Source organism: Prosopis cineraria, unplaced genomic scaffold, assembly GCF_029017545.1.
Source record: "Prosopis cineraria cultivar Desert tree isolate PC_DT_omini unplaced genomic scaffold, ASM2901754v1 PC6, whole genome shotgun sequence".
Taxonomy (NCBI): Eukaryota; Viridiplantae; Streptophyta; class Magnoliopsida; order Fabales; family Fabaceae; genus Prosopis; species Prosopis cineraria.
The window spans coordinates 6,033,107-6,144,957 of record NW_026555337.1 but is presented as its reverse complement, the minus strand read 5'-3'; the positions used below and the strand labels follow the sequence as shown (position 1 = coordinate 6,144,957).

The 111,851-nt window shown below is 31.4% G+C and overlaps 9 protein-coding genes, 1 non-coding gene and 2 pseudogenes across 10 annotated transcripts; 4 read left to right on the top strand and 8 right to left on the bottom strand.

The window, feature by feature from the left end:
* Positions 1–1,878: 1,878 nt before the first annotated feature.
* Positions 1,879–2,864, bottom strand: LOC129312837 (transcription factor bHLH162-like). The gene is made up of 3 exons (XM_054955585.1): positions 2,695–2,864; positions 2,251–2,601; positions 1,879–2,134 (listed from the first exon to the last, which is right to left on the bottom strand). Exons 1-3 carry the CDS (start codon positions 2,833–2,835, stop codon positions 1,994–1,996), a joined length of 633 nt encoding a protein of 210 aa, XP_054811560.1. The 5' UTR covers positions 2,836–2,864; the 3' UTR covers positions 1,879–1,993.
* Positions 2,865–21,254: 18,390 nt separating this feature from the next.
* LOC129314468 (uncharacterized) lies at positions 21,255–22,579 on the bottom strand. The gene is made up of 3 exons (XM_054957909.1): positions 22,298–22,579; positions 21,927–22,164; positions 21,255–21,814 (listed from the first exon to the last, which is right to left on the bottom strand). Exons 1-3 carry the CDS (start codon positions 22,535–22,537, stop codon positions 21,381–21,383), a joined length of 912 nt encoding a protein of 303 aa, XP_054813884.1. The 5' UTR covers positions 22,538–22,579; the 3' UTR covers positions 21,255–21,380.
* Positions 22,580–42,593: 20,014 nt separating this feature from the next.
* On the top strand, positions 42,594–47,689 carry LOC129313248 (probable L-type lectin-domain containing receptor kinase VII.2; annotated as a pseudogene).
* A 3,920-nt stretch (positions 47,690–51,609) lies between these two features.
* LOC129312978 (probable L-type lectin-domain containing receptor kinase VII.2) lies at positions 51,610–54,130 on the top strand. Its single transcript, XM_054955785.1, has one exon. The coding sequence runs from the start codon at positions 51,837–51,839 to the stop codon at positions 53,943–53,945; it is 2,109 nt and encodes a 702-aa protein (XP_054811760.1). The 5' UTR covers positions 51,610–51,836; the 3' UTR covers positions 53,946–54,130.
* Positions 54,131–55,300: 1,170 nt separating this feature from the next.
* On the bottom strand, positions 55,301–62,276 carry LOC129312979 (probable serine/threonine-protein kinase At1g54610). Its single transcript, XM_054955786.1, has 9 exons — positions 61,996–62,276; positions 61,173–61,913; positions 60,283–60,567; positions 59,885–60,202; positions 58,613–58,840; positions 58,003–58,103; positions 57,513–57,615; positions 55,881–56,348; positions 55,301–55,700 (listed from the first exon to the last, which is right to left on the bottom strand). Exons 2-9 carry the CDS (start codon positions 61,584–61,586, stop codon positions 55,533–55,535), a joined length of 2,085 nt encoding a protein of 694 aa, XP_054811761.1. The 5' UTR covers positions 61,587–61,913; positions 61,996–62,276; the 3' UTR covers positions 55,301–55,532.
* Positions 62,277–69,909: 7,633 nt separating this feature from the next.
* On the top strand, positions 69,910–71,649 carry LOC129312875 (uncharacterized). The gene is made up of 2 exons (XM_054955654.1): positions 69,910–70,927; positions 71,124–71,649. Exon 1 carries the CDS (start codon positions 70,270–70,272, stop codon positions 70,789–70,791), a length of 522 nt encoding a protein of 173 aa, XP_054811629.1. The 5' UTR covers positions 69,910–70,269; the 3' UTR covers positions 70,792–70,927; positions 71,124–71,649.
* A 4,230-nt stretch (positions 71,650–75,879) lies between these two features.
* LOC129313579 (mannan endo-1,4-beta-mannosidase 2-like) lies at positions 75,880–80,901 on the top strand. The gene is made up of 7 exons (XM_054956819.1): positions 75,880–76,129; positions 76,232–76,409; positions 76,534–76,965; positions 77,622–77,819; positions 78,370–78,492; positions 79,302–79,513; positions 80,140–80,901. The coding sequence occupies exons 2-7, from the start codon at positions 76,374–76,376 to the stop codon at positions 80,540–80,542; spliced, it is 1,404 nt and encodes a 467-aa protein (XP_054812794.1). The 5' UTR covers positions 75,880–76,129; positions 76,232–76,373; the 3' UTR covers positions 80,543–80,901.
* A 591-nt stretch (positions 80,902–81,492) lies between these two features.
* On the bottom strand, positions 81,493–82,074 carry LOC129313247 (uncharacterized). The gene has a single exon (XM_054956212.1). It carries the CDS (start codon positions 82,072–82,074, stop codon positions 81,493–81,495), a length of 582 nt encoding a protein of 193 aa, XP_054812187.1.
* Positions 82,075–83,285: 1,211 nt separating this feature from the next.
* On the bottom strand, positions 83,286–91,011 carry LOC129313246 (callose synthase 12-like; annotated as a pseudogene).
* On the bottom strand, positions 87,760–87,840 carry LOC129314757 (small nucleolar RNA J33). The gene has a single exon (XR_008594262.1). It is a non-coding gene; the product is annotated as a small nucleolar RNA J33 (small nucleolar RNA).
* A 5,864-nt stretch (positions 91,012–96,875) lies between the features above and the next one.
* Positions 96,876–101,453, bottom strand: LOC129313446 (uncharacterized). The gene is made up of 3 exons (XM_054956554.1): positions 101,160–101,453; positions 98,879–99,169; positions 96,876–98,350 (listed from the first exon to the last, which is right to left on the bottom strand). The coding sequence occupies exons 1-3, from the start codon at positions 101,310–101,312 to the stop codon at positions 97,187–97,189; spliced, it is 1,608 nt and encodes a 535-aa protein (XP_054812529.1). The 5' UTR covers positions 101,313–101,453; the 3' UTR covers positions 96,876–97,186.
* Positions 101,454–105,280: 3,827 nt separating this feature from the next.
* On the bottom strand, positions 105,281–107,166 carry LOC129314247 (CASP-like protein 1C1). Its single transcript, XM_054957621.1, has 3 exons — positions 106,857–107,166; positions 106,659–106,761; positions 105,281–105,754 (listed from the first exon to the last, which is right to left on the bottom strand). The coding sequence occupies exons 1-3, from the start codon at positions 107,009–107,011 to the stop codon at positions 105,503–105,505; spliced, it is 510 nt and encodes a 169-aa protein (XP_054813596.1). The 5' UTR covers positions 107,012–107,166; the 3' UTR covers positions 105,281–105,502.
* Positions 107,167–111,851: the final 4,685 nt, after the last annotated feature.

Here is a 111,851-nt window from a genome sequence, read left to right as displayed (position 1 = left end):
GTTAAATGCATTTTATTCTATCACAATTTTATAAACATTTCTAATATATTACATTTGCATAACTAAAATTATAAATTATTAAAAATTAATATTCTTTTTAATAATCATACATTCAAAAGCACATTTAATTATCACAATTTAAATAAATTTTAATGTATCAAATTAACTTTTAAAAATATATATTCAAACACAAATTTTATTACAACAACTGATTTTTGTTAAACTAACTTTTATCAAATGAACTTTCACCAAATAAACTTTTAACAAACTGAAAACCAAACACACATTAAGAATGGGTTTCAGTGCGGAATGAAATCTAAACCATTTAAATATAATTTTAAAGGCTTAAATTTTAAATTTTAAAATAAAAAATTATAACAAAATAATGGTTAAAAGGTTATGTTTATTTAGATCTTGTAATCTATGAAAATTTTAAATTATTTAAAATTAGAATATGAAAATAAAATTATATTAAATATGGATCATTCAATTTTTATCTTAATGGTCTAAATCTGATGAATTGAAACTCAATCGGCTTTTAAGATAGTAGGGCAATTACAATCTTCCCATAAAACCCATCTCATATATATCCTGTTTTTTTAATAGAAAGATCAAATATAGTTTCTCGAGCCATGGCTAGATGAGTGATGAGTGAAACAAAATGTAGCACTAACAAATGAAACAAAAACAAAACAAGAAATTAAGAAATTTGCATTGTAGTTACGAACATTCCAGATCAAAATCTTTGCTAAAGATCTTACAAAAACTTTTGATTATAGCAAATTATATGAAGAGGGCACGATTAGGAAGAAATTGATAGATTGCCATTGATAATCCATGAAAGTATCAAATAAAGATAAGTCAAACTGAAAAAGTCTCGAACCTATTAACGTTGACCACTGTCAAAAAAAAAAAAAATTGCACCTCTTGTAAGTTTTGCCAAATGGAAACTTGGCAAAAATTGAGTCTCTCCCATCTCATGTGTACCGTCTTTTATGTCTCGAACAACCTTTGGATTCTCTGGGCAAAAAAAAAAAAAAAAGAAAAAAAAAACACAACCTTTGGATTGTTTCCTAAAACAACGTTTCATTCAAAACACAGCACTGATTCATTGAACCAGCAACATTATTTAAAGCAGCAAGTCCACCCTTAATTATGAGAGATGTGTATGTATCCCAAACTAGCCGCCATTTTTTCAATCCAGATTCATTAATTCTTAATGGAGGAAAATGATGATGCCTCACACTCTAAGCAGAATCAATGAAATTAATTATACCAGATTATACTCAGACACATAATCGTGTAAACTAAATAGGCTTGGAAAGATCATACCGCATTGAGGATTCTCCTGCTTTATCAGATTTTCCATTTCCTCTTGAGTCAACATCGATGCACCTAAGCTTCCCATTCCTCTAGCTCATTCTAGATCCTTCCAGGTTGTTGAAAGAGGAACCGGATGTTGTGTTGGTGAAGGGATCGATCGGAGATCGGTTTAGCTTTATTCTTCTCTCAATTGGCCAACATTAATTGCACATCACGTTTAGCCATAGCCATTGATGTTGTCTTCTTGTTCACAGAGGAGATCCATTGCATTGTAATTGTTTATCCCTTGAAGCCTCCATCAATATTCATTATTAGCCTTATCATAACCATTGACTTTGTGGAGCTAGCTAGCTAGCATGTGTGTTCTAATTTTAATATCATCTTTCTTCTTGCTAGTTACCTGAGTTCTAGGTCACAAATACTCAATCTGAAGGTAATTTATATTTAAGCATCTCGCTTATTTTTATTTATATACATAAGATTTTTGAAGAGTTACAAATTAAAGTACAACTGTATAAGAGAAAATCATCAGAAGCTAAATTTCAGGATACCATTTTGGCGGCATGAAGCTGATCGACGCTTACACTGATATTAATATCCCTTTGACATAGAGACACTGATATTAATTTAACTTCTTCCGAAGAATTAACAAGGGATTTCTTCTGGTTAATTAAAAGCCCCATGGTTCAGAAGCAATGTCAAAATCCCACAACTCTGGGTTTATTTCCACATCACTTGATGATCCATAAACAAATCTTTTTAGCCTCTCGCTTACCTTGGTTGCTCCGAATTGAAACGACGATTGCCCAATCTGCAAAGCCAATATCAGTTCAGTTACACTGATAACTGAGGGGGGGAAAACATGATTTTCTCGAGAGACAAACAGAATGTGAAGGAAAATCTGATAATGGTTACATTCTAAAATACCTCTGCATGCACTACATGATGCATTGAGTCGCCAGCGAGCGAGGAATTAGCACTCACGACCTGTACGTTCTCTTCATGAAGTATGCGAATGATCTCATAAAAAACGAACTGATTATCCAACCCAGTGATCAGAACAATCTCCAGAAACGAACCCACTTTACGAATCTCTATTTCTGGTGACCTTGCCACAGTCTTGTTCTTCTCAATAGCACCACTCGTCGAGCTGCTCGCATGTGACCTTTTGCTTCCTGTTAAGCTTGCTTTCTTCTCTCGAGCCATCTCCACCTTCTCCTTCAGACTCTGTATGTAATTTATTGCCTGGTCTATTTGATCAGGCAGTGGCAGTATTTCCTGCACCACACCAAATTATCCAGTGAGAGATCAACGTCAATTCTTTACATATATTTGTACACAAATATATATATGTGGGGGGCGGGGGAGAACCTGGGGATTGTGATTAGGGAGGAGAGAGTTGAGCTTAGAGTAGAGGGTCTTCATCTGGTTTCTTCTGTTTTTCTCTACGACTTTTCTTTCGACTTTGGTGGAAGGAGGAGGAGGCTGATTATTTTTTCCCTGAGCTTCCATTATTATAATTCTTGGTTTTGCGAAGAAGATGCTTGCTGTGTTTACGAAGATGGCCAGTGGTGGTTGAATTCATTTGTGTTAGATATATAATGTTTGCGTGATTATACCCATACGCATTGTGAATGTGATGTGCCAAAAGGAAATGTGATGTGAGGCAGTGTGAAATGGGAAGGTGACGAAGTGAGCGTGAAGCTGTAGGAGAGAAGTGAGAAATGAAAGAAGCACTGAAACGTCACTTCAGATACGTCACCTATCTTTCACATTCACTCATCTGGCCGTCGAATTAGAAATAGTCCTAGAACACGTGCTAGCTTTTTTTTTTTTTCCGGTTTTGTTAAGAGCGAATGTCTCTCGTCTTTGTCGTCGTTAGCTGTGACCGCGCGTGGGGACGCACTTTCTCAGATGAGATCATGCAGTAAACAATTAGTTGACATATAATTTATTTAAATATTATATTAATGATAATACATTATTGTTCTTTTTCCGCTTGCTGGTTCTTCCACTACCGGGATGCATTGAGCAACTTCAAGCGCAATGATATATAATTATTTATTGTCTATTTTGAAATTATTACTTTAACGTTGAACAGTACTGTTGGTGACAAAAAATATTGTAGAACGGTGCTTCAGTAATGTTCCGCTAGTTAAAACTTGGCTCACAAGGAAAGAAAAAAGAAAATATGAAGAGAGAAAATAGAGAGAAGAAAAAAAATACAGGAATGCAATCTTTTTTTATGTTTGACTTAGTGAGAAAAAATAAAAAAAATTATTAATTTTATATGAACAATAATAATGTTACCATTTGCAGAAAAATATTTATATATAATAAAATTTACTATTTTAACGTATTATTTATATAATTTTTATTATATATTACTAGATAAATAAAATATAATTTTAATTTATTTTATTTGATATTAGCAAAAAAATTATTTTGTCTAATTTTAATTTTTTAAATTATTAAATATACAATAATTTATAAAGTTGAAGGAAAATTAGGATGGAAATGGAAAGAGGAAACGCAAGAAACAAAAAAAGTTATGGGTAAATTTGAAAGTTGGGTTTTCTTTTCAAAATTTTTTTTATATTTGGAGACAAAAGTTAAAAATAAAAACATATGGGTCTTGCTTGTTTTTTTTTTTAAAATTTTTTCTCTCATTATTCTCTTCTTAACCAAGTAAGAGAAAATAACATTTGTTTTCCACTTTTCTCTCCCATTTTTCTTTTCTGTATACTTTTATCGCCTATTAAGCAATAATTTTAGGTAATAAAAAAGAAAAGAAAGAAAAGTAATTCAAATTTCAAAGTTGATGTACTACACTCACATTAATGAAATAAAAAGTTATATAATTTTTTACGGGGATTAAAAAAAATCATATCCATTCACTATTTTACCGTCTGATTTTTTTACTTTAAATATGTTTTTAATTATCCATACAATATTAAAATGTTCAGTCCACTTAAAAATTAAATTAAATAAATTTTAAAATATAACTTTATTTATTATGATTGACTCTGGGTTTGAATAAGGTTAAACCCTTAACCCCTAAACCTTGATTTTGACCACTTTAATAATTAGTTTAAATTTTAACAGCTTGATAAATAAATTATTTTATATTTATTTTAAAATAAAATACTATATTAAATAAAAATAAATATAAAAAGATAATATTAATTTGAAGATAATTAACTATTTTGTTGAAGGATAAAATTTAGTTAAAAATGAGTTATATTTTTTAACAGAGGGAGTATATGCTTGGATTATAATTAATATAAATTATAATTAATTAATTATACTATGAGCCAGTATGCATTTACAGAAATTTTGAAATCATCCACGCATTATTAGGATTTGGACTTTGTGAGTATTTTAGGTCCTCTTGCCCAGTAAATATTCAAAATGCGATCGTGAGATTCTATGAATCAACACTTAAAAATTAATATTTGACAAAAAATAAGAGACGATTTTAGGAAATATATTTCAACTAAGTTAGTAGATTAAAGTATAATGCACAGAAGAAGGTAGAGTTATTAGTTGGTGTCCTTTATGCTAACATATCCGGTGTTCTCGATTGAGTGTGAATGATCTCTATAGTCTATACTCTATAGTGCAACGAGAAACACTCACGGTGTGTGAGGATTACACGGACAATTGCCAAATGGATTTTAATCCTCTGAATTTTGCTATATAAAGTTTCGTGAAGTTGGGAGCATCACAACCATTACTTATATCAAGTCACAAAATTATGTCATGTAATAATTAAAATGTAGTGTTTTATTTGGGTGGGAGTGATTTTAATATAGAAAAATTGGTGAAAAAAATGCTTTTGGTCTTCCCTCCATAAATCAGATGTGCGTGGCGCTCTTATTCTCCCATCATCAAGAGGCAAATAAAATAAATTTAATTGTCAGGAAGTTAATGGGTTCCCTCAACAAATTTTCTTCTTCCAAAATTCTGAAAAATTCACCATATAAGCATATTACAATGAAAATGATAAAGGCACATAATCGAAGTTGCTGTGTCATCACCGTTAACAATGAGCAATATTTCAGAGTTGTAGTAGTTGAAGTAATATTGTTGTGCTATCATCGTCATGTCTTTCATGAGGACGCCAGCCAAAAGAAACCCTGCCCTTTGAAACACAGAAGTTTCGCTTATTACATGGCATAATTTTGGGGCTATTTGTAAGCAACGATTGTGATGTTCCCAACTTTACCAAACTTCAGATAGCAAAATTCAAATGATTCAAATCCCTTACGAAATCCAGTACAATTTGAAAACACTTCATCCATTTTAATACTTCATAATCCATCATAAATACTTTCTCTGTCTCAAATGATAGGACATTTTTAAATGAGTTTTTTCGCTCCAAAATATAAGATACTTTGAATGAATTAAAGTTTCATTAAATACATCAACTTTAATATTATTCTTTCTCTTTTTATAATTAATTTTTGTTCCTTATCTTTTTCAATACATTAAATGATGGGCATTTTTAAAAGTTTATATTTTTATTTTGAAAAGATAAAATTGTTAAATGTGTTTAATGAGATTTATTAGTATGTAAAATTTTATCTAAAAGTGTCTTATAATTTAAAACAGAAGGAGTAGTATATACTATCTACTTTTCTTTTTTTATTATTATTCATAAATCTCCTTCTCTTAATCGTTGCAAATTAGATAAAAGGATCCTACGTTTAAAACTACGAGGAGTAATAATACAACCTATCCAGCATTAAAAAAAAAACATGATAATTATATATATATATATATATATTAATTATCATCCTCATCTGCACTCCCTATCAACCCTTTTCCACATATAAGATTCAGCATAAGAATAAAATCAAATTCAAAATGTTGTAGCTAATTATTAAAAAGAAAGAAAGAAATGAAGAGAACGATTATTCATAATTTCATATTATAAGAGGAGGAAAGGCACTTTTCCATTCATACTGAATGGAGGCGCGGCTTCTGACAGGGACAAAATGCAATGAACGCGCGGCAGTTATAGAAGACTGAAGTTATTTCCTTTTATATTTTTGTTTAATTACAGATTAAATTATACTTTTAATTCTATAAGTTTATATGAGTTTTCAATTTAATCTTTTAATTTATAAAGTTTTGTTTATTTTGAATAATTATTTTTTATATTAATCATTATTTTTTAAAAAATTAAACTTAATATGTTAATATTTAAGAATATTTTGTTAATATTTAAAAATTTACTGTAAAAATTTATTGAGATAAAATCTAATTGTGTTAAGGTTAAAAGACTAAAAGATATTTTATAAAATTAAAAAATTAAATGTGTACTTTACCTTTGAATTATATTCCTTAAGTAAGTACTATCTTTCTTTTTTAGTAAATTAAAGAAGAGAGATTTATTCTTTTCATTATAGATGACAATTATCTGCATACGTGAAAACGGACCTGACTCATCTCTTCTCCGTTTCAGTAAACGAACTGTTTAAGTTAAATTTTAAAAACCTGGATTTATTTATTTGAACGAATTGCATTCAACCCCCTCTCAAAAAAGTTAATTATAGATAAGGATTAATAATAAGTCTTATTCAAAAAAAAAAGTCATGTTTTCATTTTAATAACAACAAGTTTCACATTTATCCTTATATATGATTAATTCTCTTGGGAGGGGCTAGATATGATTTTTCCTATTTATTTTTGATACTGTAGTATTTTAATAATTTTTTTGAAGATATTGAATTAAATTAAATGTTTTATTTGAAAAAAAAAAATAAAACCAAAGAGGAAATAGAAGTAGGGAAAAACAGAAGTGGGGAAAGAAAATTAATTTGACATAAAAACATGTCGTCAATTGTTGTGCTTTAAAGATTATCTCATTTAAAATCACTTTAAACTAATTTGAGATATAAATATTGTTTCACGGTTCCAATTGTTCTTACGCAAAAAAAAAAAAAATTGAAGGAGGGGGGAGAATCATAATTCCAATAAATACAATGATTTATAAAAATTCGCTTTTTCTAATTTTAATTAACCCTTCATTCAGGGTTATTTTATAAAAATAATTATAGTTAAATAGGGAGGTATTATTAATTATATTATCTTAACCATGACACTGTTTCTTATAAACTTTTTAAGAGACAATAAAATAAAAGAAAATCTTAGCCCGGCACCGGTGAAGGCACAAAGAAACTCGTGTTAGAGGTTAGAATAAGGTAATAAAAATCAGATCAGTTATTAAACTAGTGAAACTAACGGGTTATGGGTTAGTAGTCTAACCTAGGTTGAATTGGAGGTTAACTTGGAAGACAAATCGATTATGATTAAAATAATATAATTTAAATAAAAAGATGTTAATCATAAAAATATTTAACCAAATTTAAGATTAATCTCTAATACAAGATACAAATACAATAATAATTATAGAATTACAACCACCTAAAAGTCTAACAATAATAAAATATAATTTTCTAAATATTTATTCTTACAATTACAATTTACAACTCTTCAATTATTAAAAAGTTTAAAATTAATCATCACTAACACTAAAATCATCAACGATGACAGTCGTAATTCATAAATGCTAAGCAATAATTAGACAAATGAACAATAGCAAATAATGAAATATTAAAAAAATTAAGGCACAGTTAACTTAAAAGAATATTGAATCTTTTACGTTCGAACTTACAATTAAAGCTCTGTATTTAAAATTCAAACTATAGACAGTGAAATATAATTTAATTGCCTTACCTTCCATTGTCTCGCTTTTTTAATTTTCAAAATGAATTTTTTATTTTTTATTTAGTTTTTGTAATTTAAAAAAATAAAAACAAAAAAAATTAAAAAGTGACCCGATTGACACAGCAACTTGGTTACTAGGTTATCTTGAGTTGACTCTAGGTCAATTGAGTCATACTAGATCAGTAGTTGGCAGATTTAAGTGAAAATTTAGACCAAAAAAGAGATCGGGTCGTTAATTTACAAGCTAAATTGATCGATTTGATCCAGATTTTTATATAATGGATTAGAGAGATGTTTCTTAGAATTTCCGAAGTCTAAATTATGTGGCTAGACGGCTAACTACCTGTTCGTTCGCCACCCATGGTCCTTTTTTTTTCTCAACTTTTTTTTAAATTTTTATTGCCTAAATTCAACTTCAAAAAAATACTAATCACCCCTAAAAATCATATTAAAGGCAGCATCGAATGCTGTCAATAAAATCAAGAGTTTGATTATGAGGAACCAAATTATTATTTTCGATTATGTTTCCATATAAGCAAATAAATATGAAGACTAACTTGTTTGTCCAGCGTCAGACAACAATCTAATTACCAATATTTAGTATAGCTATTTTTAAAGCGAAAAGGTTTTATATGCTTTGAAACGAATTTACTATTAATAATATTGTAACAACTAACGAGGGCTACCAAGCTAGTCATTCTTCTTTTTTCGGTTTTCCTTTCACGCTACTAACGATATTTTTGTCTATTCCTCTTCTATGTTTTCATTTCTGTGTCGCATTATCGCACCAAACAAATTATTAAAAAGGTATTTCGTCTCCACTTTCTAGTTTCTACTTCACCATACATAAATTCCTTTCCCTTTATTTATTGTTCATTTCCAACTACTTTTTCATTCCATTTATGAGACTCTTTTGGCAAAATTACAAACTGATTGTAAAAAATAAATCGCTAAATTTAATTGATATTATTGACTTGTCCCACCAAACAAATCATTGAAAAGGTACTCTCTTCGTTCAAAAATATAAAATATTTTTAATCAAATTTTATTTTTAATGAAATAATTACTTACTTTTAAATTAACCATATCTTTTTATATTTACCTCTATTAAACATTCTGCAATAAATATAAAGTCATTCATTAATAGGGGCACTTTAAAAAAAATAATGATTACATCTCAAAGGATTAAAAATATCTTACATTTTTATCATCTAACTCCTCAAAAAATACTTTACATTTTTTAATAGGGGGAGTATTTCTTCTCCACTTTTCATTTCATTTATTATGGTGATGATATGGTTGGATCTGATATTAATGAATTACTAATTACATTTTTTTGCTGGGTTGAATGAACATATCAAGAATAAATGGTGCATAAGAAGATCAGAGAGTACGAGTCCAAAAAATTGTTGAAGGAGCACTATAAGAGACTCTCTAGTAAAGAGAGATGCCTATCAAATCTGCAAAAGTGAGTGTTCTTGCGATGGGTGGTAGTTTAGTTCATTGCTTTGGGTAGCACAGTGTTGTGAATCTGGCACTCCTACTCCATTGGGTTAACATCATGTTCAAATTACATATGTGATTGTTTGTTTCTATTTGATGATGGTCACAAAAAATTATTTAGGTTCTATACAAATTTGAGGTACCATGCTAGTTTGCCTTAGATCAAGATAGCAATTGTAGTTCTCATATATCAAGCTTCGCTGCTAGCAGATTGATTAAAATTATGTCAACCTTCATATACTTTTATTTTTTAAAATATAAAAACTAATATTTTAATGGTTAAAATTATAGGGATTGAGTTGCAATAGTCAAAGTTGATATGTTGAATTATAATTGAGTCAAAATTATAAGCATCAAATTATAACAAATTAAAATTCAGGGACTAAGTTACAATTAGATTAAAATTACCATGATTAAATAATTAATTTTTCAAAAAATATATATTAAAATTTCAGTTATAAATATTGATTTGTACAGTCCATACAAAAGTTCAAATTATGTATAAAAAATGGGTAATGAAACTTTTAACTCTTTAGGCTTATTTCAATTATCGATTTGTTCTCTTATTTTTTACAACATTGTTAAAACCTGCTAACATGAATGACAAAATATTAATATCAGAATTTTATAAATCAAAGAAAATAAGTGTAATTATTTAGGCATGGAAAAAAAGACTAAGAAATTTTTTAAAAACAAAAACAAATGAACAAAGCCCATAATAAGGAACTAAATTGATAAAAATTAAACTAATTTAAGAGCTAATGTATTTTTATTTAACTACATGCACATGTCAAAACACCAACAAATAACTTTACACATTAGATTAGTTTGAGATAAAATTTGTATTTTAAAACCTAAAGATGTGATGGTAATAATTTAAAAAAAATATGAGAGAATAAATTGATAAAAATTAAATTCAAGGTCCTCTATATTGTGTGTAGTTGGTACATCCCTAAAGATAATTGAGAGAAATTTGAGAGAATAAAAATGTTATTATTGTCATTTTTAAAAAGGCAGAGAGGAAAGCATGGTAATTTGCACAGAAGAGTCTGAAATTAGAAACGACGTGAACTATTGTTTATAAGTGACCACGTTGGAAGGAAAAAAAATTCAAAGAAGGGACATTTAGTAGATATTGTAGTTGAAAATGAGAATAGGAATTGAATTTGTGGAGCAAGGGAGCAGCCTGATAAGAACAAAAGGGAGCGTGTATCACACAGAAAAACAGGACCTGAGGAAGAGGAAGAGGGAGGAAGAAAGTCAAGTCCGTGGACGTAGTCGCCAAGGTACGTTGAATGTGTTCATTCAAGCGGTCCTGTACGCATTGCGGCTTCACTCACGAGTAAGACGAAGCTTCCTCCCTTGTTCCCTCCAAACTGTTGCATTCTCAATTATGCCAGCCTTCCTCACACTTCCTCCTCTTTTCTCCGAAACTAACTCCTAAAGTCCTTTGTCCCAGAGACACAAAAGAAAACCTTAAAAGTCCAAAGACGGTGATCCTTTTCGTCGCCCATTAATTTCTCCAGTTGTCTTTCCCTACATCCAAGCTTGTCCCTTTTCTGCCTCTCCCTTCATCACCAAATTCTTCTACCAAAAGTCAACCCCAAATTCCTCTGCAAAAATTCTAATTACCAAAAAATTTCATAAAATACTAAAAAATTCTTAAAATCTCTCAGGCTTTAACTGTTAAAAAACAAAATTAAAATGCATTTGCCAAAAAAGCTTTATTTAAAAAAAATAAACAAAATCTATTTTCATGGTTGGCAGCACTGACTAGCCGGCAACCGATGGTAGTGCCAATGCCAACAATCATAAAAATAGATTGTATTCGTTCATAATTTAATAAATTTTAATCATAGTAGTGAAAAGAGTAGAAAATTTAGATTGTAGGACAAAATTTATACATACTATTGATATTATTTTTAAAAGTATGATAACAAATCATTGACATATTAAATTAGTATCATGATAAAATTTATTTAAATTAGATTTCAACCTGTGCATTGCACGGAAGTTTAACGTTTGATTCGATTTGAAAACAATGAAAAAAAAAAGTAAGAAGGAGATTTTAATAACATTGGAAAATACAAATAAATAACAATATATTGAATCATAATTTTTAAAGTTATTTTTTAATTAAATAATGATCAAAGTTATTTTTTTAACATTAAGAGTCAGACAATGCCGTTTTTAAAGGTTGAAGAAAATATTATACAAAAGATGAGTTTACCTAAAATTTTTTCTTATAATTTATATTTTCTTATAATTTGCTGTCCATAACAAAAATTTAGTAGAATATTTTACTTTACAATTTATTATGTAAGTACATATTAAATTTTAAAATTTAAATTTAAGTAGAATATTTTATTTTAAAATTTATAACCAATGGAATGGGCGGGAATAAAATATACTCCCTTTATTAAAAAATAAAGATATTTTTAATCAAATCTCACCCCATTAAATTAGTTATCTATTTTTTAAAAAATTCTATATTTTTATATTTATCCTTATTAAATACTCTATAATAAATATAAAGTTTTTAATCAACAGGGATATGTTTGAAAAGAAGGCAATGATTGCACCTCAAAAAATTAAAAATACCTTATATTTTTTAACATTCAACTCATCAAAAAAATATCTTATATTTTTTAATAGAAAGAATAAGTCATTTTTAATCGAATCTCATCTTTCAATAAAGCAGTTATCTATTTTAAATTAACATCATCTTTTTATATGTACTATTTAATTGGATGTTTAACTCTAAAATAATTACATCTTTAAATATTAAAAATATATTATAATTTTTAACATCCAAAATCTAAGAAATAACCCTTAAAAAATAATTTATATTTTTTAACGAATGGAGTAAGTTTACTAAAATAATATTCCTAACACATATGTATAAAAAAAAAAAACTTAATGAAATAAGAGTTAAATGAGTCAATATAATTTGTGTTTTTGTTCATTTAAATTTTATTACATATCTAACACCTATTATTTTTACTAAGAATCTTATATTTATAGATAATTTTTATTATGAATCCTAATAAATTATAGGTCTCACAATCATTTTTTTACCATTGGTAATTTCTTTGCATATTAAACACCTATTATTTTTATTAAAAATCTTATAGTTATCATCAATTTTTACTATAGATTCTATATGATCTTTTAAAATAAAAAAATCTTCATATTTTTATACATTGTCTAAATTTTTAACTTGTATAAATGTTAGTCCCACACTCAAATTTTTTAATAGTAGATCACATGTTCACTTTTTTACCGAGTCTTGCAGCTATACTATTTATTTTTTTAACAAGATCATCCATAAACTAATTTTAAATTTTTTTAAAATAATTACTAATTTAATTTTATTAATTAAATTATAGGTCTCATGCCCACTTTTTTATTATTAGAAATTTCTTTATATATCTAATACCTATTATTTTTATCATAATCTTTTAAAATATAAAAATGTTATTATATCTTACACTTTGTCTAAATTTTTAACATTTATAAATATATGCCCCCACTCACATTTTTTAATAGTAAGTCTACACACTATTTTTTAAACCACACTACTTCAATTATTAAGAAAATCAAGTTTATTAAAATCTCATGTTCTCTCCATTCCCATTATATCTTTAATTTATATCAATTTTAAAATATATAAACATATAAAAAAATTTATAGCCGAGCTTAACTCTTGCACCTCTCGCTTTCAAATTTATTCAGGCTAATTTAATTACTTCAAAATTTTAAAAATTATTTTATTTTATTTTTTTCTTTATTAAGTCCACAAACTATGTTTTTGAATATCTATATTTTTTAATGGTAGATCACACGTTCACTTTTTCATCAAGTCCTGCAACTATATGATTTATTTTTTAACAAAATCATCCATTAACTAATTTTAATTTTTCTAAATAATTACTAATTTAATTTTATTAATTAAATTATAGGTCCCACGTCCACTTTTTTATCATTGTAAATTTTTTTACATTTCTAACACCTATTATTTTTATCATGATCTTTTAAAATATAAAAATTTTATTATATCTTACTTCTTGTCTAAATTTTTAAAATTTATAAATATATGCCCCCACTCACATTTTTTTAATGGTAGGTCTATACACTATTTTTTTAACCCACACTACTCTAATTTTTTAAAAAATTAAATTTATTAAAATCTCACGTTCTTTCCATTCCCATTAGATTTTTAATTCATATCAATTTTAAAACATATAAATATATAAAAAATTTTATAGTCAAGCTCAGCTCTTACATCTCTAGTTTTTATATTTACTTAAGCTGGTTTAATTATTCTAAATTTTTAAAAATTATTTTATTTTTTTTATTGAGTTCATAAACTATATTTTCAAAAAAAAATTTGGTCAATTTATATATTTAACTTTCTAAAAAAGTTACAAAATTAGTTTTGTAATAATGTAAATAATTTTTAAATAATATTTATATTTAAATAGGATAATTTTAGTTCAACATATATGATATATTTTAACCACATCATATTTAAACAAAAAGTAACAATTTTTTTTTTAAAAGGCAAAGTCACAATGTCACTATAGATGGATACTGATCTGACAACTATCAAATTATTCTTTTCACCAATAAGGACTACCCCTTTAAAAAGGTTAAAAAAAGAAAGAGATGTAAAGTTGGATGGGTACGGTATATCTACAGTATCCCATTCGACAACTTTTACAAGATATTATAGATTTAATTTAAAAAACAACACAAAAAAAGCTATAAAATTATAATAATATAAAAAACTATCTCAATCAAAGTAATGTTTATATATAATAAATATGTTCCAATTTCCCACATTAGCCCTCAACTTTTTTTTTTCCCCTAGAAACGTAAATCCTCAAGTTTGAAGATTTTCTGAATAAATCCTTGAGCCACCTTCTAAATTTTGATCTGAGAATGGTTTTGCCGTTTTAGCCTTTCTGGGTTGTTTTCTATACTTAGAATCAAAACATAAAGTAATTTTTATATGGAAAATAACTTAAAAACATGTAAAAAAAAAAAGACTTGGGTACTCAAACTTATATAGTTAATATTCTGTCGTCAAGTTAAATTAGAATATGTGAATTTTAAATTTAAAAGTAATTTTAAAATAATAAAGGTTAGTTAATTTTTTTTTTAATGAATAGGGCCGTAGTGTTGATTTTTCATTACATTGTTAGAAAGTGTTGGAAGGGGATGTTTGTCATCCCTAACTCTATCTTACTGATTGGATTAGGCTTCTTGTTTTTTTTTTTTTTGGGGGGCAGATTGGATTAGATTCAGCGCTTAGGAATCCAATCTAGTAAGATATTAGTATTTGTTCAAATTGTTTTGAAGTGGACATCGACGCCCAATACTTTGCGAGTCAATGTAGCTTTCATTGTAATGAATTGTGCCCCTGAAATGATTTCTCTGGTATTTCATTTTTCTTCGTTCCTCTGAACCTGCTCCTGCGATGGCAAGCATTCTAATAATCATTAATCACAATTCATGATGCATTTCTTTTTTAACTAATGCAGTTATAATAAAAAAAACTATAGTGGTTTAACTAGTTTTCCCAAATGATCATTTAGGCGTGAGAATTTGGACACGATATTAAACAAGTCGTCGTAATGACGTATTCAGATCAAGCTCATGCGTTCGCCTTTTTGTCTTTTTGAAAAGAATGTAATTATTCTTTTTATGGGGTTATTACTTTTTTAATACAATGCTAAGGTTTCAGGCTGATTATAGGAATTAGACTTGTTTTATTATCATTGCACAAATCAGCATATAAATAATATTGCACATGACACGTTTGCGAGTTTTAGCAATCACTCCATTGCATGTATTGCCTTTAATTTGTGTTTTTTTTAATTACTATGCCTAGATTTAACAAAAATATCCTCAGCATTTATCTTCCACATTTTCAATATCCATGCATTTTTAATATTTTTAATTTTCCAGTAGTTATCTTAGATATTTTCATACTGATCTTTCATGTTTTCAATACTCAAAAAACATTAAAAGATTTGTATATTGAAAACATTTAAGATGATTACTGAAAAAACTTAACAATTAAATACTGAATTGTTCAAGATAATTATTGAAAACGTGAATGAAAAAGTACTGAAAACTTGAAAGATTAATACTAAAAAAATTAAACTTTGATTAATATTTAATATTGTTAAAAGGTATTTAAAAATATAAAATATTTTTAACCTTTTAAAATATAATCATTATCTTTTTTAAAAAAAACTTCTATTAATAATAATTTTATATTTATTGTAAGTTATTTAATAAGAGTAAATATAAAAAAATTAAATTAAATTAAAATTAAATAATTATTTTATTAAAAATAAAATTTGATAAAAAATATTTTATATTTTTTATTGAATGAAATATAAATGATTGAAATGATGCTTGCTTGGACAGCACCGGCACGTCACGTCAGGGTGGTGATGAATTGGGATGAAGCCCACGCAATAATTAAAAAAAAAAAGGATTAAAAATGAAAATGCGGGAATCCATCAGCAGCCCACCACACGAGTACGATGTATCATGACGTCGTACACATCCTCCTGATGACGTCCTCCCTTCAAGTTCAAGCGATAGTCAAAAGGATAAAGTTTAAAAGGATGCAATTGTGGCAAGGTTCAGAGTTTCCGCGGTAGTTAAAACAAAAAAAAAAAGTTATCCAAAATACTAAAAAGATTTTCCCACAAACAACGGCTCGTACGTTGGATGCACTCATTTTTACAGTGTGTGTGTGTGTGCGCGCGCGCTTGCTTGTAGGGTTAGTTGAGTTAGTATACAATGAACGAGTCCAGGCTCTTTAGGCCAATCAGAGGAGATTATTTAGTTAATTAATGGTCGTCGATTGCATGAGATGCGTGCGTAGAGTAAAATCAACCACTCAAGTAGCAATCAACGATAAGGGAGTGCACCAACCAAGGACACAATTTCTCCACGTGGCGCATAGAGTAAAGGTCAGCGGGGCAATGACTATGTAAAGACATGTTCAGATTAAAAGTTGTAAACAACTAAAGTTAGAATGAATTGATGTTTACAAGTTGAAGTTAGAATAAAAATCAATTCTATATATAATTGAAGCCAGAAACTCATATTTTCAGTGTCTTTGTAAATAAATTAACTATTTTTTATCCAAACATCATGTTCAAGCTCTCAAAATTCAGATTGATATTTGGAGCACTCAAGCTTTAGTTTAGATCTCATCCTGAATCTCCCCTCCCAATTGTTCGGCATCCTTAGAAATGCTTTTGTGCATTAGCAGGGACAGATCTATAGTTTAATGGTTGGAAGGCCAAAATCCATCACTAACTGTTGAGAGTGTGTACTACATAAATGTGTGTGTGTGTGTGTGTGTGTGAGTGCAGTTAACATTTGTTTTTTATCACAAAAATTTGAGACATTGGATTTATGTCTATTAGTGGACTTGTTGGAGCTACAGTTATAAATGGGCTAATCCACTTTGTTTGGCAAGAGAGCTACAGTCTTTGTCTTCCGCTGTTCTAATTTTTGTTACTGTTTTTTTTTTTTTTTTTGGGGGTAAGTCACAGGTTTCTTCTTGTCGATACTAAATATGCACGTCTCTTCTATTATTCGGTACTGTTTTGATAGTGTGGTTTTATATCAACCTGAACAAGGTTAGCTCAGCAGCATGGATGCATCGACAGGCTTATGCAATCGGAGGTAGGCCCAAACTTTCGGCCCAATTCCATGCCCATTGTCGCGACCAGATTAAGATGGCTTGGCTTATTGGACCCCTCTGCATAGCAATTAAGTTATATGACAAAAATGAGGGAACATTTACATGGGAGAGAAGGTGGAGAAAAAATTGGGCTAATTTATTCAACCGATCAAGTGTAACTGCAATAAGAAGCCGTATCCCTTTGGCCATTTAAATAGTTCTTAAAAGTAAAAATATTAAAAATAATAATTTGAATCCTAACTACATTCTTAAAAAATAAATGAAAATAACAGATAATTGAGATGTAGCTTAGCATCTATACATTCCAATTTATTGAAAATAAATAAAATCTAAAAAAAATTTAAAAAATGGTGATAAAATTTTAATTAAATATTAATCCTAAATTCTGAAATACTCTAAGGCGGAGTTTGAACATTTAATTGATCGATTTATATTTGACTTTTGGATTTAGAATCTCATATTTAAAATTTTTTGATTGAATAATATAAAAAATGTCAATTACAAGAGAATGAGATGTTTAGAATAGCTAGCATTTCAAATAAAAGGAATTTGGAATTACAGAAAAATGATTATAAAATATGGATCAAATTCAAATTTATATGTTTTCATGGATTCAAATAGTAAATTGGATCAAATCCAATTTCTCCTATATGTAAACGTAAAATAAAATATATTTAAAATATGCTTACTCAGATGTAGTAACTTTTTTACCGACAAATGAAATAACAAAAGACAGATGATCCTAAAATAATCATAAATATCCAAAAATAACCCTGATTATATATATTCAATCCATAATATAATAGAAAGATCCTAGTCATTCAATTTCATGTTATGGTACGGTGGGTATAGCTTTTCTTCCTTGACGCAAATATTCTCTTATATCAATGTCTCCGCAACACTTAATGGTTATCTCTACAGTCACTAGATGTTAAAAGTATTGAGGTAAACCGTTCTTTCGTAACAGAAGTTGAGTTGGGTGGTTTGGTTGGTCTTTGGGAGAGCATGGAATTCTTAGAATTAATTGTTGGCTGTTGAAAATCTTGAATGATGCTAATTCACTTGGGAAAGAAAAAGCATTGGTGGCTTGCTTACTTTGACAGATCTGGAAGGCACGTTGTACTTATGTTTTTGAGAAAAGATGCCATGACTTTATGAGTATAATTCAGACTACTTCTGACTCTCTAGATTCATTCAAGCATGCAAATGGATAATAGGACCGGTTTGGATCCTAAAAGCTTTGACAATAGAGCCCTGGAAGCTTCGAATGAGTGGCATTGTGTGTGGGAGGGATTGGTTTTAAATACTGATGGTACTTTTAATAAGGACAGAAACAAGGCTAGTATTCGATTTATTGTTAGAAATTCTTGTGAGGAATGTTTATCAAGGTTGTTAAACTCATAAATTTAAATAAATTTGTGATAGAAATATAAACTTATATCGTAAATTCAAATTGTAAACTCGTAAAAATTTATCTTTATTAACAAATAGCTATTAAAATATAACTGTAATTTAATTTAAATATATTAAAAATATAAATAATTGAAATGAAATTCATCTACATTGATAAATTATCATATAAAAGACATAAAAATTTTAAAACAGGGGAACTTATTTTTGATATTTCTGTTTTTCATTAATATTAGTTTTTACATTTCAACTTTTTTTTCCTTTGAACCAGGTCCTATAATTTTTATGAATTGAATTCTCCATAGTATATTTTTAATTCACTCAACTCAAAAAAAAAAAATTGATGAGCTTAACAAGTTTAATTAAACTTGCATCTAGTTCGAGTTTATGAATTAATTAACACGATTTTATAAGTTAGAAACGTAAAAATAATAAACTCAAAGGTAAATTCATAAATTTAATCGAGTTTGTATCTAATTCGAGTTTATGAGTGAGTTGACACAGTTTTATAAATTGAAAGTATAAAAAAATATTAAACTTATAAAATCAACTCGAAAACTTAACAACTATGCATTTATATATCATAGGGACTCGGTCATTTTCTAGCTTGTCTTTCAAGTATAAGGTTTTAGCTTCACTTTCTAGTTTGAAATGGGGTTGTGAGGCTGGACTTGATGAGGCTATGGTGTTTTCTGACTATCTTTCAGCAATTCAGACGATTAAAGGTGAAGCTGCTTGTCTTGAATAGGAGTGTTTTACATTCAATAACATTTATATAAGAAAAGTGCTTTATCACTTTCAAAAAATGAGACATTATTCAGGAATCAATTATTATTATTTAAATTAACTTTTACAAAAGCACATTCGAATAAGGTTGAAAGTGAATTTGGCCAACTAAAAAAATTTAAAACTTTTAGAATTAAAAGTTGAATGTTATATATTTAATGGAGAGAATAAATATGTACTTAATTTTTATATGATCAAGTTACCCTTATTTTCCAGCATCTTCCCTCTCTCTCTCCTCTCACGTTCTTTATTATTTCCCTCTATCCTTACTTTATCATACCTGACAACGAAGTACTGTTCATATATGAGTTCAAGATTTTGGCCAATAGGAATGGATGCTTTCCACCAGACAAAACAAAAACAAAAACAAAAAGAACAGGCACAGATGATAGAAAAAAAATTTTAAAAATTAAAATATAATTAAATTCTATACATTTTTAAATGTGTGTGTGTGTATGGTAGATTATACATTATAAAGTGGACAATTATTCTGGCTAATTTTTAATATTAAACTATATCAAACTATTTATATAATTTTTATTCAATATTTCAAACTTTATAGTTTTTATTTTTATTATTTAAAAATTTATTTTATTTAAATTTTTATTACATATATTTTTTGAACATTTTAATATAAAATATTTATATGACAAAAATTACAAATTATAAAAACTAATGCACATTTAAAAATTCTTTGTAACATATATATGTGTGTAATTCAAACAATTTTTAGTTTATTAAATTAATTTTTAAAAAATATATTTAAATACAAATTTTATTATCACAATCAATCGACTTTAATAAATTTTTAACAAACTTATTCTGACTTCCAGAAAATCAAACGAGCCCTCATAGGCAACTTTAATCAACTTTTACCTAAACCTCGGTTCACAAGTTCTAATGTGCGGAAATTTTGGTTTTATAAACTCTTATTCATCAACCGAAAATATTTCTAGTGATCAGCCAAATCAATGCCTGTGAACCACTATTGTCAAACTCACGAGTCAACTCAATTGACTCGGTGAGTTCACGCTATCGCCCCAGCAAATCTGATCGACTTGCTTGTAGACTCGGTTTTCATCAAAACTTTGCTTGCCAGTTTGAATTAAAACAAATATAAGCAAATTTTTAACATAATATAAAGCTATTGAAATAGAGTTATTTTTATTAAAATTAAACTGTAAATGAAAATTTAAAAGAATAGTATGAAATATAGTTTGGCAACAATAATTGCAATATACTCCATCCGATTTCATTTATAAGAAATATTTTAAAATGTTTATGTGATCGTAACGTTGTGACTTTTTAAATAATATTTAAAAAATATTTTTAAAATTATTTAGAACTCTGCACACTTTTATTTTTTATATTATTTTTGTATTAATATTAATGATATTAATAGAAATAACTTATAAGGAGGATCAGGAGAGTATAATATAATGATTTAAATTGTGCTTAAATAAATTTTTGTTATATATATATATTACTTTAATTATATGATTATATATTTTAATAGTTATTTACGCTATAAGTAAGCTTACTATTTTATAATATGAGTTCACATTATGAGTTTACATACAGACTTTTAAATTTATTTAAATTTATAAGTTTGACAATTTTGCTGTGATCGTCTCAGACCAGACATAATCGGGTTCGAACTTCGAACCTTTTCATCTTCTCGCCCGTTTCGTTTTGTCTTTTTCATGTAAAGCAGGGCCTCCTGCAGCAAAGAGGGTGACGTGGCCACTTCTAATTACTATTATTTTCCGCTTAATTAGTTGATTTTTTTCCTTAATCGCATATTCCAATCTGTACACTGGATCTTATATTATTATGAACGAGGACAAGAAATTTAAGATGCGTCGGCAAAATTCTCGGAGTCTCCTCACAAAACCTCAACTACACTTCGGTGCAGGCCCGGAATGTTCTCCAGTAAATCACAGGTGAGCATTGAAGTCTTGGGTTTCGGTGGCCGGACAACATGGTCACCGGCCACCGACAGGGCCACCGCCGATGACCTGTCGAAGGTTCCGACCAGCCACTTTGCTTCCATGTACTTGTGCTTTCTCCATGGAGCCAAGTGCATTCTCTTCTCCTTCATGCATTTTTTAGCGGCCGAGCACAAAATCTTAATCAACACTCTTAATCTCTCCACCTTTCCCACAAATACTTCTGGTAATCGGCTTATTAATCTGTTGTAATCTTCGCTCGCACGTGCCATCTCAAATTCAGCTCGAAAATTTAACTCTATCACCACTCTTATTACTTCTCCACTTTTACTTCTCGATTTTTCTGTCACTTCCAGATAGGTGTGCTCCCCTGGAGTAATTATCCCAAAAGCATTTCAATATTTCATTATTAATTTTTCTTTGCAAACTTCTTCGTGTATTTTTTTTTTTTTTTTTAGTTTGGATCATGGATAATACTGTACCTGATGGGATCTCTGAAGAGCTCTTCCATTTAGATTGACAAACGGCGCAATTAAAACCCTGGTTCTGAAGGCGACTGCATATTTCTCTCCGGAGGCAACTTCGGCAGCCGTACGCCATCGCCGGCCGCCGGCAAGCGCATTGCATTTGCATACCTGATGATTCGTTTAATTCTTCCAGAGCCTCCTTCGTTACTTGCCGGATTTTAGACTCTGTCGAGGTTGTTCTGCATAAAGTAGCCTGAGATGAGGATAAAAAGGAAGGGAATTAACTTTCTCGGCTACGAGATAAGAGATTCGTGAACATGAATTGTGTGGAAAAGTTCATCAAATTTGATCGCTTGTGTGTGAAATATTGGAATTTAAAGCAGTACCTTGAGGAGCTGGTCTTGTTCATCCCAGAAAGGTTTGCTCTGTTGTAGGGTGCTAAAATTCTCGTCCTCTTCTTCTTCGCCCAGGGAGACGCCGGAGTTTGATGAATTCTCCGATGAGGACTTGAGGTCCTCCCAAAACGCAAAAACTGTATCCGAAAAACTCATAGCTAAGTCGTCGTTGTTGTACATCTCATCGGAAATCCGTCGAGTGGCCGGAAACCTCTCCGATTTTCTGTACATCGCGGCTGTCTCGTCTGAACTTTGGAATCTGTTGTGCCGCTCATGTGGATATGTCTGCGGTTTATATACAAAAGAACCAATGGCCTACTGGCCCCACGTGGGACCCGCATTCCGACCTGCTAGCCCCGGACGCTGCGAACATTGTAAGTTCTTGGGTTGGTTACTTGATTTATTTAATCACGAATTGAGATGGTGTCCGTACTTGATAATTATCCTCTATTTTAAATTTTATATAGAATAAAATAAAATAAAATAAAATAAAATAATGACAAAAATATCTCATCAAAATAAATAAATAATAGATAAATGCTGTGAAATGCGAAAATTATTTTAAACATCTGTAAAGACTTCTTTGACATCAAGCTTTTGTAAAATTACATTTCTAACCCTAAACAAAATAATAAAGACACAATTATTAATATACAAAATAAAGTTGTTAATTTAGAAAACAGTTCTTAGTTTAGTTATGCAAAATAGAGAATATATTTTTTATACTAACAACTTTAGCTTATTGATTAATAACATTAATTTAAACATTAACAACATATTTAGTCATAACTTCAATTAATTTAGTAATACAGTAACAACTAAGTTTTTTATATTAACAACTTTATCTTTATTATTAATAACTCTAATTGAGGTTTTAACAACTATACTTTCTGTTATTTTATAGAGGATCAGAGATGTAATTGCTACAAAAAATTACAATATGTCATTAAAGATATAAGAGCAATTATATCATTTCATAATACTATCTTGCCATTTATCTATTTCGAGCGGGTTTATCTTCCATTTTTCAATAAACTATCATCGACAGTATAAAAATAAAACAACATTAAATTTGAATCACAATACATAACACTGGTCATAATTCATTCTAATAGCTCTGCCAGAAAAGTAGAAAAGTATACACATACCCAACTTGTATTTTTTTTTTTTTACCAAGCAATGGCAATTGTTTTCCCATTGATTTACTTCTTAAGAAATTAAACTCTCTTGCTTTCCATAAATACAAAGCGACTCTGTATTATTATAAGCATGTGGAAAAATTAAAATGGGGGGTCCTGTGCTCTAGTCGCGAATAATTCTCTGAATTTTCAATACTGGCGGAGGATTTGGAGTTTTCAATTTCTAGAAAACTAAAAATGAAAAAAAAATTATGTTATTCTTAGCAGGAGAGAAAAGTGAGAAAAAAAATAGCATGTGGAACTCACATTTTTTACTCCAATTTTTCTCCTCAAATATGGAAAGATTTTGGAGAAATAAATTTATTTCTAAATTTATTCATTAATTTTTTTATTGCCACCTCCTGCTTTCCTCTATTTTTATTATAATATTTATATTGTAGTTACATTTTGATTATGTATTTTTGTTAAACAAGAAGTATATTTAATTTTTAGACTAATTAAATAAATGTTAATTCTAAATTTTTAAGTTAATTTTTAATTAAATAACTTATATTTATTAAATTATTATATATTTAAAAATTTAATAAATAAAATGTTATATTGAATACAATAATTTTTGTCAGTATTAAATAAATTTATTTTTAATTATACCTTTATTAAATCAATAATATATGATAAAATTTATTTTATTAATGTGTTAAAATATTAAATTTTATTATATAAATATTTTTATAAATAATATAGTTATTATTGTCCATATAAAATTAATAAAATTTTTTATTTTTTACTCAGCCAAACACAATGAAAAAAATTATATTCCTTAAGGTATTTTTAATCGAATATCACCTTTTAATAAAGTAATTATATACTTTCAAACTAATTCTATTTACCTCTATCAAATATCATATAATAAATATAAAATTATTTATTAATAAGGGTACTTTTAAAAAAGTAATAATTATGCTTTAAAAAATTAAAAATATTTTATATTGTTAAATATTTAACTTTTTAGAAAATGTCTTATATTTTTTAATTGAGAGAGTATATTTTTAATTTATTTCCTTTTTTTTCATTTTTTATTATTATTTTTTTTTTTTTTTTTCCTGCAAGCTAAGCACAACATTGATTATGTTAGGGGAAGGTTGATGAAAAATCGATTTTTTCACATGTGAGATGTACGCTCTTTAATCTAATGTAATCATTAGAGAGAGAGAGAGAGAGAGTAATTACAGGGAAGAACGTCTAGGAAGAAGCACTAGAGGATCTTAGCCGAGGTTTCGCCCTTTGTCATGATTGGCTCACGTGTCATGAGATCAGTGGCGGTTGGTAATCAGGTGGACTTACCTGTCTCGTTTGGTGGAATCAATAGCCAAGTGCCCTGTCAGCTCGACCAATAGTTGCGGGGTTTGGAAAAAGTAACTAGAATATATTTTGAAATTTTATTAAAAAATATATAATATTTTTAACATATTCTCACTTTCAATAAAATAATTATATATTTTTAAATTAATTATATATTCTTATATTTATTATTATCAAATAATTTTAATAAATATAAATTTATTATTTAATTGAGACACTAAAAAAACAATAATTATTTTATATTTTAATTTTAAATGTTAAAAATATTTTACATTTTTTAATATGAAAAGTGACTTTAAATTATATACACTTTATTTAAATTTTATTATATATATTTATATTTTTTTAAATATTTTAGGTTTTTATATTTTTATTTTTTAATATTCTATTTAAACTGTATTTTTAACTGATTGATACTCGTATCTAGAACTAGGAATGTAAACCAGCTCGATGATATGAGTTGACTCGTACAGATTGGAAAAATTATGCCTGGGTTTAATGTATTTTCAAGCAAGCTAAGAAAAACGATCTCAAACCAGTTTAACTATCGTGGGTTGGTTAGCAAAATGTCTAATAAATATTACTACTTTTTTCTTAAATTATAAAATATTTTAAAAAAATTTAACATCTCAAAATATAAAATATTTTAATAAAATTAATGTTTTATTGATTATATTTTTTAAATATTAATGTTCTTTAACGAATGAAGTATTAAAATTTAATAAATGAAAGGCATCTCTAAAATTTTGTATTTTTACTTTAAAAAGATAAAATTATAAAATATATTTAATATATTTTATCAGTGCATGTAACTTTATTTAAAAAGCATTTTATAATTTAAAACAAATGGTTGATGATTTATGAGACTTCAATCATTGAAAAATATAAACTTCTTGTCACATATTTTAACTTGACACTTACTTAAGCTAGTATTAGCAGCACTGCATTATTACTCAAACAAGTGGCGGGGCGGTGAGTTTACAGGCTCACACATATTTTTTTTTAAAAAATGATATATTTTTGACTTTAAAATACTTTTTGAGGAACACTCAACACACTAATATATTGGTCGAAGTAATTTTGTGCTTAAAGTAATTAAAGCAGAACATTTTTGTGCTTAAAGTTAAATTAATAACGTTAAACATTAGAAAATAATAACTATGACTCTAATGTTGATTGCTATAGAATTTAACTATAATGATAAAAATACTCAGTTTAAATTATTTTAAAGATAAAATTACTCTAACCAATAGTTTAAAATGTTGAATGCTCATAGGACAATATTTTATAAGCAAAAATTTATTCATGAAGCATTGATATTTCAAATTGTTTTACGTATCCATATTGATATCATGTTTGATACCGATACTCATTAATACTTTTTCAATACATATCTGCATAGTATTAAAATATTATTTTTTAAAATTTTAATTTTTTTAATTTGAAATATTTTTAGATTGTGAGTTGGTACTTTAAAGCTTATACTCTAAGATCATTTTTAATAAATTAAAATTTGTTAGATATTGTTATATCAATCTTTTTTATTTCCAATATATTTTTGTGATTTACTTTTAAAATCAAAGATTAGATTTTCCTTTAAAATAAGTTTTAGATATAATGAAAAGATAAAAATTACACTTTTTAAATCGTAAAAACAATGCAATATAATCTTCTGACATTTAAGTCTAAGTGGTTCTAAGTGGGGAATTATTAACATAGATTAGACGGCAAGCAATTGAATATAGATGAAATAAAAGTATAAATAATAATTATATTTTGTTTGATAATATTTTTCAGGACTATGTATATTTGCTGTTTTGAATTTTTTTTAAAATTAAATTATATTTCAATGTTTTTTAATCATTTTCATAAACATATACGTGTGTATGTATCGAAAACATATTACATCTTATATTTTTAAAAATAAAAGTATTAAAGTATTGGATACATATTATATCTGATATACATATTAATATTTATATATCACAGACCTTTACCTTCAAAAAAAATTAACATGGTTAAAAAAAGTAAGGCTTTTTTAAAAATTAAGGGAAACAGACGATGGCTGTGGCCCATGGAGCATCAAATATTCATTAAATAAGAGCACTTGACATATAAATAAATTATATTTCACGTTATTCGATTAATTGCTAGAACTAAATGGTGGGAAGTGGGGGGAGGGGAGAGAAGGAGCCCTTATCCAAAGAAACACGCGGGGCCCACGACCTGGGCTAACCTGTCTTTGTCCTGTCTCGGGAGCACATTCCATCGTTGTGCTCACTCCCCACAGAACATGGGAATGATTAAAATCCTAAGAATATTTTATTTGACCAAATTATCCTTTGTCCTTGCTGTTTCTTTTCTGAGACGGTCACGGACACCACGACTTGATTCAATGAATATGGATATTTTTGTCATTTGAACAAGTGCCCATGGTTTCAAGGCCTGGTGACAGTGGATGTTCGGTGGTTTGATGGTTTAGAACAACGGTGGGTGTGACATGGGAATATACACATTTTAAAACCCCGAAGTTCTACTAGTCCCTTCAAATCTCCTTCAATATTCATTTAGTCACTTTGTCTTATTTAAAAGTAATTTTCAATATATTTTATTAAAATTCAAAAAATCAAAAATTTATTAATTCTATCTAAAAATTTAAAAAATTAAATATACATTTTAATAATATATTTTGTCTTGTAAATATTTAATGAAGGTTAAAGGAAAAAAAATTATAATAAAAATTTAATTATGCGATCTATAAATATGAGCAAAAAATCAAATTGGGCATTTTATCTTATCCTTGTATTAAAACACTTTTACCTATCTAATTGAAAACAAGGAAAAACATTTAAATTATTAACTTTGTTGAAAAACAAAAAAAAGTCTGTTTAAACAAAAAAACAAATTAAATTGCTATTATATTTTTTCCCATAATTAATAAGTTTGGACAGGGGTAATATAAAAATAAATGTAATCAATGCCTATCAAATGCCTCATATATTGGAGAACAAAAAAATTTTCTATAATGCATCCTATAATAAGGACAGAAAGAAATATTAGTTTATATTTCTTTCGTTAAAAATTATAACATATTTTTAATCGAATCTCATCCCTCAATAAAGTGATTACCTATTTTCAAACTAATCATGTAATTTTTATATTTATTCATATTAAACACCCTGTAATAAATATAAAATTATTCATTGATAGGGGTACTTTTAAAAAAAATATAATGATTACACCTCGAAAGATTAAAAATACTTTACATTTTTTAATATCCAACTTTTTAAAAAAAATACCTTATATTTTTGAACGAAGGGAGTATCATTTAGTGTACTGCTCAATCCACTTTATAATGTATGTATAAAAACGAAAAGCGATTCTTATTATAAGATATCAAATTAAAAGATGCAATAATTTTTGAATTTTACCCTTTAACTTGAGAAGATGTTCATACAAATAACAATGTGATTCATCATTATTCTCCTGTTAATAAAGGTATAATTAAAAAGTTTAGATATTTTTTTATAGATAAAACAATGTAATTGTTGGGAAGTGTATAAATAATTAGCAAAAGTAAACAGAATAAAATAATTAAAAATTATAAAAAAAGTTAAAAAATGATAAAAAAATGACATAGGAAATTTAACATGAGAAAACCTTCAATATGAGAGACAGCTCGCGAGCAATGAATGAGGAATTTCACTGTAGAGAGTAAAAATTACAATGATTATTTCTATCATGAGAGATTAAGAGATATGATAAATATAGAACTTCTTACCAGTAAAAAGTATTATATTAGATAATAATAAATATCTCCTAAAATATTAAATAAGTGTATGATAAATTTACACCAAAATAATACACAAAAATAATCATAAAGAACTATAAATATTTGAGTTATAATCTTAACAAACTTTTTCTCAACTCAAATTCAGTAATGCTAATAATTGTCAAGTAGTCCCAAAAGGCAGTCAAGTGCTATGGATATTGATTAAACCCAAGCAATGCTATAATTTAATATTGGGAAGAGACTTTGTAAATATATTTGCTAGATTTTGAGATTATGAATTTTCTTCACAATAATTTCACTAATTGCAGCAATATCCTTGATAAAGTCATGTTTGATATCTATATGCTCAGTCTTCAAGTGATGCCTTTCGTTTTTAGTCAAATGAATAGCACTGTGATTACCACAAAAAACATTAGTAACTCATTAGGTAACACTAAGTTCAACAACAACATTTTACAACCAAATAGCTTCTTTTGTGTAACATCTCAATTTAAATTTTAATAGTTAATTTGGGTTAATAGAAATTTTAAAAAATATTTAGAGGTAAATAAATTAGTAGAAAATGATTATTAAATCTAACTTAGGATATAATTCTAAAAAAAATAATAAATAAAAAGAAAAAAATAATAATAAAAAAAATATTATTAAATTATTATTATTATTATAAAAAAAACAAAAGAAAAGGTGTAAAAACAAGAAAGGAGAAAAACAAGGAAACTTTCGGCCGCCGCGCATGAACAGTAAAATAAAATAATAAAAAGAAAAGAAGGAAAGAAGAGAGAGAAGAGAATAAAAAAAATGTGTGGGACCCACTGAATTTTTATAAAACTCACCCGTTTCCTTTCATTTCTTCAATTCTTTTCCTGCGCGCGAGCTGAGGCGGAGAGAAGCGAGTTGCCGGTGCGAAATATCTAAATTTTTAAGGTAAGAATTTTTAATAGGATATTTAGGGTGTGATTTTAAGCTTTTTAAGACTAAGTAAGTGTTCTAAAAATTTTTTTTAGTCATCCTTCTTCTTTAGTTTCTGAGTTTGTAGTGGTAGAAAATTTAAGATCTGGAAGAGGGATGAATTTATGTTGAATAAATATAGTTTTTGAGGTTGTCAGTAGTATAATAAATGTTCTAGAGTATAAATTTGTTGATGATCTTTGAATCTGTGGCTTATGGATCAAATTCTAAACTAGATCTGAAAATATATGTTGATTTATTGAGGTTTAGATGATTATTTGGGATGAGAAATGAATTATTATGGTTATAGGATTATGATTCTAAGCTAGAGACTTAATTTTTAATTTTTGGGTATTTTAGGTACGAATTTATAAAATAAAAAGAAAATTTTGATAATAGAAATTAGTTTAAAATTTGATTTTTAGATTATCAATGTTTATTGATAATTAAAAGAGGAGTTAAAAATTTTACTTAATAGTATTAACTATAGATTTGTATTAAGATTGAAATTAGGAATTATATTATATTTTTAATTCTATTATTAGAATTATTTTATTAGTTTCAAAAATTGAAACTAATATTTATAAATAATATGTTATTTGTAGATTGTATTACTGGTGAAGATTGTGGTGAGAGAGAAATTTTAAGGAATAATTTATTGAAAAAAGCCACAAGGTAACCATGCTTTTAATTTGTGATTAGTGTTACTTCATGTTAATTGGGTGATTATTGAGAAAATTATGAATTTTGTAATATTGTATAATTGTGCAATATTATTATGAATTTGTTTAATTATTGTGGGAGGTGTTGGGAGACTTGCTATTATTGTTGTATTTATGTGCCACGTGGTACGCCCCTATTGGAGCTCAATAGGTGGCTTGTAAGGGCTCGGGCTAATCTACTTTTGGCCGGGTAATTTAGTACCGAGTGAGGGATACGGCTCGAGGTTAATGGAGGGATATAAGGATGGTTGTTTGTGTTTATTATAATATTTCTTATATTTGTTGGAATTATATTATTTTTAATTCTCACTTAGTAAGCACACACTTAACTGTTTGTATACACTATCATAAATTGGCTTTGGTTACTGGGACTTTTGAGTCTCATTATGTGGTTAACAATTTTCAAGAGAAGAGCCACGAGTGACACGTGGAGGAGTCCCAGAGGCTTAGTGGTATAGATCCACTGTCTCTTTTGGGTATTTAATTTATGATTTATAATGTGTTATATTGTCAATATTAGGGCTTTTTTGTTTATTGTCAATTATATGAATATATAAATGTAATCATGCCTTTCAAACTATTTCTATTTTTAGTACAATTTGGATGACTGTAATTTTAATATTTGGTTTACTTTGGATTGGTTAAAATGGCATGATTATAAGGCCAAATAACTGGCTTGTGTTGAAAATTTATTAAATTGCTTATTTTACTTGTTGGGAGTATAAGGATGGACAAATGTGATTTAGTTTACTTGTTGGGAGTATAAGGATGGACAAATGTGATTTAGCCTAATGGCATGTAGGAGGTAAAAATTTATCTGAAATGTTAATTATAAAATATTTTATATTAAAATTATTGATATAAAAATGTGTTGGGTGGCTATAACCCAACTATGGTTGAGTTAAATTATTTAAAAAAAAAAATTTTTTGGTGTGTTACATTTTGCACCCTCAATTGCTATTATATACTTTGCTTCAGTCAAGGATAATAAATAAATAGATTGGAAAGATACTCTCTGATTAATAGAAGAGCGACAAAGGGTGAAAATATTAGCTAAAAGAGATTTTCTTCCATCAAAATCATGACTACCATCAGAGTTAGTAAAACTAACGATATCATTGAATACAGCCTTATTCTTTCCAAATATCAAGCCAATATTAAAATTACCTTTCAAATAACGAAGGATCCATTTAACAGCAGTCCAATAACCCTCTCCAGAATGGTGCATGTATCAAAATTCCTTGTTCATTTGCTTATTTTTGTTAGTCGTGTTACATGGAGCATATTCAGCCCTACTCAAATTGGCATAAAAAATTAGGCCAAACCTGGCTAGGTTTTGACTTGCCCCCAAATAGCTAAATAAATATTTTCCTTTTTCCAAAACAATATACAATATATTAAATATTAATTAATCCTTAAAATTTTGATTCATTTTATACTAAGAGACAATATAATTGAGTACATTGATAAGGATATTTTCTAAAAAATAAAAATCATTCAACTTGTTATATTTTTATTGTTTTTTAATCTATAAAATATTTCAAAAAATATTTAACGTGTATTTAGTTATTGATTTTAAAACTTTAATACTAACAATTTTTTAAAAAAAGTGAGCCCCCTGCATTTCTTAAATATCCCAGAAATATTTTAACATTTTTTATAAATATAAAAATAGTTTACTTTAAAATAAAAATAAAAATTATTTAATGACCCTGCAATTTAAATATTTGGACCAACCTAAACACACTCAAAACTTGAGAAGGTTAAATTCAGACTTAATTATTTGGCTCTTTTGTAAGTTCAATCCATCATCTCGCTTGAATTACTGGCCCAATCAAAATTCTATGGTTGTTCCAACCATAACCACTAGGAGACAACAACATTTTTAAAGATATTTCCAAAAAGGGGAAAAAAAAAATAAGATGAGTAAATGTGTCTGAATCCTTCAAACGGGGAGGGAATAGATTATATTACGGTGATATTATGATAGTGACATAGCAAAGAGTTGCTTCAGAAAAAGATTAACTGCTCAATTACCTACTGAAAAAGACACGAAGGAATAAATTATTTGAGAGGGTAATAACTTGACAGAATTCGGACGGTTTTAAAATTGTGCCAACTTATTGACTGAACCCTATAATTATCCGATCATTAACTCAATGAATCACTTAATCGACCTTGCTTTTAAGAGCATTGTGAAATAGTGAGAGCCTTTAATTTAGTGAAAAAGTGCACGAAAATAGTTGAAAAGGTGCACAAGACAACAAAATGTTCCTGGACCTTTTACTGTATTGCTCGTTTCGTGAGCGTTTTAGTTTTAAAACATTGTTTATTAATTTTATTATATATATATATATATATATATATTATAATGACATTGACACAGCCTGCTCTGCAATCTACGCTATAAAAAAAGATATATAAATTAATTCAAATAAGAATATAAAAACTCAAAAGTAACTTGGATATAGTTAATACAGAAACGCAACAACAACAATAACAAACAACGTCGTTCAAAATAATAATAATAATAATAAATCTAATATTGTACAATTTTTTCTATTTGTTCAAAAATATCTTGTTACTTATTTTTTTGTTCAAAAATATAAGTTATTTTTTAATGAGTTAGATGTTAAAAAATGTAATGTATTTTTAATTTTTTGAGGAGTAATTATTTTTTTTAAAGTATCCTTGTTGATAATGACTTTATATTTATTATAGGATGTTTAACAGAGATAAATATAAAAAAATATAATTAATTTAAAAATAAATAACTACTTTATTGAGAAATAAAATTTAATTAAAAATATTTTATATCTTTTAATAAAAAAGTATTTGAGAGATCCGAATTACAGAAAATTCAAATTGGAGCGGAAAGTGACATCTACGGCCAGGAATTATGCCCGGCACGATTTTGATTGATGCCAACCCTTTTTCGTTTTTGTTTGTGAAAAAATAATTAAATAAATAAGGGTAATACTCCCTCCATTTAAAAATATAAAATATTTTTTAAAAAATTAGATGTTAAAAAATATAAAATATTTTTAATCTTTTAAAATATAATTATTATTATTTTTAAAAATATTTATATTAATAATAATTTTATATTTATTATAGAATATTTAATAGAGATAAATATAAAAAATAAGATTAATTTAAAAATAAGTAATTATTTTATTAAGAGAAGAGATTTAATTAAAAATATTTTATATTTTTTAATAAAAAAAGTATTTTTTTTCATTTCTGAATTAGATAAGGATGAATGTTAGGAAGAAAAGGATATTTCACTATTAGATATTTTATCTTCCCAAGACACAATTCGCTTCATATATTATACCCGATCCGTCGATTGGCAGTGAATAAACTTTAAAAAATAAATGACGTTTAAGATAAATTTGAAAGATCCAACGAAAAAATTTCGTTATCATTATAATATATGAAACTAAATTATGAGCCTATTTGTTTAAAATTTAAAAAATAAATAATTTTTAAATAATTTAAAAAATTAAAAAATATTTATTTTATAAAGATTCTATCAAAAGCATATGTTATTTGATGTTTGTTTATAATAACAAAAAGTGGTTATTAATTAATTATTTTTATTTTTTATATCTTCTTTAATTTTGATTTATACAAATAAATAATTATTTAAATATTTTATATTATCTTTACACGTCTTATCTTTTTAAAACAATATTTTATCTATTGTATTAAATTATTTTTAAAAGTTACATAAATTAACTTCTTAAAATAGTTATATATTTATTTTTTATATTTTGATTATTTTTAAAAGTTTAAATAAATATCATTAAAGTTACAAAATAGTTTTTTTCAAAAAATAAGTAACTTTTTTATAAAATAAGCTAAAATAAATCGTCTATGTGTCTAACTTGAACGTGTAAGAGGAGAAAATTTAAAAAAGTAATTAACAATCTAACTTTTTATGCAAAATAGTTTAGAAAAAAATCATCAATTTTTTCCTAATGACTTGTATATAAGACCATAAGGAGCAATTCAAATTTTCCTCCCTTTCCCCCCGTATTATTTATCCCAGTTGTATCTTACAGATGCTAGAAAGTTATCTTAAATATCTTACATATGATAAAATTAGGGCTCTTATATATCGTGTGTGTAGCTTTAAGTTGACAACATTATTAATTTTAGGCGAAAACAATTGATTACGGAATTAATTAAGTTAAGAATTGTTTATATATCAGAAGGTCAGAACATCATCTATTTCAAGAAGAATAGTGCCAACTTGGACCAAAGAAATAAGATATAGACGTAGCTCATATCCATCTAAAAAATTCATGAACAAGACAAACCTTGGTGTAAAAAACCTACCATGATTTCGACATCCTAGAAAAAGCTTGATACTTTTCATTAGTTTAATGAAACCTTTTGATTTATAAGTCACTGAATCCAGCTATCATTGCCAAATCAAAGCTTAAAGAACAATTTTCCTATTTTTCAATCATACAAGTTGATATCGGATTAGATTCAATAGGAGCTTGATATATCATGTTGAAATTTTCTTTTCAAAAACCCAGAAAATAAAAAGCACCTACATGTAATTTAAATATTGTAGTTAAGTTTTCACAGAAATTAAATTACTCCTTGTTGGTCTCACGAGAGATTCCAAAGGTCACATACACACAAACGGCTGTGCGTAACACAAATATGGTTTTGGATTTGTTAAACAAGTTAGGGTGACACTGGTAATACGTCTAAAGCTTATCTAATCTTAACAGATTGAAACCTTAATCTTGTTTATATATAATATTGTTTGATGACGACAAAAGTTGTTCACTTTCACTGTTATGACTTCCATTATTGCCATTATTAGTGTTATATATTGGGAAAATGATAAAAAAAATACCCTTAGAACATAAAAATGACAATTAAGTATTGTGAAATATGATAGTAGTTGTTTAGTCTATAGAAACATGTTTGTCATTTTGATTTTTAACGAAATGACATATTTGCTATCAGTTATTATTATACACTCGGAAATGATAAATTATTTTGATTAGGTTATGATTAAAATGGAATAGAAACAAACTACTTTATTTTTGCAAATTTATTTATTGATTAAACACAACTAAAGTAATCATTATAAAGGAATGATCATTTTCTAATTGGCTTATAAATAATAAATTTGTAGAAAATAAATAGTTATTTTTTTATTTCATTTTAACTCAACCAAGGTAACCAACATTTGCCAACATATAATAGTCACTTACTTGCACTTGATTGATAAACAAATTTGCAAATAATAATAATAATGACAACATTATATTTCATTTTAATTAATATTTCAAATAAAGTAGTCATTTCTCAACGCATGATAATCATTAAAAATAAACATGTCATTTCATAAAAAAATAATATGTTAAATAAGTATTTGAAAACTGAATAATAATGATCACATTTTGCAGTGCTTAATTATTATTTAAATATTTTTTTATTCTCCCTTATATATTCTTCCATTTATAAAAATGGATAAACTGGTCCATTGGCCAAAAACATTTTGTGCCTAAAACATATAGACTAAATTTTTAAAAATTTAAAAGTATGATAGTTCACATTGACATATAAGGAGTTTATTATTTATATATAAGGGATTTATCTTTGAAAATTTACAAAAAGTTTATCATTGATATACAATGGTATATTATTAATAAATATAATAAATTAGTCATAATATAAAATATAATAAATGTTGAAATGTTTGTTTGATTTGGTTCTATAATATAGATTATATTTGCAAAGATCCCTTATAAAAAAAAGTATTATTCTTCCATTTTTGCCCGTGAGAATTAAACTTAACTTGTAATGATCTGTTTGATATTCTAGAAAGGCTTGGGGCGAAAATATCATTACTGGTGTGAGGGTTTGGTTAATGTATAATTAACAAGTATTTTTGGAAGTTGGTGGTGTAATTAATTAATTAATTGTTGTATTTTTAAATGTCACCGTTTTAAAACCTAATGCTCTTTTCTCATGGATGTTTATGGGCAAAGATTGACTCCAAAGTAGTCAACATCCTAAGCTATAAATTCAAAGATGCGGCTTGTGTCCGGTGTCCTTAGTCCGACATGGGGATGACCATGTTTCGGATGAGGCTAGGTCAAGCAAATGTAGTCCACTTTTTTCCTAATACAAAAATTCATAACAAATAAAAGGAAGAATCACAATCAGGCATCACGCAAAAAAAATAATTATTATAAGATTCATTGATAATTGAATCAAACTATATTGATAAAAAACGTTTAAGAACATTAATTTCATATAATAACAAGAACTATAATTATCTTCAAATAAAATAAAGATATATCTAGTGAAAAATCATGCTGAGGTCAAAAGGTAATATTATTTAAGATAATGAATGAAAGTGCATCAGGAAAAAGCCTACAATCGACTTGAATGGTCTTTCATTTTGAATACTTTGAAGGAAGCAGGAATTGGTGAAGATCTCTATGAAGTAACTATATATGGCTTGCATCACAAGCTCTACAACAAAGATCTTATGGAACGATACACATTCTATCTCTTTAAAAACCATCTAGAGGCATTTTGGCAAGAAGATCCCATTTTTCCTATATTTTTACTTTGCATATAAAGAAACTCAATCATGTTATTAAAGATGAGATCTAAAGGGGATCTTCAAAACTAATTATGCTGAACAAAGATTACCTAAAGATATCTTATTTATTTTTCACAGGTAACCTTGTCTTACTTGGAAGCCTTCATCAATCAAATTGAGAATGAATAAAGGCAAAACAAAAATCTACTTCTTTAAAAATGTGCACTATTTGAGAATGTCATTTTTGAGCTAGAGATTGGAAGCTGGCCTCATTGGAGATGTAGGCAAATATTTATGGATACCTCTCCTTCATAAGAGGCCTTCATATTTGATGTTTGCACCCATTGTTGAGGAAACTCATAAGTATATTGCAAGCTAGAAAGGTGGCCTTTTATCTCCTACCTAGAGCCGTTAATGCCGGCCCTTTTAGGCCCGAAAAAATTGAGGGTTGGGCTTCTATTTTGCCTCTAAAAAAATAAATCGGGCCTAAAAGGGCCGGCCCTTTTAGGCCCTTTTATTGTTTTTTTAAAAATTATAATATAAAAAAAATAAAAGATTAAACACATAACTCAAAAAAATGAATATATTAAATGCATTCATCCATCCCTCATTTATTTATTAAGATTTGACTGATAATATTAGCTAAGTTTAATTTTTATTGATATTCACTTTGATGTTGTTATTTGATATTAGACCTAAATATTTTAGTTTTCTTTATTGTTGTTGTGTAAATTGATTTAAATTTATTTTTTTAAACTTAATTTTATGAATAATAACTTTTTTTATGATTATAAATATATTTTTTTTATAATTTTTAATTGAAAAAATAATTTTAAAAAATAGGGCCGAGGCCCTGAGGGCCGACCCTTATAAAATGGAACCCTAATGTGCAATAGGGCTTATTAGGGCCAGCCCGTTTAAGCCCTGGCCCTTCAAGGGCCGGCCCTTTAGGGCCGGGTTGGCCCTAATTGACAGCTTTACTCCTACCAAGAGAACCACTCTTTTTAAGTTAGCTCTCACAGTCATTCCTACTTATCAAATGTTAACAATACTTCTCTCAAAAAAAATTGTTAAGTGATATTGAAAAATTGAGTAGAGCTATTTTGTGGGGTGACATTACAGGTAAAAATAAAGTGCATTTTTTGAGGAAACAAAATGATAAAACTCTTGGGGGCTTAAGAATTAAAGATTTGAGGAAACAAAATGTTGCTTTTTTAATGAAATTATGTTGGGGGTTGATCAATAATTCTAGAGCCCTTTAGGTCTAAGTTGTAAGGACTAAGGATAGACATGGGCCGAATCCTTCTCCAGTAGTCTCAAAATGCCAAAGTACGTTTGCTATGTGGAGAGGCATTTACTCTATTTGGGAGAAATCAAACGATAGTTTAAGAAAGAGGATTGGTAATGATAGATCTACTTCATTGTGGTATGAAAATTGGTTGGGCACTAATGTCCTTCTTATACATTTGGTTCTAAAGGAGGAGGGCTTTATTCCTAATCATGAGGAAGTGCTGATTATGTGGATGCCATGGGAGAGTGGGATAAGGAGAAGATGAGGATCTTGTTTAACCAATCTACTATCACTACTAGAAAAATTGAATTTAGCGAGGGATTCGTCCCTCGCTAAATGTCATTTTTCGTAGCTAAATTGCATTTTAGCTACAAATTTTGTCCCTTGCTAAATTCGTAACTAAAAAAGGGCTCGTTAAATTTAGCAAGGAATTGTATTTTCCTCGCTAATTAGCGAGGGATTTAGCGAGGGATTGAATCCATCGCTAAAATTAGTTAGGAACTGAATCCCTCGCTAAATATACTTATATTTAAAAATAATTATGCCACATCACCCACCATGTGTGATGTCAACTTGTGACATGTCATCAACACGCTTTGTCAACCACCATGTCATCTACCATCTAGTGCCCTATCACCCACTACATGTGCGATAACTTATGACACATCATTGTCCACCTTGCACCATATCACTTACTCCTTACCATATCATATATTCATCATGTTTATGCCAAAACTAAGGTTTGAACCCTTGACCTCATACCTTCCAAGCTTTATGCTCTCCTTCTTTGTCAGTTGAGTTGAAAGGCACCTTTAAGCATTATATGATAAATTAAATATATATATATATATTATTTAACTACATAAATAGATCAAATAATATATTATAAAAATACACACATATACATATTAAATTTTATTTTCAATTATTAATATGTCAAAAATATTTATATTTTATTTAAATTATTCTTTATATTATATTTTTAATAAAACATTATTTTATTAATGAAAATAAAATTAAAATAAAGAAAATATTAAATAATTTTCTTATAAATATTTTAGTTAATTTTTAAATTTAGTTATTATTTTTAAATGAAAATAATTAAATGTATTATTAAAAGTCATTGTCAAAAGATAATTTTTTTGTAGTAATTAGCTAGAGATAGAATCCCTCGCTAATTATCTTATTTTAGAGATGGATTGACAATCCCTCGCTATTTTCCTCACTAATTCTCTTATTTTAGAGAGGGATTGACAATCCCTAGCTAATTTCCTCGCTAATTTTAAATCAAGCTACGAAATTAACATCCCTTACTAATTTCTTCGCTAACTTGGTATTTTAGAGAAGAATAGATGATCCCTTGCTAAATTTCTTCGCTAATTTGCATTTTTCTAGTGGTGTATTGACATGATTATTCACATTCAACCACCCTGGGAGAATAATGGTAAGGATGAATTCTGTGATAGCCATCCACTAATGGCTCTTTTTCTATTAAAACTAGTTGTTCTCTTCTTAACACAGGCATTGGGAGTCAAAACAATAGCCTAGGGAAGCAATTGTGGATATGCAAGGTTTAAGAGAAGATCAAGTCATTTATGTGGTTATTTGCTCAAGATTGATTGCATGTAGTGGAACTAGGGAACAAAAGAGGGATCACTGATTATGCTTTTTGTTTGTAGGGATGCCAATTAGTGGAAATTGCAATGAACTTGCTTTGTGATTGCTAAAATCCAATGGCGAGGTGGAGAGTGTTCATCAAACTTGTTATGTGGAACAAATTCATAAGTCTCTTAAGCCACGATTGGTTGCTTTGGAATCTCAAACACCAAGTGGGACCAAGTTTTCACATAAAAGGTACCTTAGGGGTTTTCTCTTTGGATATATTTGTTGGGTTATTTGGTTTAGTATATGTAAACTCATTTTTGATGAGGAGGAGACTAAGATTGCCTCGAATAGTCTCAATAGCTTTTATAAGGCCTATACTGATTATTGGCTTGTGAATTCCCTTTCCCTTTATGGTCATAGTTCCCACATTATGACAAAGTGGGGCCCCCTTAATGAGGGCCGCTTTCATCTAAATGTTGATAAGTCTGTTTTTGCTAATGGTAAAACAGGGAGAGGGGGTTACAAGGGACAATAAGGCTGAATGGATAAGAGGTTTTGCTTGTAAAACTAATAATTTTCTGCCGACTATAGCTGAAGTGATTGTGGTTATTGAAGGCCTTAATCTATGTTAGCAAATATGGCTGAATAGAGTTGAGGTTTACTCTAACAATGCTAAAGCCATTCAACTCATTATAGGTGGAGTCAACACCAACCACTTGTTTTGTGACATCATTGAATTAGCAAGACTCTTCTTTAGAAGGGATTGGCAAATTTCATTTCAATGCTCTTGTAAGGAAGTTATTTAATGCACTTATTGCCTTGCTAAGCTCTCTCATGATATTCATAATAATTTTTGTATTTTTGATCATTCTTCACCTTTCTGCAGGGAGTTGGTGGATGATGAGAAGTTGTTGTATAATGTACATCATTTACCTTATTGTTTTTTTATTAATTGTTTATGTAGTTTCAATTTCTATTAAAAAATAAAAAGATAATGAATGTTCATAAATTACATACACATTGTTTTAATGCAACACCGTGTTAAGAAATCAATCTAAAACTGTAAATAAAATTAAAAGCTTAGAATACTGTAAAGTTTTCAAAATAAATATAAAGTCAATTTATTATATTAGATTAGGGTCAGTTTAATTAAAATATAAAGAAATAATTTTAATTAATCTACACATAAGAGAATTGTTGGGAGAAACTTTAGAAAAACTTTTACAAGTACAAGTTTAAGGAAGAGCTCATTTTAAAAGAATATGTTATAATTTATTGTGAATTTTATATTTTATATTCCTGTGATTATTTAGGAAGAAAAAGTAACAGTTGGATTGCAGCATATAATTGTCTGAATGTGTATTGTTCGGTCGACGCCCAGATGAAAACTTTGCAAGTTGCAACCAAGTATTTACAAACACTGTGTTGAAAACAATTTTCCCTCCGCCTTATATATAAAAAATATTTTAAAATATTTTTTTATTCATGAATATAAAAATTTGTTATCATATTTTTTAATAAATGAATAATTATATCCTTATTAAATTAAAAAAAATAAGTAGTCTCATTAATTTACATTGGAAGAAGAGATTTATTTTTTATTTATAATAATTAGAAAAAAAATTAAAATATTATTATATTTTTAATTAGATAAGAAGCTTTTATTAATTTATGTAATTTAATTAAAAATATTTTATGTATAAGGATGGAGGGAGTAAATAATTAACACTGGCTTCTGTAATATAATTTGCAGTTTTTCAGGATTTAGCTGCTCAAGGGCTCTTTTGTATCAATTAATGAAAAAGAAGAAAAACGAGGGTGACGGGGAAAGCCAGGTCAGCAAGGTGATAATGTCTTCGCTTGAATGGGTTCCAGCTTGGATTATTGGCCTACAAGCCCTGCTCGCCATAAATTAAATTATCATGTTACGATCACAGTTTTAATTAATTATTCATACAATATCATCAATCCAACTTGTAGAAGCCGCCTGACTTTCTTTTGGCCAAAAAAAAAAAAAAAATTGTAGAAACCGCCTAGAAACTAACTTAGGTGATGATGAGAGTTAATGGGATGTGGATAGTAATGATAAAAAAATTAAAACTCTTGTGATATACTCCTCTATCTTTATATATATATAAAATTTTTAATTAAATTTTATATATCAATAAAAATTTATTATTTAATTAAATTTACATAAAAACACAATGATTTTTCAATTTTAATTTTAGTAATATTATAATTAATATCATGACGGTAGTAAAAAAAACATACAATTAATGATTTATTTTATTTTTTAAGATAAGAGTAAAATTATCTAATTACTTAAACATATCATTGTCATACCACCCCTTATATTTAGAGACAAAATAAGCTTATAAAAAACACTTAGATATAAGGATGGAGGGAGCACTCCCTCCTATTCTATTTATAAAGCGCTTTTTATAAGTAATTTTTGATCTAAAATATAAGGTGCTTTATAATAATTAAATTCCTTTTTTCAATTTAATTTTACCTCTTTTTGATTAGCGTGATATTTAATGTGGTTGTATTATTATTTAAAGTCAAAGGTAAAAATAAAAATATATTTATTTTTTTATAATATTAAAAAAATTAATTTTTCTTAATATATGTGAAACAATTGAAAGTGTCTTATAACAAAAATTAAAAAAAATATATATGTATGAAGGATAAAAAGTTGACATACATGCATGGTTATAAGAGTTTAATTTAATTAATAAATATTAAATTTTAGAAATCAAATGGATGACTAAAATCTTGTATCTCAAATAGTAACTAAAAGATGAGGTGATATTCTTAGGGCTACCCTGTGTCCTCGTGCTGATGGTGGAGTTGACTGCATCAGGTGGAAGGGCTCTGCTTCCGATGTCTATTGTGTTGTTGATATGTATAGGTATATGTCTAACTTGGCCAATTTACATGCTGATACTTTTTGGAGGAAAATGTGGAGGTGGCACAGACCTAGGAGAATACAAGTTTTTCTTTAGCTTGTTAATCATAATAGATTACTTACTTCTAATAGGAGGGCAAGGTTATTGGGGAATTCTCTTGTTGTAGATGTGAGTTAGTTGATAAATCAATCTTGCATGCTATTAGAGATTGTACAGTGTCTAAATGTGTTTGGTTGTCTTTGTGTTGTGAGGAAGTAGATGATAAATTTTTTCAATTGAATTGTGAGGACTGGCTCAGAATCAATTTGGGAGGAAGGGGTGAGTGGAATATTATGCTTGATGTTACATGTTGGTTTCAATGGAGTTGGAGGAATAGGTGTCTATTTGAGAAATGGTTTAATTTCCCTAATGACCTGGTCGGTATTATTAAACGTTATGTTTGGGAATTGTCCAACTTATCAAACGGTACTATTATTTTGAACAACTCTGCTTCAATGTCTTTTATCTGTTGGGAGAAGCCTTATGCTGGCTGGTTTAAACTGAATTTTAATAGGGCTTCAAAAGGGATATTAGTATTAGCAAGTTGTGGAGGATTATTAAAGGATGAGTTGGATAAATGGATTAGAGGTTATGTTAAAAACTTGGGTGTTTGTTTAGCATTCGTTGCAGAACTTTAAGGTGTTTTATGGGGTTTAAGGCTAGCAAGAAAATTGAGGGTGTGAAAGCTAATTATAGAAAGTGGCTCTACCTCTGTAATAAGCGTTTTGTAATAAGTGTTTTGAAAAGCATGTGGCAAGAAGTTGATATTTGCAAGTCTTTACTTTGGTTGATACGTACAGAAATGACAGGTAATTGGGATTTTCAATTTTTACATATTTGTAGAGAAGACAATCAATGTACTGATTAGCTTACTAATCATAATTTTACTTTTGATTTTGGGACTGTTGATTTGTTTGAGCCTCCTAGTGACTTGTTACAATTGATGCACAGTGATGAATTGGGCACTGCTTACCCAAGAAAATTTTGTTGATTGAAGAATATTGGGCTTTGCCCATGCATTTACCAAAAAGAAGAAAAAGCATGCATAAGAGATCAAAAGTTTTATTATCTTGCTGTAAATAAATTGTTTGCACAGTATAAGTATACACGTACTATCCAGTTATCCAACCCAATTGCATGATAAAATTTGCATTTATTTTCATGAGCAACTGCTCTATTTCATTACATTAATGAAATAGAGTGATTTCTATGTAATTAATTAATTATTGCCAAAACTTGATTTCTGTATAATTAATTAATTTTGATCGTAAATCCAAACAAGCACTATGGTTCCTTTTGATTATTTGAAAGAAATGAAATGAAGTGAATTGAAAATATCAAAATAAAAATGAACCAAATTATTCTTTTCTCCCACAAAAAGAATGATAAAACTCATTAATATATATTATAAATGTAAAAATTATCATACTCTCCAAAAATATCATGAATCATAATTTTAAAATTTATGAACTAAATTATCCTTCCCTCTTATTGATGTGCTTATCGATCCTCTTTAATCATCTTATTTTTACTTTTATTTTTTTTTAATCCATGTCATTTCTTTCCTTTCTAATAAACAAACTGGACTTGTGTCTCCAAACATACAGTACAGTTAACTGTTTTTTTTTTTCTTTCCAAAATCTGGGAAAAAAAACTAATTTTTCTAAATTAAAATCTCAAAATCTTGAAGTCCTAAATTCGAAGTTATTGATTTCATTGTCTTTATTTGTCGGAAAACACATATTCCCACCTAGTTGATGCAAATTAAAACGTAATGTTCCACGTAATTACAACGCGAGAGTTGGAGTTTTTATTTATTTATTCGCATAATCATATATAGTAAAAAAATGTCTCCTCCCCCAATATCAAACTGATTAAATATGATGAAATTGGAAACTATAGTCAAAAAGCCCCATGAGTTCCGAAAGTTGACACCACGATAACAAGCCTGGTAAACAATTTTTTATTAATATGATTATTTGACTAGATTAGCTCCAGGTGTTGCAGGATCTAATTAGGAGTGACTCTCTCAAAGATAATATATGCATTGATGTAAATTCAAATCCAACATTTTATACGTAAACAGACGTGGTCCCCTTTAATAGGACTAATGCCAATTGTTATAGGCAGACAATTTTGGTAGCCCATAATTTGAACATGGACCAAATGGCCTTCAAAGGCCCAAAAATTCAAAAAGCCCAATGTTGAAAAATTCTTAAAATATAAAGGCCCACATATTTCAACAACACACGACACAACCGCCAATTCGTCATACTATCACATATTGAAATTGACACAAAATGTAGGATTTATTGTAAAAATAACTATTTATATTTTCTTGAATTAATGAATTATGATTTATAGATATATATATATATATATATGTATATTTTTTTTGATTGCTTATATCTTATGAGAGGCAACCACGATCACAGCTTCTAGTAGGAATTTGATTTTTATTGTAACGCGGGTGTGTGAAAACGTGGGAAGCCGCTTTTGCAAGTGTGGCCCAGTAATTCATTATCTGCCGCTGAGTATGTGCGCAACTATATTACAGTTTCCCAGTTCCATCGATCTCCTCTGTCAGCAGCCATAAGCCTCCGTGACTGTTTTTCGTTATTCTTCCTTAATTTCTTCTATCTTGATATCTTCAGTTCGTCGTTGATGGCCGATTCTTTCCATTGAACTTTTCAACATTCTCCTTTCTTCCTGGAATGAGCATCTCTTTTACCCTCCTCTTCTTCAATATCTTCCCCGCACATCTTTCTCTTTTTCTTCCAAATCCTTCTCGTCCTTAGCTCAGCTTCAGCTATTGAATTCATCTACAACACCAACTTCAACTCTACCCACATCCTTCTCTCTGGCAATTCTTCCGTCGATTCTTCCATTCTCACCCTCACCAACCTCACCTCCTTCTCCATAGGTCGAGCTTTTTACCCTTTTAAAATACCTGCAAAGCTATCTAGTTCCTCTTCTGCTTTACCATTCTCAACATCCTTCATTTTCTCTATCGTTCCTTTTAAAGATCTTCTCCCTGGACATGGACTCGTCTTCATTCTCTCTCCTTTTCCGGGAACCACCGGAGGAAGCTCTGTCCAGCATCTGGGTCTATTCAATTTCAGCAATAACGGTAATCCCGACAACCATGTTTTTGGTGTCGAGTTTGATGTGTTTAAGAACCAAGAGTCTAACGATATCAATGATAATCACGTGGGAGTGGATATAAATTCGATTACATCTTTTAGTTCGCATGCCGCGGGTTCTTGGGTTGGGGAAGACGATAAAGATGATAGGGAGTTTGAGGATTTGAAGCTTAACGATGGGGAAAACTATCAAGTGTGGATTGATTATCTGGATTCTAGAATCAATGTAACTATGGCTCGTGCAGGACGAAAGAGGCCACGGAGACCTTTTTATTAGTGAGCTTGTTAATCTTTCTTCGGTTCTTTTGGATGAAATGTATGTGGGATATTGTTGGGCAACAGGGCAACTAGTGGAGAGTCATAACATTTTGAGTTGGAGGTTTAGTAATTCAAATTTTCAATCGGTGTGACTTCAAATTTCCCTTCATTTTTACTTCCTTAAAGATCAGTTCTGAGATCAAGAAGTTTTATTGTAGGAGTCAGTGTGGGTGTCTTCTTTGCCATTGGCAGCGCCAGTGTAATATTTGTACATTTGCTTAGAAGGAAAACTAGCAAAAGCAACGAAGAAGACACTGAAATATGGGGATTGGAGTATTGGCCACGCCGAATACGGTATGAAGATATTTATGCTGCCACTAAAGGATTTTCAGACCAAAATGTGATTGGGTTTGGAGGGAAAGGGAAAGTCTATAGAGGGGTTTTACAAGATGCTGAGTCACTGTGAAAAGATTCCCTTATGAAAGTGAGAAATCCGCGAGTGAATTTTTATCTGAAATTTCAAGTTTAGGCAGGTTGAAACACAGGAATGTGGTGCCATTGATAGGTTGGTGTAAGAAAGAGAAAGGAAGTTTAATTTTAGTCTACGATTATGAGTAATGGAAGTTTAGACAAGAGGATATTTGATGTTGATGCGAACAAAATTTTGACATGGGAGCAAAGAATTAAGGCTTTGAAGGATGTGGCTACCGGATTAATGTACTTGTATGAAGGTTCGGAAGTTAGTGTCTTGCAAAGAGACATCAAAGCAAGCGATGTATTGCTTGATAAGGATATGAATGCCAGGTTGGGTGATTTTGGATTAGCTCAAATTTGCCATCATGGGCAGCCAACTAGTACCACACAAGTCATTGGGACAGTAGGGTACGTAGCACCTGAACTAGTTACTGATATCTACAGTTTTGGTGTGCTGATTTTAAAGGTGGTATGTGGGAGAAGACCAACTGAACAAGATAACTAGATAAGCCAGGTCTGGTTGCTTGGGTTTGGAGGCTAATGGAGAGAGGAGAATTATATGAGGCTCTTGATGAAAACCTAAAGTGGAAAAGGGATCATGACACTGATGAAGTTGAGAGGGTTCTTCATCTTGGTTTGCTGTGCACATTGCCTGAGCCTTGTGCTAGGCCTACTATGAGACAGATTTATGAAGGTGTTGGAATAAGAGAGGATGGATTTGAGCCTGATTGAAAAATTAAACTCTGCTGCCACCTCTGCAGTAAAGGCTGGAAGCTTCAGTTGCAACATTCACCCTACAGTTGAGGAAATCTCCTGGTCCCATTTCTCTTTCACTACTCAGAATGGTCGATGAGTTTTTCCAGTGAACTGGTTCATTGGGACAGTCACTTTGCAATTTTAATAAATCTGCAATGATGATGCTCTTGGTATTTTTTAATCATGACAGCTATTATGATTCCTTCTTTTATATTCTTATTCATTAATTTGTTTGTAAGATATTGACATCTTTTTGGGTGTGCTGAGATCTTCTCCTATATTATGTTCATATTGATAAACTCCTATACACTATTATATTTTTGGCTGCATGCAAAGAATATCTAGATTGACCATATAAGTCTATTGAGATTCTTTTGCTTGCCAATTTTAGCTCCTACGTGATCAGATGTGTCATTTTTTGTTTTTTTCCAGAGTTCTGTGACTTGATAACTGAGAATTATGGAGCGGGAAAAAGGTAAAAGGGCAAACACATGGATTGCCTTAATTCATGTAAAGCTTAAATAAGCGTTTTTAAGTCTTATAGGCTATTGAAGTGAATTGGATGTCTTCATTTAATCCCAACGTAAAATTCTTACCTCCAACTCGGACATGTATGATGATGCTTGGAACAGACTGTATTGTGAACTCTGAAGGGCAGGTATTGAACCCTATTACATCAAACGCCATAATCCTTATTGCCAACAAGCCCAAACATGATAGTTGGAAAGGAGAATAGTAGAGTTCTTTTACATCTGCTTTCACCTTTTTTTTCCCTCCTTTTCTTTTTTAAATCATGCTTGTGTGAAATTGCCAGTATGGAGGACATAACTCTAGAGATGTTCGTATGTAATCCTTAGAGTCTGGGATAGCAGTTAGTAGGGGAAAGACCGAAAGGATAGAGATCACACCATGTTCATCAAACCCACGGTGAACTGAAAATCTGACATTCTGATGTGCACTTTGAAAATCATTCTCTTCCCCTATATTTCAGCCATTAACTCAAATGGCCAATTGTCTTTGACACTTATTTTGTGAATGTTTAATACTGCAAGGTTTTGAATTTTTTACTATTGAGGATTATATTGTTGACTCTTTTAAAAGCATTCTTATATGCCATAATAATTATCGTAAATACTCCAAAAAAAAAAAATTCACGTTTTCATAGAGCGGCAGATGCTACAATGAAACTGATTTCAGAAGAGAGGAAATCAGATACATTACAATTGTCTTTTGGAGAGGTCTCTTTGATATCCAAAAACTACATTTTTATGCTTTATTTTTAGAGTTTGATAGTGGGTACCAAAAAAAAAAAAAAAAATAGGAGTTTGATGATAAATAACGAAAAGTTCAAGGTTACTGACAGGGGTTGGAATTGAAGGTCAAGTCATGGAATCTGCATCCAAGAGATAAACTTACAATGCAAGAGATGGGGAGGTTCAGTTTGCTTAAGTGAACGAACAAATGACTTTTTTGATTACATATGATTTGTGTTTTAACTCTTTGAGATAAATGATGCACTTTTTTGGGCTGACACAGAAAGTAATTGGATTCATTCCTTTTCTTTAAGAAATCAAAATACTATTTTCAGTAAGCTTATATAATAATACGGAGTATAATTACAAACAAGACAAAGTGGATATCAACTTTTCCAAAATATTTGCTGGATATCCCACTGGCTCTGTTTTATGGTAGGTAATAACACTAATCTCTTGGTTTTGGCCGCCGTCATTATTCCTCATCCTTCTGTGAAGAAACCTAAGCTGAATTGGTTTCTAATTTCTATGGTCAGCTTGGTTGAAACAGAGTAACCCGCAGAAAAATCTTAAGGGTTAACCAAGACAAAGGAGTGTTCCACAGCAACCATGGTCAAAGGTAGTCTCATGCTTCTATTTACCTTTTAGTCTTTCATATTTTTCTTTTCTATTTTTCAGTAGAAATTAATCTTTTACATTTATAGTGACCTGTGCTGTTTTAGGCAGATTTACAAAGGTGAATCCAAGATTGTGCTGCACAGTGCACAGATATATTGATTTCAATGACTAAATCAGGGTTTACCAATATTCTGAATTAAGTGAAGGAATAAAAAACTATCCCTAACTTAGTCAATCTAGAAATTATTTTGCTTTAAGTCACAAAGAGTCTAGGCCCTCAAATCTGAAGATTAATTAATTGACAGCTGGTTTGAATGCAAGTAGTCAGATAATCTTCAGAGTTCAGAGCTCTCTTTATGAGAAAATTGAGAACCAGTTATTTGGCTTGTAAAGTAATTACATTTCAGATTTTGAAAGGTATATATTATTATAAATGGATAAGAGATTTTGCATATTTTCTTGTCTACTACTTGGAATATGAGTTTGGGTAAGAGATTTTGTATATTTTCTCGTCTCCCCTCAACTTTTATCTTTCACTGCATTTCTCTTCCAGGTGCCAAAAGCAATCTTAATTTCACTTTTTAATGGCTAGATACTTGCAACCAAACGTGGCCTTATTGAGTGACTGGGTAGTTGAAAGATTGATGCAGTGGAATTGACGGAACTCTTAATTGGAGTTTCCTTTTGTTGACTTGTTTCTATAACCGGTAATTTGGATGGGTCCTACTCAATTCTAATTGAATTTAAAATATTTAAATATAGATAAAAAGTTTATATAACTGATGCTAACATCTTGGACTTTTAAGATAGGCAAATATTTAAATTATTAAATATTATTTTTATTTTTTAGTCAATTTTAAGTTTTATCTTAAAAAATTAATTAATCTAATTTTAATTTTATTTTATTAATAATAAAAAAGAACTTAAATATTCAGGTTAAACCAATTTAAATTTGAGTTTGGCTGAAATTTTTTTAAATTTATTTAGAGTGCTAAGTAAATTCAAAATAAAATTATTTTAAATTCTCAAGCTTAGCTTTGGGATATTCAGACGGACCTGTTTAAATTATTGGCTGCATTGTCATTCACTTCTCAATTTCTTCTTGCATTTACCTGCCCACGAGACCCTTGTTTCCATGCTATAAAGTAGGCTTTTAATGATGTGACTATTTTTTTTAATTACAATATACTCCTTCCATCTTCATACATAACATATTTTTAACTTATTTTTATATATCAATAAAAAATTTATTATTTAATTACAAGTACATAAAATCATACCAGTCTTTTAATTTTCTTCCTAATAATATTATAAGTAATATTTTTGTATTGAGTAAAATACATAATTAATATTTCTTTCTTTTTTCAAGGCGATAAGAACAAATTTATCTAATAATTAAAAAATATTATAACAATCTTTATGCGCAGAGACAACACAAACTTTTAGAAAACACTTTTCACACACAAGAGGATGAAAGAATTAGCAGAATAATTTAAACCATGTTGTAAGTATTACCTACAGCTCGTTCCATTCTTATACGATGGGTATATTTTTTATTCCAGTATTTTGATCAAATAAAAAATTATTTCGTTTCTTTTATGCAAGAAAAATTGTTTAAAAATTGATTGATATAAGCAATTACTACCATCAAGTGATCTTACAAGTTTCAAGTAAAGATCTGTCTTCTCTATCATTACTCATCAGCGCATTTTCGTGCAACAAAATGGCACTATCAGTCTGCTCAGCGGAAGGCATAAAACACCCTACCAAATAACTTCTTTGGTGGGATCTTCCCTACCTGTTTGTCTAATTAATTGGAGTGAAAATGATACTTGAAGACACGTAATTTATAATATTGATAATGATAATAGATAATTTTACAACTTATTTAAAAATTATAAAAATTCTGTTTGATATTTTTTAAAACAATTGTTCTATAATTACTTTAAATTTACTACCACGCCCTCATGTTCTAAATATACATGATCCTTTTGAGTACTTTTATTTTGGTCTTTTTTGTAAGAACACATCCATTTTATCTTCTGCATCGTTTTTTTCCACCAAAAGATCCCTAAATTAGAGCTCAATTTTTTTTTCTTGTAAAAAATCACTACTATTAGCTAAGACATCTCATTAAATATTAGAGGTAATTGTGAAAAAGTAACACACATATTTAACATATTAATTATAAATAAATTTAATTTAACTAATTTTTTTCATTTTAGCAAAAAAAAGGCTAACTTTGTTGATTATGATGAATTAATTAAAACAACATGACCAGAGTGAGCATTCTCTCTAGGTAAAAATATTCAGGCAACATTGCATTACTTGCAACTTTAAGCAAAGTGTCATTTCCCCTAATTGCTAGACAACCAAGGGCTTTTTTGGGTTTAACCAACCGAGGCCAACCAAGTTGAAACAGCAAAGCCTTTGGCCTTAAATATTTCCAACCACTCCTGAAAATCTCTCCAATCTTCATCCAGCAAAAGAAAAAGTAAGAAAGAAACCGAAGATGCCTAAGTTCGGTTCAGTGCAGGGGGTATACTCTCATGAAACACGCCCAAAGCCAAAAGCCTCCTCCATTGAAATTGACCTCAAGTTTCACTAACTCATTATCTGCCTTCCCTTCTCTCAATGTTCTTCCTTTTCATGGAAGAGCATTTCAAAATGATCTCACTTCCTTTCCTCTACCTTATCTCCCTTCTTCACTTGACAGCCACACCAAGCTCAGTATCTGCGACTGAATTTGTCTACAACACAAACTTCAAATCTTCTAATATCTTTCTGTGTGGAAACTCTACTATTCAGTCATCCATTCTGGTTCTCACCAATCGAAGTTTCTTCTCCATTAGCCGAGCTTTTTACCCTTACAAAATACCAACTAAAGCAGCTAACTCTTCTACCCCTTTTCCCTTTGCAACTTCCTTCATTTTCTCTATTGCTCCCATTAAGCATTTTCTCACCGGCCATGGCTTTGCTTTCATATTCTCACCTACTAGGGGCTTAAAAGGCACGACCTCGTCTCAGTACATTGGTTTTTTGAATTTCACTAATCAAGGTAATCCTCAAAACCATGCTTTTGGTGTTGAGTTTGATGTCAGAAAAAATGTAGAATTCAATGACATAAACGACAATCATGTCGGTATAGACTTGAATTCCCTTTCTTCCTTGACTTCACATGATGCTGGTTTTTGGGGTGGGAAAAATGATAAGGAATTTAAGCGGTTGAAGTTGAATAATGGAGCAAATTACCAGGTTTGGATTGAGTTTATAGATTCACAGCTTAATGTCACAATGGCTCAAGCAGGAAGAAAAAGACCCCAAAAACCTCTGATTAATATGAATGTTAATCTTTCAGAGGTTTTTCTAGATGAAATGTATGTTGGGTTCTGTGCATCGACAGGGCTATTGATGGACACTACTAGAATCATGGCTTGGAGTTATAGTAATTCAAATTTTTCAATAGGTGATGCTTTGCTCACAACCGATCTGCCTTCATTTGTGCATCAAAAAGGGTTTTTTTCTGGATCAAGTGTTCCTGTTATAGGCTTCACTATTGTCTGCATAATACTCACAGGCTGTGGGTCTCTGGGGTGCTTCATTTTATGGAGTTGGATTGGCAAATCAGAGGAAGATTTAGAGGAATGGGAGTTGCAGTATTGGCCCCATAGGATTGATTACCAAGAGATTGTTGCAGCAACAAGTGGGTTCTCGGAAGAGAAAGTGATAGGAATAGGAGGGAATGGAAAAGTATATAAAGGGGTATTGCAGGGAATAGGGGTTGCAGTAAAAAGAATCTCTCATGAAACAGAATCAGGAATAAGAGAATTCCTGGCTGAAATTTCAAGCTTAGGCAGACTGAAACACAGAAATCTGGTTAACTTCAGGGGTTGGTGTAAAAGAGAGAGGGGAAGTTTTATATTAGTCTATGATTACATGGAGAATGGAAGTCTAGACAAATGGATCTTTGAAAGTGAAGGAGATAGAAAGATGCTGACTTGGGAAGAGAGGATTCAAGTTCTAAAGAATGTAGCCTCTGGGATCCTGTACTTGCATGAGGGTTGGGAAGTTAAGGTGTTGCATAGAGACATCAAATCCAGCAATGTTCTGCTTGACAAAGATATGAATGCAAGGTTGGGAGATTTTGGATTGGCTCGCATGCATGATCATCATGGGCAAATAGCAGCCACCACAAGAGTGATCGGAACTGTAGGGTACATAGCCCCAGAAGTGGTCAAGTCAGGAAGAGCATCAACTCAATCTGATGTTTTTGGTTTTGGAATATTGGTTTTAGAAGTGGTTTGTGGGAGAAGACCAATTGAAGAAGGTAAAGCAGGGTTGATTGAGTGGCTAATGTCCCTAATGGAGATTGATGAGTTATACTGTGCTCTTGATGAGAGGTTGAAGGCCCAAGGAGGATGTGTCATTGAGGAAGTGGAGAGAATGCTTCGTTTGGGTTTGCTTTGTGCAAATTCTGACCCCAATGTCAGGCCTACCATGAGGCAAGTGGTTAATTTGCTGGAAGGCGAATTTGAAGGCAATGAGACAGAACAGAACAGTAAGGGAGAGAATTTGCTTGAGAAAATAAAATCAGCAGCAACGTGGTCTGATAATGCTCTTGCTTCTTCTAACATAAGACACCCAACATTTGCCGACATCATGTTCAGTTCTAATTCTAAAACGTCTGGAAGTAACTCATATGCCATCCCAGATTCAGAGATCATCCTAGAAGAAGGGAGGTAGTTGTGTGTGTGTGTGTGTGTGTGTGTGTGTGTGTGTGTGTGTTTTGGTCGAGTTACGAGGAGTATACTCCACCGACCGAAGAGCCTAGTCTAGGGAGCTAGTTTTTAAAGTCACGACAGCTTTTTGTTTATTATTTTCGTGTTACAAATGAATTTTATATTAGATAGTTTCAGTTGGATCGCAAAGGTAAGTGATGTGAATCGAAATGAACAACATTGGTGAAGTCAGTATGAGTGTTGGCGAGGCTATTCACCGATAAAATGAACGAATTAAACACAAGAAAGCTTTGATTTTCATTGCTGAGATTGAGAAAGGAGTCAAATAAATCACATCTTGGCGTAAATTGAGTGAAAGCATTCTCCGTCGTCCTTGTTAAATCCACATAAAGCTGGCCTGCTTTTTGTGTATTTTAAAGGAGCACGACCATTTTGATGCGAACCCAACCTGAACCCCACAACAAAACAAAGCGTTCTTGGTTTAAAAATGAAAACAATCTATTCATATGGCAAATATTGACAGTGAATATGGAATGTCATATGTTGTATAATTGAGATTTCGAGAAATCTCGTGTAAGGTGTAATTTTTTGTAGCTCGACAAATTTCTAGCCCCAGTCTCTTTATAAACTAGTTTGTTGTCTTAAAATTTCTCCTAGTCTCCCTGAAAAAGGTATCCAACTTGCTTTTTTCCCTTTTTTCTTTTGGTCTGAGTGCACCATTTATTCTTGATATGTTCATTGGCAATGACTTGCTCATAACGCAGAAATTGCAAAGGAGACGGTAAAGTTCTTGGCGAAAAGGGAAGACATCAACGTTTTCTTTAGAGTCTATGGCCGAAAGTAAAATGCTACCATAAAGTCATTGGCCAAAAATAAAGGCTACTTTTAAGTCCTGCAAAATCTTTTAATTCTCGTGCATAATATGAAGAGGCCTCCTCTTTTACTCTTTGGTTCAGCTTAAACTTCGAAATAGTGGGTTCTTGTGTCGTACATCATAGATGGAAACGTTGACATTACCTGGATCCATCCCATTATGTCATGGTTAAGGCTCTACTTAAAATGATCTAATGCATACAAGATTCATTGTCAACAATCAATTTGTTAATATAGCTCATGGTTTGCTACATCATCTTCTCCCCAAGCATTTTGCCAATTTATTTATAGTTGCTTGGAGTAATAAGAGAGCATTATGCTCGTTTGGGAATTAGGAACAAATGAAGTTGGATAGGCTCGTCTCCGTTATTACCTTTATCAATGCACCTGTCTTCCTACATAACCGATGGTAACAAATATTACTGTGATCTTTTGCCATTGAGGTGTAATGTAACTTTCTCAGAATTTCTGGAAATCGATAGCATATATAGGAAGCATCAAAGATCATTTGTTGCTTCAAAATTGGCTTGTTATGTATGTATTGGAGAAATGTGAGTAGTGGAAGGAGCATCAATTTCTTCTCATAGATGCCTTCAGTTTACATGATTAAACATTACTGTAAAGCTCTCTGCTGTATAATGCTGACAGATAATATAGTCATTAAATTATGCGTTCTGCTACAGAATTGGTAACAAGTGAATAACTAACTAACCGGTGCCTACTTTCTCTGCGCACGAATTTTCCTGCCTCTTGATTTGTCAATTCGTGAGCGTCTTGAAAATTCTTGGATCTTTCGATCATGATCTTTAAGCATCTGATCCATGTTTGAAGAAGCTAGTAGTGGACCGGAGAGATAGATCTTGTTTTCCATGTATCCTCGGCCTCCCTGAAATGGTGATCCACAACAAGAATTTACAAAACTCCAGAAAAATTTATAAATCTAGATATAATAAAGGCAACCGAAGAAAATAACAAAACCAAAATAGCATTAGATACACAATAGAGGCCTTCACTCCCAAATATTGACTAAGTAAATCAAACAAAACAAAAAATTATAATAACCTACCGGAGTTAATTCTTGAGTGGAGCCTCTTGCATTTTCTATCTGACTGAGATCCACAATTCGTGGGGACTGGCGTTTCCTATCATGCCTTCTTGAATCTGATCCATTGGTTGACTCCACAGATTTTTTAACTTCAATTGTTTTCCTAGGCAGCAATGAAATTGGTTTTTCCTCCTGATCTTCAGATGATGAAGTCCTCGAGGCAACTAAGCCAGATACTTTTGACAAGTTGATTCTGTTTGAACCCAGAGGCCCTTCATCAACCTCCTTTCCAACCCTTGCCCATTGAATACCCGGAACCAATGGACCTGAATGTGAAGGCCTCTTATTAAGATTCCCACTGAAATTATTTTCCATCTCTTTCTCATGTGACTGCTTTTGTGAGGGATAAACCAAAAATCCAGAAACAGGTTCTCTGTGGGTTTTATTAAACACTTCACTTCGGCTCTTTGAATTGGAATGATGTCCTTGCTGCATCAAATAAGAATACGATAAATTAAGAATCAGAGACAGATACGTATTGAAAATTCCGAAAGGGAGAAACATTAGGCATCGGTGACATTTTTCTTTTGGGGGAATTGACGAGAGGAATACTCAAATATTGCTCAATTTTATTAGTCTGTATTTTTAGCAACGAATGCAATCAGATGAAAACTTTGAAATTATAATCTGTCCTTGCATTGACTTCAGAGAGGAAAAGCAGATGTACAAAACACTGCCATTTTCTCAGTCAAATAAGCATTTAGATATAAAAGTATGAACATAGCATATGAGAAATTCGTAGTTGTAATGCATGTCCACATGTGAAGTAAAAATCACATCCAAGCAATAGGCTCGAGTCATACAAAGCCAAACCTTTCTGTGCTTTCTTAAAATTATGTCACTAACCCACTCAGTAGCTTCCAATCCCCAATGATTTAGGTTTGGTTGCACAAACACAGGACTATCAGAAAGGGGCAGGTCTTGTTCAAAGAACTGAAAAGTAAAGGCATAAAAAAGCTTTGCTGATATTATATTTAAGCAGTGATCAACTAAACAAGATTTATGATTGGGAGACTCAATACATGTGCTCTTAATGTGCCAAACTTGACACTCAATGCTTGTGTTCTTCATGTGCTAAAGTAATCATCTCACGTATGTAGTATTTTAAGGTAAAATATATTTTATATTATGGAGCTACCAGCTAATATTGCACAAAAGAGAAGAATTGATTATAAAAGCAATAACATACTGAAAGTGAGATCTGTGGTATATTTCTTTGAAAAATTAGAAATAAGACCACCTACTTGTCCTTTATAGTGGCATAGTATTTAAAGTGGGACGAGGAGACCACGGGGGAAAAAAAAATTTCCACATTTTAATTTAGTATTGATGGATCAAAGGCATTGGTGATGATCTATTTAACAACCTAACATTACTGAACTGATCTACAACATGAATCACCTAATAGTCCAAAGCGCACAAATCTTCCAGCCCTTTTTTCCGTTTATTTGTTCCAATTTCAATTGTATGCATTACATGTACACTGTAGTATAACACAATATCCAGAGGTATCCATCAGAAGCAGATCATGAAATTTAGTTTCAACAAGGAAAAAACAAGGGGAAGTCAGGATTAGAAACTTCTTTCGACTACCTGTGTTGATATGCGTGGATCAACATTGTGCTTTGATGGAATAGTTACCCCACGTTCCTTTTCTTGTCTAACTCCTGAGCCAACTTTCGGCATAGCTCCTTGCCTGAGATGACAAATAAATGTCTCATTATGGGAAAACATAATCACCAATTCCTATAGTTTCACTGGGTTTTGCTTTTAGTTTCTATAGGATTTTTTCAGTATTTTCAGTCTCCATAATTTCAACAAGAATGGGTGACATTTGTTACTTAGGTCTTTATAGTATCAGTGTTTTTAGTGTTACACAAAAAAAAAAAAAAAAAAACTATAGAGACTAAATGCAAAATCTGATTATAATAAGCAGTAGGCTTAAATTATGAGAAAGCCTCCCATTTGACAATATAAATCAATCAAGCAGTTCAAAAGGCAAACAGTTGGAATACTAGCTGCCAAAACAAAAATCTCTCCCAGTTTCTTACTCAACTTAAGAGAATCAATAAATAGCAAGTACCTTCTGGTTTCTTCATCCCGTAATTTAGAATCAATCTCTTTGCTGGGAGGATACTTTGGTAAACTTGATGGATCACAAGCAAGGGGCTCTGTAGAGAAGAACTAGCAATAAAGGAAAAAAACATCAATAAGGAGAATCATATACAATGAAAAAGGTCTCCTGCGATATCTTGTTTAAGGCATTGCAGGAGAGATACAGCTACTTTCTACTTCCCAATATAGCAGTATGGTGACAATAAATATCTTGATTTAACTATTTCTTTGTATGTTACAAAAGTTCTTTTTAGGTTCTAACTTCATGATTCAAACATCTGTCCACGTCTAAAATAGGATAAAGGTGCTATTTAATCAACAAGTCTCTGGGAAACTGATAAGCAACCCAGCCAATTGGTGCAGATTAATATGAAAAGATTTTATAGCTGAGAAAATCAAGGAAGGAAAATGAGGACAAAGACAAAACTGGGAGAATATAACAAAAAAGAGTTTTGCTGCTCAGGCACATATTAAGATGAGGAAAAGTTACTCAGTGCCATTTGGATCATGCTGGAATAGGACAACTCAGTCTCAACCAGACACATTTATAGATCATATAGGAAACATAACCGGCATACCTCACTTTTCAGAGCACTTTCTGCTGTCCCTCGTTGTGCGGGATCTATAGAAAGTAGTGTCTCAATAAGCCTCACTGAAGCAGATGGATATTCTTTAAATGTTTCTGTAATACTTCGTCTGTATCGGTGCGGGGGCTTGAATACTGCAGCATGTGGCAATCGCTGTTTTAGCCAATAGTCCTCAGATGGTGATCCACAAAGCTTGAAAATCCTGTGCAGTTGCTCAACCTACATGGAATTAAATCTAATTATATATAACTACATTAACATTTAACTTACAATATCAATTTGACAAAGCAGAAGCAACTGTTTATTCTAGTATATATGAGCTTGGAATTATGCAAGAAAGTGGAACCCGCCAATGACTTAACTGTAAACTTGACCGTGGACAGAAAGGGGTAAAAGACAAGGAGATAACCTGACAGGGTCCCACAACCCTTGAAAACCTACAGCAGATGTAGGAAGAGGGCCAGGACCGCAGACGGGAGTAGTTGCGGGGTGATAGGAGAAACAGTAAGAGAGGATATGGAAACGTGCAAGATCCGAATGTGTTGAAGTAGTGGGTGTAAAAGTCAATAGGGGAGTGGGTGTGGCAGAACACACGAGAGAGCAGTAGTTACTCCATAGCTAACTGCTGCACATACCGTCCACTAAATAGTAGATAGGAAGTTATTTACTTTGTTCATGTTATATTCTCTAATCATTAAGTCTAATCTTCAGGCCAAAAAAAAAAAAATCTAATCCTTGTATAGTATAAATAGGTAGAAGCTAATAGAGGTAGGGTAAGATTATGAGTTGTTTATATAATTGGAAGTTTTCCTTTCTGGATTACTAGAGTATGATGTGTTGAAGATCTTTTCCACCTACTGCTCTAACAATATTATTGGCTTTATTAGTTTTATAGGTTAAGATCCTTGCTCACGTTATCTATTAAAAGATTCTTTCCTTTCTTTTCACTTTATCCATTTTAGATTATATCGTAACGCACAAACAAAAAGGGACCATCACTATTTTACCCAAATAGTATAAAGGAATGAGTAAATGTCCACTACGTATTTGCACTGCATATGTAATTTTTCATTCATAATTCTTAAATAATAATTATGCTCAGAATTTTCAAGGCTTCAAGCATTCTCATTTGATCTCTCAGATTAAGATAAATAGAAATTCTATATAGCATACATCAAAAGCATTAATGAAGCCTGATGACCAGTAGTGAAGGCATTTATAGATTGAGATTGAATGATGAAAGTAGATTCTTGATTATCATACCTCTGTTTTTCCTGGCAATATAGGCCTGCCAGTAAACAGTTCCCCAAGTATGCAACCAGTGCTCCATAAATCTACCGCGACTCCATAATGAGATGCTCCGAGTAAAAGTTCTGGTGGTCTATACCAGAGAGTGACTACACGACTGGTCAATGGAACACTATGATTGGGGTTAAAGAAACTTGCCAAACCAAAATCTGCAATTTTTAAGATGCCATTGTTGTCAATGAGAAGATTTGAGCCCTTTATGTCACGGTGGAGGACGCCCCGACTATGACAATGATCCAACCCACGAAGAAGTTGTTGCATGTAGCACTTAACCTGATAAGAAACATTACTTCAGACCTTCTCACATCAAAATGAAGACGGAAAGCACAATATCAAAAAGAATTGGTCATTACCTGTGGTTCAGAAAACTTGATGCCAGGACGTGATGCTAGTCCAGAAAGATCGTGCTCCATATACTCAAAAATGAGGTACAAGCTGCGAGAGGTCTGAGATGTTATCAAGCCTTCCAACTTGATAATATTTGGATGGTCAAGTCTACGCAGAAGGAGGATTTCCCTTGCCATAAACTTTACACTCTCAGGATCAAGGTTATCAAACCGAACTCTCTTCAAAGCAACAATCTTTTGGTGAGTCACATCACGTGCTTTATAAACAGTACTGTAAGTTCCTTGGCCAATCTGCAAGGTCAGATGTCATGGCTTATTGGAAAAACAAATAGAGCATCATCTCCACACAGAAGAAACTGACGTTGCAATAAGACATAACTAGACCAACCCAACCAGTATTCTCTTTTTGTACAAAAGAATGAGAAATAACCTTGGAACTTCTAAGAATCACATGCAATTGCAAAAACGAATTTTTATGCAGTACCTGGTCTCCCAGTTTTTGAAATCAAATTCTCCTAAGTACCTTTCATTTATTCCCAAAAAACTCAAGGTTCCTTATAAGTGGGGATCAGCCAACAATTACCCTGGTTTATATTTCATGAATAAAACATCCACAGGATTACTTGTATTAATCATTTTGATGTGATAAAGATAATTATCTTCTGTGAAAGCAAATATTAGGGTAGTTCTATTGAGAAAAAGAAACCGGTTCCAGTTATAAATTTCTACTAAATCTAACCATAAAAAATTAATAAGAGTTTCTATGACATGGTAATGAGTACAGAAATTTGGCAATTGCATTTACAACATAGTACGAATTACCTATGATAAAAGTGCGACTCAAAACTTAGACTGAGTAAATAAACACTGAATAAACTAGATAGTTAGTAACTTACTTTATTTAACCTCTCAAAAGTATTGGCACTTCGAGGTATCCATCCCTTGATAGCTTCACCAGCCACAGAAGAAAGCCAACTCGGCCATCCTGCTGCAACTTGCTCTCCTTCTGCAGCCTTTGGGACCTTTCCAAGACCAGGGTTGTTAAGGATAGTTAATTCAGGCTTCTCTATTTCCTTATTCCCCGTTTGATCATCATACAACTGAAATGGGCCATTGGTTTTCTTGTCAATCAATGAAATCTTCACATCACTTCCTTCCAACTTATCTGCTGCCCAAACCCCCTCGTTTCTTTTAGAGGAATTCAATCGTGAAACACGTAGCTCTGACCCTCTCTTGCTAGATAAAGATTTCTTTGTCAAATCCTCTCGGCCGTCTTCCACGGCTGATGTCTTGGAACTGATGCAGCCCATGTTGCACTTAGCTAATTTACAACTATCTCACCCTTCAAAAGAAAAGCTCAAGTGCTCGCAAGCCAAAGTTTCTCGTTCGATCAAGACCTTCATAACGATCCATACACAGCTGCAAACTGATTCTATTTGTCCAAAAGAAAAAATGGGACTTCTCCTCATATGCTCATGCCCAGATCATGTTATGACCGTCCGTCAAAGCACTGACCATGAATCTAAAAATTCACGCTCTATCCAAGTCTTTGAAAACTTCAAACTGAGCAAATTCTAAGGCCACTGACTTCAATCAAACACGCAACCCTCCAATAACACCGCAGCAAGAGCCGCAAACTATGAAGAAAAAGAAAATCTTCTGAAAAATAAAAAGTAAATAGAGGAAGGCAATGTATGGAATTATGGCGATTGAGTATACCTCGTAGAGCTTCAAATTGAGAGTAAGGAAATGGATGGATCAGAAGCGTAATAACAGAGAAGGTTGGGAGGTATCGCTTGAAGAACAGCTGAAAGTTCAACGCGTATTAATGAAATTAAAAGAGCATTATGGTCTCTTAGACGGCTTTTGCCGGCTGGGCTCAGTCAAAAGACTCCACTTTCTTTCTCTGTCAATTTTCCAATTTTTATACTGTGCATCGCTCCTCCTCCTCCCTTTTTCCGTCATTGAAACCATTGGCGTCGGCTTTGCGTTCCCAGCAGGTAGTTGAGTTCTGTTCCTCCTTTTTAATTCGGTATGTAACGCGTTTTTCCAAATATTAAATAATTAAATAACAATTACCAATATAATATCAGTAGAAGCAATAAAATTTATATTTCCTATAAACAAAATATTGTGTATCACCTCTCTCTTCTTTGGAATAGTACCAATATATGTCAATCTGTTACCTCACCTGTGTTTTCGTTCTTTATAAAAATTCAAAATGTAGTACTCTCTTCCTTAAGCTATTTCTTAAAAAGAATAACCGATAACGTCTCTAATTAATTAATTATTTATATTTAAAATTATATTTTCTTTTTATGCTTATCTTTATTTAATAAATGATTTTAATTATAAAATTCATTTAATTATATTTTTAATTAAAGCTATTAAAAAGATCATTAATTTCATATTGAACTACTCAAAATGTATTATATTTTTAACATTTTATTTTATAAAAAATATCTTAGATTTATGAAAGAATTACAATAAAATGCCACATGAAAAATTAATTATTACACAATCTATTAACAATTATAATAATATTGTTTTGTAAATGGATTTATTTTAATTGCTAACAAACCTTGTAATAATTAATTTTTTTGTGTACATCTGTGTGTAATTTTCTTTATATTATTTAAATGAAGAAATGAATGACTTTTATGGAATAGGAATGAAATAGGAAACAAAAAAAATCATGATAAAAACACAAGAAAAAGTTATTTTCTCTCCGTCTAGTTTTCTATTGACTAAACAATGGTGAAAAATATTTTTTACTATAATTTTTTATTTTTATTTTATTTTCATTCTAAACAAAGCATTAAGGATTCATATTGGCTTGATGCCTTTTCATTCTTTTTTTTTTATTTTCTTGACATCTGAATCGTCTAAATCATATTTAGAAAAGTTGGATTTAACATTTAAAAAAATTCTGGTAAGAAATATTAAAAATTTGAAAACTAACAATTAAGATGTCGAAATGAAAAAGAAAAAACACACACACATGATGTAAATCATTGAAAGGAGATATCAATTCCGGGCCTCCAAGAAAAGCTAAGGAGGAAGAAGTGGAACAGAAAAATAAGGGGGAAAAGAAAGAAAAAAAGTTTTTAAAAAATGGTCTTATTGAATTTAGGTATCGGAATTTCTATTGATCACTGCGGGATAATTTTTAATAAAGTTGGAAAAATGCTTTGACCAAGCCACACTGGGATCATGACTTTTGTAGAAGTCATGATATGAATAAGCAGTCCACGCAACAATTCAATAAAATATGATGAGTTCAGGCTTCAAAAGAAAGAGAGCGAAATACATAATAATTGCCCATCAAGTGATATAGTCATAAATCTGATGCTTGATATTAAAATTGAATAGTACAGATTTAATTTTATTTTTAATTAAAAATTAGAATAATAAAAATTTTAATCTCACTGACTTAGTTATTGATTTAGTTCTTTAAATTTAATTTTTATAAATTTAATTCTTAATATTTTCTTAAATTATCATATTAGTCGTTTAAGTTTTAAAATATAAATTAATTTTTAAATTAATTTTATGTATAAAGTATATTAATGATTGGACATAGTAGTTGAATGAGAACAAATTAATCATCAAATTAAGTTAATTTTAATCAGTACAATCTCTTACATTGTATTTATTTGTTTTTTAAAATTTTATGTTTTCCTACATAAATAATTATATTTTTTTATTAATTTACATGGTTGCAATATATATTTTGTTATTCATGTTAATGGATTTTAATATTGTTATTTTTTAAAATAATAAGGATTAAGTCAAATATTAAAATAAACTTAAAAAATTAAATCAATAAAAATTAAATCGAATGACCGTACCAATAATTAAAATAAAATTTGAAAAAGTAAAAATTTTATTATCCTTTAAAAATTCGTGGACCCAAACTTCTGTACGATGGGGCCAAAGCCTCTTACACGTTATTATCTGGATGAAAATCACATTTTCTCCAAAACCAACAAATTTTGAAATACACGGGTCATCATTCATCAGTCATCACGGTACGGTATGGCAAGAAACACCCAATCCCAACCCCAACCCCTAAGAAAAAGGGGAAAAAAAAAGTTAAAGGGTCATGTGTGCTAAAAACAAAAGCAGGTGCTCTTAAAAACTAAAAAAGATTCCTCTACCAATACCATATTCCAAAAGCTCCGACGTGTTACCGTCACCAACGGTTGAAATTGTGGTTGAAAGTTGAGCTTGATTCGGTAAGCATTTTATATCCTGATTTAACCTTTTTTATATTGAGTTAGTTATGTTGGAGAAAGTTGCATTTTTAATATTATTTATGAACAATGAAAAATGTAGGTGAATCCAGTCTAGTTGTATCGTAATAAATGAAAAAGACTGCCCTCATTAAACAAGAACGTTTGGAAGAGATTGGAGATTAGAATACGATGTCGTCTTTATGGAACAATATATTTTCTTACCAAAAACAAAAACACGACGCGGTAGGCAGGGCCACCAGGATGTTGCCACTTGCAACCAACGATATTTCGCCACCGGACTCTGACTTTATTAGTGTTCGTGTAAGAACATGATTTTTATGTGGAATTCAAACATGAACAATATAAAAAAAAATGAATAGGATTTAGTTATGAGTCATCCGATAGAAATATACGCTCAGAAATTGAAAGCGTCATGAAATAGGACGCGATGTCAAAAATTTATGTTATGTCAACCATCCCGTCGCTGTTACCAGATCACTACAGTTGTTTGATTAATAACGTGGTGGGATTACCGATAAAGGTTAGGTTTAATAAAAGAGGTTGTTCTCACACAACTTAATAAATTAAAATTAAAATTTTTATTAAAAATTAAAAATATTTATATTTAATATCTAATTATACATTAAATAAAATTGCTTTAAATATTTGTAAGTAATAAAAAAAAAAAGATGGTGGGGCTGGAGCATGTTTATTGTTCAGTGAGTTTGGCACTTGTTAAATAATGTAATAAAATAGTACTTTGGAAAAAATTATCGAGGAAATCGTGGGGGTTGAGTGAAATAATTAAAATCAGCTCCGCCATTAATTATAACCACTTCACAATTCCCACTAACCGAACGACGAGCTTACTTGTGGGGGTTTTAACAGATTTTGAATGCGGTAGGTTGCTGTTAATGGTACAGCAAGAGAACACGTGTGCCACTAACCCTAACTAAACAATCAACGAATATATATACTTTCTTAGAACATTATTACAAGTCACCTCAGGTTACCTCACCCAAAAGAAAACATGGATAAGTTGTTATCTTTATATGAAAATATAATAAACTCTTATTTAAATAAAGAAATATTAAATTTACATCACATTTTCTCTTATAAATAGTTTAAATAGGGATTGTATTGAAAAATATAATTAATGTTCCATTAAGCATGTTATGTTAATGACCAAAATATCATTCTAAAAACACACTATAATACAGACTAAAAAAGTACTTCTTTCTTTTAAATTATATGATACTTTTAAAAGAATTTTTTCATTTTAAAATATAAGATGTTTTGAATAGATTAAAATTTCATTACATACATCAATTTTAATATTACCTTTTCTCTTTTTATGATAAATTTTTATCCTTTCTTTTTTGAATATATTAAATAATTGATATTTTTAAGAGTTTATATTTTTTTTGAAAAGATAAAATTGTAAAGTGTATTTTATGAGGTTTATTAGTACATAAAATTTGTCTAAAAGTGTCTTATAATTTAAAATGAATGGAGTATATTTTTACACAAGTTTGAATAATTAATTTTCTCTACATGGGATCACACAAAGATATAACCTAATGTTTGCACGGACATATAAACATTAAGCCAATGTCGTGTTATAGTAAGTTTTGCAGAAGCTTTATAAATAAAGTAGGGTTTATAAATTTAAGAGATTTTTTTTTAATTTTAATAAACTAGTCTTTCAAATTATTATTTTCTTTAAAACTGTGTTCATAACACGTGATAATTTAATGAAATATTTTTTTAATTTGATCGGTGGACTTCTATTAAAATATTTTATAAGATAAGTTTTTGATCTTTTTATCCCATATTGCTCTTTTGAATTATTTTTTCGTTATACTTCATATTATGAATAGAAAGAATGTTAGATAAATTTCTCAGAATACAAAAATGATAATTTAATCTCACAAAATGTGATAATCATGGTAAGATTTTAAGAAAGTTCTTTGAGATCAAATTTGTATGTGAAGTCACTTTAATTATCCTTTACAGTTTAGAAAGTTTTGATTTTTCAAATTGTTTTAATTATTGGTGGAATCAACCCTTTGAAGACTTACACCAAATTTATGAATCATATAAAATTAGTTAGATTTTGCTTACTGAAAAAAAGTACTTATAGAAAGTTGTGCTTTTTTAAATCGTTTTAGTCATTGATAAAACAAAATTGATGAATAATTATATTAAATTTGTGAACTATATAAAATTAGCTGTATGAAAGTACTAAAGTTTCACATAAAAAATTAATCTTAAATAAGTCCTTTAGAACCTCACTGTAATTATCATATTTTATGTGATTAGATTATCATTTTCTTATGGATTTATCTATCATTCTCCGTTATGAATATGTGTGGAAGCCACTTTGGAACTTTAATGCTTTGATGCTCTCAGACCAAAGGAGAGGTACTGGCAAGCTGAATATATACAGGTTCGCTCTAGTTTCAAACAAAGGCTCGTGTTAGTTAATCATCATCAATATATATTAACAAAACTCGTAGAATGATATTGATTGGCCAAATAAACCTCCACTCTAATTGGTCAATGCATTGGTCTGATGTAAATATCACATCCTAATTAGTTGATTTCATTTAATATGTATCCAACTTCTATAGGTTCGGTCATAGTTTTGGACACGTTCATTCCCCCCAATTTTCAGACTTCAAATGTACATAGAGAGTGCCATGAGAGCATTAATTGATTCCGCCTTCTCCATTTCTGTCCCTCTCTGTTGCACTTTTCCATGTTCTTCCTTTGCACTATTTATCGTAGACCCCAGGTGCAGTTGATTAATTTCATATTTTTTTCAACTTAAAGATAGTTCCATTTGCTCTTCTTTGCTTGCAATTTTACAATTCAGAGACCATTCCATTTGTTCTTCTATAATCTATTTTATGATATTTTAGCAATGGCACCGTCTGTTTTTACCAAACCGTGGTCTCGTCGCTAGCATGCCCACCTTTCTTTTCGTCACCAGTTGTCATAGAAAGGAGGTCTAGTTAGGTGTGTTTGTTGGTCGTTGACGTTGTCATCAATAATAGGGATGTTCATTTTTTTTCAGAAACACGGAAACAAAGATGGCATGAATAAGAGCAAATCACGATTTAAGGTTTTTTTGAGGACTGGTGACATTATGCATTCCTAACAGAGTGTTCATATTTGATTTGGTTATTTATTCAAATTCTTACCAAGTAAATAAATTTCACTTTAGAATCTTGATATGAATTTTAGGTGGCAGTAAGTTTTTTTTTCTTTCAGCCACTCAATACCAAATTGTCTCCAGTAAAGAAGAGATGTGCTTCTGCTTCATTTTCTTTTTATCCTTCTCTCCATCTTATAGATATAAGCAATTTGTTTTTATGTCTTGATGTAATATGTTGTTGAAGTTTCAAAAGCTTTGTTTTGTTTCTTTTATGTTTTTTTTTTTTTTTGTTGCAGGATTGAACGGGCTTATTTCTCAACTTTCTCTATGTAAAACGCTTAATTGGGGCATGTTTGACAAGAAGGGAGAATTTATCTTAGATGATCAAACATAAGGCTAAATTTTCCATTTTTCACCAAATTAATTAAAGATATCAAGAAAAAAACGACATTGGTAAGAAATTTTTTGGATAAATCCATTAAGAAATCCGTGCCTAATGATCATCCCCTCGCTTAAATTTTGGCATAAAACCATCTCTTCATACTGACAGGACTCATGTTTTACCAAATTAAGCTCACAAAAAATAACATCCAAAAAATTGTTTTGTTTGTAATATCTATTAATAAATTAAAAATAAACCCAAATTTTGTTTTAAAGTAAATATAATAAATTATAATATAAAATTGACTTCTTTATTGTTTGTCAGCCATTTGAGATTTAATTTCCCACGAGTAACGGTACAAGGAAGTTTATGAAGAGATGCTCCAGGCTAGTTGATGCTCTAAAACAGCACAACGATATATAGCCGCGTTAAAAGAAAACAAAAGGAGCACCAAAGATTAAAATATATATATATATATGTATGTATGTATCTAAGAGCTATGAACTAAACTAAACAAAACTAAACGAGGAGACTAAGGGCTTGTTTGGTTATTGTTTTCATTTTTTGTTTTCAAAAGTTATTTTATAAAACAATTTTAAAAACTGTTTTTGAGAACAAATAAAAAATAAACTTGTTTGGTAACAGGAATTCAAAAACAGTGATAGAATTAAAAAAACAAAGAAACTTGCTTGACAAAATTAATATTAAAAATAAGTTCTAAAAAATAAAATATAATAAAACTCATTTGATAAAAATTGTTTTGAATGTTATTTTGCTTGGCAGAATTAGTCTATATGTTGCTGCCAATAAAGTATAATTTATTTTTTGAAATTTCCCTACAATTTACAAAATGAGCAACATTTATAAGAACATAAAAATTTATAGACGTAAAATTATTTGTTTAATTTTCTAATTAAACCAAGATAGACATGTAATTATTTAATATTATTAACACATGAAAATTTATTTATTTAATTTAATTAAATAAAAATATGTTAAGTATATAAAGTTATGTACATAAGTTTGCTTTTATATATATATATATATATATGTATGTATGTATGTAATAAAACATTAACAAAAGCGGAAACATTTTTCAGAAAATGAGAAATGACAAGTTTATATTATAATAAAATGAGATATTCTAATAAATACTAAAAGAATCTACAATTATTACAATAAATGAGATAGAAATATAGTTAAGCAAAATAGGGTAGAATCAATTGAAAATCATAAACCAATTATTTTGTATAAATAAAAGAAAGCCTTAACATAAGCCTAATTATAGAGAGATCAAATTGAAAGAAATCAAATAGCAGAGTAGCATGAGGTTGAGGAAGACAAAAATGTTTGAATCAGTGATCACCAAAACCATCCTTCTAGCAGTGTGGGAACAGAAACAGTGTTTTTTGTTTCCCACTTTTACTCGGTAAAAACAAAAAAATAAGAATAGAAACAGTTAAAAGTTGTTTTGGTTTTTTTGTATTTAAAAACAGAAAATTAAAAACTGTTTTTAAAACAAAAATTAAAAATTCATTAACCAAGCAAGTTTTATTGTTTTGAAAATATTAAAATAAAAAAATTGTTTTTAAGAATAGAAAACAAACAGGCTCTCTAAGTTTCTTTTTTCGTTTTTTTACCTCGAACAGGATAATAGCAGATTGAAGTTATATTCGGGCTTGAAATTTTTCCCCAAAGAACTTTGTTTGCAAGTGGCAGCCTCCAACAGTGAGAGCTTGTGCACAGCCACTAAAGCAAGGCTGAAAAGCAGAACAAGCCCCAAACAGAATCACCCACCTCCACCTCCACCTCCACCTCCACCTCCATCTGTAGTCCATTCTTTGCCAAGAAACGACGTGCGTTTTACTTCCTCTTTGAATTCCCATTTCACCCTCATAAAATTCCCAAAACTACGCCAAGTTTTCAAATCATTAACTCCAAACGCCTGGCGGCACGGACCAATCACTTTCCCATGAATTCACACGTGGCAAGACTATATGGAGAGTCCGTTCCCCGCGTTTCAGAGCGCGGGTCATTGAAGCATCCATGTCTCCTGTCTCACACAATCTACATTCCCATCGACTAGAGTCAGACTCACAGAGTCAGAATCCTGAAAAGAAAAGGAGCAAAACGCGCAAATCAATCAGACAGTATCTTTTCAAAAGCTAGGAAATTACCGACTTGTGAGGAAAAGTTTCAGATTGCTTCCGTCTATGGCAAGGATCGAAGAGGTGGGACCAGAAACACCGGTTACACCTCCTGCTTCGCCGCCGCCGCCGTCTTCCTGCATGTTTCTCTTGAGAATCATGAGCAAGAGGAGAACCTGGGCGTGTATGTTCGTGCTTGTGTACGGTATCCTGCTCGTTTTTTCGTGGAATTTCCTGAAATCGACGCTTTCTTGGTACAATTTAGAAGCCCAATCTTCGAGTTCCGGATGGCCGGCGCTTTACGCTTCGGTGCTTCTCGGAGTTGTGTTCGGGGTGCTCTCTATGGCGGCAGCTCTGGCGGTGATGGTGCCGGCCGTCTTGGTGACGTGGATCGCCGTGGTGGTGTTGCTGGCGTTCTTCGGAAAGCCGAGGAAGGCTCTGGTGGTGGAAGCGAGGAAGATCACGAGGGAGATCTTCAGTTTCGTGATGAGGGTTTTGCTAAAGGAGGGGAACGTTGTAGCCGCACTTTGTGCTGTTTTGGGGTATTTCGCTCTGGTTAGAAGGAACGGTGAATCAGTGATTGATTGAAGAGAAGATGGTGGTCGGTTGGTGCGATTTGGTAAAGTGTCATGGTGTCGTTTCTGACACTGCGTGGTCGTTTTGCTGCGGTTGTAAATTTGGGAGTCAAACAGGCAACGTTGTTCAGCAAAGCTACGTAATTAAGGTAACCATATTTACTAATCCTCGTGTATCATTCCTTTTCTTGCTGATTCATTAATTAAATACATGACATCATTTACTTTTTTCTTGTTAGTCTCATGTAAACTTTAACAAGTCTTGTTCCATTGCGTGTTGTCAATGCAATGAGGCAATGACACGGTTGTTTGAGAATTGAGATTGAATTGAATTGAATTGAAAAGTTGCTTAGGTTGTAAACTAAATGGGATTCGGAAGTAGCTGTTTGGTGGATCGGTGTGTGTGATAGTGATGGGGTTTGAGCCTTTGAGGAGAAAATGAAATGGGACAGTTAGTTGGGGACAATATGGGTGAAGACATGTTGATGAGATTGGTAACGAGGATGTTGTCCTGATAAGCAAAGGATTGAGTAATAATTGAAGGAGAGGAGACGATGGGGAGGGTCAAATGTGGGTCAAAAGTATGAAACATTGACAAGGAAAGCAAATCGGTTAAGTTGAAGCAGACAATGACAACCCAGCTGTGAACATTCATCATCGCTTGGACCAAGTTCCTATTCCTAAGCAAATCCTAAAGGCTCTACCTGCTTGCTTATTGGGCAGTTATCATGAATCTTTAAAAATTCTATAATACAGTGATTAACAATGTTAAAACCTTTTATGTTATTCACATTAAACCATGAACCGGATATTTAGAGAACAAATCCATCATCCATTTGTTTTGTCCCGATAGAGATCAGGATCAGCTACAGATCTCTGATGATGTTAATGTCATTCTTTAGTTCCCATCATTTTTAAATATTTAGTTTCGTTTAAATATATAGCGTTGACTAAATACTTGTGTCGTATTCCTATCATCACTCAAACAAAGCTTCCATTTGCAATATATAAATATACATAGAGAGAGAGAGAGAGAGTCTTCCTCTTCCTAGCTAATTTATGGAATATCTTGTGCGCGCGCTTGCGCACTTGTACGCAAATGTGAACAGAGATTAGGTAATTTTGAATATAACATTACACAAAAACTTGATTGGATTTTTTGGTTTTAAAAAAAACTTGTTTCGATTTTAAATAAACTATAATGTTGATCAGGTCAGCAATTTTAATGTAAGTTCAAAAATGTTAAAACCCGATAAATTACGTCATGTTCAAATCTAATTGTTGTTGAGATGATAATATATTCAAGCAAGATTCAAACGCAGCCTTGCATCTCAATTATCATTTTCCAGAAGTATGGTCAAGATCACTTTCTTCCATTGAATCTGACTATTCAACTCAATGGAGTACAAAAAAAGGAACCATGCACAAAAATTAATCAAATAAACAGCTTGAAATAATTGGAGGTGATAGTAATTTTGAATCTATTCAAGAATCATCATAATAAATTTGAGAGCATGTTTTCATTTTGCAAGACATGATTTATTAGCTGGTTTAGCATTTAGTTTATTTATTTATTTATTGCAATGTGGTGTAATAATAATTAGAAATCAATACCGCATAAGATGATTGTCGTACTAAAAGGTAATAATCATTCAGTGTAATTCAAGCAGGGGCATAAAAGGGATGATGAACATATAAAGATATTATACGAAAGAATAAAGCGCATGCGCCATAGATTATACAACAAGCCTATCATTAAAAATTATAGCCTGAGATTTAGATGTTCAACAAAGGAAACATTCCGCTCTAATTGGTCCGTGTAAAATGATTTTTCTAACTTCGTAAAAAAAGTTAAATAGTCGAGATTATATTTCAAATTTTTTACAGCCTTGTCACTCTTTAATACCAATCATAAATGATTTAATTTTAATGAAGGTGGAGTAATTTTAATATATTCCTAAGAGCATTTTAGGTAAAAATATTAATACCAATCATACATGATTTATTAAGGTCTACGTGTTTTTCTTTACTCTCTTTTTGACAAATTAAAGTGCAGAAACTTGCATTTTTTTCTTTGGCAATTATTACAAAATTCTATCATGCTCTTGAAAAGATTAAAACTTATAACCTGTAGGTATGCCTTCTATTCTATGTACCATGTACATGTCTGTAAATATTACGCTTGTCGTCCAAAAACACGACAAAATGATTAATCTTCATCCACGTCTATATTAGAAGTAAATTTTAAACATATTCCATGATTGAATTACTAGAGAAATGACATATTTCATATGTTATCTGAAAAAAGCCATAGCATAGTATATCCACATATTTTTTCTTCCATTTTTGAAAGAAAATATTTGACTTGATTTTCTTATATTGTATTTGATCAACCTAACATTTAATACATCAGTAATTCGGAGTGAAACAGAAATGTTTTTTGTTCCAGCAAATGAAGTGAGTAAATTTTGGTCGTTCAACATATGCATGAGATAAGGGACAATATATTGTGAAATGAGTTAAAGATTATTTTTATTCTTAAATTATATGCATGAAAGATTATAAATATTTCTAAACTTAACTATGGATTAATTTCATCTTTTAATTTTAAATATTACTTTTGTCATCATTTTAACATTAAAAACACCTTATGTTTATTAGTAATTATTAGATCTCACTATTTTTTTTATTTTTTTATCAAGTTAAGAATCATTTTTGCTCCTCAATTCAAATATTTTACAATAAAAATATAATATGGAATCCATTAACTATGAGAAAATGGTAGGGTGATGAGGAAGATAATCTTTAAAATTAAAGGATAGAATTGACTCATAATTAAGTTTAAAAACATTGTAACCTTTCGTGTATAATTCAAACACAAAAATGACTCTTGACCCTTTTATAATTGATTTTTTTTTCTTACTTACGAGGGAATGTATTTGATCGATCGATCAGATTTTTGCATGTACCCTTCATTCGTTGTGTTTGTTGTGTTGTGTATAATAAAAATAAAAAATACAATGAAATGTATTATTAACAAAAAAAAGGAAGAATGACATATAAGTCCTAAAGAGACCAATTAATTCAAATTAAGTTACATGTGTTAAACTTTTGAAACTTATAAGTTTGGCTTTTAATTTTATAATTTTATTATGATAAATTTGTAACTTGTGTTGAAATTATAATAGGAAAAATAAATTTATTTATTTTTCAATCGTGTTAAAATTTAACAAATAATTTGCAAATTTATCATAATAAAATTACAAAATTGAGAGCCAAACTTGTAAATTACAAAATAGAGTTTGATATTTGAGATTTAATTTGAATTAATTGGTCCTACCTATTTGTCATTCTCCAACAAAAAAAAAACAAACAAACTCCCAAAGTAGTTTTGCCTCCAAATAAAATCGAATCAAGACACATTTAAAATTTCAAAGATATTAACAAATATGATTACAAAAAAAAAAAGATATTGCCAAATATCAGTTGCCAGCGCCACAGGAACAGAAAATAATTTCCATGACATATACTTTACGTTTATTAAAATTTAAAAAACCATTTAATCATAGCAAAAAAAAAAAAAAGGGAATCATGAGGGGCAAACGAATATGTTTCATGGGAGCCATATATTATTATCCAGACTCAAAAAGTAACCATGACTTATAGTCTTATACTGATATCCATATAAGCTATTATCACAGAAGGATTACTTCTATTAGAAAAGTCAGTTTAAAGATGGTTATCGAAATTTATGCTCGAACCACGTAAATATGTTACACTGTAAAGAAAAGAACAAAAAGGTGGCAAGCATTTTTCATGGAACCGGCCTTTGATCCAATAGCAGGAACAACAATAATGATAATAATGATGCAGCGTGGGTCCTGCATTATCTTAGTTTTATTATTAGCAGAACGATACATTATTATCTATCCATAAAAAGTTTCGAATAATTAAGATGCTACGTTGCTCATGCAAACAACCTAACTTTATTTACATTACGACCATTTCTTTTAGAACACCTCATGACCTCAACAATTCATCCTAAAATCTACTGAAAACCGAACTAACTGTCATTAACAGCGATGGTTCAAAATTGAGTGCTTCAATTATGGTTGAAGTAAGGTTAACTTAATCACGATTAAAATAGCATAATTTAATTAACATATGAGTGTAAAAATATTATATTTAATCTGTAAAGAAGTACTATTTAAATAAAAATTCTTTAATTAATAAGTAAATAAAAACACACACGCGTAAACTATGCATAATTAAGAAATAATTTGTTTCCAAAAAAAAAAAAAGAACACGGAAGCAAAAATATGATGGATTGCTATTTTTAATTTTTTTAAACTCAAAACCATATCGTTTCAGGTTCAGTAGAAGGGGGAAAATGTGAAATTTAACCCTATCAAGTCGTTTAAAACTCTTGTTCGCATCGGCTGAGTATGTTTCCCCGGTTCGCTGTTCACTTGTTTGAATGGTCAAACTGGATTTGGTTTTACTACAAAAATACATTTTTTCTATCTGCTTGATTATTTAGCCTTTTGACCATTCCTATGTATACTAAACTGATTCCTTAAATTGGGGTTTGGTAAATGAAATTTTATTTCCAGTTCTATGAGATTATCTGAACGAATTAATTATACTCGAATGGAATTGATAATTTAGGAGAAAAATTAATTTTGGAATAGTAGATATTAAGAAGAGAAGAGATAAAATAAATTAAAAGCACAGTATACAAATTTAAAAAAAAAAATCAACAGCAGCTTATAAAAAAAATAATAAAAGGTATACTGATCAATAGGTTCGTGGGTAAAACCGTGAAACTGGAAGAAGTACACGTGGTTTGCTGGTACAGTGAAGACGTAGTATTTTCTTCTCTTTTTTTTCCTTGTCTTGTTTTTTTTTTTTTTTTTGTCATTTTCCGGTGCTCTAATTGCGCAATTGCTCATGGCTATACAGACACATTGATACGAACACGCATAGATTGTCCAAAGTCCAAACCTTGATGGAGTGGGCTCCACGTGAGACAAGCTTTGAAATATGATCATGTCTGCAAATCCAAAAGCTTGCTCAGAAATATTAAATTACCAGAATATTTGCCACACAAGCTTAAAAAAACTCTACAGAAGCTCGACGGAGCGAGATTTTTCTTTTTCTCTTGGTTAATTTACTGAAATACAATTAATTCATTGCTTTAATTTGGTAAAAAGATTCAACGAGGCATCAGGGCCCGTAAGTCTAGAAATTGACAAGCCTTTGTTCTCTGAGATTAGAGAATATTAACTAAAACAGAACGAAGGAAGGGAAGCTGAGATAGCTTGTAATCCCAGATCTGATTACCAAACAGGGTGATATAAACGTTTCACCACGCTCATTTTCTTTTCCTGTTTTTTCTTTTTGGCTGTCTCAACCCTCATCATATTTTCTCCTTCGTCTCTCTCTTGTGGCAGTTTTGGAGGAAGAAGGCATGTGATTCTCGGCCTCCCTTACTTCTATGTATAGGAAGCCTTTCCCATTCATCTTATAAGTGCATTCTTATTTGAGACAGCAGTGAACTTTGCAGCTCGGAGTTAATGCCTTTCAACTCCATCGATGCTTCTGTCAGAGAGATCTAAGTACCCGAATCAGGTAGGTTTCAGAAACATTCTCCTTCACATCCGGTCCCTGTGAGGTTCACTAATTAATCTCCATTATCATCATCATCATCTGGTGTGATTGATTTGGGAGCTTTTTTTTTTTTTTTTTAATGCAGAGCAAAAAGGGTGTCTGGGAATCTCTCCAATCTCCTAAATCTCGCTGGTCTTCGCCGTCCAGTATATGCAGAAGAATGGTTTCTGGAAATGGTCTGTTTTACCCTATTCTTGGTTTTGCTTCCTTTGTGATTTTCATATACATGTCTTTTGGAGACTTGAGGCCGAGCTTAAGGGAAGAACGAACCTTGTCTTTTGTGGAAAGAAATGGGACTCAGTTAATGTTAGATGGCAAACCTTTCTACATCAACGGGTGGAACTCATACTGGTTTATGGTTCAGTCTGTGGACGAATCTTCCAGACCCAGGGTTCGTGCCATGATTCAAGCAGGTGCGCAGATGGGTCTCACTGTTTGTAGAACTTGGGCTTTTAATGATGGGGACTACAACGCCCTTCAGATTTCCCCTGGTCGGTTCGATGAGCGAGTTTTTCAGGTACTGTGACTCGTTGTTCTTGCTTGCTGGTTTCTCGTCGGTCTTTCTGTTGTGATTTTTGTTTTCACGTACATTGCTAAAATTGAGTTGCTTGGGTAATTTATGATGGTAACAACGCTTGTTTCGTATTATTGTCGTGATTCATCATGGCAGGGTCTGGATTTTCCAAAATTTGTTCAAAGAACTGTCTAAGGTCAACGGAATTTGTAAAATATGTCATGAATCTTGAACCCCATAGCTATAGTATATATTGTATGCGATAGAATACAGACAAAAGGTAGCATGGAGTCTCTATGCGCCTTGTGGCCATGTCATGAATATAGAATGATGTTAAAAAGTCCTTTCGATTTTTTTGCCCCAAAATTTGTGTCCTTTAGCTTGATGATTCAACATGAAATATGCTGGATTTGTGACACTTATTTTCCATCCTTTTTTCCCATGAAGAAGGTTCTCCTTGATCCATCCTACAAAATTGTTCTAAGAAATGTGTGCTTGCATTTTCAAATTTTCATGATACGTTATTAAATTTTGTTTTATATAGTCTGTGTCCGAAGTCTCATTTAGTGCTAAATTTGCCCCTTTTGTCTTTTCTGGTCAATTCTTTTTAAGGAGAAAAAAAAAAGTTTCAAACATATTGAGCATTGGTTGGGTGGCAGGCCTTGGATTATGTCATAGCAGAAGCAAGGCAACATGGAATTCGGCTGCTCCTTGCCTTGGTCAATAACTTGCAAGCCTATGGTGGGAAGACTCAGTATGTCAAATGGGCATGGGAAGAGGGGATAGGGTTAAGCTCTTCCAATGATTCTTTCTTTTATGATCCATCAATCCGCAGTCATTTCAAGAATTATGTCAAGGTATTGTATTGTAATCTTTTTCTTGTAGTATTTTCTGTGTCATTTTGTAGTTGCTTTTATTTAAAAGAGCAATATGTAGAATTCCTGCATGGATGTTCTTGTCATCCTGCAGCGATAAGCTCTTGCGCTGTTATGTATTACTTCTCTGATGGCCTAAGCATTGTATTACTACACCAATCTTTCTGTACCTTTTTGTCCTAGTATTGATAGAAGATGGTTATTTAGATGGCATATTTGTCTCTGCTTGCCTAACTTGTTTGTAATTTGTGGGGCAGCTGGGCTGCTTACCCGAAATATTTTTCCATAATATGCAATGTTACCCAGTCATCACGTCTGTTGCTTAATGTATGAAGTTTGAAGTCTTACTATCTCCTAGGTTAAAATATGATTGTACATAGCTCCCATCCCGTTCAGGATGATGGCATGACTGTTTCTCTTTGCTTTTCATTTTGCTGGAGCCTGGACATAGTAATTCTGATGAATATTTCATATTTGTATCCTTGAGACTGTTCTTAATTAAACCATTAGCTTCCTCTGAATTCTTTTACAGACTATTCTGACAAGGAAGAATACTATCACAGGAATTGAATATAGAAATGATCCCACCATATTAGGCTGGGAATTAATTAATGAACCTCGTTGCATGACCGATCCTTCAGGCGACACTCTCCAAGTAAGCTCTCTCCAAGTATCGCAACCTGTTTGAAAATTTAAGTATGCTGTCAATGTTTTCGACTTGTTGAAAGTTAATCAAAACTTGATAATTTCTTCTCATTGTAATGTCTAAGTGTATGCTGCATGTTGCTTGTTCCTGCTTGAGGGCAAGAAAGAAAATCTCATATGTACTGTTTTTCTTTCCTCTACTATGTTTAAGGATGAATTGTGCTGACATGTCTAACTCTTAAGCTTGTCATTTCTACAAAATTGCTTACTTTATAACCTTTTTCTTGGTCAATTATCTGATGCTCATTGTGATACTTAGTTTTTGTTATTCTTTCTAAGGAGACAAGAAAAAAATAATAGACGAATTGGATGCTTTGAACCCTTTAAAAATAGTTATAATGTGGTTATGCTTGCTCTTCTGGTTCCATGTAAGCTTGTAAAAAGGAGCAAACAAAACAAATTAGGTGTTCTTAGGTCTCAGCCCTTGCAAATCTGAGAAGGGAAAGAAAATTATAGTGGCGTTACTGCTTCTAACATAGATATCTGAGTATCCATTGTTCTGATGTGTAGTGGTAGGAAGAATAGGAAAGATAGAAAGAGAAAGAGATAAAGAATAGAGAGACGAGAGAATAGGATTTCCTGAATAGTACTCAGTGATTTATTCTCCAAAAACATAGGCTCTGATGTATACAATTGATCCTTGTGTAGTAGTAGCCTACACCCAACTCCCATTATCTACTAACAGTCACTAACTCCTAACTAACTAACTATTTATTTAATTATAAGTTACACATCATATTCACTTCACATAAATTGCAGGACTGGCTTGAAGAAATGTCTGCTTTTGTCAAATTGATAGACAAGAACCATTTGGTGACTATTGGCCTTGAAGGATTTTATGGTCCTAATGACCCAAGAGGCCCAGCTGTCAACCCGGAGGAGTGGGCATCCAGGCTTGGATCTGATTTTATTCGCAATTCTGGGATTGCGAATATTGATTTTACCTCTGTTCATATCTATCCTGACCATTGGTAAGCATTGCATGGATACCATATCTATGCTTTTGGATCTGCTTTTAGTCATGCGAAAATGGATAAGTGTCACAGAATGAGGTAATTTTGGTTTTTGGATAGGCAATGCATCCAGTTAAGTCCTCACTTGTCATTGAGTGCAGTCCATAGTTTACTTGGCAGGCATTGCCTTTCTTAAAAGGAAAATACCAATGGCCTATTTGATATGTAAGATGGGGCGAAGAATGGAAATAAAAAAAAAAATTGTAGATGAAAAATATCTCTTCTATCTCTGAATAAAATAACTTATTAAAGGGACAGTGAATGTTGAGTAATGATGACAAAGGTAAACTAAATCATTGCATGTCGCTATTTTTGTGCAACAGAAAGAGAATACTCTTCCTTTGCTGAACTTGAAAGTAAACTGGACACACAGAACTCCACTTTCAGAAGGAAGGGCAGCCAATTAGGGGGTCTGCTTTAAATTTCTCTCGCTTTGAAATGTTCACCTATCCTCTGTTTCTGAATTTTGTTGTTTAAGTCATGTTGAAGTCTGCATTCAAATTTATATTCAGAAAAATACATCCAAAAGCTACCAAAGATATTTTGAGATGGCTTATATGTGCGTGTGTGTATACTTGGTATAGGTTAAAAACACAAGACTTTGAAGTGAACCTGAATTTTGTCTCCAAGTGGATGCGTTCACACATCGAAGATGGTGACAAAGAATTGAAGAAGCCTGTTTTGTTCTCTGAATATGGGTGGTCAGACCTGAACAAGAACTTTTCGGTATCTGACCGTGAAAAGATGTACAGAACAATTTTAGACATAATCTACAAATCTGCTAAGAAAAACGAGTCTGGAGCAGGTGCCTTAGTGTGGCAATTCTTAGTAGAAGGAATGAATGAGTTCGAGGATGATTTTTGGATGATCCCATGGAAAGGATCATCAACATATTCACTATTTCTTCAACAATCATGCAGATTGGCCAAAGTCACAGGATGGACTCAACAGGACAGAAGTTTCAAAGAGGCATGTAAGAAAGTTTGATGCAATTCAAAGTTTTTTTGGTTATTGAACCAAAATGGGGATGGGATATAGGTTCTTTTTGTGGTTTGGTTCCATGTTAGTGGTCTAATGGCTAGTCTTTTTTGTACTACAACATCGGTTTTCATCATATAACCAATGCCACAATCAAGTGACTGCAAGAGTATACAGTGTTGCAGCACAGATTAGAGACTTTATGAACAGTGTTATTTCAAAGAGCATCCTCAAGATAATCTGAATTTGCGAGGATCTGTGTAGGTGAACTGATTGCTTTTTGAAGTCATACAAGTAAATCATTAAACCTGATTTACCCTGCTGCTGTACTTGAAGAATTATCAAATTATTGCCGGCACTTTGTATCACTCGCAGTTATTTCTTTTGGAAATTTGTTATGCAAGACCAAGATGACATCCAATTGAGAGTAATCTTTTCTCAAGAGAAGGTAAATTTTATGAAAACTTTTTTTGTTTTGGTTAGAACTAGATTTTTTTCAACTTCCTAGAAAGAGGTAAGACAACCATTGATACACCCAACTTCTAAGCTTAAACTGAGCCTTCATCCTGCAGTTTATAAAGATAGAATTTGACTGCTTGAAGACCACAGCGAAGGATTATTAATGAATAAGAAATACACCAATGGAAGAACAGGACTTTTTCTCTGGGTTAATAAACAGAGTAGAGATCATTCATCAATCCCCAATTTTGAAGGCAATGTTATCTCGGATAATTTCGAATTAACAGAAAAATCAACATATGTACACACAAGCACAAAACCCGAGCTTCTCATCACAGATTATCATCCACATCCACACCAAGGGAGCCCATATTTCCTATCAAACAAGCAAGTAAAAAAACAGAGAGAAACTACAAGGAGGAGCCTTATCAATTATCAATTCCACGAAGCTGGATATTGATAGGAGGCCAAATTGGGTAGCACCATTATCAAATTCAAGGCTAGTTGGAGTCACGCTTTGCCAATATTGTGGAAGTTCTAGCCCCGTTTTTGCCAGAAACAGTTTTATTGTTACCTTGAATCTTGCTATTCTTTGGAGCCTTCGCCTTCTTTCCTTCATACTTCGAATTATTTACATCAACATCCGCCTTCATAATAGTAGCATCATCATCATAACTTGTCAATTTCCCAATTGTTTCCTCGTTTCCAGTTTCTGATAGATCAGCTCCCTCATTCTCCCTAGCCACCATATCAAAATCGTCCCAGAGCTTCTTCACCAATCTCCTACGAGATCTACGATTATCGGCTCCGATTTCCTCTGCTTCCGCTACTTCCTCCCCATTGTCGTTCACGAAAGCCATGTATCTCCGTCGCTTGGTCGCAAACGGTGCCGGAGGAGGGGAAACCAAAACTGCACTATTCTTCTCTGATCCACCAGAACAATAACGAGCCTCCGCAGTCGGGCTGCCGCTCTCACGGTCGGCACGAAGCTTGTTTACATTGTTGTCAATTTTGCCCTGAAGCGTGAGGCGACTGAAGCGGGAACCACCAACTGACCAGTGAGCTTCGTTCTCCGACGACATCAAGGGGTCGGTGACGGGCACCGGCTAGCACTGAACTGGACCTCAGGGCAGGACGAGGGAGGCTAGGGCCGGACACTTTGCCGGAAACCAGAGAAACGCACCTTCTTGGCGGGAGGATTTGGCGCCTTTTGATGAGATTTTTTTTTTTTGGCCAAAGCCTTTTGATGAAATTTTGGATTTTAGAGTAATGTGCGTGCTCATATGGATCCAAAAATACACTGTATTATTTAAGGTTATTGATATTATGTTGACAAAAAAATATGATATTGGTATTATGATATATACTATATTATTTAATGATACCTGTTTTTTAGAAAAAATAAAGACATGAAGAAATGTTTTAAATTTTACTTTCCTTGCTTTGTTACCAGAAAAAACTTAATTAAAAATGAGCTATCTAAAATATTTACCTAAACAATGAAAACCCATAAACCGATTTGATATGAAATAGGCGGAGGATGGGAAAATAAGGGTCATACTATCAAAATATTTAATGTTGGTATGTTGAGAAATACAAAACATGCATTTTACGACACAAGTAAATAAAGAAGGACTATTAACAATTGAACATAATAAAATTATATTTTGTTATGTTCAATTATTAATAAATCTTGTAATATTTAATCATGTTATTGAGGAGCAAAATTATGTCTAGTTATTAGTTTTTTAGTACTGCTTATAAATATTATTATATTTGAAAGTAATCTTTTTTGAGATACTTTCGAACACTAAATATAGGTATTTTTTTTGATGAAGGCTTGAATCTTTACTTGTCATATTGTGAAAGGCTAATGTTTTTCACTATTTTCAATCTTTGTTAGTTGTTTAATTGTCATTTTGCTATTAATTTATCAATTGGGTGTAATTAGCCAAAAATAATTTGTTAGTGTGACTATTTGTGCAGTGAGATGTGTTTTCTATATTTGTGTAATTGTATATTAATCATGGTTAAAAAAGAGTAAATTTTAAATATTAATAGATAATAGATACAAACTCAAGAAGCTACTCCCTCTAATTTTATTTATAGGGCGGAGAGAGAAAATGTTTTTTATCTTATTTATAAATTATGTCATTAAATTTTTATTATAAATTTTTTTTCCTTTATTAAATGCTAGAAAGAAAAAATATATTATTAAAATATAAATATTTAATAGAAGTAAAGTTGAAAATATATTAAATTTCAAGATAGAGTGAATAACTTCTAAGATTTTTCTTTGTATTGGTGAAACATATTAAAAGTTACTTATAAATAAAACCAAATAAGCAAGTTCTAATCGTTCTAGTTACCAAAAACATTTTATAAGTTACAAATTAATTTATTTGAATTTTATATTAATTGAGTACCTCGATCAATTCAATAAGATCTAGCCGTGATACCAACTTACCAAGGCATGATCGCAATGTACTTATTGCAGTTTTGTGCGCATGTTGGCTTTAACGATGTGTAAAGAGGAACGAGTAATCGTCAAAATTTGTTTTCACACGCAACTCCTGTATGCCTGTAGGTCAAAAATAAGTCCATTATGCAAAACAAGTATTGATACTTTCATTAAAAGGAAAGCTTATAACATTATTTTTAAAGAAACAAATGCGAGCTACGCCAATAAATATCCAATATTGCAAAAAAATTGTGAAATATAAAAAAAGGACTGACTACTTACAATAACAAATATAGCCACAGCAGAGAGAGAAGGGAAGAAATGGCGCCCTCCCACAACGAACATGAACAAAATATGATCACAGCTCCCAACTCCAACAATAACTCCCATATCTTAAAGGAAAAAAATGTTTACATAAACTCAAGTCCTTCTATTCTGTGTCTTCTCCACCTCCGTCTCATTCCAAAGTCAAACCTGCAAACTAAATGCAAACCATTTTAATAAAAACTATATGAAGACAAGCTTTGCTTAATTAATTCGGTCACATGACGGGTTCAAAGCAAGCGAGTTCTGCGCACACATTTTATCTAGCAGTACATAAGATGCTTATTGCCATCCAAAAATACACAAGATTGCATAATTTCGCTAATTCAAATAATACTTTGGTGACAGCTTTCAATTGCCACACTAAACATTCCATGACTTTTTATACCTTGGGATCTTATACCTAAAAACTCATAAAAGGGGATGGAACATCCCGCTGGTATTCTAACATGCATACAAGAAGAGGACAGAAATCTTGCGTTCCAGAAGGTTCCATGGATTAGAGCTCCTCGTCTAAATGGAAATTATAAGCCCACAACAGAACTCCTTTGTGCATAAAGCCATGTCTCAGTTGAACTGAAATTAGAGGAAGTCATCACGGAAGCACAGCCAACAAGCATCCAGCAAAGTGAAAGAGGAAAAAAGCCACTTTATAATACGATGAAAAAAAGGCTGGGTCTCCACAACAATACATAAATTTGACATAGAATCATAAGGTTCTGTATAGTGACAAGGTATTTTCCAATTTCCCTGCAGTGACTTTGTCTGACACTACTGGCATTAAACTATTACTCTGATGGAGTGAGTTAACCATATTTAACTATGATATGGGTATTTAAATATCTATTAATAAAAAAGCAGTTTTGCTGTTAACGTCTATCCAGAATGGTATATTTAATGAAGACAGTATTGATGCATTGCAGGGGCCACTTACTGGTTCAGACTAGATAGACGACTTGAACGCATAATTCAACAAGAAAGCACCCAGGAATAGCATCAACTTCGTTTTATACATAATATAAATATAATCCCCTAAAAAAATATCAGACCATGGAATCATAGGTGTATATAAAAGAAACTACAAATGATCAGATTATTCAAATATAAGCGTCAATAAATTCTCAATTCCAAATCGCTTTACTTACTAAGATGTCTCCTAAAAGTACACGAGACTATCATTAGTTAGTCAGCATCTGCTTAGATGCTCACTGATAACTGGATAAAAAGATCTCTAGACAATTACAGAAAAAAAACTAAGTCAAATTTTTTTTCAACATTTTGAAACCAACCAAAAAATTTAACATATGTGATTGCTAGAACTCGTTCCCAGCTTTGTACATAACATGTGATGATGGTATTTATTGCCCACATAACCATTAACACACTGAACATAAAATATCCACTTCACTCAGAATGTAGACTATTAGTTGCACAAGGAAAGAAACATAATTCCGGCTCAAAAGTAAAAAGGTTTATCTTTGTCTTCTTTAGCCTGTGTATAAACAAAAGATCCACAAGCAAGGGCAGCAACAACAAAATAACAACTAGTAAAAACAAAAATTTCCAGTAAAACGAACCAATAAATATTATACCTCAAGGCGCAAGTTAAACACCGGGCTTTTTTCCTGTAATCATCTGGAACATCCGCAGACCCCTGCTGAATGCTTCGTTGAAGAGAGCTCTGGTCTGCATAGACTGAAACCCTGGCAACCATGATAGTAATACTACAGGAGCCATAATAATGGCTCCAAATAATATATCATACAAACAAGCCACGGAAACAAACCCGTTCCAAATGATGGTGGCTTGTCGAAATGGCCGGAATGCCCAGTAAATTCCAGCAAAGCAATTATCACAAGAATCACAAGAATAATGACAAGGAACTGAATCAGCCGATAATAGATATGTTGTTTTGCTGCATATTTGTCCCGGGCATACGATACTGCCACTTAAAACCCAGAGATAACAAAGACATAGATCCAAGACAACAAGTAAACGGCAATACTAGTACTTCCATCAGCAATACCCAGCTGATAAACAATTCCATACGGAAAATAGAAGAACCGAAGGTCCAAAATTATCTCCAATAACTTCCCCAAAAAGCCAGTTACCCTCAGATGATCTTGCTCTTTATACCGCCATCTTTCCCAGCTCTGTTCAGCTTTAGCAAACACACTTCCACGGTACCAAATCCAGATCAAAACATCATCAAAATCATAAATAGTCTTTAACCAGTCAAAGCCTGAAGGATTGAACACAAATGGTGCCATAATCCATGACATAACTAAGACCCAACTAGAGATGGTCATGGCTATATAAACGAATGCGTCAGTTGCCACAGGACTGCGGGATGCATAAATTATAAGTATCAGCCCCAATTCAATCGCTTTCACAAAATGGCTACAAGCATATAGCCTTTAGTTTTCTGCAAAACTCTTGTGCTCTACAACAAATCCACGACCAGTCGGTCGATACTTTGCCCCACCATGAAGGATTGTCCGGCCGAAGTAATGGCTACGAGTGCCCAAGGAGAACATGCAGAAAACTGATGAAAGCTAGAGCTGCATTGTCAGGAAATCCCAAATAGCTTGAAGGAACCCATGCTCAAGGGAATTCTTCACAATCATGGGAAGGGCAGCGAAAATACCAAGTTGGACGACGAACTGCTGATTTAAAATAGTGCCTAGTGCTTTATTGTTATTGCCGTCACTCCCCATGGCAGCTTCAATACCACTGAGAGGAAGGTAGAGTCGGCCCCATAAAAATGCATATACAGTCAGAACAATCATCTTTGTATTGAAAAAGAATCCCACAGTAGTGTAGAAGAATAAGAGCATTCGGAAGAAATCGAGCCTGCGGCCCAACCTGTAGACATCTCTGCTCAAAACTTGCTCCCCATTTCCACCGGCAACCTTGGCTTCGAACATTGATAGATATTTGATTCAACCCCACATCCCTTCCCTTTCGGACCTGAATGTATTCATGGTGCGTGACATTAACCCCGCGGAGAGAACAATTAAAGCCAGACAAAATGTCCTCTCTTATGTTGATTACTCTAGATCCTTTACTAATAATATCACCTCGAGTTGAGAACCAAAACCGGTCGAACACATCTGGATGACCGTAATGCAGTCTGATTTTCAAAGGATTTGCCAAAACTCTTTGCCCTAAGGTCACAAAACTTGTTTCTTGAGCTGACGTGAACCAAGCAAGAGAGGAAACCAAACCAGTAAAAACGTGTTCTCTTACTACTAGAATAGAAGGTTTCCGAATACCATAATAATGCTTTTATTCTTCTAAGAGATTCCACATTTCAAGTGCTTCTTCAAATTAGTTGTTCTGGTTCATGCCAATGGTCTGAACAGCATCACCCGGGGCATAGCATGGTTTTTTATTTTCTGGCTTTCCTTCTCCAAGTCTCAAGGGACATGACATTTTAATATGATAGATCTTATTTACAAGACATTTTTTAAAAATAATTTTTAATTTAAAATATAAAATATCATGTAATAATTAAATTTTTTTTAATTTTATATTTTTTAATTAGCATGAACATATTTAATATAATTATACTATTATTTAAAATTAAGAATAAAAATGAGGGTGTATTTTATTATTTTATTATATATAAAAAAAAAACTAACTTTCGTTCCTTATCCAATTGTTGGTCATACTTGACAAGAAGAGTAATGCTCCTTTTCACACCCCCCCAAGTGGTAACCTTGTCAACATAAGCAAATCGAAGGGCTTCATAATTTTTCATTAGATACAATATTTCATTAGCACGAGGATCTTTTTTCTATTTTTGAATCCCATGTATCTGGCAAATTTCATTAAAGCCGTCCAAGTTGAGAAAGGGAACCTTTGAATAGCAAACTGGTAGAACTGCCGGCTCTGCTTAGATTCTCAGAGGAGGGAGATCTTTCAGATTTAAAGTCATCTAAACTGTCTCGCCTCAATGAACCTAGTTCACGTGAGCCTTCTCGAATATCCATTTCTGATGCAGAATCTAGAAAAGCCAACATCTTAAGATCCCGATAGTAATACATCATTCTTCTAACAGTCCGAGCCAGCGTTTGTCATCTGTAGGATGGCCAAAGCCTCAAACCTCTTGGTTTGTCAGTCCAGATATCACTATCTTTTACCATCCCCTCTCGCCGTATCCTTTCCATAAAATTCTTCCATTCATCATCATAAATAGTCTGCAAGTAGTACAGGATTGAAATCCTGTCTTCATTCTCAGTTCTAGGTTGTTCTTTGCTGAATAATACATCTTCACTATAGTAAGGGGTCAAAACACTGAAAGCCATCATTTTCTCAACTTAAGGAGCATGGGGCATATTCATGAAAAGTGAGTTACTAAAGAAAGCAATCCGCCGCCTAGCTTCAAGATTTACAGGAATGTTTTGCATTGAATCCTTGGAGGTAAGAATTGTATGCAAACGCCGAACCTGCCGATAGAAGTTCCCGTTGTTGGCGGGAGGCAACTGAATGGCATTGACAAAGAGTAAACCCCTTGAAGAAGCTGGATTGCGTGGAACCAAGCCATCCTCACGTAGTTGGTGAGAACTCCTTCTCTCCTTGAAAAAATCTTGGGTAGCAATCTCATAAAGAGCCTGAAGAGTATTCACTAATTGGTTAGATTTTTTTTTTTTTTTTGGGTTTTTCCAATAGCTCAACAAGTTTAATCTTCTTCTCATGGAGCCGGGTCAGTGTAGTTTTTTTAAATGTTTTAGTGAATTTCTCAATGTCAAGAGAGTAATCCATTTCTTTAAACAAGACTGTCACAATGGAATGCTCTTCACTATTAGATTTGATAATCTCAAGGACCTAATACTTGATACAATTATATACTTCAATGACAAGCACGGCGCCTGTACTCATTCTTGCATATCTTCTTCCAAAGCCACCTATTTGGACAATCATCTAGTTCTTTGGCCTGACTACGTGCCAGCAACAACTCATTGGAGAGAAGAAAACATGGCCAACGTATCACCCTGACGTTCCAAGAGTTTGGTGGGAGTTCCAGAAGCTCAACCTCTCGATCAGACACGATATCCTCCTCCCTGAAAGACATAATTATTTCATTCCATATCAAAGCAAACGTGGCGGCCTCAACCTGGTTAGATTCAAGCTTCCTGTAGGGCTGGCCAAGCCCATACCTAAGCTTTAACCTGTGGATAGAATCATTAAACTTGCTCTCCAATGTCCCCCTTGCATTTAACAACTTCTCCTCTGGCTTAAGATTAAATTGGATTGCGGCAGCAAAATATTGAAATCTTAATCGCAGATGTTGCATATTTCGAATATCACCCAAGTGTGCAAACAACCCCGCAGCTGCCCCGACTAATGATGAATATATTGAATACCAAATGTGAATATCCATTGGATAGACCAAAACAGGAGGAAGCCACAGTAGTCCAACGGCAAGTCTGTTGCTGTTGGGAAGAAACTCATGCTATTCATGCTCAACATCCTTAAGGTCCAACACTGCCTTTGATAGTGCAATCATGGGTTTAATCTGAAGGAAGTAACTGAAACAAAACTTAATTCCAAGCACCACAATCCAGAACAAGGTGTATTTAATGTTTATCTACAAGACCTTCACGCAAACCACGACCAACAAAAGATCTACTCTGAAACCACCAAGACAACATGTAAAACATTTTCCAATTTGTGTTCTCGATAAAATTTCTAATCCAAGGAACAATAAAGAGGGCTAAAGCTAGAAGCTCCGGAGCGATAAAAACAAGCACAACCTCAAGAAAATTCACCATCCGTCTATTTGCTTCAACTGACCATCTTGGTTTCTCTGCGACCATATCCTCCCGTAAAATACACCAAATACCACAATCCAGGCAGCAGCAACGACGCATTTGAGGACCATTCTCACTCCAAGAGCCATGGTCTCCCTTGAAACCAACTTATAATGCATCCCTACAACAAGCAGAGACCACGAAAACCTTAGACCGCCCCGACTGAAGAAAATTGTTAAAACTCGGACCTGTACGGTCATATCCTCCAGTGCTTGCAAAGGACATGTCTTCTGCTCCCAAGCAACAATTACTGCCGCTTGGAGGAACACTATCAGCATCACCCAAAGCCTATCGAAACTCCGGAACAAATTCCAAAACGAACTCTGTTCCACAAAACCAGTCGTACCCCCATGCTTTGCCCTGCTTGATATCACATAAGAGTTACTTCCAACATTGATAGGCCACTTTAGCTTCTCAAAACACCGTTTACTCAAGAAATATACTCATTTATATCATCATAATTCCGCCAAGCACTGTGAGGTACTGTACCATTCTTACTACTCTCAACCTCAGCCTTCATCGTTTCATAAATGGGCTTCACCACAGAGTTCAGGAACCCATTCTCCCCAGTAATCGAAGGCATCACTGGCTGGCCGGTATTCTCATCAATGTAATCCTCTAAGATCTTGCTCAACTACATGGCCATGTGATGGAAAATATAGCAGAGGCATTCAGGGACAAATCGAAGATTAGCAGCCTCACCCCAGATGAGTAGATAGAGGGAGACATAATCAGCTCTCGTCGCTGATCGGAGGAGGCCCCTCGACGATCGGGAATCCAAATGTTGGATTTCTTTCTCAAATAAGAGCACCAATTGGTGTAGTTCTTCAAAAGCTTCTTCCTGAATCTTCGTAGAACAATGTCATCCAAAGTGTCAATGTTATCAGGGGGAGGGGTTAAGCACATCTAGGCATTTGCAAGGTGGAGCACAAGGTGCTCACGCTGGTTCCGAACATTTTCTCTCTGAAAACCAAAGAAGAGGGCGAGCCAATCAAGGAGGTCCATGTGAGGGAGCCATTGACTGCAAGGGGGTTTACGGAGATCACCAACAGCACGGAAGGCGGCGCGTTCCTCCTGGAACCGCAGAGATGGGGTGGTCGTCGAGGAGGTTGTTGAGAGGGATGATATTGTAAGCTTCTTCTTCCGGAAACGTAGGAGGCCGGTTTTGACTGAAACCGGTGGGTGACGCTGCCAAAGACTCATGGCATTGGGAGCAGAAAGAAATAGAAAAGGAGAATGACAGTGAGAGGAAGAAGAGAAGCCAGTGGTGGGCTGTGTGAAGTCAAATAGTCAGTGGATAGTTTCAGAGTGGTGGTGGCGTGGTCGTCGTCGTCGTCTCATGGAAAACGTCTTCCGTTTGCACCGGAAACAGAAAGTTTTAGCCCTCCATGAAAACTCGACGTTGCAGTAAGAACCATCAATATCCATTTATTTATATTTTAATATTTTTTTAATATACGATGAAACATTTTATTTTTTTTCCATGTCGCCTAATCTAATATATAACTAATATTGATCAATATTATCGTAAATTTTAAATCATGAGAGCCATTTAATTTCAAAAACGATGTAATATATGAGTTTCATTTCATCTAATTAAGTAGAAGATTCGGTTATACTATACTATCCTTGATAAGCAGAGCATATTTGCATTTGGTTGTTATTATTCCTTACTGTCCTGATTGATTGCCAACTTAACACACTTCATTTATAACATAAAAATAGAAATAAAATAATATAACTGCTTTTCCATACAAGAATGAGATTTTTGATTTATTTGTCATAATGTCCCTTGAAAAGGAGATTCTCAGTTAGTCCTCCTCACGGACAATTGATGAGAGTGATGAGAGTGATGAGAGTGATGAGAGCTCTTTTTTCTATTCCGGGACATCTGATGAAATTGGCACAATACCAAAAAACTTTGCATTGCTCTGCGCAAAGATGATATGCACAAATCGAAAGATGAGAGCTCTGTTTGATACTATGTTATTCAGGGTCTTATTAATTAATATCAATAATATTAACAGTAATTTCAAATGCCCTTTCTGTGTGTCAGCCTTCTATGGAATTTCTTTTCTGTTGTTTAGCTTTATGTTTATAATATATAAAGTTATATAAATAAATCTTATATGAGATTTAATTAAATGTAGCATAAAAGGAATAAATCTATATATATTGTAAAGCAAATACACTGTAGATATAAACAGTGCTTTACTTTATATGTATGTATGTATTTTAAATTTGGTTAATGAATTTTTGTTAAGAAAATTAAAAAATATATAATTGTGGAACCTATGATTAAAAAGTAAGTGTAGGACTTATCATAAAAAAAATGTGAGTGTGAAACTTGTATTAAGTAAAAATTAATGATGAATATAAGATTTTTAGTAAAAATAATAAATGTCAGATATGTAAAAAAATTACTAACCATAAAAAAGTGGGTGTGGGCCTATGATTTAACTAATAAAATTAAATTAATAATTAATTTACAAAATTAATTTTTTAAAATTAGTTAATGGATGATTTTTTAATATATATATATATATATATATAGTTGTAGACTCATGGTAAAAAAGTGAATGTGTGATCTACCACTAAAAAAATATGAGTGTGGGACCTACACTTATTGATGTTAAAAATTTAGACGGTGCATAAAAAATTTTAGTAATATTTTTATATTTTGAATTTGATTATGTAGAATTTATAGTAAAAATTAGTGATGATTATAAAATTTTTAATAAAAATAATATGTATTAGATGTGCATAAAATTTACCAATGGTACAAAAAATGGTTGTGGAACCTGCAATTTAATTATTAAAATTTAGTCACATAGGATGACAAATATTTGCCACATAAAATTTTCATTTGAAAAATGTGAAAATTTTAGACAAGGTGTAAAAAATAATAAAATTTTTATATTTTAAAAAATCACGTAGGATCCATAATAAAAATTAGAAGTGGATATAAGATTTTTAGTAAAAAAAATATATATTAGACATGTAATGAAATTTGTATAAAAATAACACAATTTAGATAGAAAGAATTTACTATAGGCTTATTACTAACATGGGCAACAGATCATAAGATAGTTTGCGCGAAAATATATAGAATAAGTTTTTGTTCATATTTATCAAATACAAAAGGTATAAAAATATATTATTCTATTATTTATATGTAAAAGTTAAGTATTGTTTGAAAATCTATGAAAACATTCATATAGTTACGTGCTATAAGTCTGAGAAAAAAAATGATGGTTTTCATAATAATTTATAATATTAATGAATTTATCTTATACTATATACTTAATCTTTTATTAATAATTATTATATTACTTGTAATGCTTATACATATAATTGATAAATGATATTATAATATGGATTATATTATTTGCTTGATTTACAACTATTATAATTATAATTTATAAAAAATATTATAACATGAATTGCAGTAGGATTCATTAGAGTATATGTTTTATTTTTTTTAAAGATGATACATGGGTAACAAATTTAAAAAAAAAGAATAAGCTAGATTATATTTTAAATTGTGAGAGTTAAGAAATTTTTAAAAATATTGATATTTTTTAATATGTATAAGAGTAACATATTACAAAATAAAAGTCATTTCTTATAGATGTTCTCGTGTTAAAATTTTAGTCTTATTCTAGCTAGTTGCAAGGATATCCTGGGGAAAAAAAAAAGTTGCTCCTTAAATTTTAATTTACACAGGATAATACATTTTAAAATAAAATAAGTTATTATTTATATTATTAATATGTATGAATATAAAAAATTTTAAAATAAATATTCTTTAAATTTTAATTTGCACAAAATAATAAATTATAGATAAAATACACTGACGTCCTTTTATTTTGTTAGAATTATAAATACTTTTTTAAAAAAAAAACTTGCACTTTAGTTTCATTTCTAATGCAGTTAGAAATTTCAACCCAAAAAAATGTAATTAGGAATATTATGTTAAATATTCTAAAATATTTTAATTTTTTATTTATATTTATGTTAACAAAATTTAAATTATTAAATTACCCTTATAATCTATCTGTCTATCCCTTCGCTTCCTAATTTAAGGAACTTCAAACAATTTTTGGCCGAACAAAATTTAACAATTAAGTATGACAATAATTCAAAAATATCTTATCAAAATTATAAAATTTAAATAAAATAAACATAAATTATATTGACTCATTTATCTCTTAGTTTATTAAGTTTTTTTCTGCACATACATGTTTGAAATATTATTTTAACAAACTTACTCTTTTCATTAAAAAATATAAAGCCTTTTTCAGAAGTTATTTCTCATGGGTTGGATGTTAAAAAATATATGAAACATTTTTAGAGTTTTAAACTATCATTATTGCTTTTTTTAAATTTATCCCAATAAATAAATTATTTTATATTTATTTTAAAGTAAAATATCATATTGAATAGTAAATATGAAAAGATAGTATTAATTTGAAAACCAATAATTACTTTATTAAGATGAGATTCGATTAAAAATGTCATATATTTTAAAATGATGGAATATGTATTTAATTTTTTAAATATTATATGACTAACAAATTTAAAATATCAATAAAAAAATTTAAAAAAATATATCAAGAATGATATTCTAATTTAACATAAATAACTTAGATGTGAACTAATAGTTGGATGAATAAAAACAAAAACTTAAAAATAAAGGAATATTTGTATTTCGTAACTCCTTAACTATTTTGCCACTTATAACTTGAAAAAAACTTACAACTTAAATTATATTTTGCAACTTATAACACTATTATTGTTGTAGAGTTATAACTTGGAAAAAAAATTTCAGACTTTATTTTAAATGTTAAAAAGTGGGGTTAGACTTTTTTAAATTGATTGAATTTAAAAAATAGAAATAAGAAGCAAAATAATCAATTTTAATTATTTAAAAAAAACTTTAACACAAAAAAATCAAACTTCTTAAAATATTTCACTCTTTTTCTCATCTAATATCACGTGCATCGCACTGGCGAAATCTATTGTCAATTAATACGTTACAAAAAAAAGCAAGTACGGAAGCAGGCTGCAGCGCCGCGGGCACGCTAGTACGCGCGTGCGCGGACAGCAGAGTAAACGGCATCGTCTCAGGCTCTTCCTCTGATCTGTGGGCCCCCTTTACCGAACCCTCATCCCTAACCGTTATTTCATTAGGCGCCCCTTCCCCTAATCATCCATTCCCAAGTCCTTCCACTCTTCATTTCCTCCTCCTCTTCTTCCCCCCCTTTTTTCACACACTCATGTACCGATAAGAGGGCATATTCATTTGTTTATCGAATCGGGATAGAATAACAACCTTCCTTTGAGATAACTTGCCTTAACAAGTGAGACTAATTGCAGCATAATCCCTTTTTTTTTTTGGTTGCCAAATGTATTTACATTTTGGACATAAACTAATTATTTTGAATGGGTAAAAGAATAAGGTTTCATTTAGTTATTAAAAAAAATGAACATTCCCTCTATAATAAGCATGATAAAATTTATTAATATATATTGTAAATGTAAGAATCATCACATTCTCTAAAAATATCATGAATCATAATTTACAACCTTAAAAATTAAATTACCCCTCCTCCTTATGAATGTGTTCACCTATTCTATTTAGTTATCTTATTTTTACTTTATTTTTCAATCAATTTCATTACATTCTTTTTTTGTAAGCAAACAAGGCCTAAAGGATCCTTTAATATCGATCCATTTTTATAATCTAACGACGCCTAACTTATCACATTTAGAAATTGCTTGTCCAAATAGACATTTCACAGGTTTTCATTTCCAAACGGCACGCAAGTTGCTGAATGCCACATAAAAAAATTTCAATGGTGGAGGCCATTGGAAACCATAATAGTACGATTAAGTTACTAAATATACTATCTTTTTTATAATATAAACTTCAGGACTAAGATAAACTTAATTGATGGAATAATTACACACATCATGGTAATTAATTTTTATCGTCAATTATGATTTATTGTGTATAATTGGTATCTGCATTTTAACTTTTAGTCTTTACTTGCCTTCTTTCATTTTCTTTTTGTTTTTGTTTTTGATACAATAGCCTTCTTTCCATTCTTCTACTCGTGGAAAAGAAGCAAAAATGAAGACAGAGAAATATGGTAGTATTTATTTATTTTGTATTTATTTCAATCACAAACCCACTCTATTTTTTTATGCAGAGGGTCAATGATTTGGGGCATTAATTGGAGGCAGCCCATGACGAAATGAATCCGCATGCACAATTCAGAACGCAAGTCCAATTACATTACAGGTGGGCCAATGAATGGCTTGTCACGAAGACAAAAAAAAAGAAGAAGAAGAAGGAAACAACTCCAAGTCCAACGGCCGAATTGTATTGAAAAAATTGGATAAGATGGCCTATTAAACAAATTAATTAGATAAAAGAAACCTAACTTGCAGAATATAGAAGAAAAGGTGCACAATCATGAAAGATAAAATGCATCTTGTGGAAGAAAAATTGCAAATTTTGAATAGTCTTTTTTTCCAATTAATTTACTTATTTGTTCATTTTTCGCAGTTTTCACAGTAGAAATTGAAGAGGGTATTACATGGAGACCAAATAATCTTTAGAGATTGACATATACGCGAGAGACCACTTGTTGCAACAATTTAGGAAAAATAATGAGAATGTGGTAGTGCAAGTTGCAAGATATGAAAAATAAAATAATCATACATATTATGGCTTAGACATGATTTTTTCTTTTTTCTTTTTTTTTTTTTGGTTGTGCACCTAATTATGGTGCTCCCAGCAGCACTTTTCTGCATACAAAAAGCTTCAACTTAAGACTTTATTTAAGTAAAACTAAGTCACTTATCACTCAACCTTACTCCCATTGGTTAGACATGAAAAATTGAGGCATCGTGCCATCATACCGTGGAAAGCTATCATTGGTAATGACCTATGGACCCACACGTCAAAGAATGAATGATGAATCTTGCCATAAGATTGAACAAAAAAATCAAAAGATTAAATCATATGAAAAGATTTTACCAAAAAATAAAAAAATATCAAAAGATCCAACAGCCAGATAATGTCTTAATTAAAAATTAATACTCTTCCATTCTATTTATATAAGTTTATATTATAAATCAAGCAGGCCCTAATAGAATCGTGATTCACGTTAACCGAATTTTTTTTTTATTTTTGACCAGACACCAGTTAAATAATTACAGAACTTACAAAAACTATACATTTCCTGGAACTTCCTAAACATTTGACAGAATATAAGAACAAATAACTATGATTATGTAAGTTGCAACCAGACGAATATGACAAACTCTTATCTGGCTCCTCAGTTAAGCCTCCTCTTATGACAGCCAAATATTTGACTGTTGGTGAAAGATAACAAGTACAGAAGCCCCAGACAGACATATATAATCCGCATATCATTTTACATACGACAGACATTACACAGATTTTTATTCCATGCATAATAAAAAGCGCAATGGTTTTTGAGTCTCTGAAATGTGAACAGAACACCCTCGACAACATATAAGCGTTGTTCAAGCGGGGCGTCCCCGAATACAAACACAACTTTATCCAGACCATCCTCTCTGGGGCACCACAGAGCCATGCAAGTTCAAACGGTCAAGCACCGAGTTAAAATCTATAGGCTGCCCGGTCTCCTCCATCCTCTGAATCACACTTGCCACATGGTCACCTCTAAAACCCATGCTCACCATTTTCTCTACCAGTTCGTTGTAGGGATGGTTGCGAACGAATTGTGATGGACTAGGACTCCGGACCATGAGATTGTGACCAGTGGGGTTCTGAAGGGAAGCGCTGGATGGAGGATACCCAGATTGAGCAAAATGATGAGGTTGGGATGGATGTCTTCTTCCTCCCTCACCATCATACATCATATATCCAGCAGCAGGAGGGAGTGCAGGGTGAGTCCCGGTGGTTCCATATGCATCGCCTGGTGGTGCTGGAAATGAGCCCTTCATTTGTTGGGATGGCGGTTGCTGTGGGACAGTTCTACCACCACCATATCCATAGGACATGGTATCAGCGCGGCTAGATCCTGGTGGTGGAATCCCTGAATAGGGCATTTGCATTGGCATGCTGTTGGGCAGTGTTTCAGGGGGAGATTGATTCGTAGCTTGACTCGGAGCATAAGAAGGATAAACTGAAGAGGGTGGCCTCATCTGTGGTTGCATGGATGGCGGTTGCGGAGGCTGTACCTGCTGAGGTAACTGCTGAGACCATTGCTGCTGCTGCTGCTGCGGTGCTGGCGGTGGTGGTTGCTGATACTGAGGAGGATACTGTTGAACAGGCTGTGTCTGAGTTACTTGAGAAGGTAGTTGGGGTGATCGATACGGTGGATCAGAAGACAAATACTGGTTCTGGGGAAGCTGAGACACAGCTTGTGGATTGGGTACCTGGGTGGGGGCCATGTAATATGGAGGCTGTTGTGCAGCTTGGGTCACATTTGGGGCTGGAGCTTGAGAGGGGGGTGCCATAGGCTGCTGCTGTGGAGCCACTTGATGGGGCAGGGCAAGAGCTAACTGTTGATTGTGAGTATCAGATGCATTATCAGTTTTCTTGGGATCTCTGGCAGAAGGGGAAGATCTCTCCTCATTGGACTGCGTATGGCTTGAGGAAGATGATTCTTTCTGAACAAGTTGAAGCTTGGCTAGTTCTTTCTGAGTGTCAGCCAGCTCTTGCTTGTCTCTTAAAATTTGTACAGACCTGTGGACCTACACAAACAACAACTAGAAAAATAAGGATAAAAACACGCAATACAGGTCCGCAAGTCAAAATACACATGCATTAGTAAAAAAAAAAAAAATAGAACGGATGAGGGAGTTCAATGGTTGTGTCTAAGCAGATTGCGCCCTGCCTGAAAATTAAAGTTTCCATAGGTTGGAAGTGCACTGTGGCAACAAGAAAACATAAAATTCAAACAATTGAATGATTCTTCATTTAACAACACCAAGTTAAATATAGTTTGCATATGAATATCTTGATGTGAGAAATATGGCAATCTAGCAAAGATTTATAGGTTACAAGTCTCAATCCAGGACCAAGCTGAGAATGAGAGTCAGACAACAACTGGGACTGAAAAATGAAAAAGGAAGTTTTCAGATTGAGGGGTAAATGTCCTTGTGTTATTGTAAAAATTTGCCCGTATCCCAGTATGCAAAAGGATGATGGTAATAACTAAATAGATGGAACAAAAACGGGAACTAAATAAATGGATACTATCCATTAAAGATGTAACTTACTTCTTGAAGGTGTTTGTCAAGAGATTTAAGTTTTGCCTCCGCCTCTACGTTGCTTCGATTTAAATCAGATCGCATTTCTCCAATTGATTTGTCAAGATTGTAACAATATAGCTCCAACTGTGATAGCCTTGAACTAATTCCCTCAAGAAACCGCATGAGATTGTCAGCATATTTTTTCATGCTCTTCTCTACCATAGCAATCACATCTTGACTCAACGAATCTTCTGGTGGGCTATAGGCAGTTGCAGGGAACATTGATGTCCTTGTCATCCTTGTTTTGTGAAAATCCGGCTGAAAGAAATATTTCAAGAACTCAATTTAAAATTGCTGTATATTTTATACTAGGTAAATTTGATACAGAATCCTCAAACCATACATGTGCGTATAAAAGGTGATGAGCATAAGAATAGCCAACAACATTCATATTAAAACCAGCAAAACATTTCTAGGAAGACCAGAAAACTTGTTATCCAATATCAACAAACATCTTAAAAGCACAAGCCTTCGTAGCTTCATGGTGCTTCTTGGTCCAAACAATATAGTATTGACAAATGAACGCTCTTGATGAAAAGGAGATCTTTCTCCAAGCAACTAAAATAAGCATGTTATCATCAGGCTTCCCACAGCTACTAGCCTTCACCATATAACGGCCCTCCCAGCATATTAATGTAATAAAGCCTCCTAGACCAATGTTCACAAACAAATCCCGATTCAACCAAATCAAAGAAATCCAGGAAAAAACCAAACTTTATAGTTTTGCCAGAATTATTAATTAATCAATCAATAAGCAACAAATATGAGAGTCCCGACAAGCTCAAAATATACATCCAATCATCTTCATTGGTTGGGGTAAATCAATAAGTAACTAATCAATGCGGTAAAGACCATGGTATTTGATCTATGAGACAAAGATACACAGTATGCTACAGATAAAAGGGCACAGCTATCAAGAAAACAAAAACACAGGGCACTTTAAGGATACATTATTAAATAAAACAAGATATTTTTAATATTACAGATGTTCTAAAGGATGGCAATTTTGCAGTGGCCAGGGGGAATGCAATATCATCTCCAAGCACTGTTGATGGCAAGGACATATCCAATCTAATATTTTAATCAATTCCATTTTCCGGTTTGGAAATCAAAACAAACGTTGAAACAGAAGGCAGATATAGATCTGAATTGACTTGTAGATTCAAAGGAGTGGTGCAGCAGAATTTTCAACCCAAATTCCATAAGAACTAAAAGTGAATTTTCAATCCAAGTTATATCATGTTGTGTAGAGCCAGAAGCCATATCTCAGTTGTATCCTTCCAGTAACAGCAGCATGACTTTAACTTTTATTTTTATTTCTTTATTATTCTTTTCGGCTTGATACACCTAGGATACTTTATGCTTATTTGGGCATATCCTAGGCATATCACTGTCGGATATGCACCAGACAACAATAAATGGGGAGACAATATGCAAGGGGGGATTTCACGAGTAAGCGCTTCCAAGTACTCTGTCCTCCAATCATAATTCCCCAGTCCTTTTCCTACCCAATTATTGTTACATCACATTCATTTACATTTTTTTCTTAAGTCACTGCCAATTGATATTTTCCCTTTCATGGTTGGGGAAACACTTACAAACTAGCTATGCAGGCTGATAAATGCCCTGAGGTCAAAACAGCTAACTCGCTGCACACATTTTATAGCTCTAAGCATGTCAGCGCTTACTCTCTCGAAGCTAATCCACTAAATAAATCTTCAGGGCAATAATAACACTGGATACAGTGCACAGCCAAACAGATAATAGATTTTGATTCATCAATTAGATTCATTGCAAAAATGGGGCGTTAATCAAGTATGCTACCCTTTTCCTTTTCCCCACCGCAAAAATTGGAAGTCCAGTCTGACAAAACCAGTGATCCGGCTCATTTCCTAGTAGATATCTACACCAGAATAGAAATCCAAAGTCGCTTCAATTTTCTACTATTTTTACATGTTCCTATAAACCCATAAAACCCAATGATCAGCAGAAAAATAAGAATTGACAAACCAAATTCGCAAGAATCTATGAACGACAGGGGGAGAAAAAAAAATTACAAGAAAGTCAGCAAGATCAAATAACTTGCTTCCACTACCAAATTATTCGTTAAAAAGATGTCAAATTTCCTAAACCCTAGCCACTTGTTCCTAGCAAAAGTATCGTGGCCAAATTCGGAAATTTCCCCCCAGAGGGAAAGATAACAGAAAGTCAACCCCTAAATCGACCCAGAGAGCCCATCGATACAAACCTTGTTAGAATTGGTGCTGATGACCGGATCGCTGTGATTACCATTAGAAGAATCCTGGGTACCATAGTCCTCGTATGAGCAGAGGATGTCATCGGACGCAAAATCAAACCCTTTGGAGGCTGAGTTACCGCGACCAGACGATCCAGACGCCATAGCCGGATAGCTTCGCGATGCAGAAAAATCTTCGACGAAAGATCCAACCTTTGCGAAGATAAGAAATCTGGGTAGCTCTAGAGAGAGAGAGAGAGAGAGAGAGAGAGAGAACGCTTTAATGCGTTGGCCTCTGTGCTTGTATGCAAAACTAAGTTTCGCATATATTTATAAAAGGAAAAGAATTCATTTTAATATTAAGTATGCTTTAGTCTGGAGGGAAAGATAAGAATGCGGACCGACCATGTCTCAACATATGGCAGCCCTGGGTGTGGTTGAGACTTGAGATTAATTTTTTTTTTCCCTCACATGTTTGAATTGCACAGTTTCTTATGCAAAAAAAAGTATCCTGGCGCATTAAATTTTTCATATTTAAATAATTTAATTTAATATAAGTTGATTGTAGAGTTCAAGATATGCTCACGATTCAAATATATTTATAAAAATATATATAAATTTATAAATTATTTATCAGTAAAATCTTGATATATATTAACAATTAACCAATAAATTTAAATTCATGTTTTTGTGAGCGATAAGTGAACTCCTTATGATAAACTAGCCTTTGTTACTGTCCATGTTATGTCATATTTGTATTTTTCATATTGTCCTCTTGTTGGTATTGAGAAACTTCAAGGAATAATTATCTTCTCATCTTTACAAATCAATTTTATCTCTAAATTTTGGGTGCCGACCTGCTTACAAATATTAAAAACATGACAAGGACTTTACGATAATAAGTTAAATAAATGGTCATCTTATTCAATATAACCTAGAAGGAATGCACCCCCTCCAATTTTTTTTATAAAACATGTTTTAAAAAAATTTATTTAATCTCATTTATAAGTTACAATATAATTTTTTAAGTAATATTTGAAATGTGATTCTAAAAATACCCTTCATGAAAGAGAAAAATAATATAATATCACTTTTTAAATTTATTATATAAAAATATATTTAAAATTTTATACACTCTTATTTTTTATATTTTATTATATGAATATTGATAAAATTAATAGAAATAATTTATAAAAAAAATTGAAAGAATGTTTGTTAATGTGTTTCCATGTGTTAATTTCATTCGATTCTTTAGGTCTCTAGGGAAAAGGGAGGGGTGGAGCAAAAACAAAAGAAACAGTACCGGTCTCTGCATGTTCAACGTGTGTGTGAACGTGTGGAAATTATTTGGTCAAAATTCAAAACTCAGTCGATCAAATTGCATTGGTGATACTAGTTCAAAAAACAAATTTTTACTCTCTCCATTTTAAAATATAAAATATTTTAATTAAATTATATTTTTAAATAAAGTAATTAATTATCTTTCTATTAATACCATCTTCATATATTTACTTTTATTTAATAAAATGTTTCACTTTAAAATATATATATATAATAATTTATTTACTATGAATACTTTTAAAAAAATATATTAAGTATGTCTCAAAATATTAAAAATACCTTATGTGTTAAAATATTCAAATTTTTAAAATATATCTTATATTTTTTAACATAAAAAATATCCGCTATGTCAAAAAATATAAGAAGTTTTAATCAAATTACATGCTTAATAAGTTAAATTTTTGTCTTTAATTTGATATCATTTTTATATTTATTTTGATTTAACAAGGCATTTCACACAAAGGTGAAGAATTGAACAATTTATTTATTAAAAATATTTATATATAAAAATTTATTAATTATACATTAAAAAACTAAAACATCTTATATTTTTTAAAAATTTTAGGCTAAAAAAATTGTCTTCTTATATTTTTAAATGTAGAGAGTATGTACTTATTTGGATAACATTTTACAATTTTAGAGGTTAAAATCATAATTTTATAAAAATATATTCAAACACTCATCCTACGTGTTAAAATCAATTATAAATATAAAATAATATTTTTAAAAATATATTCAAACATTTATTATACATATTAAAATTAATTATAAACCAGTGGCTGTGGCTGTGGCTGTGAGTAACCCATGATCTACACGGAAAGAGAAAGTTGGCTGCTTAGGCGTTACGTCGGTGAATAGTATTGGGACTGATTATTGCCGTGTTGCTTGTTGATTAAACAATTAATGCTACAGTTTTCAATTTGTTTGCTTTGTTATGGAAACGTGTTTTTCTTTTAAATATTGGGGTTCAAACCGAACCACAGAAGCTGTGGCCAACAAAAGTAAGAACTGACCAAAAAAAAAAACTTTATGGGATTTGCTTTTGTTATATCAGAATCGAAAAATCAAAACAAGATCGTTAGAAATATTAAGCATTGAAAAAACAAAACAAACAAAACAATGGTGGGCATTTCAATTGATATGTTATTTCTATCTTATCAATTAAATGTGAAAGAACATATTTTCATCATTCATGAAGCCAAACTAAATTGATTCCCGGTGATGATAATTCTTTGGTCTTGGATTAGAGAGAGAGAGAGAGAGATTTTTAGTCGCTGGAGTCGGGTATCATTAATTCACGACTTCATTATTACTGTTGTTATTATTATTATTTACATTAAGATATTATTGTTTAACTTTAACTTTTTTTTAAATATTGATTTTTAACCATTAGAGTAGATGAATTTAGGTTGAAGATGACTCAAGCCGCTTTTTAAAGAAATGTCCTAATTTTCTCATATGTTGGCTATTTTCAAATCTTATACCTAATTTAAAATCTTTTTAAAACTACCATTATTTTAAATTTTCATAAAAACACCTTTCTTCCTTTTCTGCATCCTTTTGCCAACTTCATTGCCTTTTTGAATTCAACATCATCGACCAATACTAGATGATTGGCGATGATCAGGATTGAACTGTCGACATTGATTAGGTTTATAAATTTTAAATTTTAATTCACTCTCAATCACCCCTTTAGCCATCCAATACTGATCTGTCATTGCTGTAACTGTCATTCGCTACTCATCTACCACTATTATCTAGTGTAAGTCCACAACTACAGCTTAATGATGGTCTATCGTATCTAATCGATGTTAGTCTACCATTGTCGTAGTTGTGCGGGACAGGTTTGTGGTCACTTTCTTTGTTTTGTCCACCTTTGTTGTTCAATGCCAAACACTGCTATTAATAAGGAATGTTTTGATGTTGTTATCTAGGACCAATCTACAACCCCCAAACTATTATCATTATCTCATACTAATCCATAGGCATTGTTTAGAACTAGACCATTAATGTCAACTAGGACCAAACTGCCACTACCGATCAAGACGGGACCACTTATGTCATCCAAGTTTGGATAACCAAAGTCAATTGAAATTAGGCCGCCAACCCTAATAAGGATCAGACTGCCGACTTAGATTAGGATCAAATCGCTAATGTCATCTGAGTTGTGTTCAAATTCAAACATAAAATTTGAATTTTGATTTTTTTAAGATCCAAACAAAGAATTTTAATATGATAATTTAAATTTTTTTATACCATTCAAATAAAAAATTTAGAATTCATAAATTTTATATCTAAATTTCCAATCCAATCCCGGCCATCCAAATGTAAGCCAAAGTAATTTGTGGTTTATTGATGAAAATTTAATTTAACTGGTTGAAAGAATTGAATTAACTTATTTTAAGATTTTGAATTTAAATCTTGGATATACAATTAAAAAAAATGAAAACATTATTTCAAAAGTACTCCCAAAGTCATCATTGATAATAACGACCCAATATAGTAAGGATTTGAATTAGTCTAAATAAATAATGATAATACTCCAAGTTTTCTAGGGCACTAAGTAATGGAATTTTAAAAAAAAAGTTATCTATGTTTTATTTTTCAATTGGGGGGTAAATTTTAGTTTTAGTCTTTGTTTTAAAAGATATCTTGAACACTTAGAACATGCAAGGAGTTAATCATCAGCGGCTTGTAACAATAACATGGAGCTGTCAACATTTCGATAGAAGTGACTAATTTATTTTTAAAAACAATAGATGATAATAATAATAATAATAATCTCTAATCAATAAAAACAAGCAAACACATACGTATGTGCGCGCATGCGTGTCTAATTAATTCCAGTCAATTATACTCGAGAGGACTGTCCTAAGTGGGAAAACATGAATACGAGGCTGCCCTCAAATCCAAGAAAGGGGTTGAAGTCAAAGAAGAGACAAGACTACAAGAAAGGACGCAGAAACACAAATGAAATAACTTGAACAGCTCTTGCATCTAATAAACCTAGTTGATCAAGAACGAGGACAACCTCCGTGTTTGGTCAAAAGAAGAGGGTCGAGAACGGTGTGAATGGAGTAAAAAAGGAGAACCAAATATATAATGACAGCGGCAATCCCGGCCACCAAAGCTCCGGCGACATGATCACAGTAACTTTGAACTTGACCGCATATCGGTAACCACCCTGCATATCCGTTCCCTTTCTTCCCCACATACGCTATTGCCACTGCTGCCGATTCACTTGATATCAGCAGCATCGTAAACACCTGCTCCACATACAAATATATATATATATATATATATATATTAATTTATTAGCCTGTTGTTTTTGCCTCTTTCACTTCTCATTCTCAATCTCACCATCCTACCATGGGCCATTTGTTTAAGATTATAAAAATAAGTGAGTTTTAGATCATTTGAAAATTTTATAAAAAACGATTCATTTTATGGGGATTTTATAAAAATCATTTTATATTTGGTTATAATAATAAAAAAATGTGATTATTATTAATTTTTTTAGATTTTTATCATATTTCATAGGTATTTTTATAAAAAATAATTTATTATTTAATTATTTTAAAATTTTATAATATTTTTGTGTATCTTCGCATTTTTATAAGAAATTTTTGTTTTATTAGATTATTTTTAGAAGTCATTCAAAGTAGTTTCTCAAAATAATAATTTTTTTATTTTGATTATTTTTAAAAATTTAAAAAAACTATCATAAAATTTCACAAAATTTATCTTTTAAAAAATAAGTAATTTTTTCACTGAAAGACCTCAAACGAACGGGCTTGATAATTGAAACTAACTTAGGCCCATTGTGTTATTCATTTCTTAGGCCCAAATGTGAGGCCATGACTTCAATTTATACTAGTTGTTGTATCGATAAAATATATCTTTCACCAAGGAAAAAAAAAGAAAAAAGAAAAAATATCTCTCCCGCCCACGTCTATTAACGATTGACTTGGTCTAAAAACTAGGGTCTCAAGTTTCGTTTCCTCAGTAGCTTTTGTTGACGACGAATCTTGGTTTTCAGGTTCAAGTTTTTATAGGGTGAACAAGGGGATGAGTACACGCCTGGTAGCTAATGAGAATTTCCTGAATAATGCATTTTATGCTTAGCGTGGTGGCAAAGAAAGGAGAAGACAGTTTGAGAGCAGAAATTACCAAATCCAAAGCAACGACGAACCGCCAGAGCAGACTTTTTGGGGGAAGAAACATGACGAAGAATCCATACACAGTCACTACAGAGTATGCAATCACAAAGTACCTAGCAAGCTTCTCAATAATCAGCTTCATCATGTCCCGAGGGAAAAAAAAATCTGAGTAACAAATAAATTCTGCAGAAAAATTAACAACACTTACTTGAAGGCAGGTGTGTTGGTGTACTTGGCATCAAGATAGAAAGGGAAAAAGCCAGCTCTCTCGCGGCTAGTAGCCATGACAATGACCGATGAAAGAGTGGCTCCAAAAGCCAAGAACCTTAACACGAGGTGGCAGATTCTCTTAACCTTACCCATGGGGTTGGGCTTTGATCACACGAGCTTCTGGTGTGTTTAATGAATCCTGGGTTCCAAAGGGAGGTTAAATAACAGATGTATTTGACTGGGAGGTTAGGAAGGAAAATCAAGGACGATGACGCGAGTTATTATTTCTTTTTCTGCGCTGTTAGGTGAGGTTTTTATCTGTCTGTACCATGCAACCGTCCAATGAGAAAAATTTTTCCACTTTTTCTGCTGTGTCAAACTTTTGTAGGCATTTCTTCCATATCGTTCTTAGTAATCTTTCTTATTAAGTATAGGTAAGGTGATCTGCACTCCTGCTCTTGGCATAAAAAGTTACGTTAGCTAAATGTCCTTTTCATTGCATCCTGATATGTCAAACCTATATACCTGCCCTGCTGGTTTTAGTTTTCTTCTTCTGTCTTCCGTTGTGCATTTCATGTTTCATGCTTTGTTGGTTATTTCCATTTCCACTAGCCTGATCTCTCTTCTACATACTTCTTAGCCTTGGCTGGTTCTACATTAAAGATTAACCCGATTATTCAATGGATCTGTGAGTTCTGTTGCACAAATAAGGAATGTGTGCATATAGGTTTAATAATCTTTTACCAATCAATAGAGTTAGTGGCGTACGTGGATTGTGGTGGTTAGAAGCATTATATATCAAGCGTTCTAAAGTTCATTCTTTGTAGTGGTGGGTGGAGATTGATGCTTTGTTATACGTGCACACTTAATTTTCAAAGTAAAAACAAAAAAATGGATGACCAGACAACAAATTTTCTTCATTAAAGATTGGAGACAATATTTGATGCACTATACAAAATAAAAGAAGTCATCATTTATTGATCCAACGACCAGGGCAAAGACTGCTCTCGATCGGATGTCTCGGATTTCACCATCGGCTTCTCTGCTGAGACACTAAGGAGGACTTCATTGATGAAGCTGAAGCTGAAGATTTCCTGTGGCTGAAAATGAATTCTATCTGATTCTAGACTTTTCATATCTGTTCAATTTCACTCATACTTGGTACATTCTACTATCTAGGTAGCTTTAGTTTATGGGTAAGTTTTTCTTTTTTTCTGTTTTTTTTTTTGTCATCCAATTTTTTTTAGTGTACTGCACAGAATAGCAACTTGATTTGAATACAATATTCTCTGGTTTCTGGCTTCATCCTTATGAATGATGCAAGTTGAACGACAATCATTCTACATAGTATGGTACTCCTTTCTCTGTGGAAGTTTAATTGGAACCAGAAGTTGGTTAGATTTTTTTTTTTTGGGAGTTTGATGAGACTGATTGGGATGTCCGTTCTGCCCCGCCATCTTGGGATGGGATGGATATTTTTGCATTGCACTATCAATTCTGAGTTGCTGAGATATTTGGCAGATACTCGTCGGGTGGCGTCAATATCTATAGCTATCATGTTCTTAGTTCTCGTGTGATTTTCTTGACTGGCATTTCCTATTAGATGGGATTTAATGGATTTTCCCCCCCCCCCCCTTTTGGTTGATAAAATATCTTGAGCTTTGCTATATTTCTATACACAAATATCTATAATCTATAAATTATCTTATGCAGCAACGGCGCCAAGGAAGAGTGAATTCTGTATTGACTGAAATGATTGATCTCTTGTCTAGTACACGATATTAAGATTGTGTTCTTTTTCCTTTCTCTTCGTGCTCGCATGATTTTTTTTTTTTAATGGAGAATTATATTAATAGGACTTGTACAAACTTTTTTACACTTTAAGGTCAGTGTGTTTACCAGATTTAAATTTTGAACTGAATAATCTAATCATACTTGGCGATCTTATTGTTGGTATTCCTGTAGGTACTTGATTGGTAAATCCTTATTTGCAAAGCATCGTTGTCCTGTTTTTTATTTTTATTTTTATCCAAAAAGCATCGTTGTCCTTCTCGTACCATTCAAAAATTTCGTTGGTCTATGAGCTTCATCATTTTGTTGTCTCGGGAAAACGGGGCAATCAAACTCAAAGTCCTAGACACGGAACATTGATTCAATGTCACTTGCATGGATTATGAAAAGTTTGAGTTATTGTTATAACTTTTATAATATAAAAGGTCCATATTTAACCCTTATAAAAAAAATCTATGTCAAGCTTGGGATATTATTTTGCTCCCACAAATATCTTGAACCTCAGCCCTTTTACTCACGCATTTGTTCTCTTCCGTAAAAGAAAGGGGCCTCAAAACAAACAATTTATTTTTTTCCGAAGAAAATGAAACATGATTGACAACTGAAGGGTTTACAAAGACTACCAAAAAAATAAAAAAAAAATAAAAAAAAGAAATAAAACAACAAAAAAAACTCCTGAACTCGATACAAAACAACATAAAGAAAGAAAAAAAAATTGCACCACAAAACCATCACGAGTCTTATAATAGAACTAGAATATAAGAAATATCATCATTATTGTAAAAACTTTAAGAAATTAAAAGTTGCATCAAAAAATAAGAATGTGATTCATTGAATCATTCTAATGATTTTATTTTTATGTAAACAATAACCGTTATTTAGATAGTAGACTCATCGCCTCCACGCATAAGATTTCATGTAAAGAGAATCAAACTCACTAACAGTGATAATAAACTAGCTGCTAGCATCACCAAAAAAAGAAAAGAAAAAAAAAACACCATCATTTCTAATGCAAATCATTATCTATCAAATTGAGAAGTCTAAGTTGAAGTCCTCAACAACAAACCCAAATTATCAATATTCGTACTAAAAAAACATTATACCTTTTAGCTTGCAAGAAGTTACAAAGCTGACAATTAACCATTGCATAAATTAGCATTCATTTGGATAGACAACCTATGCCTTGTGAACACCAATTGAATCCCAATACCCTTTTCTGCAATTTAGATCGAAGCTAGAAATAATTCACATAAACAAAAAGAGATAAAAAACCAACCAACCAACCACTCACACTGGATGCAAGGACGAATCTAGAGGGGAGCAAGGGGGGCCATTGCCCCCCATCGACAATCACTCTTTGAAAAAAATTAAGTCTTATTTGCAAGAAACATTAAAATAGATTTTGGCCCCTTCACTTCGTGTTATATTTTCAAGTCCCCCCCCCCCTTTATTAGTTCCTGGATTTGTTACTGATTACATGTCTCTCTCATGGCAAAAGCGGACGAGAGAGGTGCTAGAACAAAGGGCATAAAAAATAATTACAAATGGAAAGAGAAAAGCTCTCACAAGAAACACTAGGAGAGGAAAATTACTTCATGATTTCATGAATGATGAACCTGTCAAAACAAACAAACAAACAATACTTACAGTACAATTGCTGTTAGGCTCGATCAATTCCGTTTTCTTCTTTTTGCCTTGACAAAGAAGCGTGATGTTCACTTTGTCATATTTGGGGATTGGAAAAGGTTCAATACATCTACTGAGCAGACAAGTTATCCATATATTTTAAATTTAAATTAAGATGTAATATTACTCTTAAAATATTCTCACCAGAGCAAGCGTCATCCATAAATTACTCATCATAACAATATTGTTCATAAGCTAATTGAATTAAAACAATGTTGCTTCCATCATATATTTTTTGTACTAATGCCACTCTATTCACATTTTTTTAACATTATATATTTATGTAAAATTATTTATTTATGTCATAATATTTTTCAACAACATTCCAACTCATGAATTATAAATTGAAAAAAAAATTTGAATTTTTATGTTAATTTTCTTTAATAACAAATATGATAATAATTAAAATATAAATTGACACCAACAATACTACAGAAGGAGCACTTGATTCCAACAAAAAAGTGTATAAACAACACTTCCGAGGTAAAAAAGGTCACTGACACAGTTTTCTTTTCTTTTTTTTTTTTAACCCTTTAAAGTTTACTTAGGGTCATTTGGTTGGGAAAATATCACTGACACAGGTCTCTTTTTTTTTCTTTTCTTTTCTTTTCTTTTCTTTTTTTTTTTAAGGAGCCTTTGGCAATTGTTAAAAATTGATTTTTACTGTAGCTCTGGATTGATTTTGCAGACAGTAGAAAGTCACTGACTTTTAACACCAGTTTTAGAATAATCAATGTGAAAAGTAATTATCTATTTTAATTGTGTTCTATCTATTTCGAATATACTGTGATAATATCGGACAAACCTTGATGTCATCCATTTTACGACCTGTACGGTATCATATCAATAATCAGCTTTATTACCACATAGTGATACAAATTGATCGTGTGATCAACATCAATATTCAATAATCAGTCCGATTCAAATTTCTTAATTAAATACTACTCATCCTTATCACGACCATGTGAGTCTCATTCTTCAAGTGTGGGTACAAACTGGTGTCGTGCGTCTCCTCATATATATAGTAGGAGGTTCCGTGAATATGGCCGATCCAATGGTGGTCTTGCAATGGTGTTTTGACATCATACCTACCCAATCCACACACAACTGTTCACATCACTGTGAGAATCGTTTTTAATATCTGTGAATGACATAATTTTGTCTTTACAAGTTCGTACACCCATGTCTTTCAAAATTACATGCAATATATATTATTATCTCTATCTTAAATTATAAAATATTTTTTAAAAAAATTAACATCTTAAATTTAAGACACTTTAAAAAAATAAAAATTTATTAATGATATTTTTAAATATTATTCTTACTATATATTTTATTTCTTCAATAATCTTTTATTAATAAAATATTAAACAAAAGATATTTTTAAAATTTTATATTTTTATCTTAAAAAATAAAGTTATAAAATATATTTAATAAGCTTTATTGATACATAAAGATTTATTTAAAAATGTCTTATAATTTAAAATAGAAGGAGTATTTTTTAACTTGTCGAGAA

Bases quoted from the DNA above. Each gene is read 5' to 3' on its own strand.
- LOC129313247 (XM_054956212.1), bottom strand. From the start codon at position 82,074: ATGTCGTCGGAGAACGAAGCTCACTGGTCAGTTGGTGGTTCCCGCTTC.
- LOC129312978 (XM_054955785.1), top strand. From the start codon at position 51,837: ATGTTCTTCCTTTTCATGGAAGAGCATTTCAAAATGATCTCACTTCCT.
- LOC129313579 (XM_054956819.1), top strand. From the start codon at position 76,374: ATGCTTCTGTCAGAGAGATCTAAGTACCCGAATCAG. The intron at 76,966-77,621 runs GTACTGTGACTC...GTTGGGTGGCAG, and splicing joins TCGATGAGCGAGTTTTTCAG to GCCTTGGATTATGTCATAGC. The intron at 77,820-78,369 runs GTATTGTATTGT...ATTCTTTTACAG, and splicing joins ATTTCAAGAATTATGTCAAG to ACTATTCTGACAAGGAAGAA.
- LOC129312837 (XM_054955585.1), bottom strand. From the start codon at position 2,835: ATGGAAGCTCAGGGAAAAAATAATCAGCCTCCTCCTCCTTCCACCAAA. The intron at 2,602-2,694 runs GTTCTCCCCCGC...GGTGTGGTGCAG, and splicing joins TCCCTAATCACAATCCCCAG to GAAATACTGCCACTGCCTGA. The intron at 2,135-2,250 runs GTATTTTAGAAT...TTGGCTTTGCAG, and splicing joins ATCATGTAGTGCATGCAGAG to ATTGGGCAATCGTCGTTTCA.
- LOC129314468 (XM_054957909.1), bottom strand. From the start codon at position 22,537: ATGTACAGAAAATCGGAGAGGTTTCCGGCCACTCGACGGATTTCCGAT. The intron at 22,165-22,297 runs GTACTGCTTTAA...TCCTCATCTCAG, and splicing joins AACAAGACCAGCTCCTCAAG to GCTACTTTATGCAGAACAAC. The intron at 21,815-21,926 runs GTACAGTATTAT...TAATTACTCCAG, and splicing joins CTCTTCAGAGATCCCATCAG to GGGAGCACACCTATCTGGAA.
- LOC129312979 (XM_054955786.1), bottom strand. From the start codon at position 61,586: ATGGGCTGCATCAGTTCCAAGACATCAGCCGTGGAAGACGGCCGAGAG. The intron at 58,841-59,884 runs GTATGATAATCA...AATTCCATGTAG, and splicing joins TATTGCCAGGAAAAACAGAG to GTTGAGCAACTGCACAGGAT. The intron at 55,701-55,880 runs GTAGGTTATTAT...TCACCATTTCAG, and splicing joins CCACTCAAGAATTAACTCCG to GGAGGCCGAGGATACATGGA.
- LOC129314247 (XM_054957621.1), bottom strand. From the start codon at position 107,011: ATGGGTAAGGTTAAGAGAATCTGCCACCTCGTGTTAAGGTTCTTGGCT. The intron at 106,762-106,856 runs GTAAGTGTTGTT...GAAGCTTGCTAG, and splicing joins ACCAACACACCTGCCTTCAA to GTACTTTGTGATTGCATACT. The intron at 105,755-106,658 runs GTAATTTCTGCT...TATGTGGAGCAG, and splicing joins TCGTCGTTGCTTTGGATTTG to GTGTTTACGATGCTGCTGAT.
- LOC129313446 (XM_054956554.1), bottom strand. From the start codon at position 101,312: ATGGCGTCTGGATCGTCTGGTCGCGGTAACTCAGCCTCCAAAGGGTTT. The intron at 99,170-101,159 runs GTTTGTATCGAT...TATTTCTTTCAG, and splicing joins TCAGCACCAATTCTAACAAG to CCGGATTTTCACAAAACAAG. The intron at 98,351-98,878 runs GTAAGTTACATC...TTGTTTGTGTAG, and splicing joins TTGACAAACACCTTCAAGAA to GTCCACAGGTCTGTACAAAT.
- LOC129312875 (XM_054955654.1), top strand. From the start codon at position 70,270: ATGGCAAGGATCGAAGAGGTGGGACCAGAAACACCGGTTACACCTCCT.